At 36.7% G+C, this 144179-nt stretch overlaps 15 protein-coding genes and 1 pseudogene across 15 annotated transcripts in view; 13 read left to right on the top strand and 3 right to left on the bottom strand.

Moving 5' to 3' along the window:
* LOC110258888 (olfactory receptor 5T2-like) overlaps positions 1 to 831 on the bottom strand; it is a 1009-nt gene extending 178 nt beyond the window's left edge. Inside the window, exon 1 of the mRNA XM_021082129.2 lies at positions 1 to 831. This exon is cut by the window's left edge and continues 178 nt beyond it. Within this exon, the coding sequence (XP_020937788.2) occupies positions 1 to 779 (779 nt within the window). The 5' untranslated portion in view covers positions 780 to 831.
* Positions 832 to 16425: 15594 nt separating this feature from the next.
* LOC146405155 (olfactory receptor 5T3-like) lies at positions 16426 to 17457 on the bottom strand. The gene has a single exon (XM_085011640.1). It carries the CDS (start codon positions 17407 to 17409, stop codon positions 16426 to 16428), a length of 984 nt encoding a protein of 327 aa, XP_084867766.1. The 5' UTR covers positions 17410 to 17457.
* Positions 17458 to 37560: 20103 nt separating this feature from the next.
* Positions 37561 to 38511, top strand: LOC146405154 (olfactory receptor 8K3-like). The gene has a single exon (XM_085015165.1). The coding sequence runs from the start codon at positions 37561 to 37563 to the stop codon at positions 38509 to 38511; it is 951 nt and encodes a 316-aa protein (XP_084871291.1).
* An 8034-nt stretch (positions 38512 to 46545) lies between these two features.
* On the top strand, positions 46546 to 47517 carry LOC100155372 (olfactory receptor 8K3-like). The gene has a single exon (XM_001926130.2). It carries the CDS (start codon positions 46546 to 46548, stop codon positions 47515 to 47517), a length of 972 nt encoding a protein of 323 aa, XP_001926165.2.
* Positions 47518 to 53144: 5627 nt separating this feature from the next.
* Positions 53145 to 76283, top strand: LOC146405152 (olfactory receptor 8K3-like). Its single transcript, XM_085015164.1, has 3 exons — positions 53145 to 53198; positions 64887 to 65155; positions 73079 to 76283. Exon 3 carries the CDS (start codon positions 73230 to 73232, stop codon positions 74169 to 74171), a length of 942 nt encoding a protein of 313 aa, XP_084871290.1. The 5' UTR covers positions 53145 to 53198; positions 64887 to 65155; positions 73079 to 73229; the 3' UTR covers positions 74172 to 76283.
* Positions 56369 to 57331, top strand: LOC100520881 (olfactory receptor 8K3-like). Its single transcript, XM_085011639.1, has one exon. The coding sequence runs from the start codon at positions 56369 to 56371 to the stop codon at positions 57329 to 57331; it is 963 nt and encodes a 320-aa protein (XP_084867765.1).
* On the top strand, positions 64910 to 65851 carry LOC146405153 (olfactory receptor 8K3-like). Its single transcript, XM_085015163.1, has one exon. It carries the CDS (start codon positions 64910 to 64912, stop codon positions 65849 to 65851), a length of 942 nt encoding a protein of 313 aa, XP_084871289.1.
* A 3032-nt stretch (positions 76284 to 79315) lies between the features above and the next one.
* LOC146405151 (olfactory receptor 8K3-like) lies at positions 79316 to 80257 on the top strand. The gene has a single exon (XM_085015162.1). It carries the CDS (start codon positions 79316 to 79318, stop codon positions 80255 to 80257), a length of 942 nt encoding a protein of 313 aa, XP_084871288.1.
* Positions 80258 to 86748: 6491 nt separating this feature from the next.
* Positions 86749 to 87690, top strand: LOC146405150 (olfactory receptor 8K3-like). Its single transcript, XM_085015161.1, has one exon. It carries the CDS (start codon positions 86749 to 86751, stop codon positions 87688 to 87690), a length of 942 nt encoding a protein of 313 aa, XP_084871287.1.
* Positions 87691 to 94174: 6484 nt separating this feature from the next.
* LOC146405149 (olfactory receptor 8K3-like) lies at positions 94175 to 95116 on the top strand. The gene has a single exon (XM_085015160.1). It carries the CDS (start codon positions 94175 to 94177, stop codon positions 95114 to 95116), a length of 942 nt encoding a protein of 313 aa, XP_084871286.1.
* A 6492-nt stretch (positions 95117 to 101608) lies between these two features.
* Positions 101609 to 102550, top strand: LOC146405148 (olfactory receptor 8K3-like). The gene has a single exon (XM_085015159.1). It carries the CDS (start codon positions 101609 to 101611, stop codon positions 102548 to 102550), a length of 942 nt encoding a protein of 313 aa, XP_084871285.1.
* A 4875-nt stretch (positions 102551 to 107425) lies between these two features.
* On the bottom strand, positions 107426 to 108376 carry LOC146405147 (olfactory receptor 5J3). Its single transcript, XM_085015158.1, has one exon. It carries the CDS (start codon positions 108362 to 108364, stop codon positions 107426 to 107428), a length of 939 nt encoding a protein of 312 aa, XP_084871284.1. The 5' UTR covers positions 108365 to 108376.
* Positions 108377 to 120066: 11690 nt separating this feature from the next.
* On the top strand, positions 120067 to 121011 carry LOC100156990 (olfactory receptor 8K5-like). The gene has a single exon (XM_001926210.3). It carries the CDS (start codon positions 120070 to 120072, stop codon positions 121009 to 121011), a length of 942 nt encoding a protein of 313 aa, XP_001926245.2. The 5' UTR covers positions 120067 to 120069.
* A 4070-nt stretch (positions 121012 to 125081) lies between these two features.
* Positions 125082 to 126033, top strand: LOC100155793 (olfactory receptor 8K1). The gene is given in 3 exon segments (XM_013987100.3): positions 125082 to 125637; positions 125640 to 125918; positions 125921 to 126033. Coding segments are annotated over 3 exon segments (948 nt in total).
* A 5352-nt stretch (positions 126034 to 131385) lies between these two features.
* On the top strand, positions 131386 to 132348 carry LOC146405146 (olfactory receptor 8J1-like). Its single transcript, XM_085011638.1, has one exon. It carries the CDS (start codon positions 131386 to 131388, stop codon positions 132346 to 132348), a length of 963 nt encoding a protein of 320 aa, XP_084867764.1.
* An 11297-nt stretch (positions 132349 to 143645) lies between these two features.
* The window catches only part of LOC146405145 (olfactory receptor 8J1-like), a 962-nt pseudogene continuing 428 nt past the window's right edge, over positions 143646 to 144179 (top strand).

Genomic DNA, 144179 nt, shown 5'->3' with positions numbered 1-144179 from the left:
GGTCTCACATACGTGAAGAGGATGGTTCCATGGTAAATTGACACTCCAGTTAGGTGAGAGCCACACGTAGAGAAGACCTTTCTTCTCCCCTCAGCTGAATGCATCCTCAGAATGGCCAGCAGAATGAAGGCGTAGGAGATCAGGACGATCAGGATAGTGACAAGCTCAATAGAGCCCACAAAGTAGAAGAGGAGAAGCTGGTTTGTGTGAGTGTCAGAGCAAGAAATAGCCAGGAGAGGAGGGATGTCACAAAACACATGCTTAATTTCATTGGATGCACAGAAAGATAGAGTGAAAGTAGCCACGGTGTGCACGGAAGCATGCACGATGCCACCAACATAGGACGCAATGATGAGTGTCACGTAGACTCTGGGTGACATGGTCACCGCATACAGGAGGGGGTTGTAGATGGCTACATAGCGATCATATGCCATTGCGGCCAAGAGAAAGCATTCGGTGGTCCCAAAAGTAATAAAGAGAAACATCTGGGTTGCACACCCAAGGAATGAAATGACTTTATTTCTGGACATAAAATCTACTAACATGTTAGGGATAATTACTGAGGAAAAACTGGCATCCACGCAGGATAACACACTCAGAAAATAGTACATTGGGTTGTGCAGCTTAGAATCCCTAGTGACCAACATAGCTAGTCCTAAATTTCCCACCAGAGTAAACATGTATATTGCTAGAAACAGGCAGAATAAGAAGATCTGCAGTTCAAGCTTCTCTGTGAAGCCCTTCAGAACAAATGTTGTAACTTTAGTGGCATTCTTCATGTTGATACCTCACAGAACAAACTTGAAGGATATTCATAAAATTATAATTCATATTGTTATGACCAAAATGAGCAATGTTGTGACTTAGGGAAAGTGAAATATGGTCTCATATTTATTTCTTGGAAATGTGTAACTTCTCAGCAGCAGTTCCAGAGCAGTGACAAAAGTTGTTGCCATTCACTATGGAATCAAATGGAAGATTTGTTTTCACTCAACTGGGTCATGTCATTTCTAAAAACCGAGTCAAATGATTAATTTACCACTGAATTCTATTAGCTATTTTCCTATTAGGTCACATTCAAACACAAGGTGAACAGCTAAAAAAGATTCCTCATGCAATTATCACATTATGTCAAAAATAGAATACCTATTAAATTTTAAAATGTGCTAATAAAATTGAATACTTAAAATAGCTTCAAATCTAGAATGTGCTAAATAAGGTTTTATTTAATAGATTAATTATTTACCGAAAGGTGTATCTTGAGCTAATCTCTCTTAAATTTTCCAATTCCATTTGATTATTCTGTAAAAAACTAATCAAGTATTTTTAGATAAGCCATGATTGAATATAAAATTATATGATAACACATGTATTATTCAATGTGTTTTTCAAATTCTTAGCATTATATTGTCCTTTTTAAGTAAATATTTGGTCTTCTGTGTTGTTTTTGGAAACCTAAATTCTTGACAATCTCTATATTTATCTACACTTTCCAAATTCTATGTTGCAAATGGGAGAATTATTTTAAAAATAAGACATATGCTCTTGTGCTATTAGTAATATGTTTGGTTGTATGTTGATTTTTTTATTCAATGAAATAACAACTAGGTAATTATTATCTAGAAGTAACAATTAACTTCACAAATATCATTAATTAAAAATACAGCAACAAAACAGTCTTACATAAGACATAAAACTTAATAGCTAAGAGTAAAAATATTACAAGAAATGAAATTTAGAATACATAGAAAAATAATATTTTCTGACAGTCCCCTGGTTAATCGAATAGGAGTCAAAGTGTTACCTGGACATGAATTCAAAGTTCTATTATTTATCTGTATTATTATATTAGTTGGAGGACAGATTTTATTCATGTTACTTACCTTATTTTATATATCTACCCATAAACAATTTGAATCATTTTTGGGGGCACCTCATCTGTTGTAAATAATATTCGGCGCATTATTTACATTCACGATGCACCTTAAGCTCTAATTTCAATATGTTAGCATGAACCCCACCAATGAGAGAAAAAACCGTCTGGATTAGAAATAGCGATGGAAGGCAAAGAAAGTCTGTACCAACAATCTTCTGGAAGGAGCAAAATCAGGATGACTTAGCATTGTCAACATCAGGAGAAAACATTTTCATAGAATTACTGGAAAGGCATAGAAAACAAGAAATACTTGAGGGTTCCCACAGTGGCTCAGCGGTAATTAACCCCACTAGTACCCATCAGGACAAGGGCCTCCCTCAGTGCCTTAAGAATCCTGCATTGCAGTGAGCTGTGGCTCTGGCTTAGGCCGGCCGCTAAAGCTCTGATTTGACAGCTAGCCTGGGCATCTCCATATGCCACACATGTGGCCCTAAAAAGCAAAGCAAAGAAAAAAAGAAAGAAAGAAAAAGAAAATAAGAAGTACTCATGTGAGACATCAAAGAAGGAAGATTTACCTTGAAGAGTATGTATTTATGTGTTGTAAATAAAAATTACAACAAAACAAATTAGAGCACTCAAATCACTTATTCTAATTAACTGAATACTTCTGAGCTGCTCCAGTACAATACATTTTTTTTTTTTAAATGTCATGAGGAGAGAGGACATGACTATTATCCAAAGGAAGTTTCAGAAAAGAGGTCATGTCGATAAGGTGAAAAACAGAAATGAGAGAAATAAAAAACAAACTTGGATGGACATATTGAAATCAGTCGATGTTTCAATGCATTTAGGAGCCACAAGGCAAAGTTCGACTGTGATAACAATTCTTGCCGTCAGTTCAATGATATACCTGGGATGAGGAAAATTACATAGGATTTGGAATCTGAAAGTATTTGCTTCTCACCTGCTCCATAATTATAAGCCATATGTGATATTAGGCTTTCCCTCCAAAGCTTACTCTTTTTTCAAATAGCAATAAATTTAAATGACAAAACTGATATAATAGTGCACAACCAGATAGATTAATTAAATATGCAAAACAATGAGCATTGAAAGCAATTTCCTTTAAATATGTAAACTTTTTTTATAAATTTAAGATACCTGTACAATTGAACTTTTGTCATCACATGTATTCATTTTCTAGTAATAGCCAATCTTGGGTGACAATGCAGATATTATCACTAAATCATTAAAAAAAATAGCTGACCAGAGCCTTAAACTAGATATTTTATTCTTTCATGTATTGTATTTATTTTGTCATTGTTAATATGCACTTAATCTATCAGATTAACTCCAATTAATTACATTATGAATACGATTTTTCTGAATCAGAGAATAAAATGATTTTGTGAATTCTATGATCTGTTAATAACAAAACAAAACACACACGCAAATAAGTGCCGTCCCATTTGCCATTTGCAGTGGCCTTAATTGTGCTTTTGGTAAATAGGATAATAAAAATTGACAATGTTAAGCACTTTAGTTAAATTTAAAATTGTCATTTCTGTTAGATGAATATGACTAAGGCAATATCCATATGTGTTAGTGCCAAAATAAGAGTTATTTTGGGTATACCTAAGTCAATATTAGAATATATTGAAAGGACTCAGAGTTGTAAAGATAAAATGGCTATTATGCATAAATAATTTAATAATATATAGTCAATATTTACAATTAATGTGAAGTCACTTCCAAACATAGAACTTTAATAAGGAAAAACGCTGCACATATCTTGGGCTCTGTATTTGAAACACTAAATTTACAAAGAAGGAGTGAAATAATAACAGCCATTTATTGAGCTGTAAGAACGGACTTTTGCACATGTAAGTTTATTTCACCTTTATAGCAATGCTCACAGCTAGTAAATGCCAGAGCCAAATCCATTCCCAGAGCTTTTCACTGCCTCTTATTTTATCATGACTTCATTCTGGGACTTTCTCCTCATCCCCCCACACCCATTGAAATAAAACAAAACATGGTCTTTGATCTATTTGGCTATTTTTTAAGCCATTAAGACCAGAGAAATATTATGAAATAAGTAGTAATCTAAAGTGGCTTCTGTTTTGTGTAGCTAGTAAAATAAGCATAGAATAAATATTGATTATTTTCCACGTGTCAAAATATAAGCCTCCAGATAGCTGAATGGTCAAATGTTTTCTTGGCCCCTGTTGATAAATTTACTGATTGTTTTGCTTGAACAGGTCTATCTTCTTCCCTGAGGAAAAATGTAAACTTACAGTCTATTGGGAGCATTATCATTACCTCTACAAACATGAATTCAATACTGTCTATTTTGTTTTTATTTCAGGAAACATTGCTTTCAATTTTTAGACAGACACTGCATACGTCAGATGGTGATGAATGCATTCTATTGATCAGTGCAATAGTTAACAACCATTGGGCTTATTACTAGGGATTTTATAACATACTTGACTCTGATAGTTTAGGTCCCACCTCCTAAAATATTCGGAAAATGACCTGAACATATTTCCTAAAATATTTGGAAAATGACCTCTTACCTGTGGAACAACAAATGCAGGCTTAAGGACATTATGAATATGGTTCATTTAGATTGCTTATATCCATTTACTTAACTGTTCAAACCCACAGGGGATGCCCCAAAGGGAATATGCCCCAATTACCTTCCCGCTTAAATAGCAACATAGTAATTTAACAATAAAATAAATAAATTGTTCTGGAATAATGTACTACAGGTTGAGGTGTATAAAGTGAATGAAGTTTGAGATAAGAACTCTCAAGCTATGAGACATATTCTTATACCATACCTCTGCCACTGGGTTAGCAGTAATTTTTTTGAGACCCACTGTCCTCACTCTGGCAATATATGTTCTTTCATATCACAACAAGTAAGTCTATATGGTAAACTACAACAGTGTAAAACCACAGAAGTTCCTGTCGTGCTCAGCAGGTTAAAAACCCAGCATAGTGTCAGTGAGGATGTAGGTTGGATCCCTGGCCTCGTTCAGTGGGTTAAGGGTCCAGCATTGCTGTGACTGAGGTGTAGCCAGCAGCTGCAGCTCAGATTTAATCCCTAGCCTGGGACTTCCATATGCCTCAAGTGCCTCTCTAAAACAAACAAACAAACAAACAAAAAAAACAGTGTATCTCTTGCAGAATCTAACAGATAAGTTTATAGTCAATCATATTCATTACACGTTTGCTCTGTTCAAATTACAAGGTGCTGTGGTTTCAATGAATAAAGCAAACATTTTGAGCTCATCAGAAGATTACTATTTGAGGTAAGAAGAAAAGTAAAAAAAAAATTCATGGAAATGTGGAGGAGACATCAAAAGCTTAAAGCTCTGTAGGACTTTATACGCCATATAATTTGTGAATTCTGAATACTCACTAATAGTTCATGTAAATTAAATAAAAAAGATCTAATATACACACACACAATAAGTACACATACACATACAATAAATACACACACACACCTAGAATGAAGAGAGAGGAATTTAACATTTATTGACAATGGAGGTCCAGTAGAATTCATATCTTCCTTCAATATTTCCTATGCTCTCAAACCCTTACCCAGGCTCAGAGTGCCACAAAGGGCCTGTGGGAGACATGCAGTTTTAAGATCAATTGACTATACTGGGTGAACCTATCACTGAAGACTCTTTTCTGTTCCATTGACCTGGATATTTATCTTTTCACTAACACCACACTAGCTTGTTTTAATTTTGTGGCCATTCTTGAAATCAGATCATGTGCATATTACTTTATTCTTCTTTTTCAAAACTGCTCAGACCCCCCTTAGTTTCTCTGTCTTTTTTATAAATTGTAAATCACCATGTCAATTTTTGCAGAAATGCTTATTTATTTTAATGAAGCTTGCATTGCATGTATAGATCCTTTGCGATTACACTTAATGAATAGATCCCTTGTTCTCAGATGGGCTGTGTATCAATATTATCTTTATTTCTTCCTTTTTTCTTTTCTTTATCTTTCTTTCTTTCTTTCTAAAATGAGATTCCACTGCCAATATTCCCTATCTACTAATTTAGAACCACTGGGTATGCAGCTGAAGTATCTATGCATTTTTCACAATTTTTTGAAGAATCCCTTTAAGTATATAGCCTATACTAGTCTATGGATAAGTCTTTAAGACGTGATGGTACACAGCTCAAATGCTGACCTTTATCTCTACCAGATAGCTAATATTCTAATGTCCTGTTACACAGAATATTACAGTCATCTGAATAATGTCCCATTGCTATTGTCAGTACTTTCTATTCATTTATGTATGTATTATTTACTCTATTAACTACCTAATGAGTTTTAAAATGTCTTTCATACCATTTAGCAGTGTAGCACCATTAAAGTTAAATGGGTATAGATATGTTTATTAAATGATTATGAATCCTTCATAGCTTATGCTTTTGTATTATTTCCTTATGTATATACGTTTATAGAAGTTTGAAGGCGGTAAACAGGTCATATCGCCAGGAAAAAGAAACTGAATTTCAGAGAATTTAAACTGTCAATACATTGGCACATGCTTTTTAGTGTCAGAGTTAGAACTGTGTCCCATATCATTTTTGTTGTTGTTGTTGTTTTTTTAGGGCTGCACTCAGAGTATATGAAGGTTCCCAAGCTAGGGGTCTAATCGGAGCTATAGCACAACCACAGCAACACAGGATCCTTAATCCACTGAGAGAGGCCAGGGATCGAACCCGCCCCCTCATGGTTCCTTGTCGGATTTGTTTCCCCTGAGCCACAATGGGAACTCCTGTCCCATACCATTACATTTCTTTTCCAGTCTAATGCATATTCTTTTTCCACTGCAAATCATTTTATAGTGCAGGCCAAAGTGAATTCATGTCATCATTTTTATCATGAAGGTCCTTGCTTCAGAAACATTCTCTTGTTTACCATGGAAAAAAAATCCTCTTGTTTCTCTTTGGTCCCAGAAGAGAATTAGTGTGTTTTCTCCTTGGGCCGTCCTTGTACATTTCAGGAACTTGAGAACCTGGTATAAAACCCCGAAGGTTTAGTATCCATAGCACAGCTTAATTAAATCATCAGTTCATTTCCACAGGTAAGACAAAATGTTATTCATTACTTACAGAATATATCAGAAGTTACAACCATGAATCTCAACTCAGATGATGTGCTTTAGTCTGTAAATTGGAGATCAAAAATTTTAGTTTACTCAGCATTTAATAAAGATTAAATGAGAAAACGCCAGGGAACATAGGAAAGACTCTTTACATGGTTAGGTCAATAGGTTTGTAAGTTAGACATTTTATTTAATTTCCTTGTTGGAAGAAAATTTAAGTCAGAATACAGGTAGTGAAAATAAGCAGGTAAATTTCAAATTTAGAAAAGGTATCAACTGGAGAGAAAATGAACTATCAGCCAACCACTGGGTATATGATATTTAGGGATCATAATTTTTTCTCATGGAAGGATGTAAATGAATTCTTAATTTATTTTACTAGTTTGCTAGTTGATCTAGAAGCTATTCCAGGGTTTTATTTGTTTGCTTGCTTTTGTTTGTTTGTTTAATATAATGGTCTGCTTAAGCTGGTGGTTTTGTAAAAGAATGAAAATACATAAGGTCACCTTTACAAGGTCGTAGTAGGTGCTAAATCTGATATTCTAATATAGGGTTTTAGAGCCAGAATTAATGTTCTTTATCTTCCACAATTGTGCTATCTCAGACACATCAGTTAAATAAAGGTTAGAATTGTAGTGAAGCTAAAAATTCGGCCTGTATGTTTTGAACACATGTTTTTTGATGAATACCTTTAGTAGATTACTCATTTATATATTTTTTAAAAATTGTTTGTATATTTTTACTTGTTTGCACTCTGCTTATTCCTATATGCCTAATTTCTTCTTAGTTCCTGACTCTCTTTCATAAATAATCTTTTTTTTGTTATATAACCCATCACTTCTTGAGAACAAGAATGAGAAATAGACAAAGAGAGTGAGAAATTTTTTTTAAATGATTTGACTCTTTTGGGATACCAAAATAATACTTTGATACTAATTTGTATTATTACTTGATTTGATATTATTGTGTTAATTTAATCATTTAAACAGAACTAGAAATTATAAGATATTTGTGTTTATGTGTGTTGATAGGATTAATGTATGAGTTGTTGCTAAGTACACAGAAGTCAAAATTTAAATTTATTATTATTTTTTCACTCTAGAATTCTCTAAGAATTACATGACGATTTTTTTCATTTGATAATCCCACTTTTAAAAAAGTATGTATACTTTGTATTATAAAAATCATAAAAAAATATAGTTATATATTTATGTTTTGGTCTTTCACACACCATAGGGAGAATGAAGCTCACAGTGCTGAAATCTTGCTCTTAAATATGGTAGCTACAATATTTATTATTTTTTCAATGATGAGGACTTTCAGTCCAGGTGCAGGAGACGCCTCCGTTTGTTTCTCTTTTTTCAGCCACACTCATGGCACATCGAAGTTTCCTGACCAGGGATTAAATCTGAGCTACATCAACAACCTAAGCTGTAGCTGTGTGACAATGCCAGAGACTTAACCCATTGCACCTTAATGCCTCCTCAATCTTTTTAATGCACTTTTCTTTTTCATTTTTCACTGAATGAGGAAGAGTCTGGGCTGCTATGACAAATTTCTATTGGCTTAAGCAATAGAAATGTATTTCTTGCTGTTCTAGAATCCAGGAGTCTGAGCTCAAGCCGAACGCAGGACTGGCTTCTTCCAAGGCATTTTTCTTTCTCTTATAGGGGGCAGCCTCCTCCTCTGTGTTCACATCATCGTTCCTCCTTGTGTTTCTGTGTCCCATCTCCTCTTCTCACAGCAACACTAGTCTTATTGGATTAGGTCCACCATAGACCTCAATTCAAGTTAGTTATCTCCACAAAGAGCCTGTTGCTAAATACAGGCACATGCCGAGGTGCAGAGGATGAGGATTCCAACGTGTACGTATTGGAACGTAGCTATGTATTTACACATACAGAATCATGTATGCATGTAATCTTTGAAATTCATAGTATTAGCTCTCATCTCTTTGAACTCAAACTGGACAGGCTTCTATAGTTGCAGCTATTAGTAACTTTATAATTATACCTGACTAGCTTAAGCAAATACCACATAATTAATAGCAAAACCACAGCTCTCATAGTCCCATGCCACTTTCCATGGAATCATTGGTTAGGATGCCAGTTGAAAGCCCGTTGCTCCATCCTTGTTTCTATACATTGGCAAGAGTCTAATCCTAGCCTTTGGTTGAAGAACCACATATATTTGTTCATATTTCTAGTGTCATTACTATGCTCTTTGTGACAGTGAATTTCTCCCCCTCTCATTTTATCCACAGTATGGGCACTAAACTCATTCTCTAATTCCTCACCCAAACACAGAGCGTAAGCATTAGCCTTGACCAAGATGATACTTAATCTCAAGAGAGACAAAAGGTAATCACAATTCAGAGAGTAAGGGATGACTGGCTGGCAGATTAGGCTCTTTCCAAACCCAGCCCCACTACGTCTTAATGGTTTTCCCTGCAGACCTGGTCCACACTCAGCTTTGCTCTGTGTCCCTTTGACCCGTACCCTTCCCTAATGCTTTTGTAAGTGCCACCATTCCTCATCATCCAAGCCCAAGAACCAAGACATAAAAAACATCCCTACTGGGCTCATGTTTAGCCTGCTTCCAACAGACCTCCTTTTCATTGCAAAGACATGTGCCCTTCAAAGTTAGTCTATGTGTTTTTCCTTCCTTCTCTCCATTCTTTCATTATTATTATTTTTGATCATGAAATCCCTTTAGTTGTAATAGAACTATCTCCTTAAACAGAGTACAACCTAAAGATATTTCTCTAAATTGGGATTATTCATTTTAAACAACACCCGAATAATACAAATATAAACCTTCTCTTGCTATAATACTATAATACCTCACTATTGTTCTGCATTTTATTTCTCCCTGTTCAGACAGCTCTCTACACAGCTATACACATGATTCTTTCTTTTAAATGACTTTTCTTAGTAAGGATCTCATTGACTGTATTATGATAATGCAATTTTTACCTTAGATAGATACCCAAGAGTGGGCCCAGGCCCAGAAGACTTCATTGGTGAATTGTGCCAAACATTTTAAGAAACATCAATATCTATTCTTCACAAGTTCTTTCAAAACATAGATGAGGAAGAAATACTTATCACCTCACTTTAGGACTTCAATATTACCCTGATGCCAAAACCAAAGACATCACAAGAAAAAATGCAAATTGTAAATGCAATGATAACTCTTGGATATAGATGTAAAAATCCTTCAGAAAATCCTGCCAAATAAAATTTAACAATGTGATAGAAAGAGTACTCAGGGTTCTACTCAATCTTATCTTCCTTCTAGCCTCGCCTTCATTTCTATCATGATTTTTTCCCCTTCAAATCTTTCCTGAACTCAATCAGCTCTTTTTATCAATTTTTCTTTCTTTTTAGGGCTGAACCCCAGCATACAGAAGTTCTCAGGCTAGGAGTCAAATAGGAGTTACAGCTGCTTGCCTACACCACAGCTCACAGCAATGCCAGATCCCCAACCCACCGATCAAGGCCAGAGATCGAACCCGCATCTGCATGTATACTACTCAGATTAGTTTCCTCTGTGCCACTATGGGAACTCCCCAAATCTCATTTAAAAAAAAATTATTTTTTTCCCATAGGGCCACACCCAAAGCATATGGAAATTTCCAGGCTAGGGGTCAAGTTGGAGCTGCAGCTGCTGGCCTACACCTCAGCCACATCAATGTCAGGTAAGAGCTGTGTCTGTGACCTTATACCACAGCTCAAGGCAAAGCTGGATCCTTAACCCACTGAGTGAGGCCAAGGATCAAACCTGTGTCCTCATGGATTCTAGTCAGGTTTGTTACTGCTGAGCCACAATGGGAACTCCTAAATATATATTTCTAAAATAATATTTCTAAATATATATTTCTAAAATAATATATTTCTAAAATGTATTCATTTTTTTCTGTATTTTATATAATATGATATTACTAATGTATTTTAGAGTTTTCTTAATTTGTATGTATGCATGAGTGTTTGCATGTATTTGTGTAACTCTTTATTTTTGCTTTGTGGTATATAGTGTGTAGTTTTATGATCTATTAATGTAATAGTTAAAGCAAATTTTTTATTTTAGTCACATAATATTTTTGCCTAGATGAGACTTGTTTGCAATCTTTTTTTCTCCCTTATTCTGTAATAAAATAAATGTACAATATACTTGGGAAGATTGTTGTGTGTGGAGGGGAGAGCAGGGCTGTGAGAGGACAACTTTCGAAGGTTTCTACCTAGAGGGTTTCCATCTCCAATGCTTTCACTGACATGTGGAATCTGAAAAAAGGACAGACAGAACTTCTTTGCAGAACAGATGCTGACTCACAGACATGGAAAAACTTATGGTCTCTGGAGGAGACAGTTTGGGGGGTGGAGGGATGTGCTTGGGCTGTGGGATGGAAATCCTGTGAAATCAGATTGTTAGGATCATTATACAACTACAGATGTGATAAATTCATTTGAGTAATTAAAAAAATTAAAATTAAAATAAATAAAATAAAATAAAATATTTTTGTGTAGGTCATGTTTCCTTCTGTTATCATACATCCTCTGCTTGAAAAATTGTTGAAGCACTAGCCTGTCTGCTATAAATTACAGATGATTTCCATCACAAGTGCCATATAAATGACCTCAAGTCTTCTATGTCTGTCCTAAAAGAGACTCTTGTTTCCTGTAGCAGCTCCAGCATGTTAAAAGAACTCGATGATCCAGCCTCTGTTAAGCCAGATCTTACAGTAGGAACTGTAGTCCCTGAATTGGGAATCCTAAATGCAAAGATAATAATTGGATCCTGGGGTGGCAGAGGCCAAGTAAAGACAGCCAGTCTCAGAGGAAAGGGGATGTGGTTATCCTCTAGGATGACAGACTCAAAGCAGCAGTCAGAAGTCTGACTTGTTAACAGGTGTGGCATTGGCCTGTTGATCATTTTGTTCCTAGAGGTGAAATAGACAGGAACCCCACTGAATTCTGACTTGATCCATATAAACCCAAAAGCTCTAGGTTGACTGAACAAAAGTCAAACTTGAATTACAAAAATGGAGTCATAGTCCCTCCGCCAATTTCTGACTAAATCAGTTTACAGTCCTAGAACACGACCCTTTAGTGAAGGGGAGGCCAGGGACACTTGAGTAAGGACCAAGTGATATACTACCAAAATGTTAAACTGCAGATCTTCCTCTAAGCCTTCCTTAAAGGGACCCTTGGCCTTCTACCAGGATATCTGTGCATTGGCGAAAAGGAAATAATCTTATCTTTGAGAACTACTGGGCACTAGTTCTGAAGTGACACTATTTACAGAAGACTCAAAATATCACTGTGGCCCAATGCTCAGAGCAAAGGCTTATTGAGGTCAGGTTTTCAATGGATTTTATCTCACACTGAGCCCAAATTGTTCCTGAATTCATCCATGGATGTCTCCCAGACCTAGAAAACATAATTGGAACAGATCAGCTCAGCACTTGGCAGAATCCCCACATTGATTCTTTGGCCTTGGAAGTGAGGGATGTTCTGGTGGAAAAAGCCAGGCAAAAGCTCCTAGAACTGCCTCTACTAAGGAAAGAGTAAGTCAGGGCCAATACTGCATTCCTGGATGAAAATAAGAGATTAATGCCGCCAGCATGGTCTTGGGCATTCCCACCACATCCCCATCATCCCCCATTCACGTCTCCTCTTTGGCCTGTGCTGAGACTGAAACCTCTTTGAGAAGGATGAAAAATTATTTTAAACCTACCTGGGTAATTACTCCAGGTGCTGCTCTTGGACCAGATGCAGTTTCACAGCTTGAACAGTTCAACAGAGATCCTGGTATCTTCTTTGGAACAAATTAACAGGACTTCTGGCAAGTACTTTTTTCTCCATCCATTTCCATAAGGTCCACCAGAAGTGGTTTGTGCTCAGCAAGTAAAGCCAGCAATACAACTTCACTGTCCTACTTCAGGTCTATCAATTTTCCAGTCTATGTCGTCATTTGATGTTCAGGGATTTGATCACTTTTCCCTTCCACAAACTATCACCTAGATCCATGACATTTGAGACATTATGGTGATTGGGCCCGGTGAGCAAGAAGTGGAAACTCCCACAGATTTATGGATGAGACATCTGTGTATCATGAGTTGCGCAATCAATCTGACAAAAATTTAGGCATTTTTCTACCTCGGCGAAGATTGATTCCAGTGATGTAGGGCATGTTGAAATATCTTTTACAGTCAGGAAAATTTGCTGCATGTGGGCCCTCTATAATGGATAAAAGCTACAGAACACTCTTAGACCTTAGAATTGTGGAAGCAGGATACTCCTTATTTGATTGTTACTCCAGCCCATTTACTAAGTGACCTAGAAACAAGAGAGTTTTAAGGGGATTCATAAAATGAAAAGGCTCTGCCACAGGTCCAAGCTGCTTCACAAGCTTCTCTTCTGCTTGGACCATATGATCCAGCAGACTCAATGGTACATGAAGTGTCAGTGCCAGATAGGGATGCTCTTCAGAGGCTTTGGTTGACCCCCTATGGGAAAATCACAGTGCAGCCCCTTAGTACATTGGAACCAAGCCCTGCCATCCTCTGTACCTAACTGCTTTTCTTTTTAAAAATAGCTCTTGGCTGTCCACTGGGCCTAGTAGGAAATGAAAACTTTAGTATGGCCACCAAGTTACCATGTCAACTGAGTTTCCCATCACAGAGCTGAGTGTCTTCTGATGCAACAAATCATAAATTTGGGCATACAAATCAGCACCCCATCATAAAATAGAAGGGCTGTATATGGCATTGGGACTGATCATTCTTTGACTGTCCAAGTAAGTTACATGAAGTGGCCCAAATCCCTACGGTCTACACTCTTTCTCCTTCTCCTACCTTGAATCTATGGCTTCTGGGGAGTTCCCTTTGGTCATGTGACATAGGTAAGGACTCGGGCATAACTGAAAATGATTCTGTATAATAGGCATGCACCTGCCCCCAAGCTGGACAGCTGTGGCATGACGGTGCCTTTCTGTGACACCTTTGAAAAACTGTAGGAAGGGAAATCCTCCCAGTGGGAAGAAACTTGGGAAGTACAACTAGCTGTTCGTTTTGCTTGGATGCAGAAATGGCCATATGTGCACTTATATACACTGATTCAAACCCTGTGGCGTGTATTTGTGAGCATCAGAACACGAAAGAGCAAGGAGAGCAGGGATGGTACAAAAGACATGATGATTTCACAGGATGCATAGAAGGGTAGAATAAATGTAGACATTGTGTTTAGAAGCATGCAAAATGCCACCAACCTAGGAGGCAATGATAGGGGTATATAGACAAATATAAACCAGATTCCATTTATATACACACACACATATACATTAAATATAATTTATAAAGTATGTATAATATATTCAACTGGTTAACTATATATACATATAGCATGTATATATAAATTATATGTAATATATATAAATGGTTGAATGTTTGTGTGGTATATGTACATATGTACATATAAATATAGTATGTATATATATGAAGTATGTGTAATGTGTACAACTGGTTAAATTATATACAATATATATAGTATATACAAAGTGTATATGATGTAACTATATATTATGTATAGTATATAGCACATGCATATATAGCATATGTAGTATATTAGTATATATATATAAAGTGTATATAATGAATACAAATGGCGAATATATAATACGTACACAAAAACAAGCATATGTATCACATATAAATATATGTATATATAAAATGTATATAACTGATTATGTATATAATGTATATGCTTTTCTTCCCTTGCTTTCTAGGACCACAACCATGGCATATAGAAGTTCCCAGGCTAGGGGTCAAATAGGAGCTACAGCTGCCAGCCTACACCACAGCCACAGCAACTCATGATCCAAGCCATGTCTGTGACTTACACCACAGCTCATGCCAATGCCAGATCCCTGACCCACTGAGTGAGGCCAGGGATCAAATCCGCATCCCTAATGGATACTAGTTGGATTCGTTTCCACTGTACCGCAAGAGGAACTTCAAATGCCCCCCCTTTTTTTTTTTTGTCTTTTTAGGGCCGCACCTGTGGCATATGGAGTTTCCCAGGCTAGGGGTCCAATCGGAGCTGCAGCTGCCGGCTTACACCACAGCCACAGCAACTCGGAATCCGAGCCATGTCTTTAATGTACACCACAGCTTATGGCAATGCTGGATCCTTAACACTGAGTGAGGCCAGGGATGAAACTCATGTCCTCGTGGGTACTAGTTGGGTTTGTTAACCACTGAGCCAAGACGGGAACTCTTCCAAATGCTTTTTTTAAGCTGCACTTCTATTTGCCCTTCCTGGGCCTTCAGTACAAGCTCAATAAATATTACTGTCTAATATCAGTATAATTTTTGGAGTTTCGAATTTAATCACTTTCTATGATCTGACAGCAACAAGGAAAGACTTTTGTGATGGAATAAAATACCTGATGTTGAGCCAAACTGACAAAGTCAAGCCCATAAATCTGGATGGAGCTTACCATGTGAGATCCCATAGAGGTTCTTCACAGGGTCTCCAGAATGGAGAAGTGACTTCATAATGAGTGCTAAAGACTCACTGTAAATAATGTGAGGTTTATCAATCCTTAGAATCCTGAGGATATACCTATGGGAACAGCGAGTGAAATTCAAATTACAGTGACTGACAAGAGCAAAATACTTAGATCAGTGGTGTTTAATATGACTCACTTTAAATGCAGCAATCAGCAAATAGATTACACAAATTATTTTATGAAACATTGTAAAGTATTTCATTGATAGACGGCTTAATGCTTTATTTGCAAATGTTTTAAGACACACAACACTATTAACTGAAGTCAAAATATGGACATTCAACATTCTTTGTGGTTTACACAATGCTAAAAATGCACTTTTCTTTTTTTTGGCTTTTTAAGGCCACATCCACAGCATATGGAAGTTCCCCGGCTATGGGTCAAATCTGAGCTACAGCTGCTAGCCTACACCACATCCATAGCAATAGAGGATCTGAGCCAAGTCTGGGACCTACATCACAGCTATAGCAATGCCAGATCCTTAACTCACTGAGCAAGGCTAGGAATCGAACCTGCATTCTTATGGACACAAGTCAGATTCATTTCTGCAGTGCCACAACAGGAACTCCTAAAAATGTACTTTTTTAAAAGAACTAACTTCTCCTAACTTTTTTTTTTTTTTTTTTTAGGGCTACAGCTGAGGCATATGGAGGTTCCCAGGCCAGGGGTCTAATCGGAGCTACAGCTGCCAGTCGAAACCACAGCCACAGCAACACCAGATCCGAGCCATGTCTGCAACCGACACCACAAATCATGGCAACACTGGATCCCCCTCCCACTGAGTTAAGGCCAGGGATGGAACCTGCATCCTCATGGATACCAGTTGGGTTCGTTAACCACCGAGCCACCAAGGGAACTCTGTCTTAACCATTTTTTTCATAGCCTCTTTGACATCTTTATTCCTTAAACTGTAGATGATGGGATTCAGCATGGGAATCACAATGGTATAAAATGTCGATGCTATCATGTCATAGTCTGAATCATAGCTGGAACTTGGTCTCATGTATGTGAAGAGGATGGTTCCATGGTAAATTGACACTCCGGTTAGGTGAGTGCCACACGTAGAGAAGACCTTTCTTCTCCCCTCAGCTGAATGCATCCTCAGAATGGCCAGCAGAATGAAGGCGTAGGAGATCAGGACAATCAGGATAGTGACAAGCTCAATAGAGCCCACAAAGTAGAAGAGGAGAAGCTGGTTTGTGTGAGTGTCAGAGCAAGAAATAGCCAGGAGAGGAGGGATGTCACAAAACACATGCTTAATTTCATTGGATGCACAGAAAGATAGGGTGAAAGTAGCCACGGTGTGTACAGAAGCATGCACGATGCCACCAACATAGGACGCAATGATGAGTGTCACGTAGACTCTGGGTGACATGGTCACCGCATACAGGAGGGGGTTGTAGATGGCTACATAGCGATCATATGCCATTGCGGCCAAGAGAAAGCATTCGGTGGTCCCAAAAGTCACAAAGAGAAGCATCTGTGCTGCACACCCAAGATATGAAATAGCTTTATTCTCTGACAGGAAATCACTCAACATCTTTGGAGTGACAACTGAGGAATAGCAGGCATCCAAGATGGACAACACACTCAGAAAGTAGTACATAGGATTGTGGAGCCGAGAATCCCCAATGACCAATATCGCCAATCCCAAATTTCCTACCAGTGTAAAAATGTAGATGGCTAGAAAAAATAAGAATAGGAAGATTTGCACCTCAAAGTCACCTGTAAAGCCCATCAGTATAAACGTGGTGACTTCAGTCACATTTTTCATATGCATCCTGTATAAATCTAAATCCGATGAGAACTGTGCCATGTCAGTTTTCCTTTGTACTTCCTGAAGGCAATAGCTTTTGAAAATAGAGTCCACCCAATTATATCTTCTCTTTACTTTTTAGTAGGGTAGGATATCCTTTGTAGTCCTGGAACAGGCAGTGATGAAGATGTTGGACCCAAGTAGATGCATTTTGCTGTTGAGTAAAAGGAAGAAATTATTTCGTTTAGTCATTGACTATTTACATACTTAAAATATCTTGTCAATTTAAGTGGTTTATTTTCTGGTCTATTTTTCTGTTAAATTCTTTACCATCTGTTTTCACATTACGTGGTTTTTAAATTCACAAATAGGAGTGACCATTGGACTATCTCAATCTTGACATATTCTAGTGGAAAGTATGAAACTAAGTACTGTATTTGCTACAAAGTGCATGAAGTGCCTTTTAATGTTCATAATTGTTAGGATGGGAATAAGAACACTTACAGCACAAACCTGAGTTTTACTTAAATAAGAACACAATATAAAAAGTCACTTTAAAATATTTCCAGGAGTTCCCATCGTGGCTCAGTGGTTAATGTGTCCGACTAGGAACCATGAGGTTGCAGGTTCGATCCCTGGCCTTGCTCAGTGGGTTAAGGATCCGGCGTTGCCAGGAGCTGTGGTGTAGGTCACAGATGTGGCTCGGATTGGGCTTTGCTGTGGTTGTGGCGTTGGCTGGCAGCTATAGCTCCGATTAGACCCCCAGCCTGGGAACCTCCCCAGACCCCCAGCTGCGGGAGTGGCCCTGGAAAGCCAAAAAGACAAAAACCAAAAACCAAAATAATTTACAGAGAACTAGAAAAAGCATGTAATCGATTTACATTTCAACTTATGGTACAGAACTGCCTTTTTCAATAAAATCATTTTATATCCTTTTTTCTGGAAATTATCCTGTCCCCTTAGTTTCCACTCGAGGGCTGTGGTGAACAGATCAACAGACAGTATTCTGGAAATTATGTCCTTTGTATGCAAACAATAACAATATCATGTTTTTCTCTCATTTTTCTCCGTAATACCTATCATTACGTTGTACATTTTGACCTCTGAAGTTTATCATATTGTTACTGGTTTCCACATTTTATCTTAACCACATTGTGAGATATTTCTCAACTCATACGCTTATTATCCCTGCAAAGTCCTGGGACGTATTTTTGGGATAGTATTTCTTTCAAAAACAAATCATGAGAATTATTTTAATACACTATAGTTGATTATAGAGTTTCTAAAACAACTATGAAGTTAATGTCACCTGAGCATAGATAACAAAATTGTTTTTTAGAAGTTTTTGCTAAGAGAATAAAATCACTGTATTTGCCACAAAATTGTGTTTGATTTCTGTTTTTTGTTTTTCTTTCCTCCTGATGTCATCACATTTTTCCTCACTCAGTGACATATAAATAAAGGTAAACACATGATTTTTTTTTTTTTTTTTTTTTTAGTTAAAGAGGCACTTATATCTGGAAATCTTAGTTATTGAATTACAGTTTTCATCACATTTAGGGGGCAGGTTTTTGATGTGTTAACTTTTGTTTTTCCTTCAGTAGGCCATAAGCAAAAAGTTTTTAAAAGAAGTTAAAAATCTGCTTTACACGGGGCCAGGCTGAATTCAGGGGCTTACGAATCATTTATATTCATGATGTCAAAGATACTACATTTTTGTTATATTAAGATGGCTATACATCAAGCAGAGAGTAAATAAATAAGCTTAAAATTGCTGTTAGAAAGAGAAGAAAGGCACATGTCTATTTTCCCAGAAATGTTCTCACAAATCCATGTAGAAGACATGCCTGATGCATAAAATAAATAGGTTGATAACTGTGAGTTTACAACACAAAAAAAATGGTCATTTGATTCTTAGAAAATTTTAGAGAAAAAGTAAAATTAAGTTCTGATTTTTGTATAAATCTATACAAATTATGTAATACTCATGAGAACACACACAGAGAAAAAATAATACTGTGTAATTAGGTTGGAATTATTACATTTATTAAATAGTATATAAAGACATCAATTTTGGAATAAATATGGATTAATAAATGTGGGGGCATCACAAAAAATACATTACTGTTTAAAACATTGCTCTAAAACATCTCTCCTTCTCTCTCTCTCTCTCTATCCTCTTCTCCTCTCTCTCAAATACATGAAATATATACAGAGAGTTAAATAAAAAAACAGGAATTATACAGATAGCAAGGAGCACAGAGAAAATGAAATAAAAAATACGCAAGTGAATTTTTAGAAATGTACCGTAAGTATTCTAGTAAAGATTCCATCACAAAGTCCATGTTAATTAACATGTACAGGGGAAATTTCAGGGATATAATAATGCTAAACAGGTTCAAATGATGAACCTGAAATAAGACAATTGTGGAAAATTAAGAGATTATAATCGTAGTTAAATCCTATATTAAAAGCTCAGATTTAGCACTTAGTGACACTGTAAGCTTGGAAAAATTACTTCTTTTAAACCAAAAAATAACTAAGATTGACCAAAATCTTTAGGCATATCTTGCTCAACTACATGAACTGGTCTCTGTTCTTGCCTCAGAGAAAGAAGATGAATTTAAAAATGAAGGTTTGGATCTGGTGTTGCCCTGAGCTGTGGTATAAGTCACAGACGTGGCTTGGATCTGGCGTTGCTGTGGCTGTGGTGTAGGCTAGCAGCTACAGCTCAGATTTGACCCCTAGCCTGGGAACCTCCATATGGCCTGGGTGAGGCCCTAAAAAATTGGGAAAAAAAAAAATGAAAGTATGTTTGATTCTAAATCATGTCCCCGTAAGGGCATTTATCTACTTCACTACAGGGAATGGGAGTCGTGATAGAGAAAAGTATGAAGTTTAGCTACTGCATCCAAACTCTTCATCAAACAGGCAGTTTTGTTAACCACTTTTTAAGGAGATAAGAACTGGTTGTGTTCACTTTAACAGAATGCAAAGGCAAAAATATAAATCTTGAACTTTTAACAAAACATGATCCACCTGAAAGACTAAAATAAAATCAGCATTCTAACTCTCATGATCAAAACATACAAAGTACCAAACATCGACAAGAACAGAATTCCAGACATAAAGCTCAATAAGAAGGAAAGCTATGAATGTAGCTATTATTAAATGGATACTAGGAGTCAGGAATTTTGTGCAGATTATCTAATGTAACCTGTAGAGTAACAGACAAACTAAATAATTCAGCATCCTCTTATAGAAGAGAAATGAAGGCCCAACTAGATAACTCGACAAGAGTCACACAATTCCTAGGTCAAACAGGCCTTTGCTGACTCTCCCTTTGCCCACTTAAAAAAAAAATAAAATCTTGGTTTCTTTGACTTCAGACTCTATACTGCTTTCATTTAATCATATTAAAATTCCACTATGACATGCCATAACCTGGAAATGGTATCACTTAGAAACAACATGAGATAGCATCCTTGCACATTGGAACTCTCTTCCTTTAAGCAATTAAGTTTATTAGATCATGAAATTAAAACACCCATACACACACGAATTCTTCTAGGTCAATTAGCTAATAAGTATAGTAAATTTAAATATTTTGTATTCCTCTAGCAAAGAAAATTATGATTCCTGAGAGGCATATACCCAATGGTTGATTAATAATTTTTCTCCATTTAATAATTTTCTTAAACTTTAAATATATCTCCTTATTTCTACTGCTCCTTTATTGACTATTATCTTTCATCAATGAAATTTAAGAGAATTTCTTATTTATAGCTCTATTGACAAAAAATATGTAGGGAGCCCTTCCTATTTTCTTTGCTATGTTCCCCAAAAGGCATGTGATCAATTTTTAATACAAATTTGTAATTCCTCTCTTTGAATTACAAATATTAAGGCAGCTATTCTAGTTTCAAAATCAAGAGTATGGTTTCTTAAAACATATTGTAAGTTATCAAATTCTTTCTTCATACCTGCGGAAATGAATTCTTCACTCAATTCAAATACATGGTGAATATCATGTGTTCATGTTCTTATGCTGTCTCAAGTTCTCAAACTTGACAGTGAAGTCCCAAGAGGAAAACACACTAATTCTTTCCTGGTACAGAAAAAATTCAAGACAATTTTTCTTTCACTGTAAACAAGTGAATGATTCTGAATAAGGACATACTTGATAAAAATGATTACATGAATGCACTCTGGACTCTGGCTTAAAATGATCTCTCAGTGGAAAGAAATCTGATGTTTTAGGATGTATTCCAAACTCTGATACTAAATAGCTATATGTCATGAGGTTGATAACCTAATACTGTAAAATCAGGTTTTCTCTGATTTTTTTAATTCTCTGAGCATTCTGTAAATATGAGTACTATGAAAGTGTAACCTATGACAATTTATAATTCTTTAGTAAAGATGGATATTCTTTTTGTAAATTTTAAAATGCTACACTTCTAAGTGGTATGCAAATAGATTTAATTTATTGCGAATTTAGTAGGTGTGATGAAGTATAAATACATGAAGTATTGATAGGTGAGATGTGGCAGTATACAGCAGATAACTGTAATAGTCTTCTTTTTTTTTTGCTTTTTTTTTTTTAGGACCTCAACTGCATCATATGGAAGTTCCCAGGCTAGCAGGTTAGGGATTGAATCAGAGCTACAGCTGCAAGCCTATACGACAGCCATATCAATGCAAGATCCGAGCCTTGTCTGGGACCTACACCACAGCTCACAGCAATGCTGGATCCCCGACCTACTGAGCCAGGCCAAGGATCAAACCAGCATCTTCATGGTTACTAGTCAAATTCATTTCTGCTGTGCCGCAACAGAAATTCCTAAGTGTAATAGTCTATGTGATAGAACATTATAATGTTAGAGTGATGGTACAGATAAAGGTCAAATATTTTGAGTGTACATGGTCTTGTGTTAAAGATTCCACATACTAATATAGACTAGTAAATGGCTATGTACATAAGAAACTTGTGGAAAAGTTATGAAAAATACATGAATGCAGAAGTTCCACATCTTAAGATTGTAAGTTAGCAAATACAAATATTGGTTTTTACATATGAAAGTAAATAAAAAGAAAAAAAAAGGCAATACTGGTAGGCAGTCCAAATATGAAAAATTGATCCATCTATTAAGTGAAATTCTAAATTAATCCATCTATAGATACAGTGCAGCCTCAGTTAAAATTAAACAAGTCTTTTTGTAGGAATAGATATTCTGATTCTGTAATTTAGATGAAAAAGTACAATATGGAGTTCCCATCGTGGCGCAGTGGTTAGTGAATCCGACTAGGAACCATGAGGTTGCGGGTTCGATCCCTGCCCTTGCTCAGTGGGTTGACGATCCGGCGTTGCCGTGAGCTGTGGCTCGGATCCTGCGTTGCTGTGGCTCTGGCGTAGGTTGGCAGCTACAGCTCCGATTCGACCCCTAGCCTGGGAACCTCCATTTGCCGCAGGAGCAGCCCAAGAAATGACAAAAAAGACCAAAAAAAAAAAAAAAAAAAAGCACAATATTTTGAAAAAAATACTTTTGAAAAGGAAGAATAAAGTTTTAATATTTACATAAATTTAATTTCAAGACCATGTTGAATGTTAAAATAAGAAGAGTGTGAGGTATTGGTAAAAAGACACCTACATCAGTAGAACAGAAAAGACTTTAGAAATAGATTGACAAATATATGGTCATTTTTTTTTTTTTTTGTTACTAATTTGCTAAGAAAAACCCATGGAGGATGAATAGTCTTTCTTTAAATGATGTTTCAATGGTAGAATAATAGCCTTAAACCACATACACACAAACACTGACTTCCTGACTTCCTGTTTGTACCATACATAAAATTTTCTCAAAATGAATCTTAAAGCTTAATATAAATCCCAGTACTACAGCATTTCTCGAGAAAACATAGACATTTGTGCGACCATGGTTTTTGCCATAAATTTTTAGATAAATCTCCAAATACATGAACCATGGGAGGAGAAGGTGATACATTGTATTATCACGATTATTATCTTCTGCTCTGTGAAAAACATTGTTAAGGAGTAAACAAACAAACCTCAGACCTGTATAAAATATTCACTAAACAACTACCCAAAAGAATATGGGAGTTTCCTGGTGGCCTAGTGGTTAAGCATTTGGTGTTATTGCTGCTATGGCATGAGTTTGATTCCTGGCCTGGGCACTTCCACATGTCTTGGGCACAGCCGAAAACAAAAACAAAAAGCAAATAACATAATAAAAGAAAGAACCTCTAAAGCAAAATAAAAGAAAAAACATGGGCATAAAGTTGAACAAACATTTCGTAACAGAAGCCCATGAAAAAGTATTAAATATAATCTGATGTTAGAGAAAGACATGCAATTTAAAGAAGGGTGATTCTGGGAGTTTCTGCTGTGGCATAGCAGGCTCAGGTTGATGTGGAGGCGTGGGTTTGCTCTCTGGCCCCAGCAGTGGGATGAGGGTCCTGCATTGCTGAAGCTGCGAAAATAGAGTTCTTGTGCAGATGCAGAGCAACGGAAACACTCATCCATTGCTGGTACGAATGTTAATGGGGCCACTGCAGAAAACAATCTGGCAGTTCCTTATGAAGTGAAATATATGCTTCCTATAACTCAGCAGGCTGATCCTGTTATTTCCCCAAGAGACATGGAAACATACACGTACACAAAATTCCTTGTTTCCAATGTTTATAGCAGCTAAATTGACAATATGCCCAAACTGAAAATAATTTAAATGATCATCAACTAGACAATGGATAAACTAACTGTGGAACATCCATAGAATGAAATATTACTCAGCAATTAAGAGGAATAATACTATCCATACATTCAAATACACAGATGCATCTCACATGTCTTGTGCTAAATTGAAGAAGGCAAACTGCAATGGTGACAGACAGTATGATTCCACCTATATCACCTTCTGGACAAGGGAAAAATATAGACGTGGAGAACACCTCTGTGATTGCTAGACCTGGGCAGTAAGTGATTGTCTGCAAGTGACATGCACAGGTCTTTTTAGAATGATGGGAAAGATTCTAGAGCTTAATTAATTACACAGTTGTTATCTGTTTATATTTGACATTCACATAAGTGGCACCTAGAAGTGGTGGATTTTTATCAATGCGTATTAAAACTTGACGACCCTAATTTTTATTTATTTTTTATTTTTTTATTTTTTTCATAATTGTGAACAAAACTTAGATCTTTTAATGTAGACGACCCTAATTTTTAAAACTAGCTGTTACATCATTTAATTTTTGCTTCAGAATACAGACTTCCTTTGCAGGGGAATTATTGACAGGGAGAGAAACTTCCTGCTGTGTAGTGCGGTGGGGTAATAATCTGGCTTGTCTCTGTGGAGACATGTGTTTGATCCCAGGCCTGGAAACTTCCGTATGCTGAGGCGGGTGGCCAAAATAGTTTAAAAAAAAATTATGAGAGGCATTTGAGGTAATGGCAATATTCTACTTCTGAGCCTTGGTTTTGTTTAGAGGGTTATGTTCAGATTGTAAAATTCATCAAGCTATACACTTAATGATAGAAGTATTTTTTGGCATGTATATTTTAATCAAAACTAAAAAGGAAACAAACCCTTATTTTGTTGCACATTTTATAGTAAATTCAGTAAACCCCTAATACTTACATGCCCTTTAAATGTTATATCTTTTTTCTGACTCTCCTATTATTGAGAAAGTTAATACACATGTGCTATATATTATTTTATATTGGCATAAGTCACGTGCCTAGCATTTTTTTCTGTCAGGTTCTCATAGTCTCAGCTATCTTAACTTCAGTTTGATTTTTCTTCATCTCTCTCCACTCTATTTTCTCTTGCCTTTAACTATGCTTTTAACAGGTACCACTCATCCCTGTATGTTATCAATTCTTGACTTATGATTTCTTGAATTATTTCCAGTTAATTTCCACATGCTCTCATGTTTTCAGGTACTCCTGATGTTTAACTATCTCATTTTTTAATGCACTAGCACACCGTATTATTTTAATAAACCTTTACTCTTTGAAATTTTCTTTAATTTTATTTTTTTTTAATTACCAGAGTATAGTTGCGTTACAAAGTTCTGTTAATTTCAGGCACACAGCAGAATAAATCAGTTCTGCATATGCATATATCCATTCCGTTTCCGATTCTTTCCCCATATAGGGTATTACATAGTATTGAATAGATTTCCTTGTGCTGTACAGTATGTCCCTGTTACCCATCTATTCTATATATGGCATGTGTATATGTCAGTCCCAACCCCCTATTTTATCCCCCATCACATTTCCCCTTTGGTAACCATAAGTTTGGTTTCAAAATCTTTGAGATTGTTTCTGTCTTCTGAGTTACTTTGTATCATTTTATTAGATTCCACATATTAGTGACCTCATATGATATTTATTTTTCTCTGTCCAACTTTAATATTATTTTAAGATATTAAACCAACATATTAGTTTGCTTGATATGTGGATTTTAGTAACTTTTGGAATATTATTTAGTTATTTTTCCTCATTTATAAGTTATGGACTATTGCATTCATTCTTCTATCTATCCCTCCCCTCCCATGTTTAAATGTGATGAACATTTTGAGTATCATAAAGAGATATATACATGGGTTGGAGATAGGTCAAGGTAGCATTTCAAGTTTCATGCTCAAAGAATCACTCACATGTTTTTATAGTCTTACTATCTAAATACTTTTACTTTCAGAACTAAGCCTAATTTATTAGCACTTCCACCTGGAGTTCCTGGAGTCCCATAACTAGTTAAATCTTACCTTCCAAAGTGGTAGTCCGCTTTAGACAACATATGTGGCTATAACAGTACTTTCCAAGAGAGCTACTTCCAGAAATTCTCTCCTTTTTTTCACATTTTCCTTCCTATTGGTTCTGCCCTGTTCATTGGCATTTATCTCTCAGCATTTTCTTCTTCAAAGGGAAGTCCTGTTTTTTTTGAAAGAGAATATGTGCTGTGAATTTCTGATATCTGTAAGAGACCTAGAGTGTCCATCATTTTTTTGGATTCCTTCAGTCCTTTGTGACTCCCTGATTGATCCTGGATAGGAGCAACGGATTCCTTCACCTGCATCTGGATCATGTAAGGACTTCTCCCGCTTGATGTGACTGAGAATCCCATTCAGTGAATTATCCTCTCCTTTTTTAGTGTTTTAAAGTGACTTGATATCTCAAAAAACCCTTATTGTGGGATTAATAGAGAAAATTTGTGATATTACTTTTTCAAAGTAATCATCTATTCTAATTTCGCTATTTTATTTATTTTTGCTTTGTCATTTGTATGTTTTATTTTAGAAACCATTTGGGGGAGGTTCTGGGTTTACTAATGAGAATTGTCTTTAGTTTTGTTCTGTCTGGCTTGTCTCAAAATCATTCGATTTTCTTTTTTTAGGATTTTTAGAGAAGTTTTGCTTCACAGCAAACTTAAGGGAAGGTACAGATATTTTTCATATACTCCCATTTTTAATATTCTCTCTCAAAGTGCTATTTTTTTTGTCTTTCGTCTTTTCTAGTTCTTTTTTTTTTTTTTTTTTTTTTTTTTGTCTTTTCTTGAGCCACTCCTGCAGCATACGGAGGTTCAGGCTAGGGGTCGAATTGCAGCTGTAGCCACCTGCCTAAGCCAGAGCCACAGCAACGCGGGATCCGAGTCGCGTCTGTGACCTACACCACAGCTCATGGCAATGCCGGATCCTTAACCCACTGAGCAAGGCCAGGATTCGTTAACCACTGCGCCACGACGGGAACTCCTGTCTTTCATCTTTTTAGGGCTGCACGCACAGGATATGGAGGTTCCCAGGTTAGGGGTCTAATCAGAGCTGTTGCTGTCTACCTACACCAGAGCCACAGCAACCCAGATCTGAGCTGCCTCTGTGATCCACACCACAGCTCATGGCAACACCGGATCCTTAACCCACTGAGCAATGCCAGGGATCGAACCCACAACCTCAGGGTTCCTAATTGGATTTGCTTCTGCTGCACCATGACAGGAACTCCAAAGTGGCATTTTTTTTTAATACAACTGATAGACCCACATCCACACATCGTAATCACTCAAAATCCTTCATTTACTTTAGGGTTCTCTCTCACTCTTTGTGTTGTATATCCTATGATTTAGAAAAGATATATAATTATGTAAATCTGCTATCATTCGTGACAATCAGACCTTAGGCTGCGCCTGGAGATCAGCTTAAGAAAAACACAGAGACGGCTAATGCTGTGAAAGCAAGAGCCCTGAGCAAACTCAGGGTCTGTCTTTTATTAGGATTGTGGAAAGCAGAACTTTCAGACAGATTATAGATACAATTTGCTAAACCAGTACAGGGAGCTTCAAGGCTATCTCCTGGTGAGAAAACCACTAGCAGAAATGTTACAGGAGCATTTATCTAGGACATACATAATGCAACTTCCTGCAGAATAGCAAAGAGATTGTATTAGTCCCTTATTTCATCTTAGCAAAGCAGAGTCTGTTCTGTCCTAGAATCTATCATTATAGTCCTTTTTTTTTTTTTTTTTTTTTTTTTTTTGGCTGAGCCCTGTGGCATGAGGAAGTTCCCAGACCAGGCATCAAACTCATGCCACAGCAGCAAGTGGAGCTGCTACAGTGACAATGCGAGGTCCTTAACCTGCTGCACCACAGTGGGAACTCCTATCATTGTAGACCTACTCAGGGTTGTTTCCACTCCCTTAAAAATCCCCTGTGCTCTGCTTCTTTATCTTCCTGCCCCCAAGCCATCTCTGGCGACCATTCCACATTTTATTCATTTTGTTTTCTGATTTCCAGTTTTCTAAGTTTCCCCTGGTATATCCTGAAGTTGACAGGTTCTTTTCCCCTGCCATACCTAGTCTACTAGTTAACCCATTAAAGGCATTCTTCATTTGGTTAGTGTTTTTGACTTTCAGTGTTTCTTTTTGGTTCTTTCTCAAGATTTCCACCTCTCTTCTGTCATTGCTCATCTGTGCTTGCCTGTTGTCTACCATATGCATTAAAATATTAGCATATTAACCACAAAGGATCAGCAGAACCAGCCTGGATCTGGATCTGGATCTGGCTGGATGTGCCCTTATCCTGTTTCTAACAAGATAATAAGTTGTTTTACAGAGACAACAGAACAAACAGGAAGTCATACAGCTGAAACATAGGGAGAGGAAAAATTTTCCAGAACCAGATTTTCTCCCCACCTTGGACCCAAATGGCTGGGACTTGACCAGACCCCGAGAAAAGGACCCTTTCAGAAGCCGAGGGTCTGCAAAGTTCTGGTGCCATAGTATTGGCTTCTATGTGCATTGAGCTGTGAGCCCTTTGCTTGGTAGCAATAGCTGTTTTAAATTTCTAGTCTGATATTTCATTCCAACATCTCTGCCAAGTTTGATTCTGATACTTGCTCTGTGTTGTCAAATTGTTGTTTTTTTGCCTTTAATAAGAAATATAATTCTTTTTTGGGTAGCTGGACAAGAAAAAAATGACTGTAAATGGATCTTTAGTCATGATATGGAAAGGTGCTTGAGTTGGGAAACTGTTCTACAGTCTCATAATTAGGTCTCAGTCTTACAGAGAGCCTATGCCTTTGGACTGTGAACTTCAGAATTGTTTCTTATTCTTTTTCTCTTCTCTTAAGTGGAACTGGATGGCCAGCGTAGGCTGGAGATTGGTATTTTCTTCCTCCCAGTTCAGTATTCTGAAAATACCCCAATAGGCTAGGCTCAGGTTAACTATCGTCTCCTGTGGACAGGCTTTGTTAGGAAGAATGTTCTGACATATTTCAAAATAGTTCCTTTTGCCTCTCCCCTGCTGGAAGTACAAATAATATTTTTCCATATTACGGTGGCAACAGTGTCAAACTCCTGGAAATAAATCTCACAATGTTGTGAGGGGCAACCTATGTCTGGCGTCGACTGGATTTTTTATTTTTGTTGTTTATCATTTTATTTATTTATTTATTTCTTTTATTACTGTACCTGCATCATATGGAAGTTCCTGAACCTGGGATTGAATCCAAGCTGGAGCTGCACCCTACACCACAGCTGCAGCAACACCAGATCATCTAACCTAATGCTCTGGGCCAGCAATTGAACCCACGCCTCCACAGCTGTTGCATTCCTAACCTATTGTACCTACTGCACTGATAAATTCATGAGTGTTTATCAAATCACTTTACTGCCCCAGGGTTCAATTTGCTCACATATAAAGTGAGAAATTGTTGCTAGATGTATTGTTTCCAATCCAATGGCCCAATAGAAGCAACTGGAGAATTGAAGAAAAGTAAAAATTTGATAGGTCTCCTTTGTCTATCAATGTGAAATTTCTGTATTTAGGTCCTACATGTGTGTGTGTAGATATACAGTTATTACCATGTCATCCAAATATGCTATCAGTTAGCACTAAGGAGTCACAACATCATGAGACTTCTGAAGTCTTACAGAGCTTTAAATGCATTGTCTCCTATTTCATATGTTTATTACATTTTGTGTTTTTCTGATCACTTAAATAATAACCATTTCAATAATTCAAAATTTAAATCTTCTTCACTTCAAACACAGGGCTTTAAAATTGGAACAGAACAGACGTATAATGCATTGAGATAAATATAAATCCATGTCCTGTATCTTGCAAAAAAGAGGATAATTTGAAATTGTATAGGTCACCGTATGAACTGATTTGTTGCAATATAAATGTTATATTGCAAGGATGAGGAAACTGAGCCTTGGAAAAGTTAAATTCTAACCCATTGTCAGAGATACAACACAAGATTACATCTCATGTCTTTAGGGTTTTTATCTAACGTGTGTATATACATATATATATATATCTCCAACTTATGAGGTATAACTCACATGTAAAATTATACACATATTTAATATACTACACTCAGAGTTTCAAGATGGGTACACATCCATGGAAACATCACCACTATCGTGGCCCTAAACATATCCTTACCGTCCAGTTTCCTCTGCCCCCTTTATTGTTATTATAATCTCTATATTAAAAATACTTTAACATAAGAGCTACCATCTTAGCAAATTTTAATCATAGAAAACTATGTTGGTAACTATAGATGCTATGCAGTAATCTGGAGAATTTACTTAACTTGCGTAACTGACACTTTGTACTCTTTGACTGTCACCTGCTCATTTCCCCCTCCATCAAGCCCCTGGTCACCACCCTCTACTCTGCTTCTATGAGTCTGACTATGTTAGATAACTCCTCTAAGTGAGATCAGCAGTATTTGTCTTTCTGTATTTATTTCACTTAGCAGAGATCCCCCACCTCCATCCATGGAATTACAAAGGCAGGATTTCCTCTTTTATCAAGGCTGAATAATATTCTGTTGTATGTATAGACCAGATTTTTAATCCATTTTTCCATAGATAGACATTTAAGCTATTTGCGTATCTTGACTCTTGTGAACAATGCTGTGATGACATGGGAGTGTGGTTTCTCTCCAAGATCCTGATTTCAATTCCTTTGGATAAATACCCAGTAGTGATTGCTAGATAACATGTTAATTTTATTTTTTACCTTTTGAGAAGCCTCCACATTGTTTTCTGTAATGTCTGTAACCAATTTACACTCTTATCAACAGTGTACAATGATTTCCTTTCTCCATATCTTTGACAACACTTGTTTCTTTTTTTTTTTTTAAATAGCCATCCTAACAGGTATGAGGTGATAAGCAATTATAGTTGTGATTTGCATTTGATAAAATATCCATTCTACAGAAAGCAATCTAAAGATTCAATGCAACCCTTATCGAAAAACCAGTGGTATTTTTTTTGATAGAAATAGTGAGTGGTACCAAAAAAAAAAAAAAGACCCCAAATATACAAGTAAATATTATTCAACAACAAAGCTGGAGTCATCACATATTCTGATGTCAAAATATACTAAAAAGCTACAGTATTTGCACTATATAGTATTGGTGTAAACACATGTGTAGACCAATGGACTAGAATAAAGAACCCACAAATGGATTCACATATATTTGGTCAATTGATCTTCAGCAAGGGTATCAACAGTACACAATGGACAGAGACAGTCATGTCAACAAATTGCATTGGGAAAACTGGATAGCCACATGTCAAAGAATGAAACTTAACCCTCATCTTACACCAGGAAGAAAGGTAAACTTAAAGACAAACATCAGATTTGCTACTATAAAACTTACAGAAGAAAGCATATGGAAAAAGCATCATGACACTGAGCTTAGTAATAATTTAATAGATATGACACCCTAAACATAGGCAACAAGAGCAAAATTAGATAAGTGTGAATACATCAAACTAAAAATATGCACAGCAATCAACAGAGTGAGAAGGCAACCTACAGGAGAGGTGAAGATACTTGCAAGCCACTTGAACAGACATTGCTGCAAAGAAGATATACAAATGGCCAAGAGGCAAATAAAATAAAATAAAATAAAATAAAATAAAATAAAATAAAATAAAACAAAACCACTTAACATCACTAATCATCAGGCAAATGAAATAAAATAAAGTAAACAAACACAAACACTAAACATCACTAATCATCAGGGAAATACAAATTTCAATAGAGTTCTGAAGGACACTATTTACTCAATAAAGAGAAACGTGCAGATAATTATTCCAGAACCATTTTCTTTTTTATTGAGTGAATCACCATGTTGGTATTTCGAACCAGAAGATAATTGGATTATATTTCCCTTGAGGCAGCTCCTGTAATTCATCAATATTTGAATAAGTGGATATAAACAATCTAAATTAATTTGGTATATATGACCTGCCTTTGCTGTTCCACAGGTAAGAGAAAATTTCAGGTCATTTGCAGAAAAGTTTGGAAAAGATGGGATCTCAAATATCAACATTAATATGTTTTGAGTTCTTCCTACTAAATCTTTTAGTTTTCGCATATTGCAAAGGTGAATAAATACAATAAAGAAAATAGAAAAAATTGAATTTCTGTAGAGTTAAGAAAGAGTGCTCCCAGTTGAGTGTATGCTTTTATTTTCCTGACAGAAGACGGATCTGTTTAAAATAAGCACAATTAGGAAAATTCGTCAGCAGAAGGAAAGAAAACACTTGACCTAGTAAACTATCTGGATGCTTATATTTTGCTATGATGAGAAAAGCAGTCAATTCTACTTTTGTTTTTGACTCTGTCATGTAGAAGTTTTTTTAAAAATGACTACTATTTTATAATGTTTTTCTAGTCCATATTTTTAAAACTTCTAAATCTGTATCAATAATTATATTTATTTCACTGAGAGTGCCAAGTGGGAGGCCAGTTGTAGAATGAGGCCATAGTATTACAGGAGGCCTTGAAAAATGGTGAAAACTGGATATGCTATGCAGGAGACCTTGGGTTAGGTCTTGGCTCTGGAGCTTATTAGCTGTGAGAAACCCTATACAGGGGAAATTAAGGAATGCATGTAAAAACCCATTCCTGTTGCATGTGCTTCGTACATGTCTGTTATTGTATTTCTCCACCTTTGTGAACTTAGTGTTTCGAGGTTGAGCCAAAGATATTTGGATTTTCTGCTTTCTGTTGAAATTGTATTTTTAGAAGAAGCTTTGCATTAAAGAATTTAGATTACTAAATTCTTCAAAAATCACAGTCATTTCCTTTTCATATCTCTCATTCTTTCACCACCACCTTCTAATACTGAGTTAGTTATATGCAGTATAACTGTTATTTTGGCCTCTATCTGAAATGTCGGTTTCAAGGGAAATACAACTGAACTATTTTTTTTTCATTCTTTTATTATATATGTCCAGTTTCCCCAGCACCGGTTATTTATTTTGTTTTTATTTTATTTTTTAAATTTTTTCGTCTTTTTTCGAGGGCCACACCTGTGGCATATGGAGGTTCCCAGGCTAGGGGTTGAATTGGAGCTGTAGCCTCTTGCCTATAGCACAGCCACAGCAATGCAGAATTTGAGCTGCATCTGTGACCTACTCCACAGCTCATGGCAATGCCGGATCTTTTAACCCACAGGGTGAGGTCAGGGATCAAACCTGTGTCCTCATAGATACTAGTCAGATTAGTTTCTGCTGAGCCACGATGGGAGCTCCTCTGAAGGATTTAAACATGTAGTCTTTCACTATCTTATTTACCCAAGTAAACTTAAGTTCACCGTAATGTAGAAAATGGAATTGTGGTGATCTGTATGTGTATTTTTGGTCTTGGTTAAACACAAAATTCACTTTTTTTTTTTTTGGCCATGCCTATGTCATGAGGAACTTCCTGAGCCAGGAATCTAACCCCCGCTATAGCAGCAACTCCAGCAGCTGCAGTGCAACACTGGATCCTTAACTTGCTGTGCCACAAGAGAATCCTTCTTTATTCTTTAATCCAGAGACATAAAGAATGAGTAGGGGAAAAATATAATAATCCAAATTTGATTTGCTGGATTTAACACTATGAAAATATTTTGGCTTGTATTAATGATCGTAAAACAGATATATTACATGTAGGTAAGGAATAGAATATCTGGATCAAGACTCTGATCACATATATTTTTTAAGTTAGTTACATTAACTTTGTGATCAAATATTTGCTATATTTAAAAAATACATACATCTCTGATCAAAGTTCAATTATATGGTCACCTTAAATTTGTAAACAAACTGAAATATTTAAAGGGCATTGCTTTGCATATTTACTGCTTTACACATTTAATTAGTCTGTGTCGCTGTGTATTATTTCGTCTGATTGGGCATTTACATAAATTACAGGTTTCAAGAGGGTAAACTTTGGAGTGCAAACCTAGCATCACACAGGGCTTTTAATCCATGAACCTCGCCTATGAATAGGTGCTTTCAGATCCTAAATCCTAGGTTATCTGTCTTGAACAAGGTATAACATTGAACCATGTTAAGAATTGTATAGAAACTGGTCTTTTTCTTTTGACCCTTTGTCACATTTAGAAAATTCTTACTCCATCATTATAAAATATATATTAACTTTCTTATTCTACAGGCGACTGTGCAAATGACTTCTGGATAAGCGATGAGATCCTGCTGTACAGCTCAGGAAACAATACCAAATCTCTAGGGATAGAACATGATGCAAGATGACAGTGTGAGAAAAAGAATGTGTGTGTGTGTGTTTATGTATGACTGGGTCACTAGGCTGTCCAGAAGAAATTGACACAGCCTTGTAAATCAACTAGAATAAAAATTTTTAAAAACTTCTGCTAAAACTATGTGCTTACCTGTGTCCATTCTAAGCTCTAAAATTCTTTGTTGAAATGGATTGTGCTTAGTACATCATTGTATGTCAAATTCAGACCAGCATTTGGATTTTTTTTTAATAATGGATTACGACTTTTAAACTGTTAGCTCTATAAAGTTAAATCTGATTTAATAATTTATCTCAATCCCTTACCATATGTACAGAGAATACATATTCATAAATTGAATATCCAGAGTATGACTTCTTGTGTACTGATGATGGAAGTTATATGGATCAAAGAAATTTTGAAATAGATCCATATTCATTTTAATAAATTAATTTTGCTTATTTTTTCTAATATCAGGGACCCACTCCTTTGAGATCGATCACAGAAGTATTCATTTATCAATCAATGGGGACTGTACACAAAGCTGTGAATTGTGGAGATGCATGTAGAAATCAAGAGTTTGTAACTCACTGAATGCTTATTACTATGGAAATAAACGTATACTAGATGGAGGGGAGACCAGATTAGAGTAACCATACGAAAGAGAAGACAGCTAAGTATTGATGTGTAAATAGCTTGGATGTGCTTCCAAAACAGAAATGAATGAGAACCTTTAGGTATCAAATTGAGTTCTGTAACAACCTAAGCACATATTAAAACATGCGCTATATTTACATCATAAGGCTGTATTCCTTTTTAAGGACACTTATCAACTTTTATGGAGGGGGTATATGTGTGGGGAAGTGAAAATGAAGTCAGGATGGGAAATGAGGACTGAGTGTGATTATGGGATATGGAATCCAAGAAAAATTAACTCAATTTCATCTCTTACATTGACAAAATAAAGGTAGATCCACATTCATATTTGCATTCCTTCCGAATTTTTTTTTTTTCTTTTTAAGTCCACACTTGTGGCATATGGAAGTTCCCAGGCTAGGGGTCGAATCAGAGCTACAGCTGCCAGCCTGACCACAGCCACAGCAACATGGGATCTGAGCCATGATGAAACCTACACCACAGCTCATGGCAACCCTGAATCCTTAACCCACTGACCAAGGCCAGGAAATGAAGCTGCAACGTCATAGATACTAGTCGTGTTCATAACTCGCTGAGCCACAAAGGGAACTACTCCTTCTGAATCTTTGAACCACTCTAGGGCATGTTTAAAGTGGTTTATCTTTATCCTTGGACATAAAGCTTGGGAAGAAGCCATTGTGGAAAACACTGAATGTTGAAATAATTTGTGGGTGGCTTAGGCCTCTATCCAACAAAAAATAGACTCAAATCCAGATATTCCAGGAAGTGCAGCAAAACTAATAACAAAAGAAAGCATGTGAATTGTATTTAAAAGACAGTTTCCTCAATTGGGAAATCAAAGATACCGTGAATAATTAACAACGATCAGTGACATCATGTCCTATGCTCAGAAGCTTTGGGAATAACCAAGACATTGCATTCAAGTTCCCAGGGTACTGTCTCCAAGGGGAGAGCCACTCATAAATTCCTCTGACTGCAGTCAGGCTAGGAATCACATGGGGGAACACGGAGGCATCCCTTGCTTTAGGTGAGTAGATGGCACAGATTAGCATAATGACTAGAAGAGTATCAAACTGAGTTCTCTAACAACCTAAGCACAATTATCAGTGACAATTATCAACCTCTGTCTTCAGTTCAAAATTATAGTTATGAGTTTTAGTTGCTGATGCCAAACTCAACACACTGTACCATTAACGTGATTTATCTTCTCATAACTATAATTCTGGAGAAAGCACATATTTTTAGCACTGGTGTTGTCTACTTTGAAGGGAGTAAACAACCTTGTTTCTATATGTTATGAATTAAATGCAGGGATTCTAGCTCATAACCATTCTGAAGTTAGAATAGGTAGTTCTTCAAAGCTGCACCTTGGCTACGCAAAGATGCTGATAGTCAGAGAAGCATTATTGATACTGTGTCTATACCTCAGATTGTAACAGTTTCTGGTGGGGCTTTCAGTTATTCAGGGATATGACCTTACCATTAACTCTTTTCATCATGCATTCATAGAGTTTTATTTATGATGTAGATATCCGTGGCCTCTTATTGTTGTCATCGTATAAGAGACTGGATTTTCAGAGTGTAAATTTCCCCAAGGCAAGACCTAGTCAAGGAGTATATAAGATTTATGGCATATATAATGTTTCTTTGTAGATGATTCTACCAAATATATGTATGTACATACATGCTTTTTGGTACATGATACTTATTTGGTAATATATGCTTATTTGGTACTTGACTCTGGGAGGCAAAGTGTGGGAAAAGGGTGTGTGAGATTGAGAAGGGAGAAACCTAATAAAGGGTGCAAAAAAGGAGTCAATTCCTATTGTATTTTTTTCATTTTTTAAAATTTAATTGAAGCATAGTCAATTTACAAGGTAGTGATAATTTCTGCTGTACAACAAAGCAATTTCATCAAATATATACACGTCCATTCTTTTTCAGATTCTTTCCCCATATGGATTATCACAGGATATTGAGTAGAGTTTCTCTGTGCAATACAGCAGGTCCCCGTTGGCCAGTCATCCCATATACCACAGTGTGCATACGCCAATTCCACATTCCCAGTCTACTCTTCCCAGTCCCCGACAGCAGTGACAACACCAGTTCCTTAATCAGCTAGGCCACCAAGAAACTCACAATTATATATTTTAAAGAAAAAACATTTCGAAAGCTATCAATATTCCCACACTGATCATATATTTTTAATGATATTTTGCCGACAATCCATAAAGGGACTTTACAGACCTTCTAATGACAACCAGGACATCACAGGAAAAATAAAATGGCTGTTATAAATCTCAGGTTGCAAGGGTTTCTAAATTTGGCTACAGGTTCAACAATGGAGGTGAGTCTTGTTTTAAATGGTTCTATGTGCAATCACTGGATTGATCTTACACGAAATGGCTTTGAATACTAAACTTTTAACAGATGAGAGCTCCTGAAACCCACCACCTCTTCCAATGGTTCTTCCCACAGTTACTGTCCTTAATGGCTTGGATGGAGAAGTGGAATCAAACCGTGCTGAGTGAATTCATCCTCGTGGGAATCACAGACCTGCGTGAGCTGCAGGCTCCCTTCTTTGGGCTGTTCCTCAGCATCTATGCCATATCGGTGGTGGGCAACTTGGGCATGATCATCCTCACCAACGTGGACGCCAGTCTCCAGACACCCATGTACTTCTTTCTCAGACACCTGGCTTTCATTGATCTTGGTTATTCCACGGCAGTGGGCCCCAAAATGTTGGTCAACTTTGTAGCTGATCAAAATACAATCTCCTATCACTGGTGTGCCATACAGCTGGCTTTCTTCATCTTGTTCATCATCAGTGAACTTTTCATTCTGTCGGCCATGGCCTATGACCGCTACGTGGCCATCTCTCACCCTCTGCGCTACGCTGTAGTTATGTCACAAAGAGTCTGCTGGGTGGTGGTGGCAGTCCCCTATCTGTATAGCGTCTTTTTTTCTCTGATAACCACCATAAAGATATTCATTTCATCCTTCTGTGGCTATAACGTCATCCGTCATTTCTACTGTGACAGTCTCCCCTTGTTGGCTTTGCTGTGCTCAGGCACACTGGAAATCGAGCTGTTCATACAGATCTGTTCAGTGTTTAATTTGGGTTCATCTCTTCTGATCGTGCTTGTGTCCTACATACTGATCCTTAAGGCGATCCTCAGAATGAATACCGCCCAGGGCAGGCACAAGGCTTTCTCCACCTGCGGATCTCACCTGACAGTGGTCGTTGTATTATACGCAACTCTCTCCTTTATGTACATGCAGCCCAAGTCCAGTCACTCCTTTGACACTGATAAAATGGCCTCTGTGTTTTACACGTTGGTAATCCCCATGCTGAATCCCATGATCTACAGCTTGAGGAACAAAGAGGTAAAAGGTGCTTTGCATAGGATATGGAAAAGTCTGCACAAACACCCTCTATGAAATTAAATTTAGAATGTGTATACAATACATTCAACTCTAGAGAACTGTTGGTTATATGTGATTAACTACTAGAAAGCTGTCTTGTGTCCAAAGCATGAAAAATAGAGACTTCTGTTTTCAACTTTTAGATGTATGGGTAGTGATGATCCCTTTTAATAATCAAGTTAGTAGTCAAGTTCATGTGGAAATGCAAATGATCTAGAACAGCCAGGGCAACATGTTAGTAGAAGAAAGATTCCGGAGGACTTCCAATAGCAGATATCGGTTCCTTAAATAAGGCTAAATTATTTTCGCAATTGTGTCATCAGTGCATATATGGACAGAGACACCAATAAAATAAATGAAAATAAATTCAATAGACTCACCCATATAAATTCATTTGACATAAGCTGAAAGCTCCACTGCAAGTTCAGAAGGAAAGAAGAGTTTTTTCAGTAAATTGACCTAGTTCAATTAGGTTTCCTATGTAAAACGTGGACCATAGTCATTTGCTTGCTTCCTATGTAAAAATTAAATGAGATGTATATATAAACAGAGGTGTGCAAGCTAAAATTACAACGTTCCTTAAGGAAAAGTAAAATAATATCTTTATCATTTGGGATATGAAAAATGATAATACCAAAAGATCATATCACTCTTTCCAAAATTAAATATTTTTTTAATCAAAATACGCAGTTCAAGGGGTTCCCATTGTGGCACAGCAGAAACGAATCCAACTAGGAACCATGAGGTTGCAGGTTCAATCCCTGGCCTTGCTCAGTGGGTTAAGGATCTGGCATTGCTGTGAGCTGTGGTGTAGCTTGCAGACGTGGCTCGGATCCTGCATTGCTGTGGCTGTGGTGTAGGCTGGCAGCTCCAATTAGACCCCCCTAGCCTGGGAACCTCCAATTAGACCCCCCTATGCCATGGATGTGGCCCTAAAAAACAAAAAACAAAACAAAACAAAATACACCGTATGAGAGTGAAAACAGAAATCCCAAGACAATGTATTTGAAACACATGCACCCTACAAACAAAGTACTGCTATGAGTAGTTTGTAAAAAATGAATCAAGAAGACATTAAATGTCTAACTTCTAAAATCAGTATGATCCAGAAAGTCAACTTATTATGGAGAAAATGGGCAAGGCATCTGAAGAAACACTTCACAAAAGAGTGTGTCAAACCATCCAAAAAATACATGAAGATGTTTCAAAAAATTATTGATTATTAGCTAAGTGCAATTTAACATTATAATCTCATATCACTATACATCCATCAGGATCACTAAAACTCAAAAATTTCTTTGAACAACTTAAAATTGGGTATGAACATAAAGAATCTAATATTTTTTGTTGCTTGATGGAGTGTTGCTATAAAATCTTTAAAAAAATAAAGAGCAGTAAATATTAAATTTTAGTTGTGTATTCTCTGTGGTGTAGCAATTCCATTTCTGAGTGGCTAGGTGTACTGGAAGATAAGTATTAGCTTATCTTGGCAGATGTTTTCATTATAGATGTTAAGTAAAAACAGCCCAGATATTATGGGTCAATATATAATGACACATTCAGTGTTCAAATGTCTTCTACATAACAATGCAAGAAGGAGTAAGGGGAAGGGAGAGGACGGGGTGGGGGGAACAGTTGGGGAGGGGGAAGAGTGGAAGAAAAATAAATGGATACAATATTAAGTGAAAGCAGAATCTCTGCAATTTTACCAATATACACAAATATGAAGGATACTGAGCTCTACTCATAAGATACCAACTTTGTATGTTAAATATTTTTTTGTTTTCATAATATGTGATACACTTAAAGGAGTTATGTAAGCAAGAAGGTCAGGTTGATTTCACACTTATAATTCAAGCAATGCAATTAATATCATTATACAATAAAAAATAAAACAGGTTAATGAGAAAATTCAATCCCCTTTTGTAGTATACCGGCTAGCAGACCAGAAAAGCAAAAAAAAAAAAAAAAAAAAAAAAGTTTATAAATGATAATCTACAAAATTTCTACATATAGGGATAGGGTGAATAGGCAGAACACAGAAATTTTAGGGTAGTGAGAATACATTATAAGATATTATAATGATGGATATATATCATTACGTTTTTAAAAATCTACGTAAAATATCTAATGTAATATTGAAACACTGTAATCTGCTCCTCTGAAATTGATCTCAGGACTAGGAGAACCAGTCTCACCAATTATAGTCAGTACATATTAAACACAGTAATTGGTTCACTATAATAAGGAAACAAAGGTACAAAAACAAGAAATCCCAAAGTGCCATTTAAAAAAAATCAATGACTGTTATGATTAACTACAGAAAGATCTCTACATAATGTATTAAAAATACTAAATGCATTTAGCAAAGTTACTGGATATAAAAATTTAGAAAAATCAACTTTATTTCTACATCCTACTCACAAAAATTAGAAAATACAATTGAAGGCTTTTTTAACACATACAAAACCATAAAAAAGAAACCTAACTTAGTCTAATTTAGGAATAAATATAGCAACAAGATCCAAACCCTCAGAAATCACAATTTAATACTTTTTTTTTTGGCCACTCTACCAGCGTATGGAATTATCCTGGGATTGAACCCACACCACCGCAGAGACATAAAATCCTTAAACCGTTAAGCCAACGGGGAACGCTAAAATAATTCGACAAATGTAAAATAAATAAATATATGAAAACGGATACCAAAGTTGTCCATGAAGTGGAAGACATTACTGCAACAAAGTAAAAATCTTCAGATTGATCCGTATGTTCAATATTATGCCAACATACATGCTCCCCCCTTCCTCCCTCCCACCCTTTCTTCCTTCTTTCCTCTATTCCTTCCTCCTTTCCTTCCTTCTCTCCTTCCTTCCTCCCCTCCCCCTCCCTCCCTTCCTTCCTTTGTCTTCCTTTTAGAACTGTGAAGGCTTATCCTAAAACTGATTCAGAAAGTAAAGCACCAAAAATAGCAAAGAGAATCTTGAAGAAAGAGAAGATGTTTACAAAAGTTACATGTGACATGGCCAGATATTACGGCCTACTATAAAGATTTCATAATGAAGAAAATATTTTTGTGAGGAAAGACCAATCAATCCAATAATAAATCCAGAAACAGAGCCACATATCTACTGTCACCTGACTTGCGGCATTTTCCAAAACAGAAGGAAATATTTTTTTAATAAGTGGTATTAGGAAAGTTGCACGTTAATTTTGAGAAAAGCATAAAAGAATTGAACATCTACACAAGATCCTGCACGGAATCAGTTCCACCTAGATTAAAGATCCAAATATGAACTGCAAACAACAAACATTTTAGAGGACAACAGGGTGGGACATCTTTCTGATATAGGAATGTGTACAATTTTTTAACCAGAACACACAAAGCAATAACTATATGAGATTTTTAAAGATTAGTTAGACTATTTTAAGTAATAAAATAGAATAAAAGAGAATGAATAATCTAGAACTATACATTACAACATATTTAGTATATTAAGGAAAATAACCCAGACACACCCAAAAATAACATGTAGGATTTCCTTTATAACAAATAACAAAACTAGGTGAAAATAATTTATGTTATTAGAAGTCAGAATATTATACTTGTGTGTGTGTTTGCATGAGTGTATGAATGTGTTTATAAATGTAAGGGGACAGTTCGTGGGAGAAAGGAGAATAAAATGTTCTTCCGGGGTCCTGATAATGCTTTAGTTTATTTTTTAATTGTTATTACTGTTTAATCTGGATTCTGCTTACACAACTCGGTTATGTTCATAAAATTTTATTTATGATGATGTATGCATTAGTGAATATGTATATTATACTCCACTAATATGTTTAAAATATGACAAATAAGGGGAAAGCGGGTACACACATATGTAATTTTTTCCTTGTGAATTTTAAAAATAATGCCATAAGCATTGTTTAAACATTTCTCCATCATGTCCTTAGCCATAAAGTCATTAAAAGACAGTGTCTTAAGAGAACATCAAGGGTTGCAAGAAAAACTAAAATGCCTGACCTGCAGATACAGTGTTTTGATTCCAGATCTCTGGGTTGTGGGAAAGACTTAATGGAGAGAAACTGGAAAAATATCTAACTACCTTTATTTGTATACGAATATAAAGATCTCCTAAATAATTCCCAGATATCCCACGGGCTTTGTCTGAAGCTTTAAAAGTCTTCGGCATCATTAACAAATTGCGTTCTTTCTCCAGAGGGAGAGTCTCACAGGAGTAAAGAAACCCATATATTCTTCTCATTGGGTTGTTAGGAACTCACTGGGAGCACACGGACATTCCTCATTCGAGTTGGGAGTAAGCTGTACTTTTTCTGTGACATTGAACCCAGTGACTCTCCATGGCCCCACCTTCGACTTAAACGTTAGTCTCACCTTGGGGATTCAGCCATAGCTTTACCAATCTGCTTTGATTACAGCATTTGCTGGGCTAATACAATGTTCGAAACATCTTTATGATGATGTTTGCTGAAAGCTAGACGTTTACTGTGAGGTAGTAAGTTGTACTCTTTGAATAATAAAAAAGAAACACACAATCTCTGGGAAGGGGGTTAGTATTAAGAAATCTCACCCTTAAGACCTTAAGCTTTTCATGATTCATTTCTTTCACTTGGACCCTTAATCAAGATGTCAAATATGATATTGCCATTGATTTTTTTTTCAGAATTTTTAACACCAAATTATAACAGACTTCCAGAGTGTTTTCCAGCTACCTCCAAATTAAAGGGATTATTTCAGTGTGTTTATAGTTCTCGCAATTCCCCTGCTTCACATATGCCATGTATTTTCCAGATTTACCAATATCGTTGAAAGGATCCATGTCATTGGAAAGTTGCCACTTTTTGTTGGAGGTAATATCAAAATAAAAAAATTTTTTTTTTGTCTTTTTAGTACTGCACCTGTGACATATGGAAGTTCCCAGGCTAGGGGTTGAATCAGAACTTCAGCTGACAGCCTACACTACAGCCACAGCAGCCTGGGATCTGAGCCACACCTGCAACCTACACCACAGCTCATGGCAATGCCAGATCCTTATCCCAGTGAGCGGAGCCAGCGATGGAACGTGCATCCTCATGGATACTAGTTCGGTTCACTGAGCCAGGAAAGGAACTCCTCAAAGTTAAATATTAAGGCGTCTATTTGACTACATAGTGACTTCATCCCCCCACAAGGTCTGATTAGTTAGAAGACTGCTTCTCCCTCCTACCTACACATCTTTGATGCCATCAAATTGTCCTGTGAATGGCAAAATGCGCATCTAATGGAGACTGGAACAAAATTAAAATCTGTACGGGAGTTCCTTGGTGTTGCAGTGGGTTAAGGCTGCATTGACACTCTAGCAGCTGGAGTCGCTGCTGTGGCGTGGCTTCCAGCCCTGGCCTGGGAACTTCCACATGCTGCATGCATGATCAAAAATATCTGTACAAATACAAATTTAAGCAAGGGGCAGTCTTTGCAAAATTATAAAGCAGAAATGTGTATTTTGCCTAAAATTAAGGTGTCATTCTCATTTCTCATTGATTTAGTAGCTCCTATTAAAAGCTCTATGCGCTGTCAAAAATGGCTTTGGTGTTAAAAAAGTGTATGAATTGAAATGTGCATATACATATTTTTTTGCTTATTTATTTATTTATTTATTTAGGGCCTGACATGCAGCATATGGAAGTTCCCAGGCTAGAAGTCAAATCAGAGCTGTAGCTGCCAGCCTACACCACAGCAACGGCTGGAACTGAGCTGCGTCTATGACTTACACCGCAGCTCACAGCAATGCCGGATCCTTAACCCACTGAATGAGGCCTGGGATCAAATTTTCATCCTCATGGATACTAGTTGGGTTCATTACCACTGAGCCGTAATGGGAACTATGAAACGTGTATATATATATATTTTTTTTTGAAATGTATATTTTTGATCACTCATTGTAGAATATTGTTATTGTTCCCTATTTTAGTGCTGAAAGGTATATTTGGGGGTGGGTGGCGGGGAGGGGCTGGAAATGATTCCATTTCTCTAACCTCTGGACTTATAATAGTTTTACAGCGTAGGTCAATGTTAACCCTTGTCCATTGTGTTTTGTACATGTTTTGAGAGTCTTGAGAGAAAAAAAAAAGATTGAAAAGTTCAGAACTGGAGTTCTCATCACAGTTCAGTGGTAACAACCCAACAAATATGCTTGAGGACATGGGTTCAATCGCTGTCCTCACTCAGTGGGTTAAGGGTCTGGTGTTGCCTTGAGCTGTGGTATAGGTCGCAGAAGCAGATTGGGTCCCTAGCGGCTGTGGCTGTGTTGTATGCCAGCAGTTCCAGCTCTGATTCGACCCCTGGCCTGGGAACTTCCACACGCCGTGGGTGCATCCCTAAAACTGATCAAAAAAAAAAAAAAAAAAAAAAGTTGAGAACCAAGTCATCTTCAATAATCATATAAAATAATGTAAATATAAGTAGAGTTTAAAAAATGTTTAATGCTGCATTTCCCATCATGGCTCAGCCTAAACAAATCCTGCTAGTGTCCATGAGGACTCACGTTCGATCTCTGGCCTTGCTTGGTGGGTTAAGGTTCCAGCATTGCTGTGAACGGTGGTTGCAGACATGGCTCGGATCCTGCATTTCTGTCGCTGTGGTCCAGGCCAGCAGCTACAGCTCTGATTTGACCCCTAGCCTGGGAACTTCCATATGCTGCAAGTGTGGCCCTAAAAAGACAAAAAATAAATTAAACAAATAAATGAATAAATTTTAAAACATAAAAAATGTTTAATGCTAAGGATGGTGAGAAAATATCTCATGATGTTTCTCACACACAAGGAGACTGGCATTTATTCACTCAGATGTAGAAAACAACACACGTTTTCACCTCATTTATTCAGTTAGGTGAGATACATAGTGCTTTCTCTACCTATTGAAATCCTCCCCTATACATATTGTCTCTTGATAATTAATTTCATGTTCCTGAACAAGCCACAATAATTTGCTTTCTATCTCTGAGGATTTGTCTATTTGGGGTATTTCGTAGGATGGAGTTGGACAATACATACAATATGCAGCCTTCACGTCTAGCTTCTTTCACTTAGCATAATGTTTCAAAGACTCACCAATGTTGTAGCATATATCGATACTTCTTTCCCTTTATGGCTTATTAACATTGTATTTTATGGAAATTCCACACTTGTCACCCATTCATCAGTGGATAGATGTTTAGATCATGTCTAATTTTGACTATTACAAAAAAAAATGCTCCTGTGAACACTTATGTACAAGGTTTTGTATGAACACCCAAGCTTTTTCATACGTGGAGGTTGTATCTTAGAGTGGAAATGCTGAATTATAATGGTAATTCTATGATTAATTTACAGAGTAACCATCAAATTATTTTCATAGTGGTTATACCATTTTATATTCCCTAAAAAAATTGATCAAGGTTCTAATCTCGCCACACCCTTGCCAGCATTTGTTTTTTTACTTTTTTTATAGCCACCATAGGGGGTGTGAAGTGATTCTTCATTGAGGTTTTGGTTTGCATTTCCTTAGTGGCTAATGACGTCAAGCGTATTTTCATGGGCTTCTTGGCCTTTTGTTTGTCTTCTGTGAGAAATTTCTGTTCATGTTCTTTGCCTGTTTTTAATTTGGGTTGTTTGTCTTTTTGTTGTTGTTATAAGAGTCATTTGTATGCTCAGTATCTTACACGCTTACCAGATATATAGGTTTTATTTTTTCCATTGGGTGGGTCACATTTTTAATTCTTTGAGAATGTCTTTTGATGAACAAAGTTTTATTTTTAATTTTTGTAAAGTCCAGTGTATATATTTTGACTTCTGTTGTTCATGTTTTTGGTGTCACATCTAAGAAACCTTGTCAAGAGCTTATCCAACCTGGGAGAGAAAGATCTGAGCTGCCAGGTGCTGGTGTAGTCAATTCAATCAACAGCCATAAAATAATTAAGATTTTAATCACTTATAACAATGGTAATCTCATAATATCTCATGACAGTTAATAATTATTTTTTGTATTTATTCTCAGATTATGTTTCCTAAATGGCCTGGGTGGACAAACACAATCTGACCATGTTGAATGAATTCATCCTAATGGGAATCACAGACATCCCTGAGCTGCAGGCTCCACTGTTTGGACTCTTCCTCATAGTTTACCTGATCTCAGTGGTGGCTAACCTAGGCTTGAGCATCCTTATTAAGGTAGACTGTAGGCTACAAACACCCATGTACTTTTTCCTCAGACACCTGGCTTTCACTGATTTTGGTTACTCAACAGCTGTGGGACCCAAAATGCTAGCAAATTTTGCTGTAGATCAACCTACAATATCTTATCATGGGTGTGCTACCCAACTCATGTTCTTCAGTGTGTTTATCATCAGTGAACTTTTCATTCTGTCCGCAATGGCCTATGACCGCTATGTGGCCATCTGTCACCCTCTGCTCTACATGGGCCTCGTGTCACCAAGATTATGTCAGGCACTAGTGACAATCCCCTACCTGTACAGCCTCTTTTTGTCTTTGCTGACCATCATAAAAATTTTCGGTTCATCGTTTTGCGGCTATAATGTCATTAGGCATTTCTACTGTGATAGTCTGCCATTGATAGCTTTGCTCTGCTCAGATACATATGAAATTAAATGGATAATTCTGATCTTTTCAGCTTTTAATTTGCTGTCATCTCTTCTGATAGTCCTTGTGTCCTATGTTTTTATCCTTGCCACCATCCTCCAGATGAATTCTGCGGAAAGCAGGTGCAAGGCTTTCTCCACCTGTGGGTCTCATTTGACAGTGATAGTCATATTCTATGGGGCTCTCTTCTTCATGTATGTGCAGCCCAAGTCCAGCGATTCCCTTGATGCTGATCAAGTGGCCTCTTTATTTTACACTTTAGTGATACCCATGCTGAATCCTATGATCTACAGTTTGAGGAACAAAGAGGTAAAAAATGCGCTACCTAGAGCCTGGAGAATGTGTGCAAATATTCTTTTTAAAACTCACTCTAGGATACACTAACAATAAAGCATGTATTAATCCAGGTATCCTATCCCTGGGATTGTTTTAGCCTTGTAATATTACCCCTCTGGGACGAACAAGAATCAATGTAGGATAAATATAGAAATAAAATGAATCACTATTTTAAACCAAAAGAGATCACTGCGAGATGGCTAATTCCTGCTCATATTTCAGATGTTTACCCACATCTAATTTCATGTCCAGATAAGCTTCCATCCCTACCTGTTTTCAGATGTAGCTTATTTGCATGTCTCTTCCGCTAAATATTTCTTTCTTTCTTTTTCTTCTTCTTTTTAGGTCCTCACATGCGGCTTATGGAAGTTCCCCGGCTAGAGGTCGAATTGGCCTACAGCAGCTGGCCTACACACAGCCACAGCAACAGTGAATCTGAGCCACGTCTGTGACCTACACCACAGCTCAAAGCAATGCCAGATCCTTAAACTTACTGAGCAAGGCCAGGGGCTGAACCCACATCCTCATGGATACTAGTCAGATTGATTTCTGCTGAGCCACAAGGGGAACTCCAAATATTTATTTTTATAAAGCCAGGGAATATGGATTATATTCACAGCTTTATCTGTAGGATATAGCTCAGTAAAAGGCACAAAACAAAATGCTTGATAAATGTTACATAAAAAGAAGGTATATATCTGTATGACTGGATCACTTTGCTGTATAGCAGTAATTGGCACAACTGTGTAAATCCAATATACTTTAATAAAAAGAAAGAAAGAAATGATGTCTTCCAGGAAAAAATATATTTACTACATAAACAGATTTATTCAAGAAAATAGACAGGCATGATTATTTCAACAACCAAAACTTCTCTCTGTGGGGCTTAGAGAAAATTCAGAAAATAAGCAGAATGAGAAGGGAGCCATAAAGTACTGCGGTTGATGGTACTGAGCAATATGAAAGTTAAAAAGAGCAAGTGTCCAAGATGGAGTTTAAATTGTGCTGGGAGTTGTCAGGGAGCTTTCTGTAAGAATGATGTTTAAGTAAACACTTGTGAAGTTGAGTGAGTGGAATAAGTGTACATCCAGGAGACTGTTGAGGGGAGAGATAACCAGCAATGCAAACGTTTTTAAATGACAACCGGACTCTTGTGCTGAAGAACATCAGACTCGAAGGACAGGATGTCAGGTCGTAACATGTTCTTAGGAGATACAAGAGAGGATGGTCTTTGGTTAAATGCCAGCTGGGACTGCTGTGCGAATAACTGTAGGATGCTAAGATTTGGAAGCGGAAAGTCCTGAGGGGGGTTAATTGCAACACTTGTGGGAGAAAACAGGAGCTTAAGCCAGGGTCGGAACTGTCAGAGGAGAAGTGATTATATTTTGACATTTTTAAAAAGAAAATGTCAATAATATACCTCATTTTCTGTGGAGATATAAAAGGCATTAAGAAAGATGAATGATGTTAAAAGAATGGAAAGCCTAGTGGCAGCGTTCTCCCTCAAGCATGCTGGATACCCTTTTCTGCTTTCAACTAATATGAGTAATAGAAACTGGATTTGTCCTCCCATTAAAACAAGAGGAAAAAAAAAAAAGCAAAAACAGGACAAGATATATGAAAGAACACTTTTCAAAACCTTGACATCAGGCAACCAAGGATAGTTTTCCTAGCAGATGAGGAAAAAACGAGGTAAATACTGAAATCTTCATAGACAAAATTTTGCCTCCAGAATGAAATATAAAAATTTTACCTCAGTTTCCTATTTTTATCCTCAAGACTGCAGTATCAACTCCGCAGAGCCAGTATCCCCACAGATGTCTGCCTTATCCATCCCAACCACCCCAAGAGCCAATTCCTAAATCTCCATCTGTCTCTCTGTCTCTTTCTCTTTGCCTTTTATATAGATAAAAAAGAGACATGACATGATAAGTTGTATGTATAATATGTATATATATTTTTATATGTACATATGAATGTATGTACACATGTATATATCTGTATGCACATATAAATGTATGTATATATGTAGGTAAACATGTATATATGTATGCATTTATATATTTTATATATCTATATAAAAGAGACATGTCATGATAAATCACAACAAATATAAAATGTGAAACTGTAAAATTTTAGATAAGAACATAGGAAAAAACCTACTGCAGGACTATGTGCTAGGTGAAGACCTCATCAACACAATGTTAAAAATACAACTCAGAAAAGTAGAAATGGTTAAACTGGACTTTAGAATTAAACAAACCATCAATCACACTCTTGGACATTCATCTTCAAGAAATAAAAATTTATGTTTATACAATCACCTTTGCACAAAACTATAGAAGCTTTACTTGTAATAGTTAAAAATTGAAAACGCAAATGTCTTTCAATAGGTGAATGATTATACAAAATGTGTCATCAATAAAATGTCATCATAGAACTATAGTTATAAAACAATGATGAAGCACAAATAACCATTAAGCACCAAAACATGATGAACTGTAAGAGAATTATGTTGTTGGAAAACGACTTATTGCAAAAGATTACAAATGATATTTTCTTTATAAAACAGCTTTCAAATAATAAAATGATAGTCATGAAAGATAGATTAGTGGTTGAAAGGGGTTAAAGACCCTGAAATGAGAGAACGGAAGTGAGTGTGGTCAAAAGGAATAGTGTAAGGGACATTTTCAGTGATGGAGTAGGTCTGTATACTGACTGTGATGGTTACACAAATTTTCTCATATGATGAAATCACATAGAGCTACATATATATACACAGAACCACACAAATCAGTGCATTAAAAAACTGGTGAAAACTTAAGTCAGTTATTGTACCAATGTCAATTCACGGTTCTGATTTTGGACTGTAAGAAAGTTGTCACCCCTAGGGAAAAATAAATAGGACGTAGGGATTCTGTGCTTTTTTTCCCCCCTGCAGCTTCTTATAACTCCGTAACCACTTCAAAATAAAATATTAAAAACATAGACTCTAAGTTATCAGGGACATTGTGGGGTAGAAAGGGGTAAAACAGAAATATTACATAGAGAGAAGAATATGTTCATTTTCATGATTTTTTTTTTTAAAGGAGAAAAAGATAGATTTATTGCTTTACCAGGCAAAGGGGGGGTCACAGCAGGCTAATGCCTTAAAAACTGCTCCCCCCTTGGAAGAGATTAGGAGGTGGTTTTATAGCTTGGGGAGTGGAAAATATGTCTGTAGATAAAAATCAGGATAGAAGCAAGGTTGCATTGTTTCTCAAAGTTGGGGTTTAGTAGCCCCAGTACCGGTTCTGGGGGTCCTCCTTCTTCATCAAGGAGTTCTTGCATTTGCTGTGTGTTTTAGTTCTGGTGTCTGGACTCACTGAGGTTCAGGCTCTCCATGTCTCTATGGAGAAGGAATTCAGTGAGAGACAAAGTGATAGGCAAAAAAGTAGATTAATTAAGATAGGACACTTGCGAGAGATGCAAGTGGGTAGGCAAGGAGGTTATGCCCATTATCTTGATTGTTTTAATGATTTTTCAGGTGCATACATATGTCAAAACTTAACAGATTTTACACTCTACATCTTTGCAGTTAACTATTTCCATGATAATTATATAAAGACATTTTACTTAATTAATAAACATAACAAGATATCTAATAAAAATAAGGGGAAAGTCAATAATAGAAACACACATTAAGATTAAAATTATTTTTAATTAGCAAGAAAGAACATAATTTAAGCACCTGTAGTAGAAGGGACGGTCCAGGAGAATTCATGTGTTTACTGGTGGAAGAGTGTCCTGGTACATCCAAACTTTGAAATATTTAATGAAATTAATGTTTCATTATATTTTATTTTACTAAGAGACCTAACTACTCTGTGTGTGCCTATGCATAAATACATGTGTAGATTTGAGTATAGATGTAGGTGTATTTATGTGTATAGCAACACAAGTAAACACACAAATGCAGATATGTCAAGGGCATAGCATGGATAATTTCATTTAAAACATGTTCATAAGGCAAACTCAAGACTTTTTATTGAACTCTATATTGTAGGAGTGTTGGAGATAAATGAGATTGGAGACAACTATCTACCAACAAAGAATACATGCATGAAATGTGCTATATATTATTAACTATAATGAGGCAAGAAACCAAACATATATGTCACAACATGGATTCATCACAAATAAAGTGACAAAATTGAACAAATCAGTTATAGCAAAATAACAGATTAGGACATATGCACATAAAATATTACATTTTTGCCAGGTGCTTATCAAGCACAGTAGAATATTTGTCAGGGTGGAGAACAAGAATTGGAGTGGGTATTGAACATGATGGAAGAATAAGAAATATTGGAATGTAATATAGGCAAATGCATAACTAAAGACAGATAATGACGATTCACTCTGAACTGCGAATGAGAAGTATTTGTCACTAAGATTTCTCTCTATGGTCAAAAAGAAAACTAACCAAAAAATAATTGAAGGAAATCACACCTTATACACATAATGCATTATTACTTTCAGTTCATTTAATCATTTAAATAATGCAATAGGACAGTGTTTAACGCGAATCTATTGCGGACTTCCCATTGTGGTGCAGCAGAAATGAATCTGACTAGGAACCATGAGGTTGCAGGTTCGATCCCTGGCCTTGATCAGTGGGTTAAGGACCTGGCATTGCCATGAGCTGTGGTGTAGTTTGCAGATGCAGCTCATATCTGGCATTGCTGTGGCTGTGGCAAAGGCTGGAGGCTACAGCTCTGATTAGACCCCTAGCCTGGGAACCTCCATGTGCTGTGGGTTCAGCCCTAAAAAGACAAAAAAAAAAAAGAACAAAAAAAAAAAGAACAAAAAAAAAAGTAACTGTATTGTCATTCATTTGTGGAGGCCATTGTAGAACTAGAGGAATACTGACATGATTTTCTATAGATAAAATATAATTCATTAATAATTAATATAAAATACAATAATTAAAGGTTTGCACTGTAGAAGTTGATACTGAAGTCTTGAGTAGAAGGGCAAGAAAATGAAGCAGAAATTCTATATTTCAGTCTGGAGGCAGATATTTCTTCCCTCATGGGATCTTGGTATTTGGTCTTTACAAGCTTTGACCGCTTAGATAAGGCCCACCTACATTCTTCTGGAGGAAGAATAGACCTTCTGTGCGGAAGATCTATTGATTCCAGTATTAATGGAATCTAAAAAAAAAAATCCACAATAACATCTGTATTGATGTTTGACTAAAGGGCTGGGCACTATATCCTAGTCCAGCAGAAAAAGAATTTAATCAGAAAAGTGGTGAAACAAAAATAAATTAATAAAGAGTAAATGTAGGGGAATTCTCTTGTACAGTGGATTAAGGATCTGGCATTGTCACTGCAGTGGCTCTGGTTACTGCTGTGGTGTAGGTTCAAACTCTGGCCTGGGAAATTCTGCATGCTGTGGGCACAGACTAAAAGAAAGAAAAAGAAAAATACAGATATTAAAAAAGAAAAAAAGAGCAAAAGGTAGGAATCCAATACATCTCACCAGCTGGTAAAATAAATTGCTCTGTAATATTAATAAACACACTCCCTCCCTTGCATTCTGTTAAGATTTCAATGCTTCAGAGACAATAAAAAAAAATTGCTTGGTGTCTCCTCAGGGAGTCTCCGAAGGTGGAAGAAAATACATAAATTGTTCTCACTACATCTGAAGCATATGGAGAAGCCAAGACAGAGGTTTCAGTACAGGTAAGTAGATAGTGTATTTCATGCGGTGCCATATTTTAACAATATCCAAATAATTTTGAAGATATTAGCAAGATAACACATTTATTCTATGAGAAATATGAGGATTTCTGATTCACCTTCATGCACATCCTGCTATTGATAATGCTTAAGAACAGAACTGCTTCTCTTTTCCTTCAGATTAATTGTTTGAATTATTTCACAAACACAATGAGCATCTTTGAATTGTCAGTGGCATATTTTCATGCAGTATTTATGTTTCATATAAATGCTTAATCATTTGAATAAGATAGGACAAAACTGCAAGACAAGAAAGGCTAACTAAAGAGTTAGGAATATTAAAAAATATGCCAGAATTATGAAGCTGCAGGTGGTCAGTTTCTAGTCTGGTGATTTTCCAAATCCTTAGTCAGTTAGCAGCTCTAGTCTGTTCTTATTACCTTCCCCAAAATATTGTCTATTTAAATCAGAATAAAATTGCAATTTTGTTCTGATCTCTCGCTGAGCAAAAAAACAAAAGTTTCTATCTAGCAGGGGGATGCGAATTTTTAGAGGCTTAAAGACTTTTAAGTTCCCAGTGTTATGGTGAAGGTACCATGTACAGCAGGTTCAATTTCCAGTGGGATCGGGTAGAACACATATATAATTGCCTTAAAGAGTATAGTTTTAAAAATAATGATCAGAGAAACAACACAGAGAGTAAACTGAAAAAGTAATTTGATGTCTTCCAAACAACTCTGAAGCTGGTAAGAAAAAGCTCTTCAATCCCTCCTTTTCTTACAGGAAAATCAGCACTTTGCAAGGTAATTTCACTTCTGTTAGCCTTTCATCATTGTACCTAAACAAGATTTTATCACTTATTCTACTCACGAAAAATATATTTTTCCTAATTGTAGTTCAATACTTCTGATATAAGAAAGGCATGAACATGTGATCTATGTAAGACATCAGAAACTCACTTTTTAAGCAAAATATTTTGTGAGACAAATGTAGATTTCCTGTAAACACATATGTATTTTAATGATATAAATGTTGCACTTTTCTATTTGCTTTCTTCGAACTCAGAGACTCCTGACACTGCTATTTTCCTTGTAATAAGGATAAATTTAAATTCCATTAAACAGTTTTTTAAACAAGCATTAGTAGAACTATTTTTTTTTTTTTTTTGGTCTTTTTTGAGGGCCACACCCAAGGCATATGGATGTTCTCAGGCTAGGGCTCAAATTTAAGCAGCAGCCGCTGGCCTATGCCACAGCCACAGCAGCAGGATCCAAGCTGTGCCTGCAATCTACACTGCTCACTGCAACCCAGATCCTTAACCTTCTGAGCGAGGCCAGGGATCGAACCCTCGTCCTCACGGACACTAGTTGGATTCATTAACCCCTGAGCCATGACGGGAACTCCCAAAACTTTTTAAACCACTAATTCATTAACCTTAGCCTGCCATCCTTATTCTATTGTGGTATTACATGATTTGTTTATTTGTTGAAGTGACTGATTTTGGGAGCTATTCACATACATCTTTATTTCATTGCATTTCTGTATTTTTGTAAGTCTACATTAAATGCGGCTATCATAGTATGGAAGGGTTCTTTGTGGCTTAATGTGCAGACTTAACATCCCAGAATCGTGTATATTTCTATATATAATTTATATTTTATTTTCCCAGAATGCTATTGCGTAATGTAATGATTTTAAAATTTTCTTTTTCTGTAGAGCATCTCTTTACACAAAGAAAATGTTTATGAGACTTCATTCCATAAAGCCAATTGCAGTTACATCACTTTCTCTCATTTTGCTCAATTTCCTTATACTAGCTTAGGTCCCTCCACGACAAAATATACCTTACATGTTACAAAGTACTTAGTAAATGTCAATCTTAATGAAAATGCACTTGGAGAAGAGAAAATACTTTAAGTCTGAGGTAATTAAATATTGCCTATTTTTAAACTAACTTAAAGCTAGGGTACCTTGATGGTCCCAGTTGTAGAAATGAGTCATGGTGGGGGCCCAGGGGGTCTGTAACCTGGATAACACAGTAATCAATCTATTCAGAAGTTAAGTTACACAAAAGGAATGCATATATGTACACATGAAAAGATGATCCATTTCAAGTAGCACATTGTCTTCACTGAGAAATTAAAAATAAGCATATATAAAATTTTCTATGCATTTGATATTTGAGAGATATTTTCAGGGACATATATATATGTATACATATATATGCTTAATTCTCTTTATCTTCCCAATAATCCTGCAAAAAATGGTTGATTTTGCCAATATGTTTAAAGAGATTATCATAACTTGCCTTTGTCCTAAGTACTCCTTTGCATATATAAAAAGTATAGTTATAGGAGATATTATATCAACCTATGTACTTTTCATAGGATATTTCCCTGTGTAAAGACAAATTTGGTGTACTATGATCTGTTAAAATTTCATTTATTTATACCTCTGTCCAATATGGTTCAAGTGCATTCATTCTTTCATGCGGTACTACCTACAGACACAAGGGCTTTCAGATGAGTGTGTTTTAACACAGGGGCTTCTAAATGTTCCTACACATGATTGGAATTTGGATTTTAATTTTTATGATGTAACTAGCATGTGCATTATGAGATTTTTAATTTTCTAAATTTTATTATGTGATTCTCATTTTATAAAAGAGGATAGAATAGTGTACTTCACCTACAAAACAACATTTACAATTAAAGACACTATTTTTAGACATGTTTCCTTCATTGACATTTTTATTAACCCATATCTATATCTGCATATATTTTAATCAGAGTTTGCAAATCTTGGCCATTTGGTTTTGAAGCTGTATAATTCTTTGTAGTTGGGAGTTGTCCTAATAAATTATAATCACCCGCCTCACCGGACTCTAACCTCCTCCAGCGGTGACAACCGAAAGGCCTCAAAACATAATTGAATACTCTTTAGGGGATTAATCTTCCCCAGTGGAAAGCTACAACTCTCTCTCTTTCCCAAATATATTTTTATCTCTCTTTTTTATTTCTATATGTTTATGTTTTATTTACAGGAGATGGTGAATTTTTTTCATTGTGCTTAAAAATACATTTAGATTTGTATATTTTTTGTCAGCTGGTTTTATACACGATGCCATTGACTATGCTGATGGTATCTTTAACCAGGTTTCCTGATAAATCTGGATGGGAAAACACAACGGAACGGTGCTGAGCGATTTCATCCTCCTGGGAATCACAGATCGCCCCGAGCTGCAGGCTCCACTATTTGGGCTGTTCCTGCTCATCTACGTGATCTCGGTGGTGGGCAACTTGGGCATGGTCATCCTCACCAAGGTGGATGCCAGGCTCCAAACCCCCATGTACTTCTTTCTCAGACACCTGTCTCTCACAGATTTTGGTTATTCCACAACTGTAGGACCCAAGATGTTAGTAAGTTTTGTCGTGGATGAAAATAAAATCTCCTATTATTTTTGTGCCACACAGCTGGCTTTCTTCATCATGTTCTTTATCAGTGAACTTTTCATTCTGTCGGCAATGGCCTATGACCGCTATGTGGCCATCTGTCACCCTCTGCTCTACACTGTCATAATGTCACCAAGGTTATGTCGTGTACTAGTGGTGATCCCTTATATCTATAGTGTCATTTTGTCTTCTCTGACCATCCTAAAAATTTTCACTTCATTGTTCTGTGACTCTAACGTCATTAGGCATTTCTACTGCAGCAGTCTGTCCTTGATAGCTTTGCTATGCTCAGACACACAGGAAATTCAACTGATAATTCTGACGTTTTCTACTTTTAATCTGGTGTCCTCTCTTCTGATAGTCCTTGTGTCCTACATTCTGATCCTCGTCATCATCCTTAGGATGAACTCTGCAGAAAGCAGGAACAAGGCTTTCTCCACCTGTGGCTCTCACCTGACAGTGATAACTGTATTCTATGGGACTCTCTTCTTTATGTATGTGCAGCCCAAGTCCAGTGAGTCCTTTGATACTGATCAAGTGGCCTCTTTATTTTATACTCTGGTAATACCCATGCTGAATCCTATGATCTACAGTTTAAGAAACAAAGAGGTGAAAAATGCTGTATGTAGAACGTGGAATATGTGTGCAAATGTTCTGCTTAAAATTCCCTGGAGGATACACTAACGATCAATACCATATTTGCCAAGCTTATTGTAACTAACATTGTTTTAGCCTTGTACAGTCTGCCTGGGGTGGACAAGTATCAATGTGACATTAACAAAGAAACAAAGAAATATACGCACTATTTTCAAGTCAAAATTGATCATCAACAGATTGCTAATTCAACCTCATACTTCAGATGTTAACGTATTTACTTTCAGGCCCAAATTAGGTGTCATTCCCACATGCAGTCAAAAGTGCCCAGTTTTTATGTCTTCTACAATAAACATTTATTTCCATAAAGCCAGAGACTCTGCTGATTACATTCACAATTTCATGTATGTCTTCTAGCACAGTGAAAGGCACAAAAAACTGCCTGATATATATTATGTAAATAGATTCATTCAAGGAAATAAACATATATTATTAAGTTTAACAACCCAAATTCCTCTCTTTTTAAGACTAACAGAAAATACAGACAATAGGCAAATAAAAATTGGGCTCTAAAGTATGATATTATTGAGAACTATGATAATATAATTGAGCATTATCAAACAGACACTCACCAAAAAAGTCCAATTAAATTTACATGAGGTACGTAAGCAATTCAAAGAAAGAGTGCCCATTTAACAAACTGTGCTAGAACAATTAATTGGTTGTCCACAGGGAAAGAAAGAAGGAAGAAAGAAAGAGGAAAGAAAGAAAGAGAACGAAAGAAGAAGAGAGGAGAGAGGGAAGGAGGGAGTAAGGAAGGAAGAAAGATTAGAATATTGAACTAAAATTAGTATAAAAATTAACTCACAATAAACCATGACAAATATAAAATATAAAACTCTAACATTTTCGAGCAAAACATAACAGAAAATTCACCTAAAGACCTAAAACTAGGTGAAAAGACCATCGATATGACATAAAAAAAGATTCATAAAAATAAAAAAATTGTTAAATAGGAATTTTTTATTATTTATTTATTTATTGTTTGTTTGTTTGTCTCTTTAGGGCTGCACCTGCAGCATATGGAGATTACCAGGCTAAGGGTCAAATCAGAGCTACATCTGCCGGCCTACACTACAGTCACAGTAATACCAGCTGTGAGCCACATCTACAACCTACACCACAGCCCAAGGCAATGCTGGATCCTTAACCCACTGAGCAAGGCCAGGGATCAACCCTGAATCCTCATGGATACTAATCAGATTTGTTTCCTCTGAGCATGATGGGAACTCCCTAAATTAGACTTTAAATGAACTATATGTTTAGACAGTCACCTTAGATAAATGAAGATGATGTTTTGAGCTCATACAATCACCTTTGTACAGAAGTTGATAGAAGCTCTATATGTAATAGGTGAAAGCTGGAAACAACTCAAATATATTTCAAAGAGTGAATAACTGAACAAATTGTATGATCAATATCATGGAATAATAATGAAACATAGTCATAAACGAATGACAAAGCACTAATAATTGATACATGCAAAAACATGATGAACCTCAAGAAAATTACTGTGCAAAAGGTTACAAATGGTATTTCCTCATAAAATGTTTTTCAAAAGATAAAATTATCGGGATGAAAAACAGATTTGTGGTTGAATAGGTTTAAAAATTAAGGATTAAAGAAGGAAAGGGGCTCAGGCTATAACGGAATGTCATAAGAAACATCTGTGGTGATGAAATAGGTTGGTATGTTGACTTTTGTGGTAGTTATACAAATGTTCATGTATGATAAAGTTGCATAATATGATATAAATACACAAAGGCATAGCTGCAGTACTAGTGAAATCTGAACAAAGTCAGTGGATTATATCAGTGTTAATGAGGTGGCTGGGACATTGTAAAATATTTATGTAAGTTGTAACCGCTAGGAAAACTAAATGGGACGCTGGAGCTCTCTGTTCTCTCTTTTGAAATTTCTTATAATTTTATACTTACTTCAACATAAACGTTAAAAAAAATTAAGTCTAGAGCTTCCCAGGAGAGCCTGGGATAAGGAAAGAGTAGAAAGTAACTACTACATAGACGTTAAGACAATTTAGGGGGTGATAGGTTCTTTAGCTAGAAAGTTTTCATTCCTTCTCAGGTGCATATGTACGTTAAAACCTAAAATCTTATGCTTTATATATGCCCAGTTCATTGCAGTCAGTGATACCTCAAAAAGGTGATCGTTTACTACTAAAGAAGCCAAAAATCAAACCAAAAGCAAGGTGGAGATACACCTTACGAAAATAAGATTTAATAAGAGAGAATATTATTTAGGTACCAGTCAGAGAGGTGAAGATTCAGGAAACCTCATATATTACGGGTGAAAAAAAACCAACTTGAAATAGTTCACAAAAGAGTGTTATCTATGTTATTATTAGGAGATCTCACTACTATGTGAGTGGCTGAGCATAGAAATATGTGTAGGAGGAAGTGTAGATTTGTCTATGTCTTTATCTGCACAGGAACACTCGCAGAGGTGGATATGTGCTATGTGTACCATGGAGAATTTGTTCACAGCATATTAATGTGGCAAGGTCAAGGCTTTTCATTGGACTATAGGTGGTAGTGGAGTTAGTGATAGCCGAGGATGGAGAAAAACAAAATATCTACTAAGGAAGAAAAGATCCCTTAATTTTTTAATGTATTTTTGACAGTAATGAATAAAAAAGCAAAAAAAAAAATAGTCACAACGTGGTATATCACAAATAGTGAAACAATTTTACAGCTCAATAATGTACATGAACAGTAAAATATATGCATATAAACATTGCCTTGTTGCAGAATATATCATGTAAGACATACATGAACGACAGTAGAATCTGCGAATGTATCAGAAGAACTGGAGTAGGTGCTGGACCTGATGGGGAACAAATATTGAAACTTAATGAAGGTAAATGTATTGAAAGAGAAATCTGAAATAAAAAGATGATGGTTCTGTGTGAAATGAGAATGAGAAATAGGAGTCACTAATTCCTCACCCAAGAGTTAAAAAAAAGAAACAGAGAAGGAAACAGGATCTTTCCTAGACACAACATATTATTATTTTTGGTGCATTTAAATATTTTCAATAATGCAATAAGACAGATTAAACCCATCTCCATTGTGTCACCCACTTGAGGAGACCATGGCAGAGTTAGAGGATCATTGACAAACTTGTTGTACAGATGAAATATATTAATTCAGATCCCTAGATGGTTATCTTAGACCATATCAGAAGACCAGTCTGTAGGAAACTAATCAGCAGTAAAACTTGGAATGAAACACACACAAGTAAACCTAACTCACTGGTGAATACAATTATTGGACTGCTAATAAACACATCCCTTCCCTTGTTTCTGTGAAGATTTCAATGCTTTGGGGACATTAAGGAAATTGCTTGGTATCTCCTCAGGAGGCCTCAGAGGGTGGAAAATAACCCATAAATAGTTCTCACTGTGCATGTCATGAAGCACATGGGGAAGCTGAGACAGAGGTTTTATGACAGGTAAATGGAATATTTCATGTGGTGCTGTACTGTACCAATATCCAGATGTTTTGGTGATTTTCAATGTAGCACTTATTCTATGACAAAACATAGTAAAACATGAGAATTTCAGGTTCATTTCCATGTGCATCCTGCTATTGGTAATTCATCAACATAACAGGATGGAGTTCCCTGGTGGCTCAGTGGGTTAAGGATCTGGAGCCCTCTCTGCTGTGACACCAGTTGAATGCCTGTCCTGGATGCTGCTGCTGCAGGTGTGGCAAAAAAAAAAAAAAGAGGGAGAACAGAACTGTTTCTCTTTTCTTTCAGATTAATTATTCAAATATTTTCACAAATGCTAATGACTACCTTGGAAACAGCAGTTCCATAATTTAATGTAATATTTGTGTTTTCTATAAATACTTAATCACATGAATAAGAGGGGACAAAATTGAGAGGGAAGAGGCTAACTAAAGAGTCAGGAATAACAAAAGAAAAGTTATGGCAGAATTATGAAGCTGCTGCCCATGGTCAATTTCTTTTTTTTCTTTTTCTTGTCTTTTTGCTATTTCTTGGGCGGCTCTTGCGGCATATGGAGATTCCCAGGCTAGGGTTCCAATCGGAGCTGTAACCACCAGCCTACACTAGAGCCACAGCAACGCAGGATCCGAGCTGCGTCTGCGACCTACACCACAGCTCACAGCAACGCCGGATCGTTAACCCACTGAGCAAGGGCAGGGACCGAACCCGCAACCTTATGGTTCCTAGTTGGATTCGTTAACCACTGCGCCACGACGGGAACTCCCCATGGTCAATTTCTAACTTAACGTCTTTCCAAATTCTTAGCCAGTTAGTGACTTTAAGATCTTCTTATTCCCTTCTCAAAAATATTGTGTACTTAGTGAACATTAAATCAATGTATACATGTGAATTTTTCTCATCTCTTGATGAATGAAAAGGGGGTTTCCATAGTGCACTGAGATGCAAAAAGCAATTTTTGGAGGCTAGGAGACTTTGAGTACCCAGTGTTTTTGGTACAATATATAGCATGTTCTGTGTAATAAACTATGAAAAGTTAACCTAATGCCTTCCTTACAACTCTGAAACCTTTTCTTACATTGGTAAGAAATAGCTCTTCAATCCTCCATTATCTTTCAGAAAAATTACACTTATCAATGTAATTTCTTTTCTACAGCACGGTCGCACTCTTTCATCAGTGCATCCAAACAAGATGTATATCATTCTTCCATTTATTTAAAAGTTCTCTTTAGAGTTCCTGCCGTGGTGCAGTGGGTTAAGAATCTGCCTTCTGTGGCTCAGGTCATTGTGGAGGTGCTGATTTGATCCCCAGCCTGGCCTGGCCTGGCCCAGTGTGTTAAAGGATCTGGCGTTGCCATGGCTGTGGCTCAGATTCAGTCCCTGATCTAGGAACTTCCATTGTGGCCATAAAATGTTTAAAATAAATTGTTTTTCCTAATAGTAGTTCAGTATTACTGACAAGAAATTTATGTACATGAGGACAAGGTAAGATCTCAGAAGCTCACAACCTTATAAATAAGGTTTACGTGAGATGTATTTCCTGTAAACTTATCTATAAGGTAATATGATAAATGCATTTTTTTTTTACTTTCTTAGAACTCAGAGACTCCTGGCATTGCTATTTTTTTCTGCTTATGACCAGTTCTATTTTTTCATTTATTGTTCTCTTTTTAAGTACATAGTAATGCAAAAGTTTAACTACTAATTCTTCACTTTAGCCTAACATCCTCATTCTAGTCTGGTGTAACTGGTGTTGTTTAAATTGATAGCTTATTAGTGATATTCATATATATCTTTATTTCACTGGATTATATTTGCCATCATTAAATGCTGTACCATAGTGTGGAGGAGATCTTTATGGCCTTAATATGCAGACAGACTTAACATTTATATAAGTTAGAGGAAATAAAGATATTATATATAACATATATAGATAACAAATATGTTTCTATATTAAAATATAGAATTATCGGAGTTCCTGTCGTGGCAGAGTGGTTAACGAATCTGACTGGGAACCATGAAGTAGCAGGTTCGATCCCTGGTCTTGCTCAGTGGGTTAAGGATCCAGCATTGCCGAGAGCTCTGGTGTAGGTCGGAGACATGGCTTGGATCCCGTGTGGCTGTGGCTCTGGTGCAGGCCGGCGGCTACAGCTCTGATTAGACCCCTAGCCTGGGAACCTCCATATGCCATGGGAGAGGCCCTAGAAAAGGCAAAAAAGACAAAAATAAAATAAATAAATAAATAAAATTATCTATGGATTTTTATTTTTCTAGTATCCTATTGTCATAGAATGATTTTAAACCTTTTTTTCCTGTAAAATAGAAAATCTCTTTATCCAAAAAAAAAAAAAATGTTTTAAAGACCTTGTTATATAAAACCAATTCCACTGACATATTTTCTCTGAATTTGCTCCATTTTCTTATACTGGCTTAGGTTCCTCCTTGACAAAATATACCTTACCTCTTACACACACTTAGAATATGTCGATTAAAATATAAATAAACTTGGAGGAAGCAAGATGTTACATTTTAGGTAAATACATATTTCATATTTGAGGTAAGACAGAAGATACATTATCCACAAGAACTGCGCAGTGATGATACATCCTGAATTGTCCCAAATCTGAGTCATGTTTCAGGAACCGAGGCCTGTTAGGTGAACATGGCAATCCAGCTACTCATCATGATACCCTGCCAAAAAAATTGTCACACAAGAAGAATTTATCTGTAAAGGTGTGAGGATAATCCATTTTTAGGTAACATGTTTTCTCTACTAAGAAATTAATAACAAAAACCACAGAAAAATCCTAAGTAATTGATATCTGAAGGTATTTCCAGATACCATGAATCCACTGAAAGTTTTAATTCTTGATTATCTTTCCAACAATCCTACGAGAAACAGCTATTTTTGCTGATGTGTATAAAGAGATTAAGACAGCTTACTTTTTCCAAAGTACTCCTTGGTATATACCAAAAATGTAGGTATAACGGAGGTTATATAGACCTAAGTACAGTTATTGGAATGTTCCTTGTATAAAGACAAATAATATCTAATATGATCTGATAGTTCCTTTACTTTGACACTTCGGTCCAATACTAGTCAAATGTGTTAATCATTTCATCCAGTGCTTCCAACAGGAATAAGATCTTTCAAAAAAATAAAAATAAAAACAAGGGCTTTTATTTTAAAGCAAGGGCTTCTAAATGTTTCCATCCACAACTGGAATTTGGATTTTAAAATGTTTATAATGCAGTAAGAACATGAATTATGTCATATTATGGGGTTATAATTTGTAGATTTAATTATTATTACTTAAAAGACAATTAAAAATGTATCTTCACCTGCTAAACAATCTAAAGTTTAGGTAATTTCTTTTCATTTCTGCTATCTTTACCTACCTTTATGTCAGTCTATATACATGGGTAGATATATCAGGGTTTGCCCACCTTAGAGCTTTGGCTTTTGGGCTGTACAATTCTTTCTTGTTCGGAGCTACCCTGGTAGAGCACCATAATTAGCAGCCTTACGGGAATATAACCATTAGAAGGCAGCAGCACCCCTCCTCCAGCGGTGACAACCAAAATGCTTCAAAGCATTATATAATGTTTCCTGGGAGACTAAATTTCCCAATGGAAAAAAGTAAATTTCTCCCATCTCCAACTTTATCTCTGTCTCATTTCTATTTCTATATATGCATGCTTTATTTCCAGAAGGTAGAATTTTTTTTTTTTTTTTTGTATTTTTAGGGCTTCACCTGTGGCATATGGAGGTTCCTAGGCTGAGGTTGAATCGGAGTTGTAGGTGCTGGCCTACACCACAGCCATAGCAACACCAGATCCGAGCCACATCTGTTGACCTACACCACAGTTCACAGCAACACCAGATCCTTAACCCACTGAGCAAGGCCAGGGGTCGAACTTGCTAATGGATGCTAATCAGATTCATTCCCTCTGAGCTATGACGGGAACTCTGGTAGAGTATTTTAATAAAACCTAAAAGGTAAATTTGGATTTATTTTGTTTATACTTATTTTGAATCCTAATACGCTGCCAGAATTTATGCCATATTATTGACTATGCTGATGTCTCTATCCAGAATAGGTTTTCTGATAAGTTTCAATGGAAAAACACAATCGGACAGTGCTGAGTGAATTCATCCTCCTGGGAATCACAGACCGCCCCGAGCTGCAGGCTCTGCTTTTTGGGCTGTTCCTGCTCATCTACGTGATCTCGGTGGTGGGCAACTTGGGCATGGTCATCCTCACCAAGGTGGATGCCAGGCTCCAAACCCCCATGTACTTCTTTCTCAGACACTTGGCTTTTACTGACCTTGGTTATTCAACCACCGTGGGCCCCAAAATGTTGGTAAATTTTGTTGCAGATCAAAATTCAATTTCCTATTATCTTTGTGCCACACAGCTGGCTTTCTTCATCATGTTCATTATCAGTGAGCTTTTCATTCTGGCCGCAATGTCCTATGACCGCTACGTCGCCATCTGTAAGCCTCTGCTCTACACCGTCATCATGTCAGAAACGAGGTGCTGGGTGCTGGTGGCACTCCCTTATCTCTACAGCACATTTGTGTCTCTGCTAATCACCATAAAGCTTTTTAATGTATCCTTCTGCGGCTCTAACATCATCAATCATTTCTACTGTGACAATTTCCCCTTGTTATCTTTGCTTTGCTCGAACACACATGAAATGGAATTTATGATAATGATTTTCTCCGCTTTTAATTTGATTTTCACCCTTGGGGTAGTTCTTGTGTCTTACCTGCTCATCTTTGCAGCCATTCTCAGGATGAACTCTGCCGAAGGTAGGTGGAAGGCTTTTTCTACCTGTGGATCCCACCTGACTGTGGTAACAGTGTTTTATGGGACTTTGACATTTATGTACGTGAAGCCTGAGTCCAGTCATTCCTTTGACACCGATAAAGTGGCTTCCATATTTTATACCCTGGTTATCCCCATGTTGAATCCCTTGATTTATAGCTTGAGAAACAAAGATGTAAAACACGCACTACGGAGGATGTGGAAAAAACTGTGCAATGTTTTTTCTTAGGGGTCTCTGTCACTATGAGTCCTACAAGTTAGGTTAAGAAATTTCCACCTTATTGTGTGTGTTTTCAGAGGAGAAAAATACAAATGTTTGTCACATATTCAGGGAATACCTTACACATGCCAGTCATGCTTCCAAGTGCTATAAATCCATCAGTATAAGAAAAACAGAAAAAAATCTTTATCATCTCCGAAGAAAAGATATGAAACATAAGCAAAATAATTCAGTCAGTTTTTGAGTACACTATAGGGAGTTAGGACACTGTAGCAGCAATGATGGAGCGTGGGTATGCTACATGGGTGTAAGGAAGAATTGTAGGTACAAAATGGGAATTTAAATGACTCTGGTGGTATTTTCACTTTTTAGAATAAACTCTCAAGTATCAGTGTTGTGCTTTGTGTTAGCACATCCATTCTGTTTTTGCCTCCATATTCTTCCATGTGGTGTGTTAAGAGCGAACTTGTCAGTAGTTTCAAGGCGGCTCATTGGAGTGGGACGATTTAAATCCAACATTCATCTGAATTTGCTGAAATATCCCTCTTTCCAATGGGAATCTTAGGGTCTTATTCTTTTCTCCTCACTGCCATTATTTTCACGTACGAGTCCTAGAGGGCCTACGAACTCGACGTCATGGCATTTCAGACACTCAGAAGTTCAGCACAGCATCTAATTCTATCTAAATCACTACATTTGTCTACACTAGTGAGCATATCTATTATGGTAAATTTCTTAAAAACAAAAATGATTATAGTTTTAAAGTAATTCTCTTATTGTATCTATTTGTGTAAAAAGTCTGCTCTAAGATCAATTAGGTTTGTTGCTTCCCTTTCATGTTGCTGACTTTCCTCAAACTCGTGTCATTGAATGTGCTGTATTTTGATTAGAAGCCTCTGTTTCACTGCATTGATTTGATAATTGCTCCTTTAAGAAGTTAAGGGGAAAAAAGTGGAGTTTCCGTCGTGGCTCAGCAGAAACGAACCTGACTAGCATCCATGAGGACTCAGGTTTGATCCATGGCCTCGCTCAGTGGGTTAAGGATCTGGCATTGCCATGAGCTGAGGGGTAGGTCACAGACATGGCTCAGATTCCACATTGCTGTGGCTGGTTGCTGTGGCTGTTGCATACACCAGTGGCTACAGCTCCAATGTGACCCCAGCCTGGGAACTTCCATATGCTGCAGTGCAGCCCTAAAAATATCAAAAAAAAAAAGAGAGAGAGAAGTTAAAGGAGATAATCTCACTATTTGGACAATACTATCTTTCTAGTGAAATTGTAGTGTCATATGTAGAAATTGATGCACATGTTATGGCTTGGACAAACTTCCTCCAAACCCCCATAAATTCCTCTATATTTTGGTTTATTTTTAATATTTTTAACCTTCATGACACTTTAATTTACATCATAGAGGGACTGGACTTGTTTATTTGTCCACAGTCAAGGACTAAATTATTTTTGGCGACTAATATTTGAATCAACAAAAATTTATTGGAATAAAATTTATTGTCATACAAAGATAAATATTATTATTAGTTGATTTTTAATTACTAAAAATAATATATCTAAGTGTGCACTATGCATATATATAAGAAACTTTTTGGTTTTTAAAAAATCATAATGGACAGAGGTACGGAACAATGTTAATATTAGCGGTGGTTGCTGAGATTATAAAAGTGCTTAATTTAATATTTTTACTTATATGTTATTCCCCAAATATATTCAATAAATAATTGTAACTCTTATAATAATGAAGGTAAAAATCTTTAATACTGGATTTGAAAAAAAAAAAAAAAAGCTGTGGCTAAACATAACCGAATATCTCATTTCTAAAATGTCTAAGTGTACCTTAAAATGACAGTCCCTAAAATGATGTACAAAAAGGAAACAGAATGCATTGAGATTTTACTACTGCTTATAATCTATTTCTAGTAGACACACAAGTTATCTAGGAAATTATCTAATTTTCCATGGAACACAAATATTTAAACAAAAGGAATTTATACATAAATGAATCATTTTATAGGATATTTGTTGTTGTTGTTTTTTGCCACACTCTTAACATTGGATGTTGCCAGGCCAGGTATAGAAACCTAGCCACGGAAGTGATAGCACTGGATCCTTAAATGCTAGGTAACCAGGGAATACATTTTGAATGTCAGTAAAATGTAATGCATAATACAATGATGATTTTTAAAAATCAATGGAAATTAGAAAAAGGAAAATGTAAAAGAAATGTTACCAACACTAATATTGTCTTTAAAATAGCACTCCGTGCTTAAATCAGAATAATAAGAAGGGGATTAATTTAAATATAGATAGATAGATACATATTCATGTGTATGGACACTAAGAAACACACTATGTAAAATTCAGATGATCTCAAAAATGAAAAATGAAAAAATCTCATAAAAAATAAAGATGCTCTCGAAAGAAATTTTTATTAAAAATATCTCCATCCCAATATCAGGTCCAGGTGGTTTGACAAATGCTATGTAATGTTTAGGGTAAAAGAAGTAATTGTCATCTTATTCACTTAAAAAGCTAAAAAGAAGGTGCATTTCCAATTTTATTTGGAGAGATTTCTCCTGGCATAAAATGAAGAAGAAAGTATTATAAAATATAGGATTTCTTGTTGTGGCTCAATGGGTCACAAACTTGACCAGTATCCCTGGGTTCAATCCCTGGACTGGGTCAGTGATTTAAGGACCCAACATTGCTCTGAGCTGTGCTGTAGATCTTGGACATGGCTTGGATCCCACATTACTGTGAGGCTGGCAGTTGCTGCTCCAATTCAACCCCTAGCCTAGGAAATTCCGTTTGCCTTGAGTGTGGCCCTAAAAAGCAAAATAAATAAATAAATGAAATAAAAATAAAAATTAAAAAAAAATAAAAATTAAAAAAAAAGAAAAAAAGAAAACAGTCATACCAGTCAATATATATTCCAAAATTTTAAACGAAATTCTAACAAATCGAATCTGGCAATATATAAAAACAGTAATGCACAGATGAGGGCCTGCAAACCTAGTGAAATCTGAATCAAGTCAGGGGATTGTTATCAATGTTAATTTCACGGCTGTGATACCCTGCTGTATTAATGCACGTTGTTACCTTTGTTACCACTAGAAAAAGGAAGTGAGACACAAGAGCTCTCTGGGCTTTTTTTTTTTTTTTTTTTTTTTTTTTGCTCTTTTGCTCTTTAGGGCTGCACCTGAAGCACGTGGAAGTTCCCAGTTTAGGGGTCAAATTGGAGCTATAGCTGCTGGCCTACACCACAGCCACAGCAACACCAGATTTGAGTCACGTCTGTGACCTACAGCACAGCTCATGGCAATGCCAGATCCTTAACTGACTAAGCGAGGCCAAGGATCAGACCAGCATCTTCATGGATACTAGTCAAGTTCATAGCCCCCTGAGCCACAATGGGAACTCCCTGGGCTTATTTTTTTGAAACTCCTTGTAATTCTACAATTACTTCAACATAAAATGTTAAAACAAAACAAAAAATCTCAAGTGTAAGGCTGCCTGAGCCAGTGCAGTGTAAGAAAAAGTGGAATGGAGGTACTGTGTTGACACACAGGAACTTTAGAGGTGAGTATATCTTTATTACCTAGATCTTTTTCACTGTTTTACAGAAGTATACATGTTGAAAAATCACCAAGTTTAACACTTAACATATATGCAGTATATTTTATTCAATGATGCCTCAATGAAGAGTTTTACTTCTTACTAAACATGCCAAGAATCAAACCATAAACAAAGGGAAAATTCAGTAACAGATACACACATCTTATAGTAATAATTAACAATAAAGAACATAGTTTAAGCACCTGTCGTAGAGGTGAAGATCCAGGAAACCTCTGAAATATTTTAAAAAATGAATGGACATATTTTACCTGTTTTTATCAAGGCCACTCATGGCTGTGTGAACATGTAATCATGTGAATATGTACAGTTCTGAGCATAGATGTATCTTCATTAATATCCACACAGGAACATACACAGGGGATGTACATGATGTGTGTCTCATGGAGAATTTGTCCACAGCATGTAAAGGTTGTAGGCTCAACCTTTAATTGCACTATATGTTGTGGTAGTGTTAGTGATAGCTGATGTTGGAGAAAAACAAAGTATCTACAAATAAAGAAAAAGATCCATTTCTTTTTTTTTTTTTTTTTTTTTTTTTTTTTGTCTTTTTGCCATTTCTTGGGCCACTGCCACAGCATATGGAGGTTCCCAGGCTAGGGGTCTAATCGGAGCTGTAGCCGCCAGCCTACGCCAGAACCACAGCAACGCGGGATCCGAGCCGCGTCTGCAACCTACACCACAGCTCACAGCAACTCCGGATCGTTAACCCACTGAGCAAGGGCAGGGATTGAACCCGCAACCTCATGGCTCCTAGTCGGATTCGTTAACCACTGCGCCACAAGGGGAACTCCAGATCCATGTTTTTAATGTATTTTTGAGTACAATGAAGAAAGAAGCAAAAATAAAATGTCACAATGTGGATATACCACCAAAAACTGCTAAATGACATTCAACAATGCATATTTACAGCTCAATAACATATATGCCTGGTAAAACCGATGCCCACAACATAATACATTGTTGCAGAGTCTATTGATCCTACAGGGTACATGAGAATATTTGCCAGGGCACGGAGACGAATTGGAAAGGGTATTGGATACGCTGGGAAAACAAGACATAGTGAACTGTAACGAAGGCCAATAAAATGAAAGAAAAGCCCTCAACAGACAGATGGCAACTATTCAGTATGAACTGAGAATGAGAAATAGGTGTCACTCATTCCTTGCCTTAGAGCTAAAAAATGAAGGGAAGAAGCAACATCTTACATACACACAATATTATCTTAGTTCATTTAAATATTTTAGGCAAACCAATAGGACAGTGATTGAACCCATCTCCATTGTGTCAGACACGTGAGGAACCATTGCAGAGCTAGAGGAATACTGATAGGCCTGTTATGTGGACAAACTATATTAATCCAGACACCTAAATGGTCGAATTAGTGTACAACAGAGAAAAAATATATATGGGGGTAGAGAGAGAGAGATTTTAAGAAAATATGTTATGTGATTGTGGGAGCTGGCAAGGCAGAAATCTGTGGAGCAGGCTGGCGAACAGCCAGACTTGATGATGCTGTCTGAATTACAGTTGTGGGAAATTCAGCAGGATTTCTTTGCAGCAATCTGGAAGCACGCTTTTTTTTTTTACATTGGGCTTCACCAGTCTTTACTATGGATTGAATGAGGCCTACCCACATTCTGGAGGGAAATCAGCTCTACTCAAAGTCTCCTGATGTGAAGGGTAATGGGATCTAAAAAAGGATACCCTCACAGCTATATCTTGGCTGATGTTTGAGCAAACAATTGGCAGCATAGTCTGGCCACATAAACTCACAAAAAGAAATATCAGAGTCAGGGAAAAAGAAAGTTCATCAAGAGTAAAAAGGAGAAATGTAACACACAAAACCCAAATATGTTGAACTCACTGGGCAACACAAATTGTTCTGGGCTACTAATAAACACACCCCCCCCTTTGCATGCAGTGATGCTTTCAAATGCTTCATGGACAATTAGGAAATTCCTTGGCATCTCTTCAGGGAGCGTCTCAGAGGGTGGAAGGGATCCATAAATGGTTCTCACTCTGTGTGTCATGAAGCACATGAGGAGACTAGACAGAGGTTTCATGACAGGTAAACAGACAACTCCATGTGGTGCTGTATTTTACCAACAGCCAGATACTTTTAATATTAGCAATCAGCATGTTTGTCCTATGACAGAGCACCACAGCATCTGAGGATTTCGGATCATTTCTGCCTACGTCCTGCCTTTGACAATGCCTGAGCAGAAGGGAACTGCTCCCCTTTTCTTTGAGACCAATTGTCCAAGTATTTTCACAGACACAATGAGCATCTTTGAAATGTCAGTGTCGTATAGTTTATGTAATATTTATATTTTGTATAAATGCTTAATCTTTTTTTCTTTTTGGTCTTTTTAGGGCCACACCTGCAACATATGGAGGTTCCCAGGCCAGGGGTTAAATCAGAGCTGCAGTTGCTGGTCTACACCACAGCCACAGCAACAGGGGATCTGAGCTGCATTTGCAACCCACACCACAGTTCATGGCAACGCTGGATCCTTAACCCACTGAGCAAGACCAGGAATGGAACATGCATCCTCATGGATGCTAATCAGATTCGTTTCCACTGAGCCATGATGGGAACTCCCAAAATGCTTAATCTTATGTATAAGTAAGTTACAGCTACGGGACAAGAAAGACTAGCAGAAGAGTCAGGAACAAAAAATAACAATTATGGCAGAATTATGAAGCTGCAGGTGTTTGGTTTCTAATCTTATATCCTTCCAAATTTTTAGTCAGTTATTTACTCTTGGCTCATAGGAAGAGTTCTCTAGGATCTCTAGGCTCTTTAGTTCCACCTCAAAAATATTCTAATAATGCAGATTTAAAACAAACTATAAAGGCATTTATTTTTCCATCTGAAATTTTGATGAGTGGAAAATCTTTCCACCTTAACTGATTGAAAAACAATTTTTGGTGGTCAGGAAACTTTTAAGTACCCAGTTTTATGGTTATGGTACAAATTAGAGCATGTTCAGATTCCAGTGGAATCTGAAGTAAACACATACAATTTTCCCAAAATGTATACCTTAAAACATAATAATCAGGTAATCAACACAGATAGTAAACTATGAAAAAGTAATCTGATGCTGGCCCTATTTGTCTTAAGTTGGGAAGAGAAAGCTCTTAAGTCTTCTCATTTTGTGATGAAATCAGTACTTATCAATAGAAACCCTTTCATCACTGCATGTACACAAGACATATTGCTTCTTATACCTTTGATTTAAAATGTTTTTCATAAGAGTTTTTCAGTATTTCAAACATAGAAAGATAAGGACATGGGGCAAAATATCAGAAGCTTATAATTTTATAAGCAACATTTTATGTGAGATAAATGTGTATTTCCTATAAATGCACACACACACACACAGTTTAATGCTATAAATATTGTATTTTTCTATTTGCTTGATTAGCTCAACAAAAGATTCCTGACACAGGTATTTTCCTTGCAACCAGGTTCAATTCTTTCTCTCTTCCATCCTCTTTCTTTCTTTCTCTCTCTCTCTCTCTCTCGCATCACTAATTCTCTATTATCTATCGATTGATTATTGTTATTTATGCTTCTTGTTGCAGGTGGACTTATTTTAAAAGACTCTGAATTGGAAATTTGGATGTATCCTATTTGTTCTAGTTTTGAGTACTAAAACACTACCAAAGGACATCACATGACAGCTATTGACTCTGCTGGTATCTTTATCCGGAATTGGTTTTCTGATAAACCTGGATGGAAAAACACAACGGAACAGTGCTGAGTGAATTCATCCTCCTGGGAATCACAGATCGCCCTGAGCTGCAGGCTCCACTATTTGGGCTGCTCCTGCTCATCTACGTGATCTCGGTGGTGGGCAACTTGGGCATGGTCATCCTCACCAAGGTGGATGCCAGGCTCCAAACACCCATGTACTTCTTTCTCAGACACCTGTCTCTCACCGATCTGGGGTATTCAACCACCGTGGGACCCAAGATGTTAGAAAGTTTTGTTGTTGCTCAAAATACAATCTCCTATTATTTTTGTGCCACCCAGGGAGCTTTCTACATTATGTTTATTGTTAGTGAGTTTTTCATTCTATCAGCAATGTCCTATGACCGCTATGTGGCCATTTGTCACCCTCTGCTCTACACCATCATGATGTCCCAAAGGGTTTGTCACATGCTGGTGGGGTTGCCCTATCTCTATAGCACATCTGTGTCTCTTCTCATCACTGTCAAGATATTCAGCTCATCCTTCTGTGGCTACAATGTTGTCAGTCATTTCTACTGTGACTGTCTTTCCTTGTTGTCTCTGCTCTGCTCTAATACACATGACATTGAAATGATTATTCTGGTTTTCTCAATTTTTCACTTGATTTTGTCATTTCTGATCATTCTTGTGTCCTACTTCCTCATCCTTGTGGCCATTTTCAGAATGAACTCTGCTGGAGGCAGGTACAAGGCTTTGTCCACTTGTGGATCCCACCTGACAGTGTCCACAGTGTTTTATGGGACTTTACTGTTTATGTATTTGCAGCCCAAGTCCCGTCATTCCTTTGACAGTGATAAAGTGACCTCCATATTTTATACCCTCATTATCCCCATGTTAAATCCTTTTATCTACAGCCTGAGGAACAAAGATGTAAAATATGCTCTTCGTAACGTATGGGAAAAAATAAGCCATATGGTGTCATAGGTTAGTTTTACTCTGCGGTTCCTTTGAATTACATCATGAAAGGCAAACTTGTTAGGTGTCCCCTCAAAGGAAAAGGAAAGATAAATGAATCCAACCTGTATTTAGAGAATGATATCCATGTATCAGCCATATTACTAAGTGCTCTAAATACATTAGTTAATGAACAGTAAATTTATTTTTCTCCCTAGGGGGAGATGAATGATAGATATAACAATTAGAGCATTTTTAGTATAATAGAATGTGTTAGGGGAACTGCAGACTATAACATAGGAAAAGAGTGTGTGTATACTGTGTGAGAGTGAAAATCAAGACAGACAGGAAATTCAAATGACCCTTGTGCTCTTCTCAACTACTAGCATAAACTTTCTAGATTCCATGTATTTATGTTTATGCGCTAATGTTTTTCTGTAAACACATTCTTTCGGTTTTACTTTCAAATGTTTCTACGGGGTGTGTTAAATCACACTTGATTGTGGTTGCAAGGAGGCTTAGTGTATTCTGTTAATTTGAAGGAATCAGTGGTCAGAATTTGCTCAAATGTCTCCATTCTACTTGAGACTCTTTGCATCCTGCTCCTCAGTGTCATTAGTGTCACCTATGAGCCTCAGAGAGCCTATTAAGTCAACATACTTGGCACCTGCTCGGCACAGTTCAACACAGCAACTAATTTTTTCTAAATCACTCTACTTGCCTGTAACAATGGCTCCATCAATTGAGTTAAGCTTCTTGTGATTTGACATAGAAGCTTCCTGGTTTTAACTTATTTTTCCAACCACCTTGACCTTTTTACTACCTGCTTATTTTTGTTTAATGCCTTATCACATTTCCTTATCTCTCGGAGAAACAGTAATGATTCTTGTCTAAAAGTCATGTTTCTGTTATTTTTGTCTTCTTTCATATGAGGTCTACTCTGCTAAATTAGGATGTTGTTTTCACTTTCATTCGGATAATTTTCCACAAATTTTGTTCAGATGTGTATGTATGATTTTTAAAAATTTTTTATCGAGGTATACTTGACTTACAATATTGTGCCAATCTCTGCCGTACAACAAAGTGACCCAGGCAGGCACACATATACATTCTTTTTCTCATTTCATCTTCTATCATGTTCTATCACAAAAGATTTAATATACTTCCTTGTGCTGTACAGTAGGACCTCATTCCTTATCCTTTCTAAATGCAATAGTTTGTAGCTGATCACCCCAAACTCTCAGTCCATCCAATGTCTTCCCCTCTCCCCTTTGGTACCCACATGTCTGTTTTCTATGATGGAGAGTCTGTTTCCGATTTGTAGAGAGGCTTGTCTGTGCCTTATTTTAGATTCCACACATAAGTGATATCCTATGATATTTGTCATTCTCTTTCTGACTTCCTTCACTTGGTATGAGACTCTCTAGTTGCATTGACATTGCTGCAAACGGCACTACTTTGTTCTTTTTAATGGCTGAGTAGTATTCCAATGTATACATATGCAACATCTTCTTAATCCATTTTTCTGTAGAGGGACATTTAGGTTTTTCCATTACTTGGCTCCCGTGAATAATGCTTCTGTGAACATAGGGGGTACGTTTATCTTTTCAATTATAGTTTTTTCCAGATATACGTCCAGGAGTGGAATTGTTGGATCACATGGTAGTTCTGTATTTAGTATTCTGAGAAACCTCCACACTGTTTTCCATTCCTACCAAGAGTGTAGGAGGGTTCTCTTTTCTCTACACCCTCTCCAGTATTTGATGTATACATCTTATTGTAATAATTAACAAGAGAGAACATAATTTAGGCACCTGTCATAGAGGTGAAGATGCAGGAAACCTATTAAATATTTAACAAAATGAATTGATATGTTTTATTTATTCTTATCAAGAGAACTCATGGCTGTGTGAGCATGTAATCATGGGAAGATGTACAGCTGTGAGCATAGATGTATCTTTATCAATATCCACATAGGAACATGCACATGGGTATATGATGTGTGTATCATGGAGAATTTGTTCACAGCATTTAATGGTTTTAAGCTCAAGGCTTTTACTTGGCCTCTATGTTGTAGTAGTGTTAGTGATAGCTGAGGTTGGAGAAAAACAAAATATATACAAATAAAGAAATGACCTATGATATTTTTAATGTATTTTTCAGTGTAATAAAAAAAGAAGCAAAAAGGAAAAGTTACAACATGGATACACTACAAATAATTACTAAATGATATTTAATGATGCATGTTTACAACTGGGTAACATATTTGTCTAGTGAAACATATGCCAAAAAAAAATTACATTGTTGCAGAGTCTATTGATTCTATTGGGTATATCAAAATATGTGTCAAGTGGACCAGAAGAATTGGAGAGGGTGTTGGGCATGATGGGAGATCAAGTAATACTGAAATGTAATGAAGGAAAATATAAGGAAAGAGAAGCCCTCAACCAGACAGATGGTGACTCGTCAGCATGAACTGAAAACTAATTCCTTTCCTTTGAGTTAAAAAAAGAATGAATGAAGCAGCATCTTACATATACACCACTTATTATTCTAGTTCATTTAAGTATTTTAATTAATGCAATAGGAGAATGATTCAACACATTTCCATTCTGTCATGCACTTCAGGAGACCACTGCACAACTAGCGGAACACTGACAGACCTATATGGATAAAGTATATTAAACCAGATCCTTATATGGCTGTATTACCGTACAACAGAGAATCTATATATACATGGAGAGAGGAGAGAGAGAGATTTTAATAAATTTACATAATGTGGGGGCTGGCAAGGCAGAAATCTGTGGAGGAGCCTGGCGAACAGCAAGACTTGATGATGATGCCATCTGAATTACAGTGGTGGAAAACTCAGGCAGAATTTCTTTGAGGCAATCTGGAAGCACACTTTGTTTTACATTGGGGTTCACCAGTCTTTACTATGGATTGAAAGAGGCCCACCCACATTCTGGAGGGAAATCAGCTCTACTCAAAGTCTCCTGATCTGAAGGGTAATGGGATCTAAAAAAGCATATCCTCACAGCTACATCATGACTTATGTTTGAGCAAACAATTGGCAGCATAGTCTAGCCACATAAACCCTCAAAAGAAGCATCAAGTCAGGGGAAAAAGAAAGTTAATCAAGAGTAAAAAGTAGAAATGAAAGTAAAAAAACAAAAAACATTTATTTTTGGTGTGAAATTCAAGTAAAAAAAAAGAAAAAAGTAGAAATGTAATACACAAAACCCATATGTCCAATTCAGTGGGCAACACAAATTGTTCTGGAATACTAATAAACACACACCCCCCCTTTGCATGCAGTGACGCTTTCAAATGCTTCATGGACAATTAGGAAATTCCTTGGCATCTCTTCAGGGAGCGTCTCAGAGGGTGGAAGGGATCCATAAATGGTTCTCACTCTGTGTGTCATGAAGCACATGAGGAGACTAGACAGAGGTTTCATGACAGGTAAACAGACAACTCCATGTGGTGCTATATTTTACCAACAGCCAGATACTTTTTAATATTAGCAGTTAGCATGTTTGTCCTATGACAGAGCACCACAGCATATGAGGATTTCGGATCATTTCTGCCTACATCCTGCCTTTGATAATGCATGAGCAGAAGGGAACTGCTCCCCTTTTCTTTGAGACCAATTGTCCAAGTATTTTCACAGACACAATGAGCATCTTTGAAATGTCAGTGTCGTATAGTTTATGTAATATTTACATTTTGTATAAATGCTTAATCATTTAGAAGCATTAATAAATGAGGAATTTATTATCATAAACTAATACTCTGGGACAAGAAAAGGCTAGGAAAAGAGTCAGAAAAAAAATTATGGCAGAATTATGAAGCTGCAGGTGTTTGGTTTCTAATTCCTTTTTTTTTTTTTTTTTTGTCTTTTCTTGGGCTGCACCACAGCATATGGAGTTTCCCAAGCCAGAGGTCTAATTGGAGCTGTAGCCGCCAGCCTATGCCAGAACCACAGCAACGCAGGATCCGAGCCGAATCTGCAACCTACACCAGAGTTCGTGGCAACACTGGATCCTTGACCCACTGAGCAAGCCTGGGATCAAACCTGCAACCTCATGGTTCCTGGTCGGATTTGTTAACCACTGAGCCACGACGGGTACTCCCTGGTTCCTAATTTCATATCCTTCCAAATCTTTTTAGTCAGTTATTTACTCTTGGTTCTTAGGAAGAGCTCTCTAGGTTCTAGTCCCTACTCAAAAATATTCTAACAATTAACACAAATTCAAAACAATCTGTAAATGTGAAATTTTTCCTGAAATTTTGATGAGTGGAAAAAAGTTCCCATCTTATACTGATGTGGAAATCAATTTTTGGTGGTCAGCAAACTTCGGTATGCAGTTTTATGGTGATGGTACAATGTAGAGCATGTTCAGTTTCCAGGGGAATCTGAAGTAAACACATATAATCTTCTGAAAATGTATAGCCTTAAAACATAATAGTCAGGTAATGAACAGATAGTAAACTGTGAAAAAGTAATTTGATGCTGGCCCGCATTGTCTTAAGATGGGGAGAGAAATTCTAAAACCTCCCGTTTTACCCTACAGTTCGTACCTACCAAGAGTTTTTTTAGCCTTTCATACTGCACTTAAACAAGACTTATATTGCTTCTTATACCTTTGATTTAAAATGTTTTTCATAAGAGTTTTTCAGTATTTCTAACACAGAAAGATAAGGACATGGGGTATAATATCTACTCACAAGTTTATAAGCAATGCTTTAAGTGAGATAAATGTTTATTTCCTGTAAATACGCACACACACAACACACCACATACACACACAGAGTGTAATGCTATAAATATTGTATTTTTCTATTTGCTTGCTTAGCTCAACAAAAGATTCCTGACACAGGTATTCTCCTTGCAACCAGGTTCAATTCTTTCTCTCTTCCATCCTCTCTCTCTTTCTTTCTTTCTCTCTCTCTCTCACATCACTAATTCTCTGTCTATTATCTATCGATTGGTTATTGTTATTTATGCTTCTTGTTGCAGGTGGACTTATTTTAAAAGACTCTGAATTGGAAATTTGGATGTATCCTATTTGTTCTAGTTTTGAGTACTAAAACACTACCAAAGGACATTACATGACAACTCTTGACTCGGCTGGTATCTTTATCCGGAATTGGTTTTCTGATAAACCTGGATGGAAAAACACAACGGAACAGTGCTGAGTGAATTCATCCTCCTGGGAATCACAGATCGCCCTGAGCTGCAGGCTCCACTATTTGGGCTGCTCCTGCTCATCTATGTGATCTCGGTGGTGGGCAACTTGGGCATGGTCATCCTCACCAAGGTGGATGCCAGGCTCCAAACCCCCATGTACTTCTTTCTCAGACACCTGTCTCTCACCGATCTGGGGTATTCAACCACCGTGGGACCCAAGATGTTAGAAAGTTTTGTTGTTGCTCAAAATACAATCTCCTATTATTTTTGTGCCACCCAGGGAGCTTTCTACATTATGTTTATTGTTAGTGAGTTTTTCATTCTATCAGCAATGTCCTATGACCGCTATGTGGCCATCTGTCACCCTCTGCTCTACACCATCATGATGTCCCAAAGGGTTTGTCACATGCTCTTGGCATTCCCCTATCTCTATAGCGTAGTCGTGTCTCTCTGCGTCATTGTGAAGGTATTCAACTCATCCTTCTGTGGCTACAATGTTGTCAGTCATTTCTACTGTGACTGTCTTTCCTTGTTGTCTCTGCTCTGCTCTAATACACATGACATTGAAATGATTATTCTACTTTTCTCAGTTTTTAGCTTACTTTCATCTATCCTGATAGTTCTTGTATCCTACCTGCTTGTCCTTGTGGCCATTTTCAGAATGAGCTCTGCTGGGGGCAGGTACAAGGCTTTGTCCACCTGTGGATCCCACCTGACAGTGGCCACAGTGTTCTATGGGACTTTACTGTTTATGTACTTGCAGCCCAAGTCCCGTCATTCCTTTGACAGTGATAAAGTGACCTCCATATTTTATACCCTCATTATCCCCATGTTGAATCCTTTTATCTACAGCCTGAGGAACAAAGATGTAAAATATGCGCTTCATAAGGTGTGGACGAAAATTCACAATGTCGTCTCTTAAGTACCTTTTACTGTGTGCTCTCATTGAAACACATTATCGTGTGTTCTCTCGGAGGGAGAAGGAAGGATTAATGTGTCCAACATATATTTAGAGATTGACTGCTATGCCCCTGTCACACGTCTTAGGGCTCTAAATTGTGCATTAGTTAATGCACCACAAATATCTTTGTGTTCCTGGAGTGGTAAGAGATGAAGTATAAATATACGAATTCATTATTTGTTAGTGCGGTAGAGTGATTTAGAGGTCTGTAAAGTGTAACACAGGAAAGCATTGTGGGTATGCTGTGTGGGAGTGAAAAACAGTACAGAAAGGGAATTACAATGACTCTTGTGCTCTTCTCATCTACTGGAATAAACTTTCTAGAGTCGATGTATTGGTGTGTGTGTGTGTTTCTGTAAGCTCATTCTTTCTATTTTGCCTTCATACATTTCTATGGGGAGTGTTAAAACACACTTGATTGTGGTTTCCGGAGACTTAGTGTATCATGCTAACTAAAGTAATCAGTTGTCTGAATTTGCTCAAATGTATCCTTTCCATGGTGTGTGGGGGGAAATGTTTGCAACCTGCTCATCAGTAGCTTTACTTCCGCATATGAGCTTGAGAGCTTCTATTCACTCAACAAACTTGGCACTTGAGTAGCCCAGACAAACAGAGCATCTAACCTTTTTCTAAGTCAGTCTCCTTGTCTGTAACAATGAGTATTTCAATTGAATTGATTTTCTTGTGGTTTACTTTTTTTTCTCCCTTCCACCTTGATCTTGATTCCAACCTGCTTGTTTTTATTGAATGGATTGGCACTACTTCTTCGTCTCCCTGTGAGAAAAAAAAGAACAATTTTTGTTTAAAGGTCATGTTGTAGTTGTTTTTGTCTCCTTGCATATGAGGCCCACTCTATGAACAATTGGGTTGTTGCCTCTCTTTCATTTGGATAACTTTCCATGAAATTGGTTCAAATGAGTGTATACTGTGTTTCAATTAAGATAATGCTTGACGACATCGGTTTGATGATCCTGCTTGGAAGAAGCAAAGATGAGATGATTCTGTGATTCGGATGATGTTATCCTCCTAGGAATGTGTACTATTTTATAAATTTGTCATCACTTTTGGACATACTTCCTACATAACCTTCCTCAGATTCTCTTATTTTCTTTTTTCTTTTGTTCCTTCTGAACACTCAATAGACTTATTTACATCATAGAGATACTGGAATATCTTCTGAGTCCACCCTCATGGAATAAAATAATCTATAAAGCCATCAACTTTGAATAAAATAATTTATAAGACTACATTTGGGTATAAATATTACTGGTATTTTATAGGGTATTTTTTATTTTTTTATTAAAAAAAACGTTGGCCACATCTGTGGCATGCAGAAGTTCCTGAGGCAGGGACTGAAACCACACCACAGCCTCGACCTGAGCCACCGCAGTGACAACATGGGATTCTCAACCCACTGAGCCACCAGCAACCTCTGATAGCTCATTTTTCCATGATTGAGACAATTAAATACCTACATATGAGCTATGTATATATAAACACAGAAATATGTTTCTGAGAGTATGCATATTGGTCAGGAATACAGTGGAATATTAATTGCACATTGATTGGAAACCACAAACTGTGAGTAAACTTAATCTAATATCCCATTTCTAAAATAAATCGTGGAGCATTTTTGATTATTCCTCAGATTATCAACCAAAAAGAAAAAAAAAATGAGAGTTACAGATTTGGATTCTATTGTTCTTTCATTTAGAAAATTAGTTCCTATTTCATTTTTAAGTAAATACGGACTTTGCATCAGAAAGTATTTTATTTACACAGAATACACAAATGCTATTATTAGAAACCTCAACATAACATACAAGGTTTCTGAGACTCATTAGTCATGAAGTAATTGCAATTTCAATTTCAGTGCGATAACACTAGACATCAACTCGAATTTCTAGCTGTTTGCGAGTATGTGGAGGAACTAAAACTTTCAAACATTGTTTATAAAAAACAAAATGCTATCAAGAGTTTAAAACCATGTGGTTTGTGATTCATTGTCTTAAATATTAAACATGCCTCTAACATAATTTTTATCTGTTTCACTGCCCTGTATTTACCCCAAAGAAATGACAACACATTTCACTGCCTATCCATGCGTGTAAATGCCCATGATAGCCAGACACTAGAAACTCTCAAACCTTAAGAACAGCCAGACATGAGACACACTCAAACATTCCTCCACTTGAGAAAGCATAACTAAATGAAGAGGTATCCAGGTGAGTGAAGACCACCCAGCGACGAGGAGTAATAAATTATTGGTACACACAATGATATGAATGACTCAAAATTTCTATGTAAAGAAGGCAGACTTACAAGAATCAATAAGCCGAAATTAAGTGTAGAAAAATCTAAAATGCAAACCCATCTAGGGTTCCCCAAAGCAGATTGAACAGGAAAGTCACAGAAATTTAAACAAAGAAAAAAAGGCATTCAAGGCATATATAGTTTGGAGAAGAATTGAGACTGTCTCTAAACTGTAAAGGACATGTTGCTAATAGAAACCCTTAGGTATCTCCCCACAAGTGTGAGTTCCACACAATCACGGGATAAAAAACAACAAGCAAGTATGAATCTGTATGTTTGTGTCTGTGTGTGTGTGCATATAGGAATTAACACGCAGAAACCTCAAAAAAGTGGATATAATATGCATACATATACATCATTTCTGATCCCAAATTGTAATGAAACACTTAGTAAGAGATTCAGAAAATGTTAGGATATATATGTTGAAAAGTGTACTGATTAAAGGAATCAAAGAAGATCTGAATAAATAGTAAGACATACTGAATTCATAGATCAGTAGAGTAGGTTGCTAGGAGCGAAAGAAAAATTGGAGTGGGAATTGGATAGAATGGAATAAAAAATGTCTCAAAAGAGAAGTCGTAACTACGGAAAGATGGCCACACATATGAAATTGGAAAAATGAGTAACCAATGTCCGCCTCTGGAGGGGAGGAAAACACCAGAAACTACAGCTAAAGTCAAAGAAATAACAGGTCACATTTGCCTAGCACATAATTTTTACTCCCTTTAAGGTTTTACAAACAATGTAATAGGACAGGATTTCAGCATTTCTCTACTGTGTCACCCCCTTAAGGAGACACTGTGGAAAGGGGGACTCTTGATAAACCTGTCCTAAATATATAACATTTTAATCAAGAGTCTCCTGTGGAGCAAAGGGAAGGTTGACTAAGAGTGAACACGAGGTATACTCTTTTATGAAAAAGAGCACATGCTCTCATATGCCACAGGAATAATAAACACATTGCTTGGCCTCTCCTCCGGGAGCATCTCGAAATGTGAAAAAAATACATAAATTGTTCCCAATATGCCATGTTAGGAAACACATATGGGAGTCAGGACAGAGGCCTCAGCACAGGTAAAGATGAGGGCATATTTCACTCTGTAACACGAGCTATGCAGAGCCACAATGTTTCAGTAATGTTTGCAACTATTCCACTTTAATTCCATGGTGAAGCCATAATACAATGGGGCCATTTCTGATTCAATCCACTTTCATTTCTTACAAACGTAAAGCCCAAGCAAGAATAGGAGTTCTCTCCTTTTTTCTTCACTGTCATTTTTTAATACTTTCTCTTGGGTTGAGAGTTTAAATACCTGCCTCTTTGAAATATCATTGTCATACTGTTTAGAAAGTATTTGTTTCATAGAAATAAGGATACCTCAGGACCAAAACAAAGAGAAATAAAGCATGATGATAGAAATATGATTTTTTCAATTGGCAACATTAAGAAACTGCAGGTATTCAGTCTCTCGCTTTGATGTCCAGTCAAATATTCATTTGGTGACTCTGAGCTTTTTCTGTTATCCTCTCAAAAATAATAATGGAACTTTTAAATACTTAATTATTTCATGCTTGTTTAAATGAATATATCAAGATGATTCTCACCTGACTTCTTAATGAGGAAAAAAGAGACCTTCACCTCACACCGAGGGGAGGTAAGGAAAGCACCGTTAGGATATTAGGAGACTGGTAAGTAACCAGGTCTATGATACTGTACAATGCTCAGCATCCTCTTCGTTGTCTGGTGGGATGATCTCAAAGAGTATAGCTTTGAAAACCTAACAGTTGAGTGTTAAACAGAGGCAGTAAACCATGAAAACTAAATTTGTTTTTTTTCCCATAGAACTCCAAAGCTGGTAAGAGAAGATTATTTTATCTTTCCTTACCTTACAGGAAAATTGGTTCTCACTATATGCTATTTACTTATTTATTTTTATCCATCTGTGCTAGTGGAGGAAAACCAAACAGAAGAAAGGAACCAAATAAAAGATAAGAAGACAAGCACACCCCAAGATTTATACTTCTCTTTATTGCATTGACTGCATATTTCTCTAATATTATTGTCTCCTGGTGCACATTTCCACATTTCTGATATAAAAGGGGTATGTGCATTCACTGCAGTCTAGAATGTCCAGAGGTCACAAACTTACAAGCCAAATTTTAAGGAATTTAAGTGCAAATTGCATGGGATTACCCTTTAATTTAATGTGCTGAAATTAGATGTCTGCATCTGCTTAGAGCCCACTCAGAGACCCTTGACTTGCTATTTTATTGAAACAGTAAAATTTTATTCCGTTTTGAAAATTTTTTATTAGAGTCAATTTGCAGTGTTCTGTCAATTTCTGCTGTACAGTAAACTGGCTTCTTTTTTTTTTTTTTAACAAGAGTGTTGATGCTTGAAATTTTTAGACCAAAAACAAGTATCTTACTTTACATGTGATCCACTTCCTAGTCTGTTATCATTTTTATCTGTGGTCTTTTGGGATGTTTTAGATACGTGTTATGTGATTAAACACTGCTCTTCTGCATTATGTGCTCTACACACTGGTTTGAAGGAGTTCTTTGGGGCTTAATGTTCAGAAGGATTTCTAATATCATCCTGGAACCCATGTGTATCTCATCTTTGGTGCATTTTATTTTGTCTCTAAGGTATTGTGTATCATCATGATTTTTAATATCTTTTTTAAAGTACCGTAGCCTTGTTTCTATGGGAATTTTCATGAAACTTCTATGTAAAACCACTGCCAGTGAGACCCTTTTGTCCCAAATGGCCCAGATTTTATACTCTCCTAGTTTATTACATGGCATAGTGTATCTGATTGGTTACATAAAAGTTAGTATCTTTCAGTTTTAATGAAAATACTGTAAGTGGAAAATATTTTAAGCAAATTTACATCAGAATAACTTATATTAAAGTTCTATTAAAATAGATTAAAAATTACGGGATAAGCAATTTCCAAAACAAAAATTGATCATTCCGCTTTAATCATGGACTAGGAGGTGTAGCAGTGACCGGAATAAATGGCATGTATTCCATTCTGCTTGACCCATTCCCCCCTATTCCATCACCATAGCCCTAACAACAAAGTTAAGTCACAGTTCAGAGAATGCATGTGCACTTCCTATTTGAGAAGTATTTCCAGGTAAGATAACCTCACTGAATCATTGAATCTTCACTTGTCTTTCCCCCAAATCCTGCACAATGTTTGGCATTATATATGAGAATAAGAGTTTTAGACGACTTACACTATTGGCCCCAATTAACACTTCGTGCAGATCATAAATGAAGGTACTTCGGAAACTGTACTCGTGTACATTTATCCCCTGGTATACCTCACCACACGAACAAAAATAATGCCCACTGTGATCCATTATAGTTTCCTATGTATTCATATCTGCCAGTTGGGCTACCTTTTCAGCCAATACCACCTGAAGCCATAAACTATTTCATAGCACTACTATTTGAGCGGCAGATATGAAGTCATGGAGTTTTCTGTTGGAAATTTGTCTTATATAATTGGCATATGCCTTATGCCCAAATACTGAGGTGTTTTGTAAATCTCATTGTGTGATTGTATCAAATAAATTGTAGAAACACTTTAGGCAATAGTAAGATAATTGCCCATAAACCCAATATCTGCAGTTGTAACATTGTTTTAACTCATTTTGATTTTTACTCTGTTTTCCATGTTTATGAATTGTTTTTCTAATCTTCTATATCTATATCTTCAGGGTTTCTCGATGTGATATTCTTGTGACCACTGGCTGAATATTGTTACGGCTTGAACATTTGATATGGTAAGATACTGAGCTGACCTTTAATCGTTAGAAGTCAATAGAACCTCAGTTCCTGATTATGACGACCAAAATGTCTTTAGACAGTGGGAAACTATTCTTTGGAGAGTAAATTAATTCCAGTTTAGAGAACCACAGATCTATTTCATATCTATTTCTATCTCTATTCATGTATATTTTAAGATGAGGCTGATGGTTTTATTTCCAAATATTCTGAATTAGAAGGTTTAAAGGAATCTTCTTTTACTAGCTTTGCATACTAAGACTTGTCTGAGGAAGGAATACACAATATCTATTGACTATACTGATGTCTCTATCCAGAACAGGTTTTGCAGCGAACCTGGATGGAAAAACACAATGGAACAGTGCTGAGTGAATTCATCCTCCTGGGAATCACAGACCGCCCCGAGCTGCAGGCTCCACTATTTGGGCTGTTCCTGCTCATCTACATGATCTCGGTGGTGGGCAACTTGGGCATGGTCATCCTCACCAAGGTGGATGCCAGGCTCCAAACACCCATGTACTTCTTTCTCAGACACCTGTCTCTCACCGATCTGGGGTATTCAACCACCGTGGGACCCAAGATGTTAGAAAGTTTTGTTGTTGCTCAAAATACAATCTCCTATTATTTTTGTGCCACCCAGGGAGCTTTCTACATTATGTTTATTGTTAGTGAGTTTTTCATTCTATCAGTAATGTCCTATGACCGCTATGTGGCCATCTGTCACCCTCTGCTCTACACCATCATGATGTCCCAAAGGGTTTGTCACATGCTCTTGGCATTCCCCTATCTCTATAGCGTAGTCGTGTCTCTCTGCGTCATTGTGAAGGTATTCAGCTCATCCTTCTGTGGCTACAATGTTGTCAGTCATTTCTACTGTGACTGTCTTTCCTTGTTGTCTCTGCTCTGCTCCAATACACAAGATATTGAATTGATTATTCTACTTTTCTCAGTTTTTAGCTTACTTTCATCTATCCTGATAGTTCTTGTATCCTACCTGCTTGTCCTTGTGGCCATTTTCAGAATGAGCTCTGCTGGGGGCAGGTACAAGGCTTTGTCCACCTGTGGATCCCACCTGACAGTGGCCACAGTGTTCTATGGGACTTTACTGTTTATGTACTTGCAGCCCAAGTCCCGTCATTCCTTTGACAGTGATAAAGTGACCTCCATATTTTATACCCTCATTATCCCCATGTTGAATCCTTTTATCTACAGCCTGAGGAACAAAGATGTAAAATATGCGCTTCATAAGGTGTGGACGAAAATTCACAATGTCGTCTCTTAAGTACCTTTTACTGTGTGCTTCCTTTGAATCGCATTATCGTGTGTTCTCTCAGAGGGAGAAGGAAGGATTAATGTGTCCAACATATATTTAGAGATTGACTTCTATGTCCCTGTCACACGTCTTAGGGCTCTAAATTGTGCATTAGTTAATGCACCACAAATATCTTTGTGTTCCTGGAGTGGTAAGAGATGAAGCATAAATATACGAATTCATTATTTGTTAGTGCGGTAGAGTGATTTAGAGGTCTGTAAAGTGTAACACAGGAAAGCATTGTGGGTATGCTGTGTGGGAGTTAGAAACGGTACAGAAAGGGAATTACAATGACTCTTGCGCTCTTCTCATCTACTGGAATAAACTTTCTAGAGTCGATGTATTTCTGTGTGTGTGTGTGTTTCTCTAAGCACATTCTTTCTATTTTGCCTTCATTTACTTCTATGGGGAGTGTTAAAACACACTTGATTGTGGTTTCTGGAGACTTAGTGTATCATGCTAATTAAAGTAATCAGTTGTCTGAATTTGCTCAAATGTCTCCTTTCCATGGTGGGGGAGGGATGTTTGCAACCTGCTCATCAGTAGCTTTACTTCCGCATATGAGCTTGAGAGATTCTATTCACTCAACAAACTTGGCACTTGAGTAGCCCAGACAAACAGAGCACCTAATTTTTTTCTAAGTCAGTCTCCTTGTCTGTAACAATGAGTATTTCAATTGAATTGATTTTCTTGTGGTTTACTTTTTTTTTTCTCCCTTCCACCTTGATCTTGATTCCAACCTGCTTGTTTTTATTGAATGGATTGACACTACTTCTTCATCTCCCTGTGAGAAAAAAAAGAACAATTTTTCTTTAAAAGTCATGTTGTAGTTGTTTTTGTCTCCTTGCATATGAGGCCCACTCTATGAACAATTGGGTTGTTGCCTCTCTTTCATTTGGATAACTTTCCATGAAATTGGTTCAAATGAGTGTATACTGTGTTTCAATTAAGATAATGCTTGACGACATCGGTTTGATGATCCTGCTTGGAAGAAGCAAAGATGAGATGATTCTGTGATTCGGGTGATGTTATCCTCCTAGGAATGTGCCGTATTTTATAAATTTGTCATCACTTTTGGACATACTTCCTACATAACCTTCCTCAGATTCTCTTATTCTCTTTTTTCTTTTTGTTCCTTCTGAACACTGACTCATTAACATCATACAGATACTGGAATATCTTCTGAGTCCACCCTCATGGAATAAAATAATCTATAAAGCCATCAACTTTGAATAAAATAATTTATAAGACTATATTTGGGTATAAATATTATTGGTATTTTATAGGGTATTTTTTATTTTTTTATTAAAAAAACTGTTGGCCACATCTGTGGCATGCAGAAGTTCCTGAGGCAGGGACTGAAGCCACACCACAGCCTCGACCTGAGCCACCGCAGTGACAACATGGGATTCTCAACCCACTGAGCCACCAGCAACCTCTGATAGCTCATTTTTCAATGATTGAGACAATTAAATACCTACATATGAGCTATGTATATATAAATATAGAAATATGTTTCTGAGAGTATGCATACTGGTCAGGGATACAGTGGAATGTTAGTTGCACATTGATTGGAAACCACAAACTGTGAATAAACTTAATCTAATATCCCATTTCTAAATAAACCGTGGAGCATTTTTGATTATTCCTCAGATTATCAACCAAAAAGAAAAAAAAATGAGAGTTACAGATTTGGATTCTATTGTTCTTTCATTTAGAAAATTAGTCCCTATTTCATTTTTAAGTAAATACGGACTTTGCATCAGAAAGTATTTTATTTCCACAGAATACACAAATGCTATTATTAGAAACCTCAACATAACATACAAGGTTTCTGAGACTCATTAGTCATGAAGTAATTGCAATTTCAATTTCAGTGCGATAACACTAGACATCAACTCGAATTTCTAGCTGTTTGCGAGTATGTGGAGGAACTAAAACTTTCAAACATTGTTTATAAAAAACAAAATGCTATCAAGAGTTTAAAACCATGTGGTTTGTGATTCATTGTCTTAAATATTAAACATGCCTCTAACATAATTTTTATCTGTTTCACTGCCCCGTATTTACCCCAAAGAAATGACAACACATTTCACTGCCTATCCATGCGTGTAAATGCCCATGGTAGCCAGACACTAGAAACTCTCAAACCTTAAGAACAGCCAGACATGAGACACACTCAAACATTCCTCCACTTGAGAAAGCATAACTAAATGAAGAGGTATCCAGGTGAGTGAAGACCACCCAGCGACGAGGAGTAATAAATTATTGGTACACACAATGATATGAATGACTCAAAATTTCTATGTAAAGAAGGCAGACTTACAAGAATCAATAAGCCGAAATTAAGTGTAGAAAAATCTAAAATGCAAACCCATCTAGGGTTCCCCAAAGCAGATTGAACAGGAAAGTCACAGAAATTTAAACAAAGAAAAAAAAGGCGTTCAAGGCATATATAGTTTGGAGAAGAATTGAGACTGTCTCTAAACTGTAAAGGACATGTTGCTAATAGAAAACCTTAGGTATCTCCCCACAAGTGTGAGTTCCACACAATCACGGGATAAAAAACAACAAGCAAGTATGAATCTGTATGTTTGTGTCTGTGTGTGTGTGCATATAGGAATTAACACGCAGAAACCTCAAAAAAGTGGATATAATATGCATACATATACATCATTTCTGATCCCAAATTGTAATGAAACACTTAGTAAGAGATTCAGAAAATGTGAGGATATATATGTTGAAAAGTGTACTGATTAAAGGAATCAAAGAAGATCTGAAGAAATAGTAAGATATACTGAATTCATAGATCAGCAGAATAGTTTGCTAGGAGGGAAAGAAAATATGGAGTGGGAATTGGACAGAATGGAGTAAAAAATGTCTCAAAAGAGAAGTCGTAACTACGGAAAGATGGCCACACATATGAAATTGGAAAAATGAGTAACCAATGTCCACCTCTGGAGGGGAGGAAAACACCAGAAACTACAGCTAAAGCCAAAGAAATAACAGGTCACATTTGCCTAGCACATAATTTTTACTCCCTTTAAGGTTTTACAAACAATGTAATAGGACAGGATTTCAGCATTTCTCTACTGTGTCACCCCCTTAAGGAGACACTGTGGAAAGGGGGACTCTTGATAAACCTGTCCTAAATATATAACATTTTAATCAAGAGTCTCCTGTGGAGCAAAGGGAAGGTTGACTAAGAGTGAACAAGAGGTATACTCTTTTATGAAAAAGAGCACATGCTCTCATATGCCATAGGAATAATAAACACATTGCTTGGCATCTCCTCAGGGAGCATCTCGAAATGTGAAAAAAATACATAAATTGTTCCCAATATGCCATGTTAGGAAACACATATGGGAGTCTGGACAGAGGCCTCAGCACAGGTAAAGATGAGGGCATATTTCACTCTGTAACACGAGCTATGCAGAGCCACAATGTTTCAGTGATGTTTGCAACGTTCCACTTTAATTCCATGGTGAAGCCATAATACAATGGGGCCATTTCTAATTCAATCCACTTTCATTTCTTACAATCGTAAAGCCCAAGCAAGAATAGGAATGCTCTCCTTTTTTCTTCACTGTCATTTTTTAATACTTTCTCTTGGGTTGAGAGTTTAAATACCTGCCTCTTTGAAATATCATTTTCATACTGTTTAGAAAGTATTTGTTTCATAGAAATAATGTTATCTAGGACCAAAACAAAGAGAAATAAAGCATGATGATAGAAGTATGATTTTTTCAATTGGCAACATTAAGAAACTGCAGGTATTCAGTCTTTCGCTTTGATGTCCAGTCAAATATTCATTTGGTGACTCTGAGCTTTTTCTGTTATCCTCTCAAAAATAATAATGGAACTTTTAAATACTTAATTATTTCATGCTTGTTTAAATGAATATATCAAGATGATTCTCACCTGACTTCTTAATGAGGAAAAAAGAGATCTTCACCTCACACCAAGGGGAGGTAAGGAAAGCACCGTTAGGATATTAGGAGCCTGGTAAGTAACCAGGTCTATGATACTGTACAATGCTCAGCATCCTCTTCCTTGTCTGGTGGGATGATCTCAAAGAGTATAGCTTTGAAAACCTAACAGTTGAGTGTTAAACAGAGGCAGTAAACCATGAAAACTAAATTTGTTTTTTTCCCATAGAACTCCAAAGCTGGTAAGAGAAGATTATTTTATCTTTCCTTACCTTACAGGAAAATTGGTTCTCACTATATGCTATTTACTTATTTATTTTTATCCATCTGTGCTAGTGAAGGAATACCAAACAGAAGAAAGGAACCAAATAAAAGATAAGAAGACAAGCACACCCCAAGATTTATACTTCTCTTTATTGCATTGACTGCATATTTCTCTAATATTATTGTCTCCTGGTGCACATTTCCACATTTCTGATATAAAAGGGGTATGTGCATTCACTGCAGTCTAGAATGTCCAGAGGTCACAAACTTACAAGCCAAATTTTAAGGAATTTAAGTGCAAATTGCATGGGATTACCCTTTAATTTAATGTGCTGAAATTAGATGTCTGCATCTGCTTAGAGCCCACTCAGAGACCCTTGACTTGCTATTTTATTGAAACAGTAAAATTTTATTCCGTTTTGAAAATTTTTTATTAGAGTCAATTTGCAGTGTTCTGTCAATTTCTGCTGTACAGTAAACTGGCTTCTTTTTTTTTTTTTTAACAAGAGTGTTGATGCTTGAAATTTTTAGACCAAAAACAAGTATCTTACTTTACATGTGATCCACTTCCTAGTCTGTTATCATTTTTATCTGTGGTCTTTTGGGATGTTTTAGATACGTGTTATGTGATTAAACACTGCTCTTCTGCATTATGTGCTCTACACACTGGTTTGAAGGAGTTCTTTGGGGCTTAATGTTCAGAAGGATTTCTAATATCATCCTGGAACCCATGTGTATCTCATCTTTGGTGCATTTTATTTTGTCTCTAAGGTATTGTGTATCATCATGATTTTTAATATCTTTTTTAAAGTACCGTAGCCTTGTTTCTATGGGAATTTTCATGAAACTTCTATGTAAAACCACTGCCAGTGAGACCCTTTTGTCCCAAATGGCCCAGATTTTATACTCTCCTAGTTTATTACATGGCATAGTGTATCTGATTGGTTACATAAAAGTTAGTATCTTTCAGTTTTAATGAAAATACTGTAAGTGGAAAATATTTTAAGCAAATTTACATCAGAATAACTTATATTAAAGTTCTATTAAAATAGATTAAAAATTACGGGATAAGCAATTTCCAAAACAAAAATTGATCATTCCGCTTTAATCATGGACTAGGAGGTGTAGCAGTGACCGGAATAAATGGCATGTATTCCATTCTGCTTGACCCATTCCCCCCTATTCCATCACCATAGCCCTAACAACAAAGTTAAGTCACAGTTCAGAGAATGCATGTGCACTTCCTATTTGAGAAGTATTTCCAGGTAAGATAACCTCACTGAATCATTGAATCTTCACTTGTCTTTCCCCCAAATCCTGCACAATGTTTGGCATTATATATGAGAATAAGAGTTTTAGACGACTTACACTATTGGCCCCAATTAACACTTCGTGCAGATCATAAATGAAGGTACTTCGGAAACTGTACTCGTGTACATTTATCCCCTGGTATACCTCACCACACGAACAAAAATAATGCCCACTGTGATCCATTATAGTTTCCTATGTATTCATATCTGCCAGTTGGGCTACCTTTTCAGCCAATACCACCTGAAGCCATAAACTATTTCATAGCACTACTATTTGAGCGGCAGATATGAAGTCATGGAGTTTTCTGTTGGAAATTTGTCTTATATAATTGGCATATGCCTTATGCCCAAATACTGAGGTGTTTTGTAAATCTCATTGTGTGATTGTATCAAATAAATTGTAGAAACACTTTAGGCAATAGTAAGATAATTGCCCATAAACCCAATATCTGCAGTTGTAACATTGTTTTAACTCATTTTGATTTTTACTCTGTTTTCCATGTTTATGAATTGTTTTTCTAATCTTCTATATCTATATCTTCAGGGTTTCTCGATGTGATATTCTTGTGACCACTGGCTGAATATTGTTACGGCTTGAACATTTGATATGGTAAGATACTGAGCTGACCTTTAATCGTTAGAAGTCAATAGAACCTCAGTTCCTGATTATGACGACCAAAATGTCTTTAGACAGTGGGAAACTATTCTTTGGAGAGTAAATTAATTCCAGTTTAGAGAACCACAGATCTATTTCATATCTATTTCTATCTCTATTCATGTATATTTTAAGATGAGGCTGATGGTTTTATTTCCAAATATTCTGAATTAGAAGGTTTAAAGGAATCTTCTTTTACTAGCTTTGCATACTAAGACTTGTCTGAGGAAGGAATACACAATATCTATTGACTATACTGATGTCTCTATCCAGAACAGGTTTTGCAGCGAACCTGGATGGAAAAACACAATGGAACAGTGCTGAGTGAATTCATCCTCCTGGGAATCACAGATCGCCCCGAGCTGCAGGCTCCACTATTTGGGCTGTTCCTGCTCATCTACATGATCTCGGTGGTGGGCAACTTGGGCATGGTCATCCTCACCAAGGTGGATGCCAGGCTCCAAACACCCATGTACTTCTTTCTCAGACACCTGTCTCTCACCGATCTGGGGTATTCAACCACCGTGGGACCCAAGATGTTAGAAAGTTTTGTTGTTGCTCAAAATACAATCTCCTATTATTTTTGTGCCACCCAGGGAGCTTTCTACATTATGTTTATTGTTAGTGAGTTTTTCATTCTATCAGTAATGTCCTATGACCGCTATGTGGCCATCTGTCACCCTCTGCTCTACACCATCATGATGTCCCAAAGGGTTTGTCACATGCTCTTGGCATTCCCCTATCTCTATAGCGTAGTCGTGTCTCTCTGCGTCATTGTGAAGGTATTCAGCTCATCCTTCTGTGGCTACAATGTTGTCAGTCATTTCTACTGTGACTGTCTTTCCTTGTTGTCTCTGCTCTGCTCCAATACACAAGATATTGAATTGATTATTCTACTTTTCTCAGTTTTTAGCTTACTTTCATCTATCCTGATAGTTCTTGTATCCTACCTGCTTGTCCTTGTGGCCATTTTCAGAATGAGCTCTGCTGGGGGCAGGTACAAGGCTTTGTCCACCTGTGGATCCCACCTGACAGTGGCCACAGTGTTCTATGGGACTTTACTGTTTATGTACTTGCAGCCCAAGTCCCGTCATTCCTTTGACAGTGATAAAGTGACCTCCATATTTTATACCCTCATTATCCCCATGTTGAATCCTTTTATCTACAGCCTGAGGAACAAAGATGTAAAATATGCGCTTCATAAGGTGTGGACGAAAATTCACAATGTCGTCTCTTAAGTACCTTTTACTGTGTGCTTCCTTTGAATCGCATTATCGTGTGTTCTCTCAGAGGGAGAAGGAAGGATTAATGTGTCCAACATATATTTAGAGATTGACTTCTATGTCCCTGTCACACGTCTTAGGGCTCTAAATTGTGCATTAGTTAATGCACCACAAATATCTTTGTGTTCCTGGAGTGGTAAGAGATGAAGCATAAATATACGAATTCATTATTTGTTAGTGCGGTAGAGTGATTTAGAGGTCTGTAAAGTGTAACACAGGAAAGCATTGTGGGTATGCTGTGTGGGAGTTAGAAACGGTACAGAAAGGGAATTACAATGACTCTTGCGCTCTTCTCATCTACTGGAATAAACTTTCTAGAGTCGATGTATTTCTGTGTGTGTGTGTGTTTCTCTAAGCACATTCTTTCTATTTTGCCTTCATTTACTTCTATGGGGAGTGTTAAAACACACTTGATTGTGGTTTCTGGAGACTTAGTGTATCATGCTAATTAAAGTAATCAGTTGTCTGAATTTGCTCAAATGTCTCCTTTCCATGGTGGGGGAGGGATGTTTGCAACCTGCTCATCAGTAGCTTTACTTCCGCATATGAGCTTGAGAGATTCTATTCACTCAACAAACTTGGCACTTGAGTAGCCCAGACAAACAGAGCACCTAATTTTTTTCTAAGTCAGTCTCCTTGTCTGTAACAATGAGTATTTCAATTGAATTGATTTTCTTGTGGTTTACTTTTTTTTTTCTCCCTTCCACCTTGATCTTGATTCCAACCTGCTTGTTTTTATTGAATGGATTGACACTACTTCTTCATCTCCCTGTGAGAAAAAAAAGAACAATTTTTCTTTAAAAGTCATGTTGTAGTTGTTTTTGTCTCCTTGCATATGAGGCCCACTCTATGAACAATTGGGTTGTTGCCTCTCTTTCATTTGGATAACTTTCCATGAAATTGGTTCAAATGAGTGTATACTGTGTTTCAATTAAGATAATGCTTGACGACATCGGTTTGATGATCCTGCTTGGAAGAAGCAAAGATGAGATGATTCTGTGATTCGGGTGATGTTATCCTCCTAGGAATGTGCCGTATTTTATAAATTTGTCATCACTTTTGGACATACTTCCTACATAACCTTCCTCAGATTCTCTTATTCTCTTTTTTCTTTTTGTTCCTTCTGAACACTGACTCATTAACATCATACAGATACTGGAATATCTTCTGAGTCCACCCTCATGGAATAAAATAATCTATAAAGCCATCAACTTTGAATAAAATAATTTATAAGACTATATTTGGGTATAAATATTATTGGTATTTTATAGGGTATTTTTTATTTTTTTATTAAAAAAACTGTTGGCCACATCTGTGGCATGCAGAAGTTCCTGAGGCAGGGACTGAAGCCACACCACAGCCTCGACCTGAGCCACCGCAGTGACAACATGGGATTCTCAACCCACTGAGCCACCAGCAACCTCTGATAGCTCATTTTTCAATGATTGAGACAATTAAATACCTACATATGAGCTATGTATATATAAATATAGAAATATGTTTCTGAGAGTATGCATACTGGTCAGGGATACAGTGGAATGTTAGTTGCACATTGATTGGAAACCACAAACTGTGAATAAACTTAATCTAATATCCCATTTCTAAATAAACCGTGGAGCATTTTTGATTATTCCTCAGATTATCAACCAAAAAGAAAAAAAAATGAGAGTTACAGATTTGGATTCTATTGTTCTTTCATTTAGAAAATTAGTCCCTATTTCATTTTTAAGTAAATACGGACTTTGCATCAGAAAGTATTTTATTTCCACAGAATACACAAATGCTATTATTAGAAACCTCAACATAACATACAAGGTTTCTGAGACTCATTAGTCATGAAGTAATTGCAATTTCAATTTCAGTGCGATAACACTAGACATCAACTCGAATTTCTAGCTGTTTGCGAGTATGTGGAGGAACTAAAACTTTCAAACATTGTTTATAAAAAACAAAATGCTATCAAGAGTTTAAAACCATGTGGTTTGTGATTCATTGTCTTAAATATTAAACATGCCTCTAACATAATTTTTATCTGTTTCACTGCCCCGTATTTACCCCAAAGAAATGACAACACATTTCACTGCCTATCCATGCGTGTAAATGCCCATGGTAGCCAGACACTAGAAACTCTCAAACCTTAAGAACAGCCAGACATGAGACACACTCAAACATTCCTCCACTTGAGAAAGCATAACTAAATGAAGAGGTATCCAGGTGAGTGAAGACCACCCAGCGACGAGGAGTAATAAATTATTGGTACACACAATGATATGAATGACTCAAAATTTCTATGTAAAGAAGGCAGACTTACAAGAATCAATAAGCCGAAATTAAGTGTAGAAAAATCTAAAATGCAAACCCATCTAGGGTTCCCCAAAGCAGATTGAACAGGAAAGTCACAGAAATTTAAACAAAGAAAAAAAAGGCGTTCAAGGCATATATAGTTTGGAGAAGAATTGAGACTGTCTCTAAACTGTAAAGGACATGTTGCTAATAGAAAACCTTAGGTATCTCCCCACAAGTGTGAGTTCCACACAATCACGGGATAAAAAACAACAAGCAAGTATGAATCTGTATGTTTGTGTCTGTGTGTGTGTGCATATAGGAATTAACACGCAGAAACCTCAAAAAAGTGGATATAATATGCATACATATACATCATTTCTGATCCCAAATTGTAATGAAACACTTAGTAAGAGATTCAGAAAATGTGAGGATATATATGTTGAAAAGTGTACTGATTAAAGGAATCAAAGAAGATCTGAAGAAATAGTAAGATATACTGAATTCATAGATCAGCAGAATAGTTTGCTAGGAGGGAAAGAAAATATGGAGTGGGAATTGGACAGAATGGAGTAAAAAATGTCTCAAAAGAGAAGTCGTAACTACGGAAAGATGGCCACACATATGAAATTGGAAAAATGAGTAACCAATGTCCACCTCTGGAGGGGAGGAAAACACCAGAAACTACAGCTAAAGCCAAAGAAATAACAGGTCACATTTGCCTAGCACATAATTTTTACTCCCTTTAAGGTTTTACAAACAATGTAATAGGACAGGATTTCAGCATTTCTCTACTGTGTCACCCCCTTAAGGAGACACTGTGGAAAGGGGGACTCTTGATAAACCTGTCCTAAATATATAACATTTTAATCAAGAGTCTCCTGTGGAGCAAAGGGAAGGTTGACTAAGAGTGAACAAGAGGTATACTCTTTTATGAAAAAGAGCACATGCTCTCATATGCCATAGGAATAATAAACACATTGCTTGGCATCTCCTCAGGGAGCATCTCGAAATGTGAAAAAAATACATAAATTGTTCCCAATATGCCATGTTAGGAAACACATATGGGAGTCTGGACAGAGGCCTCAGCACAGGTAAAGATGAGGGCATATTTCACTCTGTAACACGAGCTATGCAGAGCCACAATGTTTCAGTGATGTTTGCAACGTTCCACTTTAATTCCATGGTGAAGCCATAATACAATGGGGCCATTTCTAATTCAATCCACTTTCATTTCTTACAATCGTAAAGCCCAAGCAAGAATAGGAATGCTCTCCTTTTTTCTTCACTGTCATTTTTTAATACTTTCTCTTGGGTTGAGAGTTTAAATACCTGCCTCTTTGAAATATCATTTTCATACTGTTTAGAAAGTATTTGTTTCATAGAAATAATGTTATCTAGGACCAAAACAAAGAGAAATAAAGCATGATGATAGAAGTATGATTTTTTCAATTGGCAACATTAAGAAACTGCAGGTATTCAGTCTTTCGCTTTGATGTCCAGTCAAATATTCATTTGGTGACTCTGAGCTTTTTCTGTTATCCTCTCAAAAATAATAATGGAACTTTTAAATACTTAATTATTTCATGCTTGTTTAAATGAATATATCAAGATGATTCTCACCTGACTTCTTAATGAGGAAAAAAGAGATCTTCACCTCACACCAAGGGGAGGTAAGGAAAGCACCGTTAGGATATTAGGAGCCTGGTAAGTAACCAGGTCTATGATACTGTACAATGCTCAGCATCCTCTTCCTTGTCTGGTGGGATGATCTCAAAGAGTATAGCTTTGAAAACCTAACAGTTGAGTGTTAAACAGAGGCAGTAAACCATGAAAACTAAATTTGTTTTTTTCCCATAGAACTCCAAAGCTGGTAAGAGAAGATTATTTTATCTTTCCTTACCTTACAGGAAAATTGGTTCTCACTATATGCTATTTACTTATTTATTTTTATCCATCTGTGCTAGTGAAGGAATACCAAACAGAAGAAAGGAACCAAATAAAAGATAAGAAGACAAGCACACCCCAAGATTTATACTTCTCTTTATTGCATTGACTGCATATTTCTCTAATATTATTGTCTCCTGGTGCACATTTCCACATTTCTGATATAAAAGGGGTATGTGCATTCACTGCAGTCTAGAATGTCCAGAGGTCACAAACTTACAAGCCAAATTTTAAGGAATTTAAGTGCAAATTGCATGGGATTACCCTTTAATTTAATGTGCTGAAATTAGATGTCTGCATCTGCTTAGAGCCCACTCAGAGACCCTTGACTTGCTATTTTATTGAAACAGTAAAATTTTATTCCATTTTGAAAATTTTTATTAGAATTGATTTGCAATGTTCTGTCAATTTCTGCTGTACAGTAAAGTGGCTTTTTTTAAAAAAAAAAAAAAAAAAAACAAGAGTGTTGATGCTTGAAATTTTTAGACCAAAAACAAGTATCTTACTTTACATGTGAGCCACCTCCTAGTCTGTTATCATTTTATGTGAGATCTTTTGGGATGTTTTAGATACGTGTTATGTGATTAAACACTGCTCTTCTGCATTATGTGCTCTACACACCGGTTTGAAGGAGTTCTTTGGGGCTTAATGTTCAGAAGGATTTCTAATATCATCCTGGAACCCATGTGTATCTCATCTTTGGTGCATTTTATTTTGTCTCTAAGGTATTGTGTATCATCATGATTTTTAATATCTTTTTTAAAGTACCGTAGCCCTTGTTTCTATGGGAATTTTCATGAAACTTCTATGTAAAACCATTGCCAGTGAGACCCTTTTGTCCCAAATGGCCCAGATTTTATACTTCCCTAGTTTACTACAGGGCATAGTGTATCTGATTAGTTACATAAAAGTTAGTATCTTTCAGTTTTAATGAAAATACTGTAGGTGGAAAATATTTTAAGCAAATTTACATCAGAATAACTTATATTAAAGTTCTATTAGAATAGATTAAAAATTACGGGATAAGCAATTTCCAAAACAAAAATTGGTCATTCCACTTTAATCATGGACTAGGAGGTGTAGCAGTGACCGGAATAAATGGCATGTATTCCATTCTGCTTGACCCATTCCCCCCCTATTCCATCACCATAGCCCTAACAACAAAGTTAAGTCACAGTTCAGAGAATGCAAGTGCACTTCCTATTTGAGAAGTATTTCCAGGTAAGATAACCTCACTGAATCATTGAATCTTCACTTGTCTTTCCCCCAAATCCTGCACAATGTTTGGCATTATATATGAGAATAAGAGTTTTAGACGACTTACACTATTGGCCCCAGTTAACACTTCATGCAGATCATAAATGAAGGTACTTTGGAAACTGTACTCATGTACATTTATCCCCTGGTATACCTCACCACACGAACAAAAATAATGCCCACTGTGATCCATTATAGTTTCCTATGTATTCATATCTGCCAGTTGGGCTACCTTTTCAGCCAATACCACCTGAAGCCATAAACTATTTCATAGCACTATTATTTGAGCGGCAGGTATGAGTTTATGGAATTTCTTGTTTGAAATTTGTCTTATATAATTGGCATATGCCTTATGCCCAAATACTGAGGTGTTTTGTAAATCGCATTGTGTGATTGTATCAAATAAATTGTAGAAACACTTTAGGCAATAGTAAGATAATTGCCCATAAACCCAATATCTGCAGTTGTAACATTGTTTTAACTCATTTTGATTTTTACTCTGTTTTCCATGTTTATGAATTGTTTTTCTAATCATCTATATCTATATCTTCAGGGTTTCTCGATGTGATATTCTTGTGACCACTGGCTGAATATTGTTACGGCTTGAACATTTGATATGGTAAGATACTGAGCTGACCTTTAATCGTTAGAAGTCAATAGAACCTCAGTTCCTGATTAGGACGACCAAAATGTCTTTAGACAGTGGGAAACTATTCTTTGGAGAGTAAATTAATTCCAGTTTAGAGAACCACAGATCTATTTCACATCTCTTTCTGCCTCTATTTATGTATATTTTAACATGAGGCTGATGGTTTTATTTCCAAATATTCTGAATTAGAAGGTTTAATGAATCTTCTTTATACTAGCTTTGCATACTAAGACTTCTCTGAGGAAAGAATACACAAAATCTATTGACTATACTGATGTCTCTATCCAGAACAGGTTTTGCAGCGAACCTGGATGGAAAAACACAATGGAACAGTGCTGAGTGAATTCATCCTCCTGGGAATCACAGATCGCCCCGAGCTGCAGGCTCCACTATTTGGGCTGTTCCTGCTCATCTACGTGATCTCGGTGGTGGGCAACTTGGGCATGGTCATCCTCACCAAGGTGGATGCCAGGCTCCAAACACCCATGTACTTCTTTCTCAGACACTTGGCTTTTACTGACCTTGGTTATTCCACAACAGTAGGACCCAAAATGTTAGTAAATTTTGTTGTGGATAAAAATATAATTTCCTATTATTTTTGTGCTCTTCAACTAGCATTCTTTCTTGTGTTCATTATTAGTGAACTTTTTATTCTGTCGGCAATGTCCTATGACCGCTATGTGGCCATCTGTCACCCTCTTCTCTACACCGTCATCATGTCACAAAAGGTATGTTGGGTGCTGGTCGCAATCCCCTATCTCTATTGCACATTCGTGTCTCTTCTAGTCACTGTCAAGATTTTTAATTCATCCTTCTGTGGCCACAATGTCATCAGGCATTTCTACTGTGATAGTCTCCCTTTGCTATCTTTGCTCTGCTCAGATACACAGGAAATTGAACTCATTATTCTGATCTTAGCAGGTTTTAATTTGATTTCATCCCTTCTGATAGTTCTTGTGTCTTACCTGTTTATTCTTGAAGCCATTCTCAGGATGCACTCTGCTGAAGGTAGGCACAAGGCTTTTTCAACCTGTGGATCCCACCTGACAGTGGTCACCGTGTTCTATGGGACTCTGATATTTATGTATGTGCAACCAGAGTCCAGCCATTCCTTTGACACTGATAAAGTGGCTTCTATATTCTACACCCTCATTATCCCCATGTTAAACCCCTTGATCTATAGCTTGAGAAATAAAGATGTAAAATGTGCCATACAAAGGATGTGGAAAAGACTACACAACTTTTTCTCCTAAAGCTTATGTACAATATGATTCCTATAAATTGCATTCTGGGCTTCCAACTTTTCTCTGTGTACCTCTAAAAGGAATAACAAGCACAAATAAATTCAACATACATTTATAAATGGTCTTCCTTGACTCTATGTGCTGTGTTTACATGACCACACAAAGCAGGGGAAAAAAATCTTCCTTTCTTGAGAGGGGGAGATGGATTATAAATAATTAAGTAAATAGTAAAATACCTTAGAATATGTTATGGGTATAGAATACACTACTGATAATAAAATCTTGTAAAGAGGGTAGGTATATAGTGTGGGAGTGAGGAAGAATATTAGGTATGGAAGAGGAGTTCAAATGATTGTTTTTTATTCTCAGCTGTTAGAATAAAATTCCTCATTCCTCCATGTGCGGCAGTTCCAGCTCGGACTTGATCCTTGGCCTGGGAACTTCCATATGTCGTGGATGCAGCCAAAAATGAAAAAAAAAAAAGAAGATGGATGATAGATAGATATTGACGGTACCAGATTTCCTTATAAAGAAGCCATTGCTGTTTTACCAGCAGGAGAAAAACCACGGAAATTTTCTCTAAAACATAATTTAATTATTATAACTGATCTCAAAGATTTTTTGGTCTTTCTTTTTTCATAGATTTTCTTTTACTTCTCTTATAGATTTCATTTAAAATTTTTTGTTAATAACAGTAAGGGTTTTGCTGACTTTTCTTATGCTTTGCATTTTTGCCTGTTCATTTAGCCAGTATCTCTGGTATAGGTATAGGGCTTCTTCCTGTTAACACTTGGTTAATTGTTTACATATAAGTGGATGATATGCAAACAATTACACCTATCCATTTTCCAATTGCTTAGACAATGAAAGTCCATAAATTCCAAGGTTAGACTAAATGGCATTAAACCCAAATTGTGAACCAAAGAGAATTGCTTAACAGAATCTTACCTGAATAGTTAACTGAACACAACAGCTGTGAGCCAAAAACAAAAGCTGTTGTTATTTTTAATATACTAAATAGCAGGATGGTTTGTTATGTAGTATATTAATCAGAACAATAAAAACAGATTGGAGCTGTAGCCGCTAACCTACACCACAGCCACAGCAATGCAGGATCCAAGCTGCGTCTGCGACCTACACCACAGTTCACAGCAACGCCGGATCCTTAACCCACTGAGTGAAACTAGGGATCAAACTTGCATCCTCATGGATGCTAGTCGGATTCGTTTCTGCTGAGCCATGATGGGAACTCACATAAACATATCTTTAAATAAAAATTCCCCTTCCATGTAGGTAATTCTAAGTTCTTGTGGGGCAGTGGTCTAGTGATGAATTACAACAAGTTATGAAACTTTTAAAATCCTACTTTAGGTCATCAGTTAGCTGTAAAAAAAAATTTTTATATGAACTAAATTGCAACTGAGATATATTTTTTCAAAATAATAGAGAATCTCCAATCATTATTTTCCTAGAGGTGTTTGCCTAATCTGACACAGATGCTTGTTATCAATTCGCCTGGATCGATAACTGAATACTTGCAAAGCTTTGTTGACCGATGCGGATTTTGGCAAATTCATAATTTTTAAAAATTCAAATGTGTGGTAGGTTCTTCACATGAGACATCTTTGGAACTGAAAGTAGATTAGAGAGGTAGACCACATCTGTGAAAGGCAGGCTTAAATGTATTTCAGTTACATTCATGTATTAGAAATGAATTCCTTCTAGTAAGATGCGTTGATTATAATACATTCATGAAAAATATAAGGGGTCAAAAGTAGCTAAATCCTTCTAAAAAGAAGACCAAGGAAGAAGTACCAGTTCACATAGATACCAAGATACATTAGGTAGAATATTTGATACATTGTAATATTGGCACAGGAATAAAAAATAGTTCAATAAAACAGCAGATTCATTGAATTAGAATCTTTTATTTAGACATATAAATCCTTGAAATATGAAGAATTGATACAAAATAGTAAAAATAGCTGGTCTTTTCAATAAGTGGTGCTTTTATAGTTGGGTATTCACTTGGAAGAGAAGGAGGGGAAACAATCATTTTAGGTGAGAAAATATCTCTTATTAGACTCAGGTCAGAAAACTCTAATTGTAAAAGAAAAATGATAAACTTATCTATGCTGAAATTACAAATTTTTATTGTCAAAGAGGAAATAAATAAATACTGGACAACCCATGATGGGAGAAAACATTTCTAATACACATCAACCAACAAAGGACTTGAAGTTTCAAGAATATTTTAAAAATTAATGAAAGAAAGAATAAGGATCTACCAATTTGATAATAATCATTTGTTTATATCAAGGTTTTCTTTGAATATCACTATGAAGTGTTTTGTGGAAAACTCTATTTTTTTCTCTTGTGACTGATTTTTCTTATGATTCTTCTTTTTTTCCATTATAGCTGGTTTACAGTGTTATTGACTGATCCATTTAACTAATTTTGAACAATTCAGAGTAGGCAAATTTTACCTGCCAAAGAAATTCTCACTCATTTTCCTAAGTTCTAAATCTGAATTTCCAGTACTGTAAAAATCTAAAGAAAAAACAAGATTTCTACTTAATCATTGTGAAGTCAAAGTTTGTTAAATATAAATATTTTCACATTTAGTTGTGTGTGTGCATTAACATTCTCGATCATACTACTCTTTGCTTAAACGTAGCCAAAGTCACGAATGTTGTTTTCTCACTGAATCATTATTTCTACAGAACAAATACATCCACTTCCAACTACAAACACACTTTTGATAGAGTGCATTAGCATATCAGGTGCTGTTTTTACCGTTTATGTGTATTATCTCTATTTATTAAAATATAGATGGGTAAAAAATCTAGACCATTCAGTGGCGATGAATGGCAATGGAAGTTACCTAAAGAGAGCTGGGGCAAATTGGTTTTCAGTCACAAATCACTGATTTTTTTTCATGTTAATCCTTTGTATGTGAATATACATGGAAATATATAAATCAAAGGGTAACACTTGAATTAAGCATATTACTGCTATGAGCTATTATCACCATTACAATGATGAAAATAGTTACTATATTTCAATTACACTTTTATGGAATTTACATAAATGAACATCACATTTCTTTAAAAATCAATTACATCAAACTACTTTCATGCCCGATGTGTTGCAAAATGTAAATGCAAAGACAACTACTTTTAAAGGAGTTTTATAGCTTTTGTTGTCCATAGAAAATATGATTCCTTTTCTTGTTTTAAATCCAATCATTTTTGCTGGTATATTGACTATGTCTTCATTGTGAAGTATGAACCAGCAAATGTAAAATTGTTTAACTAATTTAAACACTTTCTCATTAGTTTTACATACCTCAGGCTGTATCTTAGGATATCAGTAGGTAATAAAGACACTAAAATACAGAAAACTGTACATAATGTAAGTAATTTTTATTTTGAAATGTATGCAATATATTATTCACAGTACCTTTTGTAACAGATAAAAATTTCTAAAATGATGAGAAATTATGCAGTTATATACTCAAGTAATATATCGTTTCAGAATAGAACCTCTAGGCCAGCAGTTACACCCATCATATGATTAAAAGATGGCTAGATTTTTTTTAATCTTGAAGGAACATGAAGTATATTCTTAAAGTCAGAGATGGATAGAAAGGGTGCTGAATTTTACCTACTCCAAATAGATATATATATATATATGTGTCTATCTTTTTAATTGCGTTTTTAGGAGTACATTATTGCAAACTGAAAATTATAATAGGGTCAGTTTTTCACAGCCTATCTTCTGTTGCTGAGGTCAATGATATCTAAGAAGAGGAAGAAGAATAAGCAAGTTACCACCAGTTAAAAAAAAACTCATTAGGAATCGTGTTTTACTTTTTACTTAACATGGGGATTTACCAATATTTAAAATTTATTACACATTTTGAAAAATAAAAGAAATTGTTATGTGAACTATTATTTTGATTTTCTGAGTAAATAATTTTTAATATTTAGAAAAATTTTTAATTCTTCATATCTCCATTCATGTATTTTCAGTTTTACAAATATTAGAAGAGATGCATGAAAATATATGGATAGATAAAATGAATTTCATTAAATTTATTTTATTAAAATTGATTTCTGAAGATGTTAGTAATCTAGTATTTCAGGTGAGCTACTTTAAGTCACCTTTCCTAGGAGTTCCCATGGCGGCGCAGTGGTTAACGAATCTGACTAGGAACCATGAGGTTGCGGGTTCGGTCCCTGCCCTTGCTCTGTGGGTTATATAGGTTGCAGACGCGGCTCAGATCCCGCGTTGCTGTGGCTCTGGTGTAGGCAGGCGGCTACAGCTCCGATTCGACCCCTAGCCTGGGAAGCTCCATATGCCGTGGGAGCGGCCCAAGAAATAGCAAAAAGACAAAAAAATAAATAAATAAATAAGTCACCTTTCCTACAATGTTGTTCATTACATCACTTCTCCTTTCTAATCTTCACTTCCTCATGTGAAAAGAGGTACAGAATACAATTACTTTTAGGAGTTCCCGTCGTGGCGCAGTGGTTAATGAATCCGACTAGGAACCACGAGGTTGCGGGTTCGGTCCCTGCCCTTGCTCAGTGGGTTAACGATCCGGCATTGCCGTGAGCTGTGGTGTAGGTTACAGACACGGCTCGGATCCCGTGTTGCTGTGGCTCTGGCGTAGGCCGGTGGCTGCAACTACGATTAGATCCCTAGCCTGGGAATCTCCATATGCCGTGGGAGCGGCCCAAAGAAATAGCAAAAAAAGACAAAAAAAAAAAAGAATACAATTACTTTTACTATACTTAAAAAGCCTAGAATTCATTGAATTCATGTGAATGGGAATAAGTGAATAACTGGTTGAATGCTGTACGATTAAATGGACTTAAATTAACAGAGGAAAGGCCTCATTTCTATGGCCCTTCTCACAGCTTCCTTTACATCTTTGTTTCTCAGGCTGTAAATCAGTGGGTTTAACATGGGAATTACTAGCGTGTAGAACACAGAAACCACCTTCTCTTGTTCCACAGAATACTGGGAACTTGGCTGAATGTAATTAAAACTTAATGTACCGTAGAATATGGTCACGGCAGTCAGGTGAGAGGCACAGGTGGAGAAGGCTTTCTGTCTGCCCGCTGCTGAGCGGATCCTCAGGATGGCAGCAGCAATGAATAGGTAGGAAATGATCACGATCAAAAAGGTGGCCATGGCAATGACCCCAGAGAAGATTAAGAGCAGCAGCTCATTCAAGGAGGTATCAGAACATGACAGCTTTAGCAGGGGGGGAACATCGCAAAAGAAGTGGCCAACCACATTGGACCCACAGAAGGACAATCTCCCGAGGCTTATGGTGTGTGTCAGTGAGTTAATCATTCCACCTATGAATGATCCCATGACCAGCCCTACACACTTCCTCTTAGACATGGCTACAGAGTAGAGCAAAGGATTCACGATGGCCACATAACGGTCATATGCCATCACCGACAGCAAGAAGCCCTCTGTGGTGATGAAGACCCCAAAAAACAAATGCTGCACTATGCAGGCAGAGAATGAGATGGTTTCCTTCACAACCACGAAGCTGATCAGCATTTTGGGGGCAATAACAGAGGAGTAGCAGGCATCCACAAATGAAAGGCAGCTGAGGAAAAAGTACATGGCTGTGTGGAGCTTGGGAGTGACTTGGATTAAAAAAATCATGCCCAGATTCCCCACCAAGGTAATGACATAAATTACCATGAACAGCACAAAAAGCACAACCTTCAACTCAGCACGGTCAGTCAGTCCCAAAAGAATAAATTCAGTAACAGATGTAACGTTCTCATTGGCCATTTGTTAATTCCTGGAAATCTGAGATGAAAAAGATACAAGGATTAGAATGGACATGGAGAATCTAGCATATATTATTAAAAGCTAGTAGAAGCATTTTTAAACATCCGTCCTTGGATAAATACATTATTTTGCTGATTCTATCTCTCCTCACTTATAATAGTAGGAGCTTGATTAGATTGTTTCAGGTTCCCCTCCCCCCAAGTGGTAGTTATAATATTCTATGCCATAAGCAAACATGTGAAAATGCATTTTGGATCTCAAAAAGTTAATTCCATCTCTAAAGGGCATGCCTCTTTAAGAAAATGATACTGATGTGAGGAACACTGATGACAAGTGAAAGAGTACGCAAAATTAAAGACTTCTTAGAACTCTTCATTTTTAGATATAAAAGGAGTAAATTACAAGAATATCTCAAATCGGCAGTCCTATGATCCATATAGTCATTCCACAAAAAGCACTATGACAAAACCAGAGAATAGGCAAAGCTTATGCGACAGGGGTCCTGACCTCCAAAGATGAAGTCATGACACTCTCTTTATTATTTTTTCATTAGCTTTTTGTCTCTGTTTTGTTTTTGACAGCATGCAGAAGTTCCAAGGCCAGGGACTGAACCCACAACTCAGCAGCAACCCAAGCCATAGCAGTGACAATGCCAGATCCTTCACCCACTGAGCCATAAGGGAACGCTATGATACTCTTTAAAATGTATAAATCTCTAGTTTCTTCTGATGCCTCCTTATCAGCAACCTAGGAGACCCTCAGTGAAATCACTCAACTGTGAGACTCAGAGCATAGCAAACTATGTCTGGCCTAAATGGAGCAGTTGGAAGATGTCACAAAATTTTTATGCATTTTTTGCTACTTATCTGTTGTTATATACATTTCTATATAAATTATTTGCATAATATTTAATACATTTAAAATTCTATTTTTTGAATGACTATATAAATATATAAGTATATATACACATCTATGTAGAAAAGATAAAGATTTAAATGTGGATGACAACACTTTTGCTCTAGAACACCTTTTCATATTTTTATATTATTATATATACATGTGTATATATATGTATAAAACTGCTATTTTTTTTCTCCTTTTTTTTTTTTGGATCTTCTTAGGGCTGCATATGAAGGTTCCCAGGCTAGGCGTTGAATCAGAGCTGTAGCTGCAGGCCTACACCACAGCCACAGCAGTGCTAGATCCGAGCCACATCTTTGACCTAAACTGCAGCTCATGCCAATGCCAGATCCTTAACCAATGAGCAAGGCCAGGGATCTAACCTGAGTCCTCATGGACGCTAGTCAGATAAGTTTCTGCTGAGTCAGGACAGGAACCCCACTATGGTTTTCTAAATCCAGCTTCCATTTATTAGATAGTTTGGTTATGCAGGCTTTTTATTCTATTGTATTATACTTCTAGAGGAATCAATACATCCATAATAGAATAGGACTCTCCCATAGTCTATATTCAGTCAAGAAAATGTATTTTTAGAAATAAACACAATGATAAAATTTGGTTTATCTGTGTCAATTCTTCTTATTTATTTTCATTGGTATATTTCAACATGGGAGTGAGTGACATTAGTACAGTCTGTGATTAAAATATGTTGCTGTCATTTACTGATTTATTGACTTTGTTGAAGTCATTTATCTCTTCTCAGACTGAGTATCATTGCACCTACCTCACATGATCTTTAAAAAGAAAATAGGAGATACTGAAGGCGAAATGCTTGGTGTTACTTCGAGTGTATAATAAGTACTAAAATTATAAAATAGATAGGAAGGTAGGTAGATAAGCAATATATTGATAGAGAATTGTGAAGTGACTTTTTTAGAGGGGTTATGGATAAGTATAAATCATGAAAAATTATATTGGTAAATCGATTGATATCTCCCCAATTTTAAATCCCTGGTTCATTGTAATTAAAATGATACTTAAACAGAAATGCAAATGGTTTAATATTTCCTTTTATAAACGTTTAGTCTGTAAATTTTCACAAGTTCTCATATGCTGCTTAGAAACTACCCAAATACTTGCCAAAATGGATGTGTCCTTGCAACAATGAAGTTGAACATAGATATTTCAATACTGAATATAATATTAATCCATCACATTGAACTATCCAATACAGTAGCTAGTAGCTTTATGTGTATATTTAAATAAAAATTGAAACTAAATAAAATTAGATAAAATTTCTACTCTTTGAATTAGTCCCAGTTCAAGTGTTCCATAGCCATATGTGACTAATAGCCACTATAACAAACATGCTAACTGTAATAGAACATTTTCATCACTGCAGACAGATGTGTATTGGTTAGAGCTCTTGCCTAACTCCCTGACTCATCTTTTAGACTATCAATTAAATAACATGCCCACAAGGAAGGATTATATATTATAAGCAGGTTTCATTGCAAGCACAATTAAGGAAAGGAGATTTCCAAATGGAATTTAAAAATTAAACCTTATTTCTAACTCAGGAATCCCCATCTCTGCAAAACTCAAGGTGATTTGGTAAATAGATTTGAACGACAGAGGTGGAGTGAATAGAGTAGCTCAGGACTAAATGATCTTGAATATTCTTAACACTCATATGCTTCTATCAGATTTAAAACAAACTTTCTGATTAAAATATATAAGAAAATTTAAAAAAATAAAGAAATCATTTTTTATAAAATAAATTTAACTTACCAAAAGAAAATATTTCAAAATTTCATCTTTAGAAAAGTCATCTCCTTTTTCATGTTTTTTTTTTCATTTACTCAAAAACAATAATTAATAGTAAGTAGTTGACGATACCTCCAGGTAAAATAACTAATGGTAAATCTTCCTTAATACGCACAAAAAAAGAAGAAAAAGCTAACAAAGTTTTAACTTATTCTTTCCTCTAAGAGGACAAATTTTAACAAAAGGGAAAACTATATATATATATTTCCTTTTTTTTATGGCATCCTCTAATGAGCTCTGCTGCAGCTTAATGCTGTAGAGTAACAAATGAAACCTTAAGAAACACTATCCTCGAGGGACTATACATTTTCCCCTGACTCATACATTCCCCCAAAGTATATAATTAACATAAAGGAATTGTAGAAACATCAGGTTGAGGGGATTCTTGAATTGAGTAAAATATAATAGGAAGAATAACTGAAAATAATTTTTTCCATACAACAGTGAATTGCTTAAGCAATAAATGGTTTGATGCACGCTGGCTTGTTACAAACTTGTCTCTATGTAGAGGCATAAGATAGGAAAACTGACAAATTTAGTTACTTTTAAATACTCCTTTAAAAGCAACAAACACACGCAGAGAACAGAAACAAATTTATCTTGGTTAGCCTGCCTATCTCCACCGTGAGTTTAACATGCAGAATGAGTTGGAAAGACTCCTTGAAATCTGGGGTAAATTCAAGGCTTGCATTCATCAAACTAATATTTCCTGAAGGATGACATACTCTAGGCATCATGTTACATGTTGGAGATAAAGGGGTTAGCAAAAATGACTGAATCTTCTTTTTCAGAAAGATTGGGGAATAAACATACTCCCAAAGACACTTAGATTATCTAGAAATCTATAGTTAAAATCAAGCAAATGCTTTAAAATTGATAGTTTAAATCATAGGGAAAAAGAAAAAAAAAGATAATTACCAATGGGGAAAAATGAGAAGGATACTCAAATTAGACTGATAGAGGAACTGGCAGCATGCATTTCCTGAGGGCTTTTGCCCGTCTCTGTTACTAGAATCTTGGATTCTAAAAGAAAAGTTTTAAGCTATTTGACAGCTGTCAGCACAGGACCAGACCTGTGAGAGAGAGAGAGTAGGATTGATTACTGGTCCCTGACATGGAATGGTGGTGGGCACATGAAGAACACAATAGTTGTGTTGAGATGAAGACAGAAAATCAATTAGGAAGGACCAAGGTGCCTGGACTATGTGGAGCTGAGTACTGCAGTGGAGACACCTAAGCAGTCCCAGTGATTATGTACCAGCATGAAGTCTGAGGTGTCAAGTGATTTCTAAGCTGCACCTATTAAGGTGAGATTCCATAAGGCCAGGTCAAGAACAACCACCGGGGAAAGAAAAACTACCAAGGATTTGTACCACGAAAACTACCAGTTCACACAGGGTTGAGATACATTCAAATCCTGTCAAACTTTAGTGAGGAAACTCATTGAAGGTCCAGTGCTTTTGAAACTGACGGTACTAACAGCCTGAACCGAGCCAGAACACAGACTGCGACTTGAACCCACGTGCCAGGACTCAAACCCAGCCTAAACACAGATTGCGACTTGACCCCATGGTGGTTTTAAATTAGAATCACTCACCCTGGGTCTGGACTCACTGAGGTTCAGCTTCTTCATGTCTCTGCGCAGAAGGAATTCAGCAAGAGACAAAGTGATACGCAAGAAATATATTTATTAAGATAAGATGCTTGTGAGAGATGCAGTGGGCAGGCATGGACGCTCTGCCCAGAGGATCCTGTGGGCTACAGTTTTATCATCCTTGGGGAGTGGGGGTCTGAATAGACCGACGGCCTCTTCCTTTGCTAGCTCCTCCTGGGTATATGGTAAGGTGTGTATTCAAATCAGCAGAAGGGCAGTCCTCAAACTCCTGCCCTAGGTCTGAATCTGAACACAGGCCTCATCCCATCCCCCACCCAATGACCCAAGGCAATTCTCACACCTCTGCTTGTCAAGCAAGCCTACCTTGTTCTGATGGCTTTCTTGAGCAATTTATTAACTTACAGGGGTGTCCAAGAGTCCCCGAGATTTCCCTCTCCATCTATGATCCTTTATTGGGACTTCAACTACTGTGCCTACTCCATCCCTAGCATTTTCAATGCAGTCAGCAGAGCTAGAATCATTTGCCCCGGAGGGAATGATTCACTCTACTCCACTCTAAGAGCTCAACATTAACACTCAAAAGGATTCAGCTGATTTGCAAGTACATAAAATGCTTGCCAAAACAAAACTCAACAATGTTTGAAGAAAGATAAAAAAATTCTGGACTCAACTGAAAGACATCCACAACACCCAGCATCCAAAGAAATATTTATTTGCAGGTTGGGTAAGCAGGAAAATGCTATCCATAACCATGAGAAAAATAAATCATTATTTCTAGACCCAAGAATAACAGAGATGATAGAATTAGCAGACAAGGAAAAGGGTAATAAATATTTCCAATAATTGAAAGGCAAACATGAAAATTAAAAAGAGAAATAAGAGTTATAATAAAAAAAACAAGTTGAGTTACTAGGCCTGAATGTGATAACAGACGTGAAGATTTTATTGCGTATTCGTTAAAGGCAGATCAAATATTACAGAGAAAAATAGTGATTTTGAGCATAAGACAATAGAAACTATCTACATTTAAGAACAAAGAAATTAAGTAGAAAGGATTAAAATTTTAGGCCCTTGAAAGACCTAAGAAAAATACCTTACATAAAGAGGGAAAAAAAAAAAAAAAAAGGTAAGAATAAACACAGACTTTGGAAAAAAATAACACAAGTCAGAAGAAAATGGAGGAACCTATTTAAAACCCTGGAAAAAATATCAAACAATAATACTATATCAGACAAAAACGTAATTTATAAACTGAAAAAAAAAGAGATATCTGTTTTATCTGTTTCTGCTAATGATCAATTTAGATTTTGTTTTTTCTAAAAAATGAGGCCAAAGATTGAACCCACACCACCGTAGTAACAACACTGGATCCTTAACCCACTGAGCCGCCAGGGAACTCCACCAAGTAAGACATGCCACCTCACAGTTAAAAACTAGTATCTCAGGGAAAAAATTTTAAAAATAAACCTGAAAGTATTAGAGACAGAATATCAGGTAGCTTCTGAAAGGCACTAGACACTAATGGAAAATTTGATTTTTTCATTTGACAAATTCCATTTTGATGAAAAACCTCAGTCTGCACTGAATAGGAATCTTGTATATAACCCATAGTTTTTCTGAGTTAAAGAACAGAAAGACAGAGTTAGGACAAACAGAGTCAAAGGAAAATAAGGGACAAATCTGAGGAAGGAGAAAGCCAAAGAGTATTAGATTCAGATTTATTGTACAAACTCTCTAATTCACTGACAGTGAACCACGAATTGTGGAGCAGATTCCAGTATGCCAGACAAAGCTAGAAATATGAAAGATTGTCTGTATTCTACCCATGAGACAGAGTTTGTAGTTTGAGTCAACTATGTTAATTTTCTGCTAAAAGAAAATAGACAAAAAGACAAATAAAATCAATCCTCTTAGGAAAAATAGAATGATATTCAGACCCTTTCATATCATGATTTTGTAACAACCAAGATAGAATTCAAAATTCCTTGGCACTTCAATGTCCAAGAAAATTAGAACAAGCCTTGAAATGTTAACAGAAAGTAGTTCTTAGTTCACCTGTTCCCTTCTCAAATTTAGAGGGTTAATCTGTGTTCCTTGGGTTATGGCTTTATTAATTTTATGACCTCTGCTACCCACTCCATCCCCTGCATCCATTTCTATTTATTTGTGGGAGAGAGAGGTAGCACAACTCTGCTTTGTATCACTGCAAGATCTTGGGCCAAAGAATGAAAGCCATAAAACTTCTAGGAAAAGAAATCTAAATAAATATTCAGATAATGTGAAATTAAAGCCTCATCTTTATTTTTTTTTTTTTTTTTGGTCTTTTTGCTCTTTCTTTGGGCTGCTCCTGCAGCATATGGAGGTTCCCAGGCTAGGGGTCGAATCGGAGCTGTAGCTGCCGGCCTATGCCAGAGCCACAGCAACTCAGGATCCGAGCCGCGTCTGTGACCTACACCACAGCTCACGGCAACGCTGGATAGTTAACCCACTGAGCAAGGGCAGGGACCGAACCCACAACCTCATGGTTCCTAGTCGGATTCGTTAACCACTGCGCCACGATGGGAACTCCTAAAGCCTCATCTTTAAATAAGTAATATATAGGCTTTGTCCTTTTATAGGGCAAAACTATAGTAATGGTTGTACTGAAAAGTGCTATCATAATGATCTCAACCCTACTCTTCCCTGAGGTTGGGATCAGCACAACCTCACTGAGAATAAAATCTAGGAGTTCCCACTGTGGCTCCGCAGTAATGAACCCAACTAGTATCCATGAGGATGCAGGTTTGATCCCTTGCCTCACTCAGTGGGTTAAGGATCCTGTGTTGCCATGAGCTGTGGTATAGATCAGCAGCTGCAGCTCCGATTCCATGCGTAGCCTGGGAATCTCCATATGTTGCAGGTGCAGCCCTATATATTACTTATTTCAAGATGAGTCTTTAATTTCAAATCTTCCAGTTATCAGTCGTGCAGCTTTGTTCAAATTACATGGTTTATCTGAGCTTGATGTCTTCTGAATATAGGAACGATATCTCTCTCACATAGTTTAAATGATATATTTTAACCTAGTACCCACTACATATTTTATTTGAATAATAAATTCAAAGAAAAAATATTATATGATGATGATGCCATTTAAAATTTATCATGAGGAGTTCCCATCATGGCTCAGTGGAAACAAATCTGACAAGCATCCATGAAGATGCTGGTTCGATCCCTGGCCTTGCTCCGTGGGCTAAGGATCCAGCGTCGCTGTGAGGGGAGCTCTAGTGTAGGTCACAGACAGGGCTCAGATCTGGCATTGCTGTGGCTGCGGTGTAGGCCAGCAGCTGTAGTTCCAATTCAACTCCTAGCCTAGAGAACTTCCAAATGACACGGGTGTGGCCCAAAAAGACAAAACAAACAAATAAATAAAATTTATCATGACTTTTGGAACTCTTCTAATTTCACTAGAATGAAGCTGATGTCAAAGTGTTACTTTAATTATTGACAGTGTGTCAGGGTGTGAATACTTTTATGTGGTTCTCCATGAACTACACAGTTCATTTATGCTGTTTTGTTCCTTTCTTAAAATTGTCCCTTACATTTTTTCTCTGGGGAATATGTAGGGTGTCCTAGATAATTAGCAAACACCAACGGGCAATTTCTTAAAATCACTCAGATGATTTGGGCATAATCATGCGAATCAATTATATGCTATTTCCTCAGGGAGCATAGCAAAGAATAAAGGAAGGCATATATTCTTCTTACTCAAAGAAAAAGCAAAATTTCTTTTGGAGAAGAAAATCCAGTTCTTCATTAAAGGTGAGTAGACAGGAATTGTTGATTTCAATTATCACCTCTGCGTAGGTAATTTCAAGTGGGTTCTGGATTCTGACTATGGACACTCTTATGGTCATTGACAGCTGATTCTTTATACCATAAACATTCATTATCTCCCTTTTTAATTGCAGTATTTTTAGAACATAAAATCCCACAAATTGACTAGATGTCATATATCCATTTGATTTGGAAAAGTTGATAGTGCATTTGGATAATTCAAGTGAAGAGAAAAAAATATATATGAGCAAAATAATTACTGGTCTAAGCTATTATAATCTATTAAAGTTAGGATTTCCAGATAAAATACACAATTCCCAGTTACATATGAATTTCAGATAAAAATATTTTTTAGTATGTGTCCTGTGTACTACTTGATAAATATTATTTTATATAAATATATCTAATGTAACATTTAAAAAATAATGCATTAAAATATATATTATGTCTTATACTATTTTACAAAAGTTTGCAATATTTTAAATGAAATAATTTCAATAAAAGGGTTTAAGTTCTTATATATAAGGATGAACTCCCATGCATGAACTTGTAGGTTTTTTTAGTTGTCTGCTTGTTTTTGCTACTGGTTGCTTACTACTTTTTTTTCCCCCCCAGAATAGGCTTTATAAACTGAGTAAGTAGACTGGAAAATAAATAGAATTATTTCAGAGTTATAGAGAAAGCCCTGAACCCTAAATAATTCCTAACTTCTATCACCAGATCTGAAGATTAAAAAGTAAGTCATCCCTTTGCATACTTTTGTATTCTGTCTGCTGTAATGGTTAGTTCTAAATGGAAGTACATAAACCGTTGCATCAATATGTTAAAAAATGACCAGAGAGGAGTTCCGTGGTGGCTCAGTGGGTAAACGATCTGGCATTGTCACTGCTGTGGCTTTGGTCATTGCTGTGGCTCGGGTTTGATCCCTGGCCTGGAAACTTCCATATGCTCTAAGTGCGGCCAAAATTAAAAAATAATTTAAAAAATGACCAAAGATATCCTTTCTCAAATAAGAATGGGCAAGGTGTTCATATCTTTTTAGAGTTCTTGATACCATTCTTTTTCAATAAATACCCAGAAGCAAGATTCCTGGATCATATGGGGAGTTGCTAATGAACAGATATAAAATTTTGATCTTGCAAAATGACTAGGACTAGAGATCTGCTGTGTATCATTGTGCATAGAGGTAATAGTATTGTAATGTACACTTAAAAGTGTTTTAACAGGGTAAATTCTCATATTAGTGTGGGCAGGGTAAGAATCCATTGGGGTTCCCATTGCGAGTCATTGGATTAAGAACCTGATATAGTGTCTGTGAGGATGTGGGTTCAGTCCCTGGCCTCACTCAGTAGGTTAAGGATCTGGTGTTGCTGCAAGCTGTGGTGTAGGTCAAAAAAGACATCTTCAGAGGGAGGTAATAACTGACACTGAAAATGGAGATAAACTCAGTAAACACTAGAATAATTCCTAGCAACGTATTGAAGTCTTCTAAGTTGTAGGATTGGTACTGGAATTTTGAATTCATTTGCTTGACTCAGTGTGTCTCCCACTGTGCAGGAAACCTTTGATAGCAGGTCTTGCAACATTTAGTTCCTGTTTGTAAAATGGGATCGAAACGGCTTAGTGATCTCCAATATTGCATTTCTAGTCTTTGGATCAAACTGACTAACTCAACACTAAAAGTTAGCCGATTCCTAGAGTTCTGCCAAGTGTCACTGAATGGCTTCAGACTCCACTGACTTTAGGGGAGCAACATTTGCTCCTCCCCCAGTCAAATGTCTCTTTGGCATGTGGATTATTTCCAGTTGAAAATAGTCAAGACCCACAAGACTCCGAAAGAATTTTTGAACTTCTCCTCTATTGCCTGAAAGAATTTACCTAAAGGGCTTGTTCCCATGATAGAACTATCACCAGCCATACCTGCAGAGAAAGTCTGCTAGTGGCAATGGGGGAAAATCAGGCAGAGGTCAGAGTCCATTCTGCGCTATTGTCTTGCATGGCCCCGCAAATATTTATTTACCAAATATTTACTTTTCTATCTCCACATGAACTGCCTCTCTCCCCTTTGAACTCCCACATGACTATCCCCAACATCCTCTTCTGTCTTTAGCTGAAGATGATATTTAAGGTCAGGGCTTTGGCCATTTTGATGAGTTCCTCAGTTTTCCTGGGTCTCTCTCATAGGTACATGTTATACAACTTTGTTCGATTCTTTTTTTCCTGCTAATCTGTCTCATGCAAATTTAAATCTTAGACCAGCCAAAGAACCTAGAAGAATAGAGGAGAATTTCTTCCTCCCTGACAGCTCCAATGAAATAAAAATGTGTGTTCTAAGTCAAGTCAGAAAACTTTAAACAAAAATTTTTTTTGCTGCCCTTTAGCCTCTTTTCCGCTTTACTGGCCATTGTGTATCTGCATTATGCATCGACCAGACCTCCCTGTCAGCAGAACTACCAGCTCAATCATAAACAGAAACATTCTCCTAGCATTAACAAGATAACTCCTTAGGAGATAGCCTTCCTTCTTAATTCTGTACAGGGCTGTGATGACCCATGACTCATTCCTTGCTTTGTATTCATAGATCAGGATTGTATGAACTGTCAATAATCCATCATTGAATGCTTAGCCCTCTGTCTCAAACACTTAAACAACTGTGCTTTTACCTTTAATGGGTAGAACAGTTCTCAGAGCTTTCTGAGATGCTGTTCTTGGGTTATAATTCTTAATTTGGTTCAAATAGAATCTTCCTTTTCTTTTTTTAGGTTAACTGGTTTATTTTTTTTGTTGACAACTCCCAGAAGTTTCACTTGATAGGGAGAAGTTTCTGCCTTGGCCCATTTGGACTGTGCAGGCTAAGCCAAGCATTCCATTATATTATGGTGATTATAGCCTGCATTTAACCTGATTGAATATTTTGAACGCTAATTCCTCCTCCAGTTGAAAATCATGTTTGCAGAGTTCCAGATTTTCATGGAGGAAAAGCAGAATGTGAAAGGAAGGGAATCAAGGTGGATTAAGCCAAAGCAGGTTCATTATCTTCAGTCAGAGCAGTTCTACTTGGTTTTACTGACTTCCCATGCAAATTTTATGAAACGCAGAAGGTGGCACTTGTCAATAAAATATTTTTTAAATTACAGTGTTACTCTATACTCTATTGAACAATTTTAGAACTCCACAAGGATTCTCAGACAAAATGGAAATGTATTAAAAAAAATTTGATGCCATTGTAGAGATGAAATAAAGTCTAATATTTCTATATTAATACCTATATTGTGTTTTTAAAACCAAGAATATGTTCCAAATACTGCTGACTCTAGACTTTAATCTGTAGTAACTGTGCATGTAGTTTCATATGAATCCCTCTCTTTGAGAAGTAGAAGTTTTTGCTATTTATTTTAGTTTCAAAATCAGATATGGAAATGATGTTTCTTTCTCCATTATCAAAAAAAATCATTCTGTTTACAAATATTATACTTTGTTTAGATGACACCGCATGAAAGCTAATAACAATTTCTCTCTTCCTTCCCAGAAAAGCTAACTGGACTACATGGGCAAACAGAATCTATCATTGCTGACTGAATTCATTCTGATGGGAGTCACAAGGCAGCCTGAGCTTCAGGCTCCCCTTTTTGGGATTTTCCTCACCATCTACACCGTCACAGTGGTGGGAAATCTGGGCATGATCATCTTGACCCAAATGGATTCCCACCTACACACCCCTATGTACTTTTTTATCAAACACCTGGCTTTCATTGATCTTGGTAATTCTACAGTCATTTGTCCCAAGATGCTTGTAAATTTTGTTGTGGATCCAAATACCACTTCCTATTATGCATGTGCCACACAGTTGGCTTTCTTCACTATGTTCATCATCAGTGAATTTTTTATCTTGGCAGCCATGGCCTGTGACCGTTATGTGGCCATCTGTAACCCCCTGCTCTACAAAGTCATCATGTCACAAAGACTTTGCTATATGCTGGTAGGCATCCCATACCTCTATGGTACTTTTCAGGCACTAATGTTCAATATTAAGATTTTTACATTGACCTTCTGTGGCTCTAATGTCATCAATCATTTCTATTGTGATGGTGTTCCCTTGATACTTATGCTCTGCTCAAATGCACAAGAAATAGAATTGTTGATCATATTTTTTTCAGCATTTAATTTGATCTCTTCCCTCCTGGTCATCCTAGTGTCCTACCTGTTGATCCTGATAGCCATATTTCGAATACAGTCTGCAAAGGGCAGGAAAAAAGCTTTCTCTACATGTGGTTCTCATCTGACAGTGGTGGTTGTGTTCTATGGGTCTCTGTTATTTATGTACGTGCAGCCCAACTCGACTCACTCCTTTGATACTGATAAAATGGCCTCTGTGTTTTACACTTTAGTAATCCCTATGCTTAACCCCTTGATCTATAGCTTAAGGAACAAAGAAGTAAAAAATGCCTTCTACAGGGTCTTTAAGAATCAGTGCAAGCTTTATATCTAATATCCAATATGAAATATTATTTTAATAAACAAGAAAAAGGCAAATGTCGCTTGATAATGTTTCTAATAAATATAATTGCATTATTTTCATCTCCAGAGCAAAGGCTAATTAAAATGCACAGATAAATAGATTGTTTCTCTTGTTTTCAGCCAAATTAATCCTCATATTTTAGGTCTCAATTTAATGAAATTTCCTTCCCAACATTTCTCATTATTGATTCAATATTTCCTTTATTGAGTCCACAGAACCCCACATCTCACCCAAGGGAAACACTTATTAAATTCTAAGTCAGTAAACTATGTGTTTGTTATCAGGCAAAGACTTTAAAACATACTATAAATATGTTCCATACACTGATTGATTTAATTAAAACCTTAACCTTTTGAGGAGACAAAAGATTAAAAATAACCAAGAGGGAATTCTGGAGATGAAAATTCAATATTTGATAAGAACCGATATTTTGAATGAGAATAATAGCATATAATATACTGAAAAAGAAATGATAGCTACACTTAAACTCATCACAATAAAGGCTACTGAAAGTGAGGTCAGAGGAAAACCAAATACTGAATGAATATTATAAAAATAGTCTCAGTGATCCGTAGAACAACAGCAAGCCACATACAGTACATTCAAATGTAGGTCTAAGTGGAAAGAAGAAATTATATGGGGCAGAAAAACCATGGAGAAAAATGTTCACCAGCATTTTCTTCCAAACTTTAAAAAAATAAAAAAACAGTAAGCCTAAGATATAAAAAGATTAAATACTTCTAAGCAGGATAAACAGAAAGGACATTACACCAAAGCAAGACCTATAAGGTTTCTGAAAACTGAGGATAAAGAAAAACCTTTAAAAAAGATAGGGATGAAAGGTACTTATGAAAAGATGAAGAAAAGATTTACCACTGATCACTGGCAAAAACAGTGTCATAAAACCTTGTCTTATGTCAACTTATAATTATATATCCATCAAAATTATTCTTGGTTAATGAAGGCTGCTTTGTGTCATCCTTTTATACAAAGTCATTGTTTCAGTTACTCATGCATTGTGTATGTGTATGAGTGTGTGCGCATGAAATATACTTAACTGGTGCATTATGTTGTATAATTGAGATGCTGACAAAGGCATATTTATGTTTTCCAATGTTTAGTGCTATTGTACAATTTATTTATTCAGTTAGACCCAGGCACAAAATATTTTTGACTTTTCCTAATGGTACATTTGCAGAATAATTAACAAATATCCAAGGTACTCTCCCTTGGTAATTACATGCATCTTTTTTTTTAATCCTTGAATGAGATCAAATCTTTAACAAAATGAGTCTCAAAGGGGGCTGAAAAACACTTCAAATATTCTGCAGCAGACAATGAGGATTAAAACAACAGGAAGTCAAAGCAGATTCTCCAATAAAGTAAGTAGCAAACACTGATCTTTGAACATTTCTCAGGACATACAGCTTAAACTCAATCATCACCAAAGATCTTGAAAGCATTATGCTGTGCAAAACTGTTTATTTCATTTCAATATACTTACATGTCATCAATAGGATCAAGTGTAGGACAGACCAGTTTAATAGTCTCTAATACTCTGTGTTGTGCATTTAGATCACATTAATTTTTTTTCCAAATGAACATATGTTTCAGTTATCTGTTTTAACAAGGATCTTTGTCTATCCTTATTTACCTGGTATCTCTCCTGTCCCACTTTTTATTTATGTTCTCAGGTGGACCTTAATAGAGCAGAAGAATGCCACTATGTTTATACAGATATATTCTGAAGACAGAATAGCTTTGAATCCTAACTCTCCCACTTATTATCTAGATACCTTGGTTAAATTAATTCACTCCTTGTGCCCCCTATTTCCTTGACCATCAAATGGACTATGGTAATACAGCTGATACTAACACAACATGGCACTGCATGGGTCCACGTAGACACAGATTATTTTAAGTACATACATGATTATGTTTACCAGTGGTGGTTGTTTGAATCTGCAGATGCAGAATCCCCTGAGGATAAGACAGGTGGACTATGAGGCTTGAGCACCTGCAGATTTGGGGATCTGAAGCAGGTCCTGGAACCAATACCCTGTGAATACTGAGATGACCATCCTATCTAATTCCTAGAGTTATTGTGTGGATTAAAAAAATTAATATAGGAGTTCCCGTCATGGCGCAGTGGTTAACGAATCCGACTAGGAACCATGAGGTCGCGGGTTCGGTCCCTGCCCTTGCTCAGTGGGTTAAGGATCCGGCGTTGCCCTGAGCTGTGGTGTAGGTTGCAGACGTGGCTCGGATCCCACATTGCTGTGGCTCTGGCGTAGGCCGGTGGCTACAGCTCTGATTCAACCCCTAGCCTGGGAACCTCCATATGCCGCGGGAGCGGCCCAAGAAATAGCAACAACAACAACAACAAAAAGACAAAAAGACAAAAAAAAAAAAATTAATATACATAAAGTGCTCAGAAAAAAATGCCTGGTACATAATGCTTTCTCTATCAGCGCTTGATATTCATTTGTAGTCCTATTTCTACTGGTCTCTTTATATGAATCTCCATAAGTCATCATCATTCATAAATAATCAGAATGGCCAAGTCCTTTTTTATACAAAAGAGGGATGTATGATTGGAAGTTCATAAGAGGTAATTTAATTGTCAGAAGTGACAGATATGGCAAAGGAGAACTAAGATCAAAATTCTAAAGTTAACAGAGCATTGGACTTTGAATTGGACAAAAAAGCAACTTTATAATAAGTGAGAATAATATAATAAGTGAGAATAACTGAAATTTGTATACAATGGTTAGAGGTTTTCTAATCACCATCTAATTCATCATTCCACCAATAGTTTAAAATGTTTTCCATGTCTTACACCTTTAAACAGATATAATGATTGTTGATAATGTAAGTTTTATGGCTTGAGTGTAGATTTTAGTATTATAAATTACTTGAAACTTAAACAAAAAAAAGCATAAATATGATGGATAGGTCATTTGATATATTTAAAAAAGACTTTGGGTAACAAGAAGTAGGCCATGGTAGCTGTATCAAAACAATCACTTCAAAATATCTTGTCCCTTTAAGGCATACCTTACAAAAAGTTTCAGTGAATGGGTGTTTTGTGGTTCTATCAACTGCGAATGCCTATGGACATTCAAGTGGGCCTTAATATTTGTGGAGGGCCCACAGAGACATTTCCCCTGGCCAGAGCTAGTGCTGTGGCTGGGTCAGCCTGTGTAATTCTTATTATGATTGTAGAATGCACCCATAAAACAGTGATCAGGGAACCTTGAAAAACAAGGCTTATGAGGCGTACCTTGGAGACTCCATGACTCACTCAGAGCCACACAGAGAGGTTGGGGAGACACAGAGAAACACCATGGATTCTGCTTTCATTGTGGTCAAGGGCAGGGTGCCTAGATTCTCTTTGTAGTGGTGAATTTAAAACCTAAGAGCAGAAATTACTGTGCAAGAAGGGAAAAAGTCAATCAAGCAGTCACTTGATTTAGAAAGCCTGATATCATCTAGGGATTTCTAAAAGGGAAACCTCATGGATGGAGCAGCCTGGCTCTTGATCTAATTGTGTGCCTGAAAATGTACTTATTTGAGGTGAATGTCTTTGAAATGCACTGTCTCCGTAATGAAAAGCTTAATGCCAGGAACTTGCATTACAATCAGAAAAGCTAATCATTAGGCACTTACACTGCTATATGCATGTAGATATGTGTGATTTTGACCTCATGGGAAGAAGAATCTCTATAATCTGAGACAAAGAAAACAATTCTGTATCTCATACATTATGTATTAAATTCTTTTAGAATCTCTTGGCATTAAGGATCTGGCATTGTCTCTGAGGCAGCATGGGTTTGATCCCCAGCCTGGCACATGGTTAAGGATCTGGTGTTGGGGCAGCTGTGGTGTAGGTCACAACTGTGTCTGGGATTCAGTCCCCGGCCTGGGAACTTCCATATGCCCGTAGGTATGGCCATTTAAAAAGAAAAAAAAAAAAAAATAGAAGAAGAAGAGAGCATTTCAAATGTTCTAAGTACTGATCTTATACGCAGGTTACCAGGATGAACCACATGGAGAGACCCAATCGTACTGCCGCACCCGAGGTCACTGAATTTATTCTCATGGGGATCACCGACAACCCTGGGCTGCAGGCGCCTCTCTTTGGAATCTTCCTGATCATATACTTGGTCACAGTGATGGGAAATCTGGGCATGGTTATCCTCGCCCATTTAGACTCCAAGCTACATACTCCCATGTGCTTTTTTCTTAGATATTTGCCAATTACTGATCTTGGTTACTCCACCATCATTGGCCCAAAAATAATGGTCAACTTTGTCCGGCCCCAAAAGACAATTTCCTACCATTGGTGTGCCACCCAACCAGCAGTCTTTGAGATTTTCATCATCACTGAGCTGTTTATTCTATCGGCAATGGCCTATGATCATTGAGTAGCCATCTGCAAACCTCTTCTCTATGTGGTTATCATGGCAGAGAAAGTGTGTTGGGGGCTGTTACTCACTTCCTACCTCTCCAGCACGTTTGTGTCATTGTTTCTCACAATTAAGTTATTTAAGTTGTCCTTCTGTGGCTCTAACATCATCAGTTATTTTTACTGTGATGCCTCCCTCTGATATCCATGCTCTGTTCTGACACACACGAATTAGAATCGATCATTTTGATTTTTTCTGGGTGTAATTTCCTTTCTTCCCTCTTGATGGTTCTTGTATCCTACACGTTTATTCTGATGGCCATTCTCAGAATGAACTCAACTGAGGGAAGACACAAGGGCTTCTCCACCTGTAGTACCCACCTGGTGGTTGTGTTCTATGGGACATTATTGTTTACTTACCTGCAACCCAAATCCAGCCGTGCATTTGCTATGGATAATCTGGCCTCCGTGTTTACACCCTGGTGATCCCTATGCTGAATCCATTGATCTACAGCCTGAGAAACAAAGAAGCAAAAGATGCTCTGAGGAGAACTTTAACGAATCGATGTAAAATTCCCAATTAATGTCTTAATATTCAGGTGCAAAGGTGGGTCCGAAAATTGTTGTTTAATAATTGTTGTCAGTCCAATTATAGCATCAAAAAGTAGAAGAGTTGTACCACACTGCTTTCCTTTTTTTTTTTTCCTTGGTGAAACACTCTTGCATTGAATAAATATTAGAGCCAAGTAATTTAAGTCTCAAGTAAATTTCACAATCATTTTGGAAACTATACATTTAGAAATAAAGCAAACCACACCAATTTTTTTTTTTTTTTAATCTTTTGTCCTTTTAGGGCCGCACTCTTGGCATATGGAGGTTCCCAGGCTAGGGGTCTAATTGGAGCTATTGCTGCCCGCCTACACCAGAGCCACAGCAATGCCAGATCCACGCTGCGTCTCTGACCTACACCACAGCTCATGGCAAAGCCGGATCCTTAACCCACTAAGCAAGGCCAAGGGTCAAACCCACAACCTCATAGTTCTTAGTTGGATTCATTTCTACTGCACCATGAAGGGAACTCCCATACCAAATTTTTGGTCAAACTTAACATTCGCAGAGGTTGGAGTTCCCGTCGTGGCGCAGTGGTTAACGAATCCGACTAGGAACCATGAGGTCGCGGGTTCGATCCCTGCCCTTGCTCAGTGGGTTAACGATCCGGCGTTGCTGTGAGCTGTGGTGTAGGTTGCAGACGCAGCTCGGATCCCGCGTTGCTGTGCCAGGGGCTGCAGCTCCGATGAGACCCCTAGCCTGGGAACCTCCATATGACGCGCGAGCGGCCCAAAGAAATAGCAAAAAAAAAAAAGACAAAAAAAAAAAATCGCAGAGGTTAAAAAAGTCTCAAATAGTCAAAATGGAGTACAGTGAACTGGAAAGTTAGTGCTGTATATGTTAGAGCAGTCCCTATGTATTAAAAATAAACAAAAATTGAACCATGAAGACTATGTAGGAGAAAAGCAGCAAGAAAGTAAGTAAATCTGTGATTATAATGCAACACGAACAAGCTGCTTCAAGGATCTAAGCTGAATAGGAAATAAAGCCTGCCACCTCAGAATGAGATTGTCAGTTGGACTGAGTTAAGATTCTCCATTTCACAGCTTGAGTGGGCATTTGGGAATTATTATTTTTTTTAATTAAAAACCATGAGAAAAATTTTGGCTAGTTTTGGATATCCTTTCGGAGACCCTCACACTACAGCTAACTGTAAGAAGTTTATGATAGCTTCTGGATAAAGAAGTTGATTTAGGATTGGCAAAGTCAAGATAAAGGTGTTATCTGGTCATTTCCTAAAATGACATCACTATTTTGAAAAGCTGTAGCATTGATAACAAAGGTTAGAGATAACAGGGGTACACTTTAGGGCTAATTGCATTTTCATTACGTATCCTTTGACTCCTTCGTGAGCTTGTACACAGAGCCGATATTTTGCTTGGACTCTCTGCTAAGACAAGGCTTCATTTCCCTTTTCAGATTCATATATTTCATTTACTTTGTCCATTTTTTGATGTACTGTGGTCTACTTTGTTAAGAGAGTTCATCTTAAGTGTTTTCATCACAAAAGAAAAAAATTATCTATGTGAGCTGATGGATTAGCTAATCACTTCACCGTGTATATATCAAAATATCATATTGTACCCTGGAAACAGATACAAAGTTTATATATTCATTGTAACTTCTGTAAAGCTTGAAAACATATAACTTTTTAAATACAAATGAAATAAAGTAAAACATAAATTAAACAAAGTAAAAGAAATATAAAATTGCATTCTCCAAAAAAAATCAATTCTGCTTACCATGTTAGCTTTGGAACCTGTCCATAAGCATATATATTGTCATGAATAAATTTTATTTTTGAGATTAACATTTCATATTATACTGAAGACTTTTTTCATCTTGTAAGCTTTCATCCAAATTTTATCATTTCCATTACTTTTCACAACTCACAAGTAAATTTAAATAATATTATTCACATCTGCTATATCACTCATGTAGAAAGAACTTCAAAAAAATTATAATACATCAAAAACCCTAAACTTGCTTTTCTAACTTGAGAATTCATCATGAGCCTCTTTCTTATGCAGTAAAGTTTTTTTTTTCATTTTTAATGTCAGCATACAACTGTGGAATATAGATTAATCACTTTGTATTTGGTCATTCTTCAGCTGATGGACACTTGGTTGTTTGCAGGTTTTTATTTCTTTTACCACTATTAAAAAATGCTGTAATAAATACACGTGCTTATAATATGATATACTCGTGCTTTTTATTTCTAAAATAAATTCATAAGTTTTCTTCTATAGTCTAACTATGTGCTGCTGGGTGAATGACTTACAGATTTGCATAATAATTTTAAATAAAAAATAAAGCCCTAACAAAAAGTGCCATGCATTGTGATTTTTTTCCAAGTAGTATTTTTTTTCCAAGAGAGGATACTGACATTTACTGACATATCCTTATCATTGAATGATGACAAAAATTGCAAAATGGCAATAATAGAAGAGTAACATCAGCTATTCGATGCCATGGGTACAGTCTTTTAATGTGTAAACTGTGTACTGGGTCACTTTGCTGTAGAAAATTGACAGAACACTTTAAACCAACTACGATGGAAAAAATAAAAACCATTTAAAATAACAAAAAAAGAAAGAAGCCAAATTTTTTAAAAAAAGTGCATCTAAAATATTCAGTGTTTGAAAATTTTATTTGTGTGATGGGAAATGTATAGACATGACACAGAAGCTTTATTTTTAAATATTGGGTTTGACTCTTGGAATTATTTTCTTCTACCTTTTCTCACCTGAAAGACAATCATAAAGAAAATATTAAAATAATACATTATTACTGAGGATTGTTCTTTGGAGGGAAAATCCTCACTTCAAACATCATTTTTACCCCTTTCCTTGAAATAATGACTATGCTAACTTTATATTGTTGAAGTAAAAGTGGAGGAAAAAACCCCACAGAGACAGTGGCATAACAGAAATACAAATTATTGATGGACTTTGTTCTCATTTCACTGCTAATCCACTGGTTTCTAGCTCTTTAATATGACATTTTTGCAATAACGAATCTCAATGCAAATGAGCTACTCTGACAGGTACGCTTTAATCAGATGTCATGGAATCCAACTCATTTCAAAAATGAAGGTCCAGCCTACCACACAGACACTAAGACACACACACACACACACACACACACGAAGACTGCTGGGGTGTCTGGATGAACTCCTGGAGGGACATCTTGTTAAGAATTCAATCCCAAATGAAATCTTCCCCAAGGATGTAAAAGGCAATTTGTGGATGCTAGAATGACATGTGCTTCAGAGTTAGGCTCTCAAAGGTTTATAGAGCTCCACTAACTCTCACTGCCACAGCCATGCAGAAACTCCATGAGGCTGAAACAGATTTCCATTAGAGGTGGGTAGATAATGTTTACATTATCTTTGTACGGCTTCTAAAAATCCAAAATGATACCTTAAACTGATCCATTTCACTTTCATTTTGGAAGGCACTGGACATTATGGAAAATAAAATAATACAATACTTAAAGCTTATTTCCAACATTTAGAATATTTTTGGAAAATAGACATTGTCAAATATCATCCTAATACTTCTGTTTCAAAATTAAAACTGGTATCATTAGGTCTTAGGTATTTAAGTAGGTTATACCACTACTGACATAATAGGTTTTTGCTCACTGAGATTATTTATATAACAGATTTATTTCTGTGATATTAGCTAAAATTTAAAAAAAAAATGCAAGTTTCACAAAAATAACCTGTGAAAGAAAACTGGGTACACAATTACTCAAACTTTAAATGATGTTCCTTTTTGAGAATATAACTCTACATCACAAATTTCCTCAAGAAAATTTCATTAACTCTGGTAACATACAAATATAGGAAAAAACATATATGGAAGAAGAGTATATAATCAATGTATAATAGAAGATGTGTAGATAAACCATCTATCTTATAGTAAGATAAATCTGCCAACATTTAAATTAAAATCTCTTAAAGAGGAGTTCTCTGATGGCTCAGTGAGGAAAGGATTCAACGCTGTCATTGCTGTGGATCTGGTAACTGCTATGGTGTGAGTTCCATCCCTGGCCAAGGATTTCTATTTGAGGAAACACACTGCATAAACAGGATCAAGACATTAAGAATCTGCAGATCCCCAGATTCCTGGTTTGATTGGACTCAACCTCTATGACATTCTCAAGGAGAAAATGAAACCCAGGAAGAAAATGTTCATTTACTAGGAAAACTTTGGTTCATGTAACCCAAAATAAAGTGTTCAAAAATAAATTTACTTGGACAAAAATCCAGTCTTGTAATTTTATACTAAAAGAAAATTCTAAGCTCATGGAGACAATTTTAAACACATCTTTAAGGTTATTATTATTTATTAGCCATAAAACATTGGTGTTTAAAGAAAACTCACTTATTTTTTTAGCCTTCCTGTTGCTTATTAGTACTCTTAAAAAGATTGAAAATGCCTACAGTGTGACCAGGAATGACACTCTTCAATACTCCAAATTCAAGGTTGTAGCCTCATTTGACAAACTACATTTATTCCAGTTTCTGATGGCAATGGGAAGGTCACTGCTGGAAATAATGAACAATCTTCTTTCAGATGACATGTCATATTTCTCTCTCTCTCTCTCTCTCTCTCTCTCTCTCTCAGACACACACACACACACACACACACACACACACACACAGACACACAAAAACGGAGTACTCTCAGAAGAATCAATAGGAATAAGAATTCAAAGGGCCAGAGATAAAATTTTATATTCAGCACATGTCTGATAAGACAGTAAGAAAAGAAAAGTGATATGGACCTGATTATGAAAATCACTGAAAATGAAGCTAAAGATATTTCAATTATTCTAAAAACACAGCTTAGAATAATTACTCAAAAGAAGCTTTCATACTACTATTTGCTTTCCAACTAATATGAGAATCATGACATGGAGACCAAAGATACAATATAGTCAATAACAGTATTAATAACCTAGGGAAATCTCAACCCAAGAGAAGAAAAGAGAGGATACTTACATAGAATGGCAAAGCATTTTGGAAACTGGCAAACATGATACAGAACTTTGAAAGAGAAAATACAATGCTCGTGATCTAAAACAGTTGCCATATAAAATTTATTTTTGCAGTTTAAGATAAAGTATATAACCAGCAGCATATTAGATTTCAGACAAAACAGAGGAGCTGATAGAATTTGGAAGCATAATTGCAGGAAATCTCACCCAAGGAATCGCCCTCCCTTGCCGTCTATCTGTTGGCACTCCCAGAAAATAAATTCTGTAAAGTTTGTACCCCTTCTTGTCTTCTCCAAACAGATGACCATCCAGACTCTAACATGGCTCCGGGAAATTTCACCTGGGTCTCTGAGTTCATTCTCACAGGCGTCTCAGAACGCCCAGACCTACAGCTTCCGCTCTTCTTTGTGTTCCTGGTCCTCTACGGGCTGACCGTGGCTGGGAACCTGACCATCATCACTCTCACCAGGGTGGACCCTCGACTGCAGACCCCCATGTATTTCTTCCTCCGACACTTGGCCATCATCAACCTTGGCAATTCCACTGTCATTGCCCCTAAAATGCTCACCAACTTTTTAGGAAAGCGCCACACCACCTCTTTCTATGAGTGTGCCACCCAGTTGGGAGGGTTCTTGGTTTTCATTGTGGCTGAGGTGTTCATGTTGGCTGTGATGGCCTATGACCGCTATGTGGCCATTTGTCACCCATTGCTCTACATGGTGGTGGTATCTCGGCGGCTCTGCCTTCTGCTGGTTTCCCTCACCTACGTCTATAGCTTTTCTACATCGGTTGTGGCTTCATCTTCTGTATTCTCAGTGGCCTATTGCTCTTCCAATGTAATCAATCATTTTTACTGCGATGCTGTCCCTCTGTTAGCATTGTCCTGCTCTGACACTTCCTTTCCAGAGACAGTGGTATTTATATCTGCAGCCACAAACTTGGTTTCTTCCATAATTATAGTTGTGGTATCTTATTTCAACATTGTTTTGTCCATTCTAAGGATACGTTCCTCTGAAGGAAGGAAAAAAGCCTTCTCCACCTGTGCATCACATATGGTGGCCGTCACAATTTTTTATGGAACACTGCTTTTTATGTATTTGCAGCCTCGAACAAGTCATTCATTGGATACGGATAAAATGGCTTCAGTGTTTTATACACTGGTGATTCCCATGCTGAATCCCATGATCTACAGCCTGAGGAATAAGGATGTGAAGGCTGCCTTAAGGAGACTTATGACAAATTCATGCTGTTCTTTAAGTCGATGTGAATTTAGAACTCTATAGGTAAATGAAGAGATGGTTAAGATAGGCTGCCATTGTGTCAGAAGAAGCGGAGGTTAGATGGCTTGTTTGTTGGTGTATAAGTAATTCTAGAAATCAAACATGCTAGACTTTGGGAAACACTGATTTTAAAAATAGGAGTTCCCTGGTGGCTCAATGGGTTAAGAACCCAGTGTTGTCACTCCTGCGGCACAGACTGGCAACTTCCACACCTAGGGGCATGACCAAAAATTTCTTTAAAAAAAAACCAAAAAAATAAACTGAAGCTCTTGGAGTTATGAGGTAAGTACAGAACTGGAATCCAGAGAGATATGTTTAAAAAATTAAGTTTGAACAGAGCAACAACAATGGATGACGGAAATAAGTTGATCTTTCTTATATTTTGATTTCCTTTTTCTTTTTTCCTGTGTTTAAGTTTGATTTTGTGGATCACTGTACCTTGGAGCACTGTAATCACAGATGGCTAAAATCCTTTCTCAGCTAACTTGGTAAAAGTAAACTGACAAGTATATTTTAAACTCCATAGCTCTTAATATGTTGTGATTGAAAAAATATATAGTACTAATGAATTTATATTCTGATTGCTAACCAAAACATGATTGAGATTATGTTTTCATCATTATAGTTTATATACTTTATTATACATTTACATATCAACATGAAAGCATATTCATCTATCATTGAGTATGTTTTCATTTTATTCATGAACTTAGTGAATTGCATCAAAATTTTCCTTTCCCCCTACTCTAAGAATCAGGTTTTTTTTTATTGTATCAAATACATGTACTGTATTATATACATTAGACATTCAATGGACAATGTGAGAATTATTGATACCATCACAGGAAAATCTAATTATTTTTATACTGATAATTTTTGATCAGTAAGATTACAACAAAATCTGTTGCATAGCTTTGAATAGATAGGGCTGACCAGACACTTTCTCAGACTTATAAAATCAGAATCACCAGAGAAAGGTCACTAAATCCTTATTTTAATAAGCTCAGCGAGTGGCTTTGACATTTAACCTTAGGAATGAGTCTTAACAAAGAAAGAATTATTTGGAAGATAGATACAGAATGTCATATGAACATTCTTTGGGTAGGTTTACTTATAAATGGGTCTCAGTGTGGATGAACTTCTTCAAATACAGGTGCTAAATCTTCTCTCATAACAGTTAAAATATATGACAAGAAATGTAGTCCTACAAAGCAAAAATAATAAACTCATGGACATGAAAGATTGTAGTTGGGGTATCCTCAGATTACCCCCTCACCTAAATTTTTTTAAAACTCTTCTTTACTAATTCTCTTTCTAATGAAGTTATTCAAAGGATTTTTTTTTTAACTCAGAACTTAGGGAGAAGAAATATGAGGCACCTTGGAGTAAGGTTTTCCTTAGTCTATTTCACTAACATGAGAATAAAGTCTTTAGTTCATACTTTGCATTGACTCTTGTGTCCTTGAATTTATTATTAAGTTACTGATGAATGGTACTACTTTTAGGTCAGATTTTTTTTTTTTTTATTTTCCCACTGTACAGCAAGGGGGTCAGGTTATCCTTACATGTATACATTGCAATTACAGTTTTTTCCCCCACCCTTTCTTCTGTTGCAACATGAGTATCTAGACATAGTTCTCAATGCTATTCAGCAGGATCTCCTTGTAAATCTATTCTAGGTTGTGTCCGATAAGCCCAAGCTCCCGATCCCTCCCACTCCCTCCCCCTCCCATCAGGCAGCCACAAGTCTCTTCTCCAAGTCCATGATTTTCTTTTCTGAGGAGATGTTCATTTGTGCTGGATATTAGATTCCAGTTATAAGTGATATCATATGGTATTTGCCTTTGTCTTTCTGGCTCATTTCACTCAGTATGAGAGTCTCTAGTTCCATCCATGTTGCTGCAAATGGCATGATGTCATCCTTTTTTATGGCTGAGTAGTATTCCATTGTGTATATATACCACTTCTTCCGAATCCAATCATCTGTCGATGGACATTTGGGTTGTTTCCATGTCCTGGCTATTGTGAATAGTGCTGCAATGAACATGCGGGTGCATGTGTCTCTTTTAAGTAGAGCTTTGTCCGGATAGATGCCCAAGAGTGGGATTGCAGGGTCATATGGAAGTTCTATGTATAGATTTCTAAGGTATCTCCAAACTGTTCTCCATAGTGGCTGTACCAGTTTACATTCCCACCAGCAGTGCAGGAGGGTTCCCTTTTCTCCACAGCCCCTCCAGCACTTGTTATTTGTGGATTTATTAATGATGGCCATTCTGACTGGTGTGAGGTGGTATCTCATGGTAGTTTTGATTTGCATTTCTCTTATAATCAGCGATGTTGAGCATTTTTTCATGTGTTTGTTGGCCATCTGTATATCTTCTTTGGAGAAATGTCTATTCAGGTCTTTTGCCCATTTTTCCATTGATTGATTGTTTTTTTTGCTGTTGAGTTGTATAAGTAGCTTATATATTCTAGAGATTAAGCCCTTGTCAGTTGCATCATTTGAAACTATTTTCTCCCATTCTGTAAGTTGTCTTTTTGTTTTCTTTCGGGTTTCCTTTGCTGTGCAAAAGCTTTTCAGTTTGATGAGGTCCCATGGGTTTATGTTTGCTCTAATTTCTATTGCTTTGGGAGACTGACCTGAGAAAATATTCATGATGTTGATGTCAGAGAGTGTTTTGCCTATGTTTTCTTCTAGGAGTTTGATGGTGTCCTGTCGTATATTTAAGTCTTTCAGCCATTTGGAGTTTATTTTTGTGCATGGTGTGAGGGTGTGTTCTAGTTTAGAGTGGGTATTTAGACCATATCTTTAGTAAGCAAGGAGTCCATACGGTCCTTTGGAATCTTTTCACTTCCCTGAAATTAGATATGTGAACTCATAGATCTAAAAAAATAGGAAGGAATGAAAATTTTTACAGGTTTTTTTTAAGAATACCCCTACTAGTTAATCTATGCTAAATCTTTGATATATGGGTTCAGTCTAATGTTAGAAGAAAGAAAATCCATCATTCACTGCATTACATTTTCTCGACAGAACATCCAAGGTCTATTTACTAGGCATGGTGTTTATTACATGTTTGTTCACAGGCTGGGTCCTATAAATCTTGTTCGTGAGGAGCTATGAGAGTGAGGACATGGGTTTTGCAAGATGAACTAAGTCCTGAGTTACATATGGACACTTCCTGTGGTTACTACAACTCTGGATAGAAATCCATGAACTTGCATTACACAAGACCATAGGTGAAATATTTCCCTGTATAAATTTATGAACTCCCACATCAAATGTAGGCTAGATTTTTCATGGTCCCCTATAGAGAATATATAAAGAATCTAAAAAATACAACTGTACAGCAGAAATTATCACAACGTTGTAAATCAACTATACTTCAATAAAACTTTAAAAAATGAAAAATAAATAAGATAAAAATAGAAAATACAGCAAACTAATGAATATAATAAAACAGAAAAATACCCTCAAGCATAGAAATCAAACTAGTAATTACCAGTGTGGAGAGGGAATTGGGGAAGGGCAAGATAGGGGTAAGGGATTAAGATGCAAAAATTGCTAGGTTTAGAATGATGGGAAAATTGGAGAACACACATACAATGAGTGTTTTCAGATCTCTGATGATTGGCAGCAGAGGACCACAACCTGTGAGTAAATGGACCCAATTACTGGCCCCATATTTAGGGTGATGGTGAACACATGGAGAGCACAATAGTCATGTTGAGATGAAGACAAAAAAATCACATCACGAAGGGCTGAGGAGCCTGGAATATGTGGAGCTGTGCACTGAGGTGGAGACACCTAAGCAGCCCAAGTGATTACATATCAGCATGAAGTCTGAGGTGTCAAGTGATTTCTAAACTGCATCTACCAAGGTGAGATTCCAGAAGGACAGGTCAAGAACAGCCACCAGGGAAAGAAAAACTACCAAGGATCTGTACCATGAAAACCACCAGTTCATGCAGTGTTGGGACACATTCAAACTCAGTCAAATACTAGGAGGAATTTCACTGAACATCTACGACTTTCAATGGAGTCAGCAGAAGAGAGGAAAACTTGCCCCAGAGGAAAGGATTCACTCTACTCCACTCTAACAGAGCTCAGCATTAACTCTCAAAAGATTAAGCCACTTTGCAAGGACATAAATGCCAAAACAAAACTCACCACTGTTTGAAGAAAGATAAAACATTTGTGGGAGGGAAATTCTATAAAATTGGATTGTGATGATCATCATACAACTATAAATGTAATAAATAAAAAAAAAACACCATTCTGGACTCAACTGAAAAATGTCCACAATGCCCAGCTTCCAAAGAAATATTTGTTTGCAGCTGAAGAAGCAGGAAAATGTTACCCACAACCGTGAGAAAAATAAATCATTTCTACACACAAATGTATGTTTTTCATTTGTTAGAAGCACATTAGATACTATGGGAAAATAAGATAGTGAATTTGCATACAAAGGCAGTAGAAACTTACCACATTTATGTGCCAAAAGACTTAACTTTTTTTTTCCTAATTTAGAAACTTGAAAGACATGTGGAAAATATACCGAACACACACAAAAAAGGTAAGAATAAATACAATGAATAGAGACTTTCACCCAAAAATAATACGAGCCAAGAGAAAATAGAACAATCTATTTAGGAAACACACAAAATCAAACCATAATTCTTTAGGAGGTCAAAACATAATTTTTAAACTGAAAGAAATACATGATTTCCTGATCTTTCTGGTAATGATCCAACTAAGTGTGATTACCCCACAGTTAAAAACTAACATCTTATTAGATTCCAAATATGATACAAGAGAATATCATATACAGAAACAAACTCAAAGATTTCCAAACCAAACTTATGATTACCTTGACTGGGGGGAGGGGTGAAAATGGAAGGTTGAGATTGGCATATACATTCCACTATACACAGAACTGATGAGAAACAAGATCCTTCTGTATAGCGCTGTGAAGTGTATTCTACGCTCTCTGATAGCCTATACGGGGAATGAATTGAAAAAGAATGGATGTGTATGTACATGCTTGGCAAATTCATCTTGCTGTACACCTGAAACTAACACAGCATTGGATAAGTCAACTATACCTCAATAAAATGTATTTTTAAAAAATAATATTTTAGGGAGAAAAAAAACAACTTGAAAGTTCTAGAAAGAGTCTAAAATTTGGAGATGTTGAACAGCTTTAGAAACTAAAGGAATGGACGATTTTCCCATTTTACAACTTGTATTTTGAGGGAAGGCCCCAGTCTGCACCATTCAAATAGAAATCTTGACTATAACCCACAGTTTTTCTTATCTAAAGAACAAAAAGACGGAGTTGGAGACAATAGAGTCACAGGAAATTTGGGGATGCATCGCAGAAAGGAACCAGCTGGTGAAAGTCAGATCTTTGCACCAACTCTGTCAAGTCACTGCACCTGAACCATGCAGGTGTGAGAAAGATTCCAACATCCAAGAGAAGGCTGAAAAATAACAAATATTTATATCTGCAGAGTTTGCAGTTTGACACAACCCTTGTTAATGGCCTGCTAGAAGAAAAGGAACAGATAAAATCAGCACTATTAAGAGAAATATAATATTCAGGTATCTTTACAGCTTAATATCACAATAGCCCAGATAGAATCCAAAATTCCTTGACACACGAATATGCCAGAAAATTATCGCCATCTGTGAAGTGATAACAGAGAGTGGTTCTTAGTTCTCCTGCTCCTGCCTCAGCCTTTCGGGCATTAGTTTGTGTACTTTGGGTTTTGACTTTATTAGGTTTCCTTGCTTTACTGCCACTCCTACCACTCCATCCTCTCCTTCTGTTTTGTGCCTGTGGCACACCGAGGAAGGAGAGAGTTTTTGGCTCTATCTGCTGGTGGCAAAACCCTATTTTGCATCTGCCAGACCTTAGGTCAAATAATTAAACAGAAATATCAAAACAATGAAACTTCCGGGAGAAAAATCTGAAAAAGTAGTTTTACCTAAAACATAAGAATTCAAAAAAAGTAGTAAAAAGACAAAAACTAAATTAAAGTGGGTAAAATGTATACACTCTTAAGTGAAACTAACAAGTTCCTGTGTGGTGCAGTGGGTTAAGAAGCTGGCATTGCAGTAGCTGTGCAACTGCAGCATGGGTTTCATCCCTGGCCAGGAAACTTCCAAATGCCGTGGGTGAGGCCAAAAAAAAAAAAAATTAATACTAAGCAAATAAAAATAAAAACAAATGTAGCTATGTGAAGGACCAATAAATACCTAGAAAAGTATCCACTAATTGTAGTCATCAAATCAATGAAAATTAAACTCAAAATGAGAATTTATTTCAATTTCCATTTACATATATATTTTTAAACTTCTACAACAAATAGGGGCAAGGGTGTGGATAAAATGGAACTCATACATATTTGTGGGTAATGTAAAGTGCTACAGTAATTATAGAAAGCTTGCAGTTTCTTATAAAGTAAAACATAACCGTTATCCATGTGCAGTAATTCCTGCCTTAGCTCTATAACAAAGAGAAATTGATGCATATATACATTTATACTTATATAGTGGTGATTATAATAAATCAAAACTCAAAAATCCTTTGATGAGAGGTTGGTTAAAAATTGTGGTATAGACATGCAATGGAATATCACGTAGCTATAAAATCACAACACAGATGAATGTCAAAATGCTGAATGACAGAAACCAGACTGAGAGTATGTACTGTGTGACTCTACTTGTATGAAGCTCAGAAACAGGGAAAATGTTATAAGTTTAGGATAGAAACCAAAGCTGCAGTGCTGATGGTAGGAGACTGTTTGAGGTGTTAAGGTGTGAGGAATATTTTCTTATGATAGGAGTCATTGTGGCTGCGGGGGTTTAAAGTATCAGGGAACTGATTTTTGGTCTTGGATGTGTTCTATATCATGATTTAGGTATTTAGAACAAATGCAACATCTCTCAAAACTTATCCATTGTACCACCTCGATCCAGCTTTAACTGTATGTGAATTGCTGTCAATTCTTATACGTAGGAAGTCAGATGGAAGAGGGCATAGGTAAAATACTATGAAATGGCATGAACTATCTTCTATTAGATTTTACTTCCTACGAGGTTGTACTGAGCATTGTCCAAAAGTGGTGGGATCTCAGCTCAGGAAACCGTGTGATTCAGACAATCGTTATGGTAACACACTGCATTATAATATTTTGTTGTGGATTTGCCATGTTAAAGGACAAGGCATATACATCACTCATTTAAAGACGAGACATTAATTTCAAATGTTCTAGTTAGTTATATGGCTTGGGTCATATTACATGGCTTATCTGAGCATGTCGTCCTCTAAATGTGGGATGGTAATATCTACTTCATATAGTTTAAAATTTTATGTTTTTTTCCTTCTTAGAGCTGCTACCTCAGCGTATGGAATTCCTGTTCCAGGGATTGAATCTAAGCTGGCCACAGCTAGGACAACACCAGATCCTTAACCCCCTGAGCCACAGCAGGAACTCCTAATGGTATATTTTTAACCCACTGTCTTCTATTATTTTATTGGAATAATAAATTTAGATGAAAAATTCCATGCAATGATGATGATTCATTTATGATTATGTCATAACTTCTGGGATAATTCCAGTTTTGCTGAGAAAAAGCCCATCAGTCTTTTTCATTGTTGTTGTAATCACTGCCTCTGTATAAGTGAGTGAGGATGCTTACATCCTGCAGGTCTCCATGGAACTGTACAGTTCATTCATGCATTTTCCTCCTTTTTTTAAATCGTCCCTTACAGTTTTTCACCAGAGAGTATATAGGATATCCTGGATAATTAGCAGGCACTGCAGGCATTTTTTTAAAAATCTCCAATGATTTGGGCATAATCATCTGAATAATTTCATGCTACTTCCTCAGGGAGCATCACCAAGAGAGGAAAACATAAATTCTCTCCACTGAATGAAAACTTAAGAAGAAACTGAGAGCAGAAAATCCAACTCCTCTGTAAGGTGAGTAGACAGGCATTGCTGTTGATTTTGATTATCATCTGTGTGTTGGTAATTGCCCTTGATTCTTGGCTTCTGGCTATAGACATTCTTTTGTACATTGACAGTTTATTTTTTACATCATAAAAATATAATTTTTCTCCTGTCTTAACTGGTTTTCCTGTAGTAGCATGGTATCATAGGACGTTAGATCCTACAGATTGACTATAGGTCAGATATCCATTTGATTTGTGAAAGCTGCAATTGGCATTTGGGTATCAGAAGTGAAGAGGACGTTAGAAATAGCTGGAAAAATGATCACCAATCTAATTTACCAGAATCCATTAACGTTAGAATTTTCAGATAAAATACGAGATTCTCGGTTGGGTTTAACTTTGAGATAAATAATAAATACTTTTTAGTATAAGTCTCATGTAATATGTACATAATATTCTTTTATGTAAATATATCCAATGCAGGAGTTCCTGTTGTGGCTCAGTGGCTAATGATTCCGACTAGGAATCATGAGGTTGAGGGTTTGATCCCTGGCCTCGCTCAGTGGGTTAAGGATCTGGCGTTGCTGTGAGCTGTGCTGTAGGTCACGGACACAGCTCGGATCCCATGTTGCTGTGGCTGTGGCGTAGGCCAGTGGCTACAACTCCAGTTAGACCCCTCACCTGGGAACCTCCATATGCTGTGGGTGCAGCCCTGGAAAAGACAAAGAGACAAAAAAATATATACGTATATCCAGTGCAGCCTTTGAAAATGATATTTAGGATATTTATTACCTATCTATGAGATATTTTATCAACTGTAACTAATTTTAATATAAAGACATGTATATCCTTAAATAGGACGAGAAGCTCCCATGGATAAACTTGGAGTATTTTTTGGTGTTTCTTTGTTTTCCCTACCAGTTGCTTACTATTCAGGTTTGTTTGCATGTTTGTTTGTTTTTCCACAAAGGATTTACAAACCCAAGGAGTAGACTGGTAGATAGAATGATGGTTAATAGTTATGGAGAAAGCCCTGAACTCAAATAATTCCTAACTGCCATCACCAGGTCTGAAGAGTAAAAATTCAGCCGTCCCTTTGCGTACTCTTTGTATCCTGTCAGGTCTGATGCTGAGCTCTAAATGGAAGTACACAGAATGTTGCATCAAGATACTCAAAATTTACCAGATATCTTTTGTCAAATATGAAGAATGCACAGGGTATTAATATATCTTTAAGATCCTCATAGCAATTCTTTTCAATAGATACTCAGGAGCAAGGTTGCTGGATCATACAGGGAGTTGCCAAACAAGTATAAAGTTTCAGTTATGTAAGATGAATGAGATCTAGGGATCCACCGTACAGCACTGTGCCTATAATCAACAATACTGAACTGTCCACTTAAACAACTTTTATTTTTTTATTTGTTTATTTGTCTTTTTCTAGGGCCACACCCAAGGCATATGGAGGTTCCCAGGCTAGGGGTCTAATCGGATCTGTAGCTGCCAGCCTATGCCAGAGCCACAGCAATGCCAGATCCGAGCCGCATCTGCGACCTACACCACAGCTCACGGCAATGCTGGATCCTTAACCCACTGAACAAGGGCAGGGACCGAACTCACAACCTCATGGTTCCTAGTTGGATTCATTAGCCACTGAGCCACGACAGGAACTCCTAAAGATCGTTTAATGGAGTAGACTTAGGTTAAGTATTCTTACCATACAATAAAAACTAAAATTAAAAAAAAAGAATTAGGCAAGGTAAAAGAATCTAGACATCTTCAAGGGAGGTGATAACTGACACTGAAAATGGAGACGCACTCAATAAACACTAGAATAATACTTAGCCGGAGTGAAGACCTCAAAGATAGTCTTTAGGATTGGTACTAGAAGCCTGAGTTCCTTCGCTTAATTCAGCCTGTCTCATTCTACAAGAAAACTCACGAGAGCCGCGGGCCATGTGTTGATTCTTGATTCTTATCTGGGAGAGAGGAAGAGGCCTGATAGCCGAATGGGACTCAGTAGAGAAACAGTAGGGAACCTCATCTAAATAAAAAAATAGGATCAGTACATCAATCTCCAGTATTGCCTTTCCTTCCCAACCCCATTCTTTGGATCAGACTAGAGTCCTGGTTTGATTGGACAGAACCTCTGTAGCATCTCAAGGGGGAAATAAAATCTAGCAGGAAAATGTTTATTTTCTGGGTTGTCCTTTGTTCAACTGACCTAAGGTAGAATGTTCAAAAATAGGTTTATTTTTTAAAAATTTTACCTTATGGTTTTATAAAGAAAGGAAAATTCTAAATACATGGAAACTATTTCTTAGACAGGTTTGTAAGGCTGCTGTTATTTCTTATTAGCCATAAAACACTGAGGCTAATTACAGACAACTCGAGATGGTTTTAGTCACCTGGTGGCTCATTAGTATTCATAAGAAGATCATTAAAGCCTAGAGTATGATCAAGAATGACATTCTTTTTTAAAAAAGTTGTTTTTATGGAAGTGTAGTTGACTTCCAATGCTGTGTTAGTTTCTGATGTAGAGCAAAGCGATTCAGTTGTACATAAGGAATGACATTCTTAAATACTTCAGATCAAGTGTGTTAGCCTTACTTGACACTACATTCAGTTTCTGACTCTATGGTGCCACTGATTCGAACATCCAAATAATATGCCACCTCTCACACACACAAAAAAGGAGCAATCCCGGAGGAATCAATATGAGGAAGGACACAGAGGGTCAGAGATGAAAATTTAGGTTTCAGCATATGCCTGGTAAGAGGGTATGACTAAAAAAGTGATGTGGAGTTGATTGTGCAATGCACAGAAAATGAGGCTAAAGCATATTTTAATTATTCTTGAAGATAGCTCAGATTACATAATTTATTACTCAATGAAGGACTGCCATTTGCCTGTCAGCTAATCTGAGAGAACCAGATACGGAGATCAGGAAGGAGGAGTCAATGATGGCATGAAAGAAAGCTTGAATGAAGGAAATAGGAGTGGGGTGCTTAGGGTGGCAAAGCATTTTGGAAACTGGCAACTAATACAATACAGGGCTTTTCAGAGAAAATGAGAGGATGAATATAATGTTTATGATTTAAAATAGCTGCTTTTTATGATTTTTTTTGCAATTTAAGATAAAGTATATAACCAGCAGCATATCAGATTTCAGACAAAACAGAGGAGCTGATAGAATTTGGAAGCATAATTGCAGGAAATCTCACCCAAGGAATCGCCCTCCCTTGCCGTCTATCTGTTGGCACTCCCAGAAAATAAATTCTGTAAAGTTTATACCCCTTCTCGTCTTCTCCAAACAGATGACCATCCAGATCTAACATGGCTCCGGGAAATTTCACCTGGGTCTCTGAGTTCATTCTCACAGGCGTCTCCGAACGCCCAGACCTACAGCTTCCGCTCTTCTTTGTGTTCCTGGTCCTCTACGGGCTGACCGTGGCTGGGAACCTGACCATCATCACTCTCACCAGGGTGGACCCTCGACTGCAGACCCCCATGTATTTCTTCCTCCGACACTTGGCCATCATCAACCTTGGCAATTCCACTGTCATTGCCCCTAAAATGCTCACCAACTTTTTAGGAAAGCGCCACACCACCTCCTACTATGAGTGTGCCACCCAGTTGGGAGGGTTCTTGGTTTTCATTGTGGCTGAGGTGTTCATGTTGGCTGTGATGGCCTATGACCGCTATGTGGCCATTTGTCACCCATTGCTCTACATGGTGGTGGTATCTCGGCGGCTCTGCCTTCTGCTGGTTTCCCTCACCTACGTCTACAGCTTTTCTACATCGGTTGTGATTTCATCTTCTGTATTCTCAGTGGCTTATTGCTCTTCCAATGTAATCAATCATTTTTAC

The sequence above is a fragment of the Sus scrofa genome, chromosome 2 (genome assembly GCF_054392235.1).
Source record: "Sus scrofa isolate SSC_HxYL_T2T_F1_AM1 chromosome 2, Sscrofa_HxYL_maternal_Yorkshire_Landrace_v2.0, whole genome shotgun sequence".
NCBI classification, from domain to species: domain Eukaryota; kingdom Metazoa; phylum Chordata; class Mammalia; order Artiodactyla; family Suidae; genus Sus; species Sus scrofa.
Note: the sequence above shows the minus strand (reverse complement) of the source record. Positions and strands in the feature narration are given on the sequence as shown.

Excerpts from the sequence above, each read along its gene's own strand:
- LOC100156990 (XM_001926210.3), top strand. The coding sequence starts at position 120,070 with ATGGGCAAACAGAATCTATCATTGCTGACTGAATTCATTCTGATGGGA.
- LOC146405152 (XM_085015164.1), top strand. The coding sequence starts at position 73,230 with ATGGAAAAACACAACGGAACAGTGCTGAGTGAATTCATCCTCCTGGGA.
- LOC100520881 (XM_085011639.1), top strand. The coding sequence starts at position 56,369 with ATGGGAAAACACAACGGAACGGTGCTGAGCGATTTCATCCTCCTGGGA.
- LOC146405148 (XM_085015159.1), top strand. The coding sequence starts at position 101,609 with ATGGAAAAACACAATGGAACAGTGCTGAGTGAATTCATCCTCCTGGGA.
- LOC146405153 (XM_085015163.1), top strand. The coding sequence starts at position 64,910 with ATGGAAAAACACAATCGGACAGTGCTGAGTGAATTCATCCTCCTGGGA.
- LOC146405149 (XM_085015160.1), top strand. The coding sequence starts at position 94,175 with ATGGAAAAACACAATGGAACAGTGCTGAGTGAATTCATCCTCCTGGGA.
- LOC146405147 (XM_085015158.1), bottom strand. The coding sequence starts at position 108,364 with ATGGCCAATGAGAACGTTACATCTGTTACTGAATTTATTCTTTTGGGA.
- LOC146405155 (XM_085011640.1), bottom strand. The coding sequence starts at position 17,409 with ATGGCACAGTTCTCATCGGATTTAGATTTATACAGGATGCATATGAAA.
- LOC146405146 (XM_085011638.1), top strand. The coding sequence starts at position 131,386 with ATGGCTCCGGGAAATTTCACCTGGGTCTCTGAGTTCATTCTCACAGGC.
- LOC146405151 (XM_085015162.1), top strand. The coding sequence starts at position 79,316 with ATGGAAAAACACAACGGAACAGTGCTGAGTGAATTCATCCTCCTGGGA.
- LOC100155372 (XM_001926130.2), top strand. The coding sequence starts at position 46,546 with ATGGCCTGGGTGGACAAACACAATCTGACCATGTTGAATGAATTCATC.
- LOC146405154 (XM_085015165.1), top strand. The coding sequence starts at position 37,561 with ATGGCTTGGATGGAGAAGTGGAATCAAACCGTGCTGAGTGAATTCATC.
- LOC146405150 (XM_085015161.1), top strand. The coding sequence starts at position 86,749 with ATGGAAAAACACAATGGAACAGTGCTGAGTGAATTCATCCTCCTGGGA.